Source organism: Larimichthys crocea, chromosome XIII (assembly GCF_000972845.2).
Source record: "Larimichthys crocea isolate SSNF chromosome XIII, L_crocea_2.0, whole genome shotgun sequence".
Taxonomy (NCBI): Eukaryota; Metazoa; Chordata; class Actinopteri; family Sciaenidae; genus Larimichthys; species Larimichthys crocea.
Genome location: NC_040023.1, coordinates 43,862,344 through 44,006,522, shown reverse-complemented (window position 1 = coordinate 44,006,522; position 144,179 = coordinate 43,862,344). Strand labels below are relative to the sequence as shown.

Below are 144,179 nucleotides of genomic sequence, written 5' to 3'. Positions count from 1 at the left end.
TTTTCTGAGTGCATCTTAAAGATTTACATCTTATGAAAGAGCCAATAGGCTCGGGGCTGAGTGACAGACAGGGTAGGAAAGGTAGAAAGCACACGAGGCGCAATAACACATTGGTTCTGATCTTTTTTATTGATGGTATGTTCACAATAAAAATAATCTGAAACAACGCTGGTCTTTCCACTATTATCTTCTTCTACTTATTATATAACTATATATAATTCCTTTATACATTCTAGTTACAGTATCTACAAGTCTAAAAGGAGTAAGATCATGTTTTGTTGAAAATATAATGACAATAAAGTTGAATGGTTCAATTGTTTGTCATCTGCTATGAGTAAATATTTTGCAGATGCGTTTGCAGCTTGGCAGGTTTGAAGATTCTGTTTAACATTTCCTCGTTTTGATAATATAAAACATTCAGATGACATCACATTTCTTTCAAAATGTATTTCTTTGTTAAACATGAATAATTCAACAGAGTTAAAGGAACAGTTAAAGTGTAACAGAAACCAAACCTCGAGTCAAGTTTGGGTCATTAGAGAGAATAAATATCATAGAAAATAGAAATAGATTTTAAGAACTGCACTTGAGTAGAATGAGATGTTTGTAAAATATTCATTCAGAGCACTAAATAAGACAAAGTGCATCCGTGTGTTTTTAACGGCAAAACAAATTTGCATCTCCCAAAAGAAAATATTTGTCTTGTGTCACCGTGACAGAGTCGGTTTCTCCCTCTTTATCTGTGTGTGTGACAGAGTGAGACAGAGGGAGGCCCTCCAACACTTCCCATGGGGAGGCGAGACAGAGATGAGTGTCAGTGGGTCAGCTTTGACACATCCTTCACTTCCTCAATACACAGACACACACACACACACTCTGAGAAATGAAGCGACGTGAAGGAGAGGACCCCGTTAACAAAACTCACAGAGGAGCTGTCAGTGTGAGAGCAAACAATGAAACCACGTTCAGACCCCCACCCCGCTAAAGGACAATAGTAGGGTGTCTCTCTCTCTCACACACACACACAGCATCACCCCTGTCTCACAAACAGTCCACCCTCCTAAAGACACTCACATTCACAGAAAACAATGTCTCTCTCTCTGCCTCACCCCTTGTCTCTCTTTAAGGCACAATGGTCGGGTGTCACACACGTCTGAGGCAGAATAAGCCGTTGCTTCCTCTCCCTGTCAGGGGAAACAAAGTTGGCCTTCCTCCGAGCTCCACACAGCTCTATTTATAAACAATAACAAGGCTCGCCCTCCACAGGGTTTCACCAGAGAGCTGCTCGCCGCATTGTTTGGGGGTGGACGAACATCTGTCTGTGGCTAAACTGCAGACGCCGCAGCTCTGAGTGTTGTGACCGTGACTCATCTTCAAAAACTGTATTTGGATTGAGCGAAGCCAAAGATAGGGATGCAAAAGAGAAATATTTAAAGTCCCCGTCCACTCAAAAATGTGTCGTGCTTATTGTTGCCTCTCTCAGATGTATGATCCTGGCTGTGCCACGAGAAGTCTGTTTTCACGTTGATCTGCTGAAAGAAGGAAGGTTTCCCTGTGCTAACTTAACTTAACTTAACATCATTTATGACGTCACAACTGGAAGCCAATCATAGTTCAATATGCAACTTAAACAAAATGAGAAAAACTGAAAAAGGACTTTTCATTGCAGTCTTTGCAAACATGTTCCTCGATTATTTTAATGAGGGATTAAATATGACTTAAAGACATTTGAAGTTTATTGATATTATTGTGAAAAAAATTAGATATACAGTAAATGATAAATCAAACATTTCAGAAGGAGATTTTTAAAAAGTTTGTGAAAGCTGCCCAGTGTGTTAACAACATCAGGTTTGACACAAGTTTACTGCAGTTTCTATGTCTATTTTACATGAATCCTGTCCTTTTGCAGTGAATGCCACATTTCCAACATTTCCAACATGCATGCTGTCACATTTAAAGACCTGAAACAAAAGACAAATATTTGGCAATGAACTTTACTAGGTGGCATGTGTTGAGGGATTGTTTCCTAGCAGATGTCATTTGACTTATTACATCACGTCACGTGTATTGACTACTGTACAGTGAAACAATAAAACTCACGTCTGTTTAACGTGTCATAAATCAATCAAGTTTTTTTGTTTTCTGATAATGTGGTACACTGTTCAAAAAGGTGGCATACGGGATAAGAACATGGCAGGATAGGAAAGAGGCAGATTACAAGTTTAAAAAAACCACCAGCTTTATCCTTTAAGATCAGTCATCAGTTGCGTCAGTCAGAATCTGATTCATTTGACCAAAGAAGAGGAAGTGGTGAGCATGTTTAACTGATACTTTAAGTGCTGATTTGTCTCAGTGTCACTCAGAGCTGGTTCACATGGTAATACGCTCGATGTGACCAAATTTATTTCCTGCTGCTAGAATTACAGTTTACCCTGATTTTGACCCGCAGCACAGTTACTGTATCACACTGTACATGAATGTGATCTCAGTCTATGAAAAACAAATGAGACGTGAAATATGTGTGAACGACAAACATAAATGTTCGCTGGTATTGATAAATGTTGTCTGATTGGAAATCAGCCCTCGTGAGTCAGACGCCATTAAGAACGTCGTAGACAGTTAACAGTTTAGCGTGGCTTTGTTTGGTTAAGGAGTAACTGAGAGTTCCTGAACATGATATCAACATCATTCATCAATGTCACTCTGTCCACACTGCAGCACAGCTTAATTTACCCTCACTGAAGTCGTGTAGATTCACATGTGCTCTTTGCAGGAAATCAAATCTAAACAAAGTGAAACAGCGAAAACACCTGATGACATGTGGACCATTGTGTAAATATGTACGGCAGAAGTGATTACACATAATGCAAAAAATATGGCGCGTGTGCAGTTGGTGGAATCCGCCTTTAGACAAACTTCAAAGCCTGAATGTGCACACATAATTCCAACCATTTCCTTCTGGTAAGACAGTCTAGACTCAATTTACAGTATGTCTGCAATGATGACATGTTATTGCTGAAAAAAAATGCTCTTGTGGCTTACTAATAAACTGAAATTCAAAACCCTTTTTGATTGTTCATCACATCATTCTCTGGCCATAATTTCAGGATGATCCTACATTTCATTTCTAAATAAATGTCCCCCCCGCCCCTTTTTTTTAACTGACACTAAACCATCTGTATCAATATTCAGTGTTTGGCAGTTAAGGAGAGGGTTTGGAGAGAGAACATGACCCTAGAGTTCAATCTCACAGTGAAGTACTGATTTAGAGCGAGGACACGATTCAAGAAAACAAGACAGAGGAAAATATGTAAAACAGGAAATTAGACATGAGAGAAAAAGAGAAATGAATACACGAGTGGAGAGAGCAGTGGAGGTGAACCGTCACTGATTATTTTGGCCCCTGAGTTTGAGTCGGTTTGGTGGCCTGGTTTTACAGCGGGAGAAGAGGAGGAGGAGGAGGAGCAGGAGAAGGGGGAGGAGGGGGAGGGGGAGGAGGGGGGTCCGATGATGTCGTGTTGCGGGCCCTCACCTTCAAAGGGCGGCCCCTGAAAGGCCCTACTAATCACAACATGTGATGAGACCGGTAGAACAAAGACAGCCGTGCAGAAAATAACAGCGTGGGAACTCTGGGTGAACTTGAAATACAACGAGAGGGCTCACCTCCACCCCCACTCCCTCCTCCCACTCCCTCTAGTTACACACACGCACGCACACGCACACACACACACACACACACACACACACACACACACACACACACACACACACAAACAGTCAGCAACTAACGTGGATGCACACCTGTGTTTATTGTGATAAAGGCTTCAGGTTGCATGAGCTGGGACACATGTGAACGTAACTCCCCCAACACACACACACACTCACACACACACACACACACACACGCACACACACACACACACACACACATGCACACACACACAGCGAGCTCACCAATAATCTGTTGGATGAATGTGTGTCTGTCCTGCTGTAAGCGTAGCCTTGGACAACAACAATAAGATGAAAACAGCCCTAAGTGCTTCCTCTCATTCATATAAAGCAAACAAGGCAGCCTCCTCTCTGTGTGATGACTATTACGCCTTTGGTTGCTTCCCACTGATAAGGATCGACGTACTACTGCCTGTGTGTGTGTGTGTGTGTGTGTGTGTGTGTGTGTGTGTGATCCATAATGTAGGGTTTTCTGTTGATATTTATTAGCACAGTAACATACTCTCAGAGGATAAATGAATGATGTGTCTGTAATTCATTTAATAATATTATTTTCATGTGTTTCCTTGTTGCCTCTCAATTGCCTGGAGGGGAAGACACATTTTTATTAAAACAAGTGGCCTTCACTGACAGTTTGTAACAGAGGTGTTCTTTTCAGACACTTTGCAGGTTGGAGGTAATGTCAGTGTGCTGCCAGTTTTGATCTGAGTGTTTTTAAGTTTCTCTTCCTGTAGGAATTTCTCACATAAAAACAGATAAATAGTACTTTAGTTTTTGTACAGTATATTTTCTTTTGTATATTGTTTACACGCACATATCTGTGTCCCCCCTTCTCTCAGACTTTAATCCTATTTATACTGTCATTTCAATATATAAGCATTAATATGGATTATTATGTTGTTTTTTTCTAATCAAGGTGAAACTGCTAAATAAATATGTTCCTCTGATGTCACAGATAACAGGTCTGGGCAGCAGTGAAACATGTCAAATCTGCATAACAGCTCAATAAAACTGCACCAACTTCAAGGAACAGCTTGAGAATCTGGAAAAAAGAAATGCGTGTATGTTTTCAGGTGAAGAGTTAGATATTAAAGTTTCTAATCAGAGAGTGAAATTGTTCTTCTAACTCTCAAATAAATGTATTTCCACAAATGTGAAAATACTCCTTTAAAAAAATAAAAAAGCTCCAGATTTAAAGCAAGCTTGAACATGACGACCGGGACTCTGCAATACTTGACTTGATCGTGATAATAACAATAGAAATAATAATGAATACAATGAAATGGTGCATTAAAGTAACACCGTTTTTTTAGGTCTATCTTCTCATTTCCATTGAATGACAGTGTGTTCTTTAACTGCTCCTCAGTCCAGTCCCTGCAGGAGACCCTTCAGTGAAGAGCTCCATCTCCACACGCAGTAACATGAGCCCTTCATGTATACAAACACACACCAGCAGCTCTGTCAAATTATTTGGGGAGTGTGACCATTATAGGAGCCATCAGTCTTGTGGTGGGGATAATGTGGAAACTCTGCTTTCATTGCATTTTGCTCTTTTGTTGAGCGCGCTCACTCCAGTCCTTGAAGTCCCCACAGCGTCTCTTCCGTGCATGAGGTCTCTCTGTGGGGTAAGATTAGACTTGGTGGCTTCCTCTGGTTGCGGCAGTGCTCCCTGTCTCTCCTCCCGGGCTGAGTTAGTATTGGATTACAGGTTCACACGCTCGCTCGCAGACCGCCCGTCGCCCCGACCAATTGCTCCATTCATTCCAGCGCCGGAGACGGCCGTCGGCCTCTGATTGGTTATCAGCGCCGGTTAGGGAACTTTCCCACGGCCAGCGCGTGCTGACAGCCGGCCAGCCACTCCTCATCACCACCGGGACACACACGGGGGGGTGGGGGGTGGGGGGAGTCACGGACCGAAAATCCATTGGACCGCTGTCAAAGTTTCTCCAAAGATCCTCTATGTGCGACGGATGAATCACTCCGTGACGTGTTAGTTTCACAAAAAACCCAGTTTACTCAAGGCCAAGCTGACAGGAACATGAACGTTTAAATACAAGTCAGTTCAACCAGTGAAAGAATGTCTCATCACAGGATGATCTGCTCAGTATGTCTGCATGTAAGGCAAACAAATCCAACACAACATGTTAACACCATAGACTGTATAAATCATGGACCATGTATCCGTGATGACACCCATAGCTGCTGCCATCTCAGCAGTCACGCCTCTGCAGCCTCCTGACCGATCCGGAAATAGACAAAGTTGTGGACTGTCGGTGGATGAATGACGCCTGGGTTCTGTCAATCAAGGCAGCTGTACTGTTAATTCTGCATAACCTTAAGCCTTAATATAATGTGAACAGGTGAGTTGTATATAAATTCACCCTCAGTACAGTTGTCATGAACGGGGAAATTAGCTACAGAGACCAAAACTGTTTTTTGTACCAGGCTGGAAACATGTTTATTTCTGCTGTGAAGTTGGACATTTGAACATAGGGACTTATGGTAGCCAGCCTCCAGTGGCTGTTTGATGAACTGCAGTTTTTTGGACACTACTGCATTGGCTCACCATGTAGCGGCGTCTTCTCAGAGTCTTCTCGTTGTAGTCTTGTCAAGTTTTACTCTATGAAAAAGGTCAAAACGTCACGTTCAGTCTTTCAAACTTTGAAACCACTGCGGACCAAATGTGGTGAGACATTCAAATGGAAATTCCAACATCTACGGTTCCATGACTTGTTGCTGATACAGTCAATATGAGATTTCCATCCATCCATCTTCCATAACCACTTATAATTATTAGGGTAGTGGGGGGCTGGAGCCAATCCCTGCTCACACTGGGCGAATGGCGTGCCAGTTAATCACTGCTGGTATGAGACTTTAAAAGACATATTCATAATAAGTTTTTATAGCTATCTATAATTTCCAAACTGTAGTTGTGGATGCTGCTGTGTCAGCTGTTCACTGTGCTATTCATAAACAGATACAAGAGGTCAGATCTCACTTTGCAATCTCTCGGTGTCACCCACAGAGTGAGATGTCTTCGCTCTCTCCTCTCCTCTCTGACTTGTCAAAGCGCACTGGGATGTGTTTGGACCAAGTGCGCTGTCACTCAAACCCACCGCCGCTTTGCGATTGGCCGTTTTCACCCGAGCCCCCGCCCATGTTGGCCAGCTCCACTGTTGAAATGACACCGTGGGAAAGCTGTGCGCTTCAAACGTTGGCGCTCCGGGCAAACCTGGGCAGACGCGCATCAGACGCAGACACAACAGGCTGAACACTGAAGGACTATTGTAGGAACGACGCAAACATGAAAAGGAATCACGATTTTAGCTCCTCGGACAGCGAGCTGGATGAGACTATTGAGGTGGAGAAGGAGAGCGCGGATGAGAATGGGTAAGTTATCTAAAGTAAGACTAACGGAGAGCAGGGATGGACAAAACTCGTATAACTCTAGCTTTAATATCTATGAATCATGTCAAAAATATTGAACTGGATATTGATTGCGCCTCCCTTCCATTTTATCTCCTTTAAGGAACATGAGCTCTCCTCTCGGCTCCATGTCTCCAACAACATCCACTCAGGTGCAGGCGAGAAAAAGGCGTCGAGGAGTAAGTAAAGTTATTATATATTATAGTATTTTCATAATATGTTGTGCATGTACTGCGAAAATGACTTAATAATTTTCAGAAAATAACCAATGAATAATAATAATAAATAACATCTCCTCTGTCCTCTCTCAGATTATTGAGAAGCGGCGCCGCGACAGAATCAACAACAGCCTCAGCGAGCTGCGCAGGCTGGTTCCCAGCGCCTTTGAGAAACAGGTGAGCAACAGGCAGCAAGTTTAACATCACTCATACAGAACGATTCAAGTCCGAGAACATGAAAGCACTCTCTCCATGCATGCTCTTTATATCTAATTGGCTCCTCTTTTTTTTGTCTGAAGGGCTCAGCCAAACTGGAGAAAGCAGAGATTCTGCAGATGACTGTTGACCATCTGAAGATGCTTCATGCTGCCGGAGGCAAAGGTCCGTCTGGGATCCATTCAGTGTTGCATGAAAACACATTTTGACTCGTTGGGGAATCGTGTGCTTGTGGCATTCTTGAGAAGAAGAGATTAAATAAACACAAATGAATCAAAAGATTTGAAACTTGTCAGACAGGTCTGCCAATTCTATCCGTCCTGTTTGGACTGATTATTTATTCTCTCAGTCTCGAAGCCAGGGGCATTGATTCACAGATCCTTCAGTTCTGGACTAACTTGTTTTGTGGTGTGTAGCTCGGGTGACTGTTTTCTCTAATCTGCCGTCTCCTTGTCATCCCCTCAGGTTATTTTGATGCCCATGCCCTGGCCATGGACTACCGTGGTTTGGGTTTCAGGGAGTGCCTGGCTGAGACGGCCCGCTACCTGAGCATAATCGAAGGCTTGGACAGCACAGACCCTTTGCGGCTCCGCCTGGTCTCCCACCTGAACAACTATGCAAGTCAAAGAGAGGCTCACTCCGGCCTGAGTCACTTGGCATGGGGCTCTGCATTTGGATCCCCTCCTGCCCACCTGACCCACCCCCTCCTCCTCCAGCACCAGCAGCACCAACCGTTGGCACCTTTACCCCGCAGCACCACCAGCAGCCCACAAACTCCTCTGTCGTCCGCATCCACTTCATCCACCTCTTCCTCCACCTCTTCTTCATCATCCTCATCGGCTGCGGAGACTCACGTCCAAGGCAGGCGCAGCGGCAGCATCACCCCCCACTCAGATCAAGGCCCGATCCGGGTTCCCCCAACCAGTGCCGCTCCTACCACCGTCCACCCCGCTTTGGTCTCCTCATCAGCATCCAAGCTCTCCCCTCCTCTCATCTCTTCCCTCTCGGCGTTCCCCTTCCCCTTCAGTGCCTTTCCCCTCATTTCCCCCACCACCACCATCAGCGCCCCAGCCCCAACATCCAGTGTGGGCAAACCCTACAGACCCTGGGGCATGGAGATAGGAGCTTTCTGACTGAAGTGAGAGCCTGAGCAGAATCCACATATAGACTCAACTCACTCCCCAGCTGAGCTGGACTTTTCAAGGACAAGACTTTTTATTTTCCCAACTAAGAAAGTACTATTTTTTCTATGATGTTGACATCCCACAGAGGATACACCTAGTTATAGGATTTGTATTTTCTTGCTAATGTATTGTGTTTTGTATAGAAGAAAAAAAAAACAGTGAGGAGGGAGACCACGACTAAAAAGCAACAAGAGTGATTTATTGTGATTGATCTCTGTTCCTGCCCACCCCTTTAGAAGTTTCACCCACTGTTGTCAGCCTATCAGGAATGGCTTTTCCAGATGGTCAAGCAGTCGCCGCCCATCAAGTTCCTGGGCGAAACTGCCCCCCCCCCTCCTTTGTTTTTCCCTGTGAGGCTGAAACAGCCAGTGTTGGTGCCCTGGTTACATACAGAGAGAGGGGTGTGTGTGTGTGTGTGTGTGTGTGAAAGGAGGGCCTGAGGTGGTTGAGCGTCACCCCCTTTTTACAGCATTTTATGGGGTGGAATAACCGAAACCAGGTGTTTGTTTGACTAAATACTGGGAACAGAAGTCAGCTACCAGCTTGGGTTGAAATAAAGTTAACCGTGATTTAGCCTTGACCTCTGATGTTCATATGGTGCTCCATTGTTTAAGCTTGTTATGTTTCTCCTCTACAGTAAATCTTGTCTTTAACACATGGGCTTTGCACGTGTTTTACCACTTCCTACCAGCTTTTGCACATTTTTTTTAATGTCCCATGTAAGAGATGCACGATGTGTATGCGTGACTTTCTTGTTCCTGCTCAAAGTTGCAGCATTATCACTCAGTTTATTTAGCAGTTGAAGCGAAACGAGGCAACACAATTCAGTTCTTCCTCATTTAGAAAGACCGTCTCCTGCTTCCCACCTGGTATTTCTGGTATCTCCTGGTAAACCTCACTGTGAGTTTGTATATTTTATGGTTGTACAAAGCACAAGCAAGCACGGACAAATTCTCAGCTTTTCAAAGTTGTTGCCGGTGATAATGACAGCTTCCCTGTAATAAAGAGTTCAGATAAATCACCTGTGGCTTTATCAGCGTCTTTTTATGAGTGTGTGTCTGTTTGTTGAAGCGTGTTGGAGATGTGTGTGAACGTGTTGTGTGTACATGTGCGGTGTGTGTTTGCATATTGATGCCTGGAGTTGTTTGTGTGTGTGTGTGTGTGTGTGTGTGTGTGTGTGTATGCACTTGCAGTACGTGACGACGCCTCGTATCAGATGAGGCTGCTTGTTTCTCTCAGCAGCCCTCTGTGTGTGCACAGGAAACCATTAACAAGGAGGGGATATCCTGGACAATAGCAGCCCTGCTGGCCCCATGTGCTGTGTGGGAACTAGAGGAGGAGGGAAAGAAGGAGGGAGAGAAGGTTGGAAGAGGTTGAAGGAGGAAAGGAAGGTGGGATGGAGTGTAGAGTAGAGTATGGAGGGAAAGGGGGAAGAAAGAAACAGGACAGGGGGATCAAAGGAGAGAGCACGAGAGAGAGGGCCTGAAAAAGTGTGAGAAAGGAAGTGTGCGGAGAACAGTTTTGTCCCTTTGCCATCGTTTCAGCTCGCACCAGCTGCACCTTCTGTTCCCCGCTCTACATGCCGTCCCCTCGCCAAAATATCCCTGTTTCTCTAAAATGTCCACTCTCTCTTCCACTCTTTGATGTCTGTCATCATTCTTCAACCTTTCTCCCCAGAGGATGATGCGAGGCCAGGTAGTGATGTAAGCTTCACTGCAGCCAGAAGCACAAGGGCCATGAGCTGTTTAGTAGAGTTAACTTGTCTTTTGGCTCCCTCGTCTGGTCAAAAATGGTATTTCATCAACTGCGACCAGTGCAAAGAAGAGCTGAAATCCTTTACTTAAGAACCAATAAAGCAACTAGAGCAACTTTTAGTACAATTAATTAATTTATTGATTAATTAATCTAATTAATTAATTGTACATTTCTCTACAATTAAGTATAATCAAACGTTTACTTCATTAAATGTGCTTAAAGTAAAAGAACTGATAATGCATGAGTGACACCTTTCACCATTTGAAAGTGTCATTATTGTTATTGTTGGATTATTATTATTGTCACGTTAACTTGCAAGCATTGTTTTATGTTTTAGGTCGTAGTGTATCATGGTGGAGGTACTTTTTCATACTTTTGCACCTAATGTTTAATTTAATTGATTCAGATGTATAACAATGTATCTACCTGTGAAACATTGTTCTGTAGAATCAACTAATGTTTTGACATTAACTAAACAAAAATATGTTGGTTTTTTTATTATTTCATGTTGATTACCTTAGAATTTTTTGTTTTTATAAGCATGAGTTCACCTGGGAAGTCTGATATATATGCCAAAAAAAAGTGTAATTTCATAATAATGAAAATGTGTTAATAAAAAGTTGGTATGTTTGTGGAGTAAAAGTATGAAAAGACACAAGATGGAAATACTAAAGTAGAGTACAAGTACCTCACGGTTCTTAAGCACAGTATAGGATGTTATATAAGTACATTTTACTCATATACCACTTTTCTGTTCTTTCACCTTTTTAAATGACCAAAAAACAAGTTGTCACACATTTCCGTTCTCCACAACTCCTTGTCCTTATCAGGGTCATGAGTATAACCATTTAAATGTGGGCTGGACTGATCCCAGCATATCTGTATCTGAAAGAAGTCACTCTCAAAGTCAGTCTCATTCACTGAACCCCAAATCTTTATTAACCACTGCTTGCTCACAAAGATATATGTGGAGAGGGGGAAACACACAAATGGACAGAGGAGAGAGAGAGAGAGAGGCAGGTAGGAGAGTCACTGTCTGTGATGTACTCGTGACAGCTGTTACACACTGCAATGGTGTCAGTTTATACTTCACCAGGTCAATATCACATGGCACAAACATTCGCTTATCTGCCCGCCCTTTCTGAAATACACACATACACACTCACACACATCTATGGGCCTACCATGCGTGTGTGACTGACAGGGTTCAACCTCAGGCTTCAACACCCTCCTGGTTACAAACTATTTGGATACTTTAATATACTCATATACACCTTTACAGATGGCAATACTGTGTTCATGAATCATTGTCGCAGCGATACCTGTTATGGCTTCATTATCTTTCCTGTGCCGACCTTTCAGTGGCATTTACAGTGTGTTGGAGTGGAGTGCAATGATTTCAGTAGGTGCTGATGATGTTGAGCACTACTCTAGCCTCTATTAAATGGAGAAAGGTGAGACTTATTTGTATTTGCTCCAGTGTTAAGATTCACAGTCTGATCTCAGGTGAAGTTTTTTTTCTTGGGATGCACTTTAACTTCAGCTGTGTTGTATGTTACAGTAAAATGTGATTGGAAGCTTGTTTCTGAGGAATATAAGAGGCCCGCCATTGGTCAGGGATGTTATGTGAGCTTTGTCCGGTGCCAGATGGACAGAATTTAGTGAGCTCCTACTGAGCTCTGTGCTATGATTGGCTAAATGCCTGCCCATGTGGACAGCGTGTGAGTGAGTGCTTCTACAGTATGTATGTATGTGGAAAGATGGAGAGGTTGCAGACGGAGGGAAGGAGGATGGGGATGGGCTCATTAAATGCTATAGTGTTCTCCTGTGGTACAGTCACCATCTACCACACAGGAGTGGATGTGCAGCGATGGCTTGCAGTCCTAACAGAAAGCAAACTGCCCCCTTTCCCTCTGCCAACTTTCCTGCACATGTCCCTCGCTAATTGGAACATTGGCATAAACTGGACGGAAAATCACTCGGACCAAACACAGATCCAATTTTGTTTCCAGATCCGCAGGGTCAAATGAGCAATTCCCACTTGAAGGGACGAGTGGGGGGGAACGGAGCCAGGATGCAGGCCTTGTGAGGACGCAGCCAGTCACAGCAAACATCAGCTAGCTGGCAAACTCACAACAAACACCTACGCCTGAAATGATTCTCAGGCTGTAAAATGAACAAACATGAAAAATGAACAAATTATTACATCCATATATATGCAAGGAGAGGAAACTTATATAGAAAAATGGCACACTGCAATCAATACTTTTGCTGCTTGTATCGTACTGTATATAACAAAAAAAGAAGTATTTACAAAAACCAATACCCACTGTCGCTTGTCAATTTGATTTTTTTTTCTTTTCTTCTCATTTGAAACAGAGCAAAAACATTCTCTTTTGGGAAGAGTGGGTGGGAGACATTAATTTTTCTTTTTTTTAAATTATTTTTGCTTTTTCTTGTCCACCCCCCCAACCCCATTTGAACCTCCCACTGTCTCGGGGTGGCGTCTCAGGCGGTGGTAGTTTCATAGTAGTATGGGGGAGTATGGCAGAGGGGTGGGGGGGTGGAGAGGTGGGCAGGGGCATGTGGAGGAAAAGGTGGGGAGAGGGGGTGTTCCTCAGGGTTTTGGGGCATGGTGGTGGAGGAGGGGGTTTGGGGGGGGGGTGAGGCGTAGAACCTGTTGGGGCTTCTCACGCTGTCACTTCTTCTCTCAACTCCTTGTTCCTGCGCACCTCCTGAGCACGCCTCTCCTAAAAAAAACACACAAACACAGATCGATGTCATGTTTCTCTCTGTCGACGGGCCTTTCCTCACATTCCTGTCCTACTCCCTCCATCATTTCTCTTCTTTGGCCTTTTCACTGATGACTGACTTCATTTTCTTTCCCTTTCTGTCTCCTGTGCTCCTCTCTTCCACTTCATGTCTTTCTTCATCTCCCACCCTCCGTGCACGTTATTACACCTTTGTCTCTGTCAAACCCCTCTAAGATTCCTATTTTTAAACACCGTCTCTTGAAGGTGCTCCATTTACAGAGGTCAAGCAGATATACCAACCCTCCTTACCCTTTTCTTTCTTATGTTTTCAGCTGCATGTCCTTCTTTTTTATCGTTCACCTATCACCCCTCCTTCACCAGGAGGCTTAGCCTCGCTATAACATTAGTTTTGGCTACTTGGAGATTTAAGCATCACTAAATTAAAACCAGTTACATCACACAAACAAGCTGTTTTTTGCATGGTGGGTGCTCAGTATATACACCCTGTAACTGTAACTGGAGCCAAGTGACAAAGCTTAGAAGGTGAAGAAGGATAGGATTAGGGTTAGAAGCATGGGCGGACTGGGACAAAAAATCGTCCCTGGCATTTTGGACCAGAGCAGCCCAAATAGCATGCCGGCCCACCGGGCAAATGCACGGTATGCCAGATTGCCAGTCCGTCCCGGGTTAGAAGCATGGGGTTAGTTAAAGGTTTGCTATGATTTAGTCCAAAAAATCATCTTGAAGGGTAAAAGAAGTAGCTAATGATCAAAATATGTTTTATAATGATGCAAACTGGGGAGATTAAAATGACATTTCTTCAAAAACATTATATACCTCAAATGATAAAGCATGAGACTAAATGAATAGCTTAACCATTTGAGCATTAGGCACAAAGAGCAAACAGCAGAGACAGAAACAGGCAATCTCTCATCACCTCTTTGTGCTTGCAGTGTTAGCATGCATCATTGTGCTGCTAACCCTAACCCCAGAGCAGAGATTAGTCAGATCATCTTGGCAGTGGAGACTAGATAGATACTGCTGTTCAGCTTTGTGGAAGGAGAAGGCTTCTGCAGACTAAAGATGTCTGTTGAGCCAGAGTGCAAGCTGTAGCACTGTGGTATAGATAGATAGGATGAACCCTAACCCTGCCTGTATATTCACTTTTCTTTTTGGACCCTATTCTTTTTTTTTTTTGGAGGGGATTAATTGAGTACTGTAATATTTTAAGCAAGTACTTAAATATGGAAATTACTTTTCCATATCTCCAGTCAGTAGCTTAGCAGCTACCCACGTAGCAGACAGTGAATGAATGTTAAATCAGTGTTAATGCATCGATGAAACATTCAACATTCAACATCATTGCATCAGTGCTGAAATTTAACATTGATTTTTCATTGTGTTTGCACCATGAAACAATGTTATCTCAGTGATGAAAAACAGATCAAGACAAACCAAAAAATCTATGTTAGTTCAACTTAAAATCAATCGCTTATTTATCATTGAACCAACACTGACAAAATATTAAATAATGCCTGGTGCATGTATAATTAAAACTTACTGTACAGACAATATCATTCAAAATTAAAATAAATAATTCTGATTATTAAGTTCACAGGATATATTAAAAACAGAATGTTTTTTTCTCGTCTGGAGGACTTCAATTTATGATCTCATTCTATCTAAAATCATGGCTTCGCCCTTCCTCCTCACCCTCTCCTGCAGGCGCTCCATCATGGCAGCCAGGTAAGCCAGTCGGTTCTCCTCGTTTTGCTCCATCTTGAACTGGAGCTTCTCCTCGGCCATGCGGCTGAAGTTGCTGTTCTCCTCCATGGCCTTCATCAGCACATCACGCTCGTGCTCCCGCTTCTCAGCCAAGGCCCGAAGTACCTGTGCCTCCTGGGACTGGAGGAGGAGGAAGAGCAACGGGCGGCATAGAGAATGAGTCAGGGAGCAAGGGTCGATAGCGAGGCACTGTTTTACCAAACACCACCCATCGATTTTTGTCAAAATTTAAGCATGAGTCAGAAGCGGTGAAACTAATCAGACTCACACATTAATGTTAAGCATAAAAATGTCTGGGCGTAAGAGAATTTATTTCCTTTCCACCTTCATCCTCTCCTGGCACGTAGTATCATTTATGTAACATATGGTATGTTTGACCTACAGTATTGGACATCTGCTGTTGAGAAAATCCGTCAAACTATGTTATTGATCGTGTGATTGATTTGTTGGTAGGTTGCTGGATTTGTCAGCTGCTTGACCGGGTATATTGACATTGGAAATCAATGAGTCACAGGAATTAGTCAGTGTCAGATTAGATTTTTCATGGCATTTTTGCAGCTGCAGTAATTAGTGTAACACACAATTAACCAAACAACCAGACATCAAATTAGACATGAAGGGAAGACAAATAGTAATTACAGCTAATAGAATTAATATTAACTAGTAATAGGTTGAATTTCTTCTTTTGTTTTGGGTCAGAGATGGTTTAGTTTGAGACAGTGGTGTCTGGTTGCAATGAAAATGATGAAACATCCTTACTCTCCTCCGTTCCTCAGCTGCCTCCAGTTTCTTCTCGATGTCCTCCAGGGAAAGGTCCCTCTTTGGGGGGCTGGTGATGCAGTGGGAAACATCAGACACAGGGGAGGACGGCTTCAGGATGACCTCGAAAGCCTGGCCTGAGGCTCGCTTGTTAATGGGCTTTATGTCCAAGTCTGCAAGTGTGTTCATTTATAAGACAGACAGAAAATCCCTCTTTGTTGTCTCTGTGTGACATTTTATCCAAATATGTTTGGTGAACAACATAAAAATCTTCAGTTTGATCACCACGTACCTTCAAAGTCACCCATGATGTTTTTGCGGGTCTCGGGGTAGAGACAAGAGCAGATGAGTGAGAGAACAGAGATCTCCTTCATCTTCTCCTTGTAAGCTGTGGATGTAAAACATGACTGTGTTACACTTTGAGCGTACTGCTAAAAAAAAACATGTCTATGTCTATATGCAAAAAACATGCACATAGACAAAACATCATTAACCTACTAACATACAAAATGATGAAACATCATTAACCCATTTCTACCCAGCCTTGATGTAAATATCCAGATTTCTGGAGGAATAATTATTCATCAAGTCCTCCAAAAAGGAAAAAAGACTCATGAAAGGACGCCATGCTCTGGGTTTTTGAGGCATTTTGTGTTTCTTTCTTTTCACCGAGCCACAGGAGAGGAGCAGGATGAATGTGTCCTTACTTGGCCTAATTTCCCCAACAGCCAAGATGCTGCCATCCCCACAGGATTCTCCACACATCATTAGGTATGCATTTCATTTTGGTCTATTATTTATTAACGTAGGCAGACCAACGCCCTATTGCCTCTCAGCTGTTTTGTGGCTAACACTAAAACACAGCAGAGATTTGTTTTAGCTTTCTATGTAATTTAGAGAACAAAAAAAACAACATGATTTACAATAGATATTTGGATAATCTTTTGCTTGTTTCTATTTTGTCTGTGGCTTATAGATAGCGGTTAATAGCCAAGGGTTTAGCTTATCAGTATAACACAGCAAAATGACTGTCCACCCCTGGTCCATTTATGGTCCAAACGTTAATGACACTGAAGCAAAGCTGGCATCAGATCATACTGGCTGTATCTGCGCCCTGCTCGATAGGGAGGGACAAAGTGCTCCAAAGGGCAGACAATGAAAAAATAGAAGAGAAAAGAACAGCCAACCTTGTCTAACCTTGATTTCTTTTTTATTCTGGTGTTTATGGCACCTACTACTTTGTAATATGACCCCAGAGTTTAGCAGCAGTCCCTGCAGGGAGAACAGCGAAAATATCTGCAACACACCGTAGGTTGTGAAATATTCTGCTTTTAGCACATGGCTGCTGTGTTCTGTCAAGGTACACTGCATCATAGTGGAGATTTGCATGCTGACTGTCATTATAGCACAATCCATCACCCAGGGCCTGCAGGGTTGAAGAGTGCCACATTGATTCATGATTTGCAGCAGGGTACAGTAGCAAAGCCAGCAATGAGATTTACTGTGAAAGAGCTTCTCTGTGGTGCGGTACGATGTACGGTATTATCAATCCAAATCCTCTTCCTTGCTCATAAAAAAGATGAGCTCTCTTCTCTCTTCTTCTTCATCTTCTCACTGTGTCTCGTTTTCTGCCCTGCAGACTGGCAGACGCCAGAGTAATGTGATCAAATCTCAGATGTAGCTCTCACTACTCTCTGATGGCCTTGTTAACCCCTTCCCTGAGGAGGAAGTGAGAGAGGGCGGGGAGCATGGTAGAGAGTGCCAAAAAACAGAGATGAGAAATGAGAGAGGGGTTAAGTAGGAGTGGAGATAAATGTGGAGTTTGGAAGAAGAAATATAAAATAGTGAGATTTCTTGGCTGGAGGAAGATGGAGTTAGGATGGGGCTTTAAAAAGATGTTAACACCTTTCTGATATAAACAGACAAGCAGGAGAACTAAAAAACAGAAAAGGGGGCAGCTCCCAGCGGGACTTGCAGCCGCCATCAACTGCCCCCGGGACAGCCTAATGGAAGCAACGACCTCAGGTGGATAGTGCTTTAATTTGTAATTAGCGGACCACACCATTCCTCCCCAAAAGGAGGGGGGGGGGGGGGGGGGGCAGCAGAGCTTTTGGAGGGTTGTCACAGGCTCATTAAGTGCTGTGTATATGTCAAGACCCCGGCAGCCATTTTCTGCCACACACATACCCACTTGACAGCTGAAGACTGAAACGGTTAACACTTCAGTGGAGCGGGTAATTTGGGTTAAGTGCTTATGGAGCAGACCAGCAGAGATTCTTGTTTAGTGGTTGCCAAGTTCTGGGTGGGGCCTTTTCTGTGTTCAATAATCTTTTCAAGCTGAACAATTGGATCTAGATTTCGAATAAATAAATCGGATTATTTTCTTGATTAATCTGTTAATCGTTCTCGTAGAAAATCATCAAGGAACTGTGAGAGAGCAAGGGATCGTCATCAAATATCCAAAAATCTGATGTGAGGAGCTGTAAGCATGAAATGTTTGGCATTTTTACTTAAAAATCACTAATCCCTGCAGCTCTGTCCTAGTTTGTTTTATTTCAGGCGGGTACGCTTGGTTTTTTAATATGACTGCATTAGAATACGTTTTTTTGTCTTTGTTATCTTGGAAGAAAAGCACTAACTGTAAACTGAAACAGCTTTCTAACTGGGTACCATGGTGATTTTTCTTTTATATCCCTAATCAAAAATATATGAGATTCTCTGTTGTGCAAAAAATTGAAATTGCTGCCTTATTCCTCCTGAGAGAAAACATCTTCTGTAGTAATAAGCTCATTCCCGGTGGGTCAGACTCATAAAAAATGACAAATGATCCAGACTGACATTCTCCAGCAGGAGTTGTCCAAACACCAGCATCTGTTTAAAGATGAAAGCTGGGTTTCAGACATGCTGATTCAGGTTCTTCTGCCAATCTGAGACGAGACAAAATTATTCCAGACAGACACGACACCACTTTAATGCTCCCACTCCACTCCGGCAGGCTGGTTTCAACCAGTCAGCTCTGCATCCTCACAGATCATCAATATCTACTGTACCTCCTCCCCCGCAAGCATCCCTCTTCACCAGCACCTTCTGCATCCCCGAACCTCCATCTCATCTGTTGCTGATGTATATTCTCCCTCTCGATCCCACTTGCATACTCCCTCTCTCTCTATTTTTCTATTTTTCGATTCTGCATTAACACGAACCACCTCACCTCTGTTTGGTACTTTATTTCTCTCAACTACACTATTCCTCCCTGTCTTCTTCTTCTTAAAAGTACAAACCCCCAAATAAGAATTCAAACAGAAAAGCAATAGATTTTGTGCCTTTTTGCTCAGCTTGAAAAACATGATAGATATTGTAGACAGGGCTATGAGCAAACTGCAGATAGGCCATCAAAATGTGACCCTGTGTATCACCGCATTTCTTGCCCTCCTGGGTCCTATAACCCAGCAGCAGAATGGGCTTGGTATCTGTGTTCAGGCCCTTTACAGCAAGGCCACCCAGTAACAATATAATCACAAAATTATGAAGCTATTACTACAGCAAAATTGGCTATTAAATGAAACATTACAGTACCCAGATGAACCAGTCATTTGATGTAGGATGGGCTAAACTTTACCCTGTGTCCATCCAAATCAGTGCAGGGCTGCAGCTAAAGATCATCTTCAATTAATCGATACGTTTTTTGGTTAATACCCATCTCAGTTTCCTAGAGCTCAATGTGATGTCTGAAAAAGTCTAAAACTCAAAGATGTAGAGAGATTTTTGCTAGAAAATGACTTAAATGATCGACAGATTATCATTAATTGTATCAGTGCAGGAAAAAATATTAAAGGAGCAAATGAGTTGCTGCTAAATATACCTAAGACAAAGAGTGTAAAATATCCAGAATATGTTGTACATACAACCTGAGGATGACATCAAATTTGCCAAACTAGGATGTTAAAATGCCTAGACTGACTTACCAAAATACTAGTTATTACAAGTGATGACATGATGAGCATATGGCATACCATCACCGCTGGATTGATGTCACCCCTTGCTTAAAGAGCAGCAGTCATCTGAACCAGTAATGGGAGTGTGCTGCATTGATCGATGGGACTCGGTGATAAATCAGGATGAATTATGAGTCCTGGACACTTTGGAGCTTTATGCACATTACGACAATAGCAATGCAGATGATAAGAGGAGGAATATAGCTGGATTTGGAAACGACTAGTCGCTTGGAAATTGATTGATTGAAAAAGATTTTGTTTCTGTACACAAAGGAATTGATTTTAGGGAGGCAGCTGAATGACCACACCTAATTGGATATGGCAAGTGTGCATGATAAGGATCAGGAAGAGTGCTTAGGGCTTTAATGCACATGGGAGTGGTTCTGAGCACGAGGCTGTTTGTAGGATAGTTTATGTATCTTGTAACATGAAGGCTTTAGGGTGTCTTTATCTCCAGCTCTCCTTTGAGGAATGAAAGAATGCGCACTCAAATATATGTCCTGCTTTACTGTCCTTACATGCAGCCCTAAAATATGAGCCGACATGAACTCGACGACCTGCTGGGTGCTGACTGGCATGATGACTGCTTTCTCCCAGTGTCTGCTCCCTGCCCATCCCATTCTGTCTGTCCACAGCTCAAAAAAGAGGAGGCGGTGGAGGAGAAGGAGAATGAGGAGGAGGAGAAGGAGAGGGGAATAAATATAATAGTGCACAAGACACCGGGACCCTTACCGCTGTCTGTCTGCATGCCCCTCCATCCATCAAGTGCCTAGTCATCCATAAAACAAACACACTATCCCCTAGACTGACCACGCACACACTGCACGTTTTAGCCTAAAATACACACCCCTTAAAGCAAACTCGTGTTAGATGTGATTATAGGCTTCTGTCTGCAGATCAAATAATCAAATATAATAAATATATCAGGCCTTGACATGGGGATTCATGGTCTGACACAAATACAAGGCCTACCACAAGCCTGCAATCCATGAATTCTACCAAATACTGTCAGATTATACTATTGTGGCTGATAATAATACAGTTATTGCACATAACAGGCTGCATTTACAGCCTATAAGCTTCCTAATAGGATTTGAATCTGATCTTCCTGAGACGACATTCATTTTCATCGCCAGTCGTAAATTCTTACCTCGACTGCAAAGCAATCTGGAAAAGGATGCTCTTCCCTCTCTCCCTCCCTCTCTCTGTCTCTGTGTCTCTCTCTCATTCATGCCTTTAGCGGTCACCCACAAAATTGGTTGAACAGGCTTTACACTCTCAGCTACATAAGATGGCCCAGTTTTTTTTTTTTTTTAAATAAGTAGATTTGTGACGGTGGAAAATATTTCACACCCTTAGAGAGAGGCTGCTGCTGCTGCTGCTGCTGCTGCTTTGAAGGGACCGGGGATGTTTGGGTGGGGTCGCTGGCGCTGCATTATGCTGCACGGCTCTGAGTCAGGCAATAAGGGGGCAGGTGCGGCAGGCTGGCATCGACAAAATGCTGCTGTTCGAGGAGAGAGAAAAAAGCTTTCTCCTGTCGATGTGGATTAATTCCCTGTGATTCTTTTTTTGCTTTAAACTGAATTTAAAAAAATATGCGTCACTGATATGGCTAACTGAATTCCAATCTGGCTCACATTGATCAGCCCAAATTTGGATTTAAGATCAGAGAAAAAGCCACAAAAACGATTTTAATAATCTAAAATAAAGATTGAAGAACTGCTTCAATCCTTCAACTTCATTTTACAGAGTTTGGCCGCTCCCTCTCGTCAACCCTCAGCATCCTTTTGTGCCATGGGTGTCGCCACAGCCTCTCAGCATCCTCAAACCTGCGATATCTGAAGAAAAAAAAAATATATATATACATTTATATTGAGTGCAAAACTCACCGATTGCGGTCTTGGCCATTTCTGTACGGTGGTGCCGGGGCGGGTTGACCGGAGGAGTGTGCGTCAGTTGCTGGATGCTGGATCTCGGGGTGAAGGGACTGCTGGTAAGGCACTGAGTCAGCAGAGACAGGGGCTGCCGGTGCGCTTGGTGGTCTGTTCTGAGCTGCGTCAAGTCAGCGGAAAATAACTGGAACGCAAGCGGAAGTCTGCAGAGTGAACCTTCAAAATAAAATAGATTAGTAGACATTATAGACAGTTTCATGCAAATGATAAGATATTACCTGCCCTAGTATGATAAATAGCTGCAACGATATCTCAGTTGATTACAACAATGTCTTGATTAATAGAAATTATTTGGCAATATTTTAATTATTGATAACCCCAAATATTAAATCAGATTTCAAGCAAACACTCCAAACTGGTTTCATGGCTCCGGCTTCTCAAATGTGAGGATTTTGTTTTTTATGCCCTATATGCTGAACTTAAAATATTTATTAATAAATGAAAATAATCAGTGGATTCAAATCATTGTTATTTGCTGCCCTAATACGTTGTACAGGAGTTTGTGGGGAAGTATATGGTAAAACATACATTTTATCTTAGGTTAAGGTTCATGGTAACTTTGTTTTCACCACAGTCTCCCAGAGGGAGGAAGTACATGTTCTGGAGAGGTTGTGTTATGTTGACTTAAGGAGGTTTTTCTCCAGAGTATCATATCATTCTAAAAATGTAAATGAAGGTTTGCTTTGCACCAAAAACTGGGTATCCTTGTGTATGTGCACTTCGACCTCCTAACAGAGCTGTTTGAATATGATACAAAAAAGCCATCCAACAAACTGTGCCATTCCCCACAACACACCCAAACATTACACGAAGATGCGCCATAGCTGAAAGTGCTTTATTTTGAAATTGAAGACAGGAAGTCTCAACATATAATCTGATTGGCTTGACATTGGGTCAGTAATGCGCGTTTATAGAGCATATTGGCTACCACACTCCCTTAACGCGCCTCTCCCAACCAAAGGCCTGACAAATCCAAATCCTCTTTGTTTCCGTGGTGATGAGCAGGTACTGTCCATGGTGATGTAAGAGAACAAATGATTCCTGTACAGGAACATTTAGACTTTATTTTTTTTAATATCAAAATTTAGATTTGAGGTAGTTTCAGCCTAATCATGTAAATCCACCTGGAGGAGGAATTACAAGCAGTTGATCTGATTGATGACAACGTCTAGAGCATCCCATGTAATCCATGCACACGGTCAACTGGCTAAATCAAACCAGATATCTTACTGTGACTGCAGAAAATACTGATTGTGAATTTGCAGCCTCCCAAATAACGTGGGTGGAATCATTAAAACAACAATCACTAGGTGGCAGCAAATCTCAAGTTATATGAGCTCATATGAGGAAGGCATGGCCAGGGGAAGGGCATTATGATAGAGGTGTCTGGCCTTAAGCATTGGATCATTCTTTGTATAGTGTACCCTACAGACAGACATTCAGCAAGGCATAACTGGATTTTGCAGCCAATCTGTGCATGAGGTTCAACTCTTGGGCTATGTTTATGCAACACAAAATACCATCACGGTCCATGCTGACTCAAATGACGTCTATTATCAAGAAGTATATATTTGCATAACAAAGGAGTAACATGACATAAAGGTCAATTGGAGTACAACCTTAGTGGTCACTGATTAACAAGCACAGGGTTGTTGAACTGAAATAACAGAAAGTATGATACAATATTTAGCGGGAGTGACGCAAATGCAACAAAACAAGATACAAAAAAAAGATATGAAACAAACACACAGTACAACTGCACACGAGTATAGAGCATGTTTAGTATAGAGCATATAGAGTATATTTGCATTCTTTGCATTAACAGTTGAAATGGTATAGTGCTCCACATGCCACTCTGTGGTCATTGGCAAACTGAAAGGAGGCCACAGGTCACTGCTGTGCCTCTTCCAAAGCAAAAAGTAAAACTCTGTGTCTCCTCTTTCTCTGTTTGGCTGACACAGATGCCTTGATAAGGCTCAACTCTGAGAGACTGACTGTCTCTGTAGGAGGCTCTGTGCGTCACCTGAATTGACACACTGTCACCTTGTGAATGAGAACGGCTAAGGTTAACATAGTGTCTTACCCATCAGAATATGAGCACATTACTAGAGCTTTAAAGAATGACCTTATTTGAACACGTAATGAATGAGGGAAAATGCTCCCTGCAAGGAAGAAACCTGCAGAACTGGACTGGCATCATTACAGTGATTCACTTATACTGCTTGTGAATTGTCCTCGACCAAACTCTAATAATAAGTCATGAAAGTCCCCAGAGAAATTCTTCAAACTGCAGCTGAACCATCCCCCATCAAGACAAGTGACAGTTTAAAGTGAAGCCGTGTAGCAGCAGTGGTAAGAGCAGTTTGTGGTTTCCTGAAGATATCTATCAGCAGCATATGTATGTTGCATTGTAAAGTCTATATGCAGACAGTTGGACAGTCCAGTAAAGACTGGTATGAAGTGTCTGCAGGTGAATGCAGTTTAATGGATGGAAATAAAAGCACATGTTTAATAAAAGCACAGCATGAAAGCATCATTTGGAGGAGCAGCTAACATAAAATACAATATTAATAATCAGTGGTGCAATGTAACTAGTACATTTACTTGAGTACTGTTTTGAGGTACTTGTTTGCTACTTCTACTCCACTACATTCATCTGACAGCTTTAGTTACTATACTAACAATCACAATTTTTGCACACAAACGATGTAAAGAGCATACTATATAAAACATGTAAACATATACAGCTGAAATGATTCATCGATTAAATCACTTTTCATGGTTCTAGCTCAACAAATGTAAGGATTTACCTTTTTTTTAATCATTTCAATACTTTCAATGTATTTATTTTTTTAAATACTTTTGAGGTTTGGACAAAACAAGCATTGTCTAAGTGTCACTTTAGAATCTGGGTGATTCTGTCTGCAGAAAATAATCAGCTGATTCATCCATAATGAAGATTATTAGATTCAATAGTTAGTCATTTCCTCCACCTCTACCATCAATAAAATCCTTCTTTCACATAAACGTACAGCATGTGTAACAATAATCCACCGATATAAGGGCATTGTTCTGCATTGAGCTGGCTGCTGGTAAACCTGACTATACTTAAGTTACATGTTTATTGCAGGACGTGTACTTGTGTTGCAGTGTGTACACAGCGTGGAGTTCCCCCTCCCTTCCTCTGCCACTGTGACACACCTGTGTGACCGCATCACAGCTCAAATGGAAATCAATGCGCTGACCCGCCGGTAAGGCTGACGGACATCGGTGCGCGTGTCTGTAAAGTGATGTGTTATCGATCGAAGACAGACGAATAACTGATGAATATTCCCTGTTCGATTATCTGTCGCCGTGTCACAGCGGGGAGTGTCACCCAGCGTGATGATGATGATGATGATGATGATGATGATGGGGAGGAGGAGGAGGAGGAGGAGCTAGCGTCCAATGACTAGCTGAAGTTGGTGTGTGAAGCTGGGACACATGTGCAGCTGCTCAGGAATAACGACGACACAGCAAAGGTAAAGAATTTCATTTTTATTCTGTTTATGGAACAATAACGTACACGTTTTAACTTCAGTCCTGAGCTATTAAACGACATGCAGCCATTAAAGTGGGCATTGAGGCGGACCGTCCCCATCATGATATACATCACACTGACGTTAGCACACAGCACAGCATCATGTATGAAGCTAGCTCTGTTAGCTCCATGTGGATAGCAGCCTCAGCTAATGAACGTCACCGCGCTCAAACACGGTTTACCTGATGAGCACTCTCCTCTTTACTGTGTGTGTGTGTGTGTGTGTGTGTGTGTGTGTGTGTGTGTGAGGCCACCGCTAACAAAGCAAACACACCTTCGGGTCAAACGTTAGATGGCTCCAGATGCGTGTGTTTTGATTATTATGAATCACACATCTGGATTGATTTAACGTTAAATGAGAACATTGAGTCGCGCGCTTCAAGTGAAGGTTGACCGCGGAGTGAGTGAGTCCATCCCGGTCTCGCGCGCCGCATCCTTCCCGCTCTCTTCCTTCTTCTTCACTTCTGAAGAGAGGAAAGTTTTGACCGTGTCGGAGAGTGTTTGCTTCTCTGTGTGTCATTATTAGCCGTTAACGGCGGACTTGGTGATGAGTGATAACTCGGTGCTAGTTTCCTGAACTCGTCCACGTGTTTTCACCGTGAGCTCTGCGGTTAACTGAAGGTGTGAGTCATCGAATCATTTCCTCCAAACGTGTTGAGCTGTGAGCAGCAGCAGCAGCTGCAGCCATGTTTGCTTACACAGGCGGAGCAGATACCGGGACACACGGAGCCTACCCGACACACACTCACTGGCTGTTATTGGGATGGGCAGGGAGGTCAGACACATGTTGCTTACCGAGCACCAAAGTGATGGTCATGAGTATTTATCACACTAATCCATTGGTGCTAGGGACAAAATATTTCTAACAGTGATAATAACAATCATAACAGCATTAATAAGAGTTCTGCTGCAGAGGTTCTGGGGTCCACTGTTAGGACTGTGCAATATAACCAAAAGCTGTTATCTCCTTCACAGCTCCACAGTACATCTGTGGCTCTTGTTGTAGACCTTCTCAGATAACTATCATAGAAATAGGATGGATGCTACTGTAATCTTGAGTACACACTACAACCTGCAGTGTGCAGCCAAACTTTGCACAAGCAGCATGTTAATAGTTTAAATCAATGACCTGAAGCTCCTCACAGAATCTGGTTTAAGGAACGTAAATCAGAGACAGGTTAGATTGCTGAGATGAGGCTTATGATCCGACGCTGAATTCTGTACCGATGTACTCCCTCAATGCACAGCAGACGTTTTGACTTGTCAATACAAGTCGACTTAAAAACTAACAGCGGATCTGTTTCAAGGGTCTGACTGGTTGAACCAGCCTGCGTGAGAACAGCAGGAGGAACTCAGCAGCTATCTTTAATACAGCTTTGAGTTTCCTGCTGTGATGTGTCAAAATGTGCTGTGATGTTTAAAAAAAAAGGTTACTAACCTCCAACAAAGACAGACTGAGTGGATATGATGACTGATATTTCAAAGTACGGAGAGAATCCTTTCTGCTCTTAATTCATCTCCTCTCAATAAGAGAGGAGTGTAAATCACTTCTGTGACTAGTGACGGGAATCAAGAGCCGGTTCTAGTCCTCCGAGCTTATCAATTCCTTTTTATCTATGAAGGCATTCGGGCGCAAACTTACAAAAATAAGTGGCTTCAATTCACGAGTACAGGTGACAACACTGGTAGTTGTAACATCTGAGTCGAGTTGGAAACACCTTTTTACACCGCATAGGATTAAATTCCAGGAACACCACAACACTGCTTCTCAACCGAGCAGGACGCCGGTTACCAAGGTGTAGACGTCCTTTGTTAAATTAACATTAGTGCCTTCTTATGCTTAAGAAAACTAATGCTGTGCAGATGTTCTCACATTTCATTCATCTTCCATGATGACTGACAGACTGGTGTTCCAGACAGGTCGGGTTTGGCCTTGAGCTCCAGTTTTTGTCAGCTGTTTGCTACACTATGTTCAGGCTCTGAGATGATACAACTACACCAGTGTAGTTCCTCAGGAAAAACCTTTTAACCACCCAGATATGAATCAGTAAAGACACTGAAAATCTTATCAGTGCTCGTCCCTGTCTGTGACACTGTTCCTTTGTTTTTCTCTGTAGATCATCCCAGTGGAGAATCAACCATGACTGTTTGAGAAGGACTGGTTTAGTGACGCTCACACCTCCCCGTTTCTTGTCTTCGTCCACACCCTCTCTATTATTTAGTTGTTCTATTCTTCAGTTTCTGGTGCTGCCAGGAGTCCGCCTGTCCTGTTTATCACTTTCCTGTTCATCCTCGAGGCTGAAGGCTGTCAATCCCTCAAAATGGTCGCAGAGGCAGACACGGCGTCTCAGGGCAGCGGCGTGCGGCTGAAGCAGGAGATTTCCCTCCTCCACGGTGTCTGTCTCATCGTGGGAAATATGATTGGTTCTGGCATCTTTGTGTCACCCAAGGTGAGAGTCTCTGCTTAGTCAGGTCTTTTGGTTTTGATCATAAAATGTATAATAGAATTAAAACATTAAGTAATAGTAAGGGTTTGTTTTATAGTTGTGCTTAGTGTTAATACTGAGCTTGTCCTCGTCTTGATGCCATTGTTTGGACTGCACCAGAGATCAGATGACAGCTTTGACGCCATCCTGACCAAACTGGAACACAAACACGCACAATGATCTTTAATCATGCCAAAGTCTTCACTCTTTGTTTGTCACCCTGCAGGGAGTTCTCATGTACACGGGTTCGTTTGGCCTGTCCCTGATAGTGTGGGCGATTGGAGGGGTATTCTCTGTGTTCGGGGCGTTGTGCTATGTTGAGCTGGGCACCACCATCCGTAAATCTGGAGCCTCCTACGCTTACATCCTCGAGGCCTTCGGAGGTTTTGTGGCTTTCATTCGGTATGTAGTTGTTTGACTCCGTCTGTCTGTAAACACATTCTTTAACACATTATACCGCAAACAATACACAACAGAAACTCGATACTTGTGTCACATGTTATGGCATGAGGTGGAGTTCGACGTGCAGTACAGGGCATCACATTCAGCACAGTGTTGTTAACATAATAGGTAACTATTATTCAACCATATTTTTAAAAAATGAATAAAAAAATAAAATAACAATAATAATTCCAACTTATAAATTCTGCTGTAGACTGTGGACGTCGCTGTTGATCGTTGAGCCAGCGTGTCAGGCGGTGATAGCTCTGACCTTCTCCATCTACCTGGTCCAACCCTTCTACCCTACCTGTCCAGCCCCCTATGACGCGGTCCGCCTCATCGCTGCCGGCATCATATGTAAGTCTCTCCCTGCACTGAACTCAATGAAATGCTATATCTATACATGTGTGTGTACATTAGTGGTGGAATGACGTGGACGACTTTGTTTGATAGCTGTGGTGTGTTGGACAGTTGGTGTGTTGGACAGCTGATAGTCTCTTTAACCTGAGCACAATCAAATGTCTTTTTAGCCAAAAGCATCACTTTAAATAGACACAATCTAGACACAGTACAGCTCTTTTGGCCAGACACTGTGGCTCTGCTCTCATCACTTGCTCAGTGTGGATATCATTAATTGAACCTGAAATGTGGCTGCTCTGCAGTGCATTAGAGAAATATTGCTTAAAGTTTTTGGACCACTGGTGTACCCACAGTGAATAACAAAACAGAGTCATTTTGGTTTTTGAACCCCGACAGTGATCCCACAGGACTTTGTAAGCTTGTTGTGGATGGATGGTGCACTATAAGAGCAAAATCAAGAGGCTAGATTGATAAACTGTTGTAGGTCTAGGGGTGTGCGATATAGACAAAAAAATAATATCTCAATATTTTGGGGGATTTTGACAATAACGATAATTAGACAATCTTCTTTTAAATGTGTGTTTTTTAACAGCAACAATTGTTTCTTGTGGATGATGATATTAAAGGACACAATGTTTTAAAGGAAACATCAGTTTCTTAAATACTGTACAAAAACCAGAGAGAGATTTGTAAACAGATGTAATAAAACAAAGTCATTATTATTATTATTATTATTATTATTATTATTACAGTAAACTGAAGCTGAAATCTTTCCGACCAGGCACGGTATATATCTGTTTCAAGCCTTCTCTCTCCACCACCTGAATCGGCAGCATTTCTTTTTCCATATAACTGGTGATAGAATTTGTTACGTCTCGCCTTCGGTTGCTTTTTTTTGTCATAAGGCAGTTTTCTGTTGAAGGAGTCCGTTAACGTTTGTTGGCCGTGTTGTGCAGCAGGTAACGTTACCTTTGCCGAGTTAGGTTTCTCTTTGGCAGCTAGCTTTTGACATTCTTCGTATTCCTTCGTGTGGTTAGTCCGCAAGTGGTCAAACAGGTTGGTTGTCGACAAACTTTGCAGATTACTGTCTTTTGGGTAACATCACTCTTTTCAAAGCCAAAGTACTTCCATGCAACTAAAGTCGATCCACGTCTAGGAAGTGAATCTTCTGAAGCTGGAGCATCTGCAGGTGGTGTGACCATCTTCATGTTTAGAGGCATGCTAACCTGCCGGGAACGTGCCGGTGAGAGATCATGTGACCACCTAGGCCTGCTGCGGTGTGCTGCTGCACGCAAGTTACATAACTCTTGTTCGTCAATCGTTTGCATACTCGATAACGTAAATTTGCACATCGTTAAAACAACGATGATATTATCGTAAACGATATATATCGCCCACCCCTAGGTAGGTCTAGGTCTAGTAATGCTAATTAGGGATGCACCAAAAATTCGGCAACCGAAAGTATTCGGCCAAATATTGCAAAAAATGCCACATTTGGCTTTCGGTGAAGTGGCCGAATAGTGGCGTGACGCAGTTGATGCAATGAAACAACGTGCGCGGTGATCTGGCCACGGTTGCTGATTCTTTTCTCATTCACACACAATAAACCCACAATGCAGGATATAGGAAAAACACAGGCAAGAAATACATCATACCCTGCTCTTTCTCTCTAAACTACAGTGTCTCACACATGCGAGGTGCGTTCACGACCGTTGGAATGTTTATGATGCGTTCATAAACGTGGGAAAAATGGAAATTCACCGGAAATATAATAAAACTAAATAGTATTTCTTTCAAGAACAAATTGACAGTGATTAAAACAACATGGGCTTTCTAACAATATAAATGAAATAATAATTATACTAACTGGAAATTCTACTGGAATATTTGAAGGATATTAAATAAAGATTTACTTTCTTTGAAAAAACATGTCTACAAATTTATTCTAGGCTATTTATGCAATAGTAAAAAAATAGTGAAAAATTTAACAACCGCATTTCAGTTTCGGTTTTGGTATTCGGCCAACCATTTAATTTTTATTCGGTTTCGGCAGAAAATTCTCATTTCGGTGCATCCCTAATGCTTATGCTTGGTGGTTATTATATAACTAGATAGTGCAGACTGCTGTAACACTGACTGTGAATACACACAACCGCACTTCAAAGTATCCTTTAAGTCTGCTTTGCTTAGGGAATCAAAGCTTTCTGTTGCTGCGAGATAACAGCTAGCTACCAGGCAGTGAGTGTAGTTTGTCCTTACTCACACTGATCATTAAGAAAGGAATTATGTGGTTGGGCACGGCTTCAGACTTGTTAATGGTGTCAACAGTTAAATCTGGTAGCTAGCCTGAAGGTGGAAATCCTTCTGTCAGCTCTTAAAGGCGCACATGTAATCCCGTGGATCAGTAGAGATTGTGCTCTTCCCCTGTGTCAACAGAAGCTGAGACATGAATTCTTCTGCTCTTTCAGTGTATCAAATATGCCTCCAGTCCTCTCTTCAATTACTGTATTACAGATAATATTTTCTTAAGTGCATTTTAAAAGCTGCTTATCTCCTCCTCCCTCTTGTGTCCATGAGTCAGTATAAAGTCTGTAGCTTTGATATTGGTTATCTGCTCTCTCTCACTATCAGGTCTGCTGACTTGTGCGAACTCCATGAAGGTGAAACTGGGTGCTCATCTTCAGGTCATCTCCACCGTAGCTAAGGTGCTAGCTCTTATTGTCATCATCATTACTGGCCTGGTGAAGCTGGCACAAGGTACGATGTCACGTATGTCTTGAAATACTGAAGCTATTACTGCAATATTTCAAATGTTTGCTATACCTGCTGCTGCAGAAACAGTGCGGCTCAGATAAATTAAGCAGTTTTCACTAGAACCCATCTTATTATTATTATTATTATTATTATTATTATTATTATTATTATTATTTACGATCATTAGTGTATTTATACATTCCATGCCTGTTTTTTATACAAATAAAATTCAATATTCAATACTTATTGTATTCTTAATTTTGTGTTTGGCGCTTGTTATTGATGGTTTAAATAAGTGTTTTTGTTCTTTTTTTTGGTCCTATTTCTGAATTCATTCAGGCATATATCTTAGTGTATATAAGACATAAGCTGGTTGAATATTCCTGAAATATTTAGCCTCTGGCGATGAAAGCAAACTCTTTTTTCCTACACTATATTTTTGCACTGGATTTATCTAACAGTCTGTGTTGTCGCAGGTTTTGACCAGAACTTTGAGGACTCCTTCAAAGGCTCCAAGCTGGACCCGGGTAACATGGCCCTGGCCCTCTATTCAGCACTTTATTCCTACTCAGGCTGGGACACACTCAACTACATCACAGAGGAGATCAAAAACCCGGAGAGGTACGAGATATGATATTTCAGAAAAATTTGATTTCAATCCTGACTGCAGCACAGCTTTACACAGTGTACATTTAACCTACAACCATCAAGCTCTCACCTAGGGGTGGGCGATATATATCGTTCACGATAATATCATCGTTGTTGTTTTAACGATGTGCAAATTTACGCTATCCAGTATGCAAATGACTGACGAATAAGAGTTACGTAACTTGCGTGCAGCAGCACACCGCAGCAGGCCTAGGTGGTCAGATGATCTGTCACCGGCATGTTCCCGGCAGGTTAGCGTGCCTCTAAACATGAAGACAACATGGACACACCGCCCACAGACGCTCCAGCTTCAGAAAATTTACTTCCAAGACGTGGATCGACTTCAGTTGCATGGAAGTACTTTGGCTTTGAAAAGAGTGATGTTACCCAAAAGACAGTAATCTGCAAAGTTTGTCGAAAACCTGTTGCCGTTAAAAGCAGCTCGACAACCAACCTGTTTGACCACCTGCGGACTAACCACACGAAGGAATACGAAGAATGTCAACAGCTAGCTGCCAAAGAGAAATTTTTCTCTACAAATTTAAGATACAGCTGTGAGATTGAAGTTAACAAGTTAATTTTCCATTGTAGGAATCTGCCGTTGTCCATCGCCATCTCCATGCCTATTGTGACAGTGATCTACATCTTGACCAATGTAGCTTACTACGCTGTCTTGGATGTGGACAAAGTGCTCAGCAGTGAGGCCGTTGCTGTGGTGAGTATCATTGTTGGAAGAAGCGATGGACGAGCAGTCTGACTGTGCATACTAATGTCCAACCATTAACTCTGTTAGGACTCATCCAGATTGACAGCATCTGCTTTGCCTCACAGGAGCAGCAGGTTTTCATCTCTCCTTCCTGTCTTCTGCCTGTCATCTCTTTTAGCCTGGCTGGCAGCCACTGGCACTAGTGTCTGGTCGGTTCAGTTTTCTGTGACTGTTGGACTCGAGATGATGACAGGAACCTCATTTAGCTAAAGAGGTTAGCGCCCCACACAGGAACATGGAGAGGCTGATGATGTGATTAGTGCATCGGAGGAGGAAGAGTTGCACTCTCTGATAGACTCTCTGAGAGATAGAGATTTATTGGAGTGTTCATTCTACAGGTTTACTCACGTTCCAACAAGCCACGGGCTATGTGCGCTCTTGACTTTTAGAGACCCGTTTCCATGACTCAGACTTGTCAGACTCTGGTGAGAGTGATGTCAAGCTGAGGCTCAGGTGGTAGAGCAGGTTGCTTAGTAATCGGACAGTTGCTGGTGGCGATGGTGATGCAGCTGTGCTGCTCCTGATGAGCAGTAGGCACCATGCACGGCAGCTTCTGCCATCAGTTCACATCGTGTGGTGTGTTAATGTGACAGTGTTGTAACAGCAAATATGACACAGCACTTTTAAAGGCGCTGTATAAATACAAGTCCAATTACCATATTGATCTCAGGAGAGGATTTGATTGTTGAACTCAAACACACCACAAGGCACAAACATTTGAAAGCACATATTTATTTTGTGAACTGTGAGCTTTTTTAATTTGCACAGAAGTGCATATCAGATTGGTCTTCTTTATTACAATGACATCAACGTTGAGCTCAGGTTTTGGCGAGCTTTGACTTCTCGTCATGTGTTTCTGTTTTGAAAGCTCTCATTTGTAGCAGAGCACAGAGCTGCTGCATGCAGGCTTTTGTTACTCAGCTGCCTTCATTCATGAGTGGAGGAAGTTAAAAGCAGAAGTAGACAGTTTTTTTTAAGGAACCACGCTGACAATTTTGATAATCACAAATATTACCTCAGAAGGTAAGAACACATGGCAGGTTTTATAGCATATGTATTTTCAGGATGTAAGGTAAATGGTAAATGGACTGTACTTACATAACACCCTTTTAGTCTTCCGACAACTCAAAACTCTTTTACAGTACATATCTCATTCACCTATTCACACACATTCACACACTGATGGCATTGGCTGCCATGCAAGGTGCCAAATGCTCATCAGTTTGAGGAGCTAACCATTTACACACCGATGGCACAGCCTTCAGGACCAATTTGGGGTTGAGCTGCCCCCAAGCAGTCGTCAAAATTCTGTTTACTCAGTTTACACTTATTTGCTGTAACACTCTAATTGTGCATTTAAACGTTAAGGTCTTCTGATCTAACCGATGATCCATGTGAGCAGTAAGCACTCTGTTGAATGTCTCCTCAGACGTTTGCAGATGGGGTGCTGGGCTGGGCTCGATGGCTGATCCCTCTGTCTGTGGCCATTTCCTGTTACGGAGGCCTCAACTCCTCCATCATCGCTGCTTCCAGGTCAGTAGACAGGCGCATACCCATAGCTACTCTGCTTAGCATTCCCTTTAATGTAGATTCACCTCTCTGTTCTACAGAATCTCTAATGTTTTTAGTGAAATGTGAGCAAGCATGTTGATGCCCCCCCCCCCCGCAGGCTGTTCTTTGTTGGTTCCAGAGAAGGCCACCTACCAAATGTGCTGTGCATGATCCACGTTAAGCGTTTCACCCCAATTCCTGCCCTACTCTTCAATGTAAGTATCCTATTTTTGTAGATTTAGAAATTAAACTGTGTTTGAATGTTTTGTGTCCTTTATGTGTGCTTGTTACCAAAGTCAAACGGTGTGTGATTGTGTTCTTTTCAGGGCGCCATGTCTCTATTCTTCCTGGCTGTGCCTGACGTTTTCCAGTTGATCAACTACTTCAGTTTTAACTATTGGTTGTTCATCGGCCTGTCAATAGCCAGCCAGATCTACCTTCGCTTCAAAGCTCCTGATATGCACCGCCCCATTAAGGTAAAGACTGGAACGATACTGCCTTCCAGGCAGTTCCCTTTACATCATCATAAAGGAACGTGCTGAGACATGAGCTCAGTTCAGACAGTTTGCAGCACAGTGAAAAAATACTTCACTAACCTTAAGTGACGTGCATTCTGTGTCTGTGAGAAACTACAGCTTGAAACTTGCAGCTGCATCTCATTTGCAAGTCATATTAGGAACTTAAACCATGCGGTTACTACTGTGAATATTGTTTTATTATAAACACACACATCTTTAATAATTTGAGGCTGTTTAGTGCAGTGAGTGAGAGTTCACCGGCTCTTATTTCTATACCGTTCTCCTTCACAGTCAGTCAGTTTAATTGCAGCTCTGATAAAGTACAAGATAACCCGCTGGAACAAACCGGAATTTCTGGTACAGTTGGTGCAGCTGCAGCCTGTTGGGAGTGTATTTACACTCCTTCACGTATGCTTACCTTATTTACATTGTTTACCCATCAACAGTGCCTCCATCACAGGCCTGACCGCCCTCAGCAATGTCTTCAGTTATGATTTCTAACAATGTTAAAAGCCCATGATGATTTCAATCTGATGACTTGCTTCATTTGATTCTTACCATGAAAGTGAGTGCACTGCTTACTGCCTGAGCAATTAAGGGCCATCAGAGCCACAATGAAATCATCAGGGATGTGGTTTAATCTAATAATATTTGTTCATTTAATTGTTTGAAGCTTTGACCTCTATCTCCCAACCTTTTGCTACTCCCCCATTCTTCTTTTCTACTTCCTTTTTTTCCTCACTCTGCCCTCTGCTTATCCTCCTCTCTCCTCTCTGCTCCCCTGCAGCTGTCTTTGTTCTTCCCGATCGTTTACTGCCTGTGCAGCATATTCCTGGTAGTGGTTCCCCTCTACAGCGACACTATTAACTCTCTGGTGGGAATCGCCGTGGCGCTGTCCGGTGTACCGGTCTACTACCTTTGTCTCCACCTGCCGCCCAAATCCAGGCCAGCCTTCTTGAGAAAAGCTCTTGGTAAGAAGCTGCAGATGTCGTGGTGGAGCAGTGGTCAGCATAGTGGTCAAGCTTTTTAAAACAATATTTTATTTTCCTAAAAGCATTTTGTGTGTGTGTGTGTGTGTGTACTCGTATACATATACCATAAGCAGTGATAACATTCAAAGCCTTAGGACGGCTGTAAGCTATAAAATATCCCTGAATGGAAGTGTTTGTGTGATGGCGTTATGGAACATATCTGAAAGCAGCTTACTGGTCTTATAGACCGGCCGCCATAGGCGCAGTGGTGTTAAGAAGTGAGGAGTGATTGAGCTTAATGTTTCAAAGTTCAGTGTACAGTACGACACTAACCGGTTTTGTTACTGCCATCAAGGATTACCTCAGTGTAAGCATTCCTACTTTCAGCATGTGGACCTAAGCTTAATTATGTTATCTTGTTGTTTTTTTTGTTTTTATCACCACAGAAAAACTCTCTCTGTACACCCAAAAAGTGTGCATGTGTTGTGTGGCCTCGCCTGACATCGACCTGGACAACGTAGACCCAGACAAAATCGAATGATGGAGCGACAAAGGACTCTGTGAAATCCTGTACGGAGCGGAGGAAGAGGACGGATGAACACAAAGGACGTTGCAGACAATCAGGTTTTAGACGAGTATGTAGTTTATATCAAAGGAAGACGGGTGGAGAGAAGAGTTCTCTCTCACACACGAGCGATAGGAATAAAGAAGTGGGATTAAAATGTTGTAGATGAAAACCCTCCAATGCACAGCACAATACAGATGAACTCAGTGGAACTCATGTACATTAACACTCTAGCACAGTTTTTGGTTCACACGCACACTTGAGAACCTGAGGGATCTCAGACTAAACAAAACTTACAACCTGCAGATATTTATTCACAAACAGCTTACTGCAGAAAATACACAAGTGGACTTTAAAGATGTTTGTTGAATTTGTTCCATGTGTGGCATAATGTCATGTTGACAGAGTAAGTTACTGTAGCTCATGTGAATATGTGAAAAACGAGCCCAGATGGTTCCAAACCTTTTTTTAGCTGGTGAGTCTTAAGGTCCAGTGTGTGAGATTTAGTGGCATCAAGTGGTGAAATGGCAGATTGCATACAGCTGAATTACACTTGTGAAAGGCAGTGTTTGGTTTTGGCTGACTCTGTGGAAGAGGACAATTAATGTTTGTTCTGAAGAAACAAAAGTACACTTCTTATTTTCAGGTGACAAAACATAGTCATGCATATTCCATTCTGCCAATAAATCTCCTTAAATCTTCCACACTGGAGCTGTTTAAAATACAGCTTGTGTCTCCTCCTTGCAAAAGTCACAGGATGGTGACCAATTCAACCAAACATTTTACCTCTAATTTAAACATTTTTAGAGCTTTTTTTTTTTTTTAAAGTAAGCTTGTGACCCAGTGGTGGGTCCTAACACTGGTTTAAAGCTACAGACACACACACACGTGAAATCAACACTGGCAAAGCAGATTAACAGTGCGTGTTGTTGAAACCAGTAAAACAGACTACAATCTAGCAAACTGGTTTCCGTGTGCTGCGCTGCAATGCCCATGTTTCACCTCGACAGGCGACTGTCACTCATGTGATCACTAATAGTCCTTAGACCATAGTCTAGATGCTGAACGGTACAGACTCCAAGGTCCTCCCACTGCAGCAGCATCAGAGAGGTTATTTCCAGTGTCTGTGGTACTAATACATTTATTATAGTTTTTTTAGTTTTGACTTTATACATCATCTGTATGGGTATGGCAGCCAGTCCACATCCAAAAACATTGTTCTTGGACTCGTTAAAAGAACCTCTGTAAACTGCAGCAAATTTGCACACGTTGCATGTTCAGTTTTGTTTTTACTGTTTTCGAAAAGCTTTCTGCTGCGGTCAGACTACGCAGAATATCGGTCTGTTAAGATGGTCACTGTGTCAGATTGGGTGGTTCTAGTCATCCGTGCTTGACGTATCACATGACAAGACCACACATTGCTTCCCAAATCACGATGTACACAAACAGTAAGGTGTGTTTGTGTGATGTGGCCGCCCTGTCTTTGTAAAAATGTCTGAAGGAAAAAAAAAAGGAGCCTTTACTCTGTTGCAGAGCTCTTCCTCTCTTGTGTGGCCATGTTTACAGATGTTTCTTCATTGGGATGATGGGAAGCGTCCCAATTATGACACACCACACAAAAATAAAGGATTCCATCCTGGAACTCATTGACATTCCTGAACAGACCTGATGCCCTGTGTTAGGTTGGGCAGTAATTAGACTGATATTGTGTAGTCTGACCAAATGTTTAGTTGTGGAGGCGTTAGGATATAACCTTAGTGGAGAGGGCTGAAGCTTTTGGGACATCAAATGTCTGGCTGGTTGCAGAGCAAACGGAGCAATGATTTCTCCTCCTAGTTACAAGAGCACTGACTCAGGACAGATTGAATTCATCTGTGTGTAGTTCAGGTGTGTGCCGTCTGCCCCAGAGCTCAGAAGACTCCAGAGGCTTTGTAATCAGCCAGAGCTAGTTTAGGAGGAGAAAGAGATTATTCACAAAAGTGCTGTTTTCTTTTTGTTTTGTTTTTATATTTGGTAATCCAATGAATATGATCATAAATCTGTCGGCGTACTGCATGAAGCCAAATCCTTCTAAATCTTCTGGGCTGTATTTGGTTTCTGATGCCTCCTTGTGGTAGCTAACAACAACTTCCAGAGATGAGATGCTGTTACTGTCACCTTGTTACTTTGTTCTGTTTTCAATGCTTTACAAACACAGACTGGTGAGAGGAATGTAAAATGTCCTGGATGTAGAAAACATGACCCGAGACTCCTGGGTAACGTTGTTCTTCAGTCTTTGTAGATACAAACCTCAGGATCAACTATGCTGACGTGCACACGTTGTTGCTGATATTTATCTTTCTATTTTTACCCACTGTTGTCTTCACAGTTTGTATATCACGTGAGATGTTTAATGTAATGTTGCCTTGTGAATATATCACCAACCTGGACCATTAGAGAGTTCATAATAACCAAAGGTCTTAAAACAGGCTGAGAGTTGGACCATCTTTGTGAGTCTATAGCAAAGTGTCTCTGCTTTCTAGTGACAAAATTCCAACTGTAGTGTTTAGTCCAGCTAGAAACGAGTCTGTTGTCTTTGAAATGCTCCTTATACGTGCCTTCTGTGAGTAATCTGCCAAAGGCCCCGTCTATTGTTTTTAATATTGTAATGTTTTGTGTGTGCACACAGTGTGTTGAGCACAGTCCTATTCACGACATGTTGCTGTAGGTTTTGCCAAATGTTTTTCACGTGGTCAAACTGAACGTGTTATTAAGTTCAGTTGGAGATGTTCAGGCCTTAAGCATCTTAAAGCACTTCCACAACACCAGCCAACAGAAGAAGCACACATTAGTTTAACGTTGCTTTCACTAGGGCCGGCATTTAAACTAGACCGCTTTGTGTGTTTATTAAAAAGAGAACCACCATACATATATCTGCAGTAAAACTGAATATTTTAATGCATTCCTATATTGTTATGAAGTTATTATATACTCAGAAAACTTGGTGCAGTAAAATGTTGTGTGTGTGTGTGTGTGTGTGTGTGTGTGTGTGTCTGTGTGTGTGTGTGAGAGAGATTCTGTACTCGATGAATTGTATTAAAGCACTCGCTTTACTGATTGATTGTTTGTATTTATCATATTTTGGGCATGGACAAACCAAACTGCACAATATGCTATTCAGTGGAGGACGTCTTCAGCCCAGACAGAGGACGGAAAGTTCTGTTTTCATTTGAATAAAAGCGATCACAGGCTCTGTGTTTCACTGACCTGCAACCGCAAGTGACTGCCAGCAGACATTTTGAACCTGTGCTTTGCATTGGACTCTCTACAGCCACTAGAGGTCATGGTCTCATTACGCTTTATGAAATCCTGTCAAACTGCAGCTCAAGTTATTTTTGGTTCATTTAGGTCCAGCATTTGTTTTTGTAAACTGAATCTACAGTTTTCCAAACTTCAGTCTGGTCTTTCTAGAAGATCATTTCAAGATGTTCAATTATTATATTTCCTTTTTTTTTAGTGTCAAAGTGGGGCTGAAAGACTTAAGTGGTTAGTCTGACAGAAATTGATCTACAGTATTGGAACTCTTTTGGTTAATTGTTATTTTCCAACCAAAAATGTTTTAACATTCAGCATTGTTTCAGCTTAGTAAATTTGTGATTAATAAATGTGGTTAATTCAACATTTTTCTGATTCTGTTCTCCAATGAAAGGAGCGGATTATTGCATTATTTCAGTACAAGGAATCTAACTTACATGTAATAATTAGAATTATCAAAGTACTAACTATCGCAGAGAGGAGAATGATTTAATACTTCATTGTTTGTCCGCAAAATAATGCTTAACAGTGTTCTGAATCATAGCTGCAGCTGTCTGTATTTCCGCACATGTTTAGGGCCATGTTCAAATGGCCTTTTTTGCTTAGAGAAGTTCCTAATTGAGTGAAATGAGCCAAAATTAGGTAAGTAGCAACCATGATAACAGCTGTTCATATTCTCTAAATGTTCTGAAAGGTTCCTCACTTTTTCCTTTTTTATTATAACCTTTAGTCATGATGAAGGATACGCCGTGCCATCGTTTATCAAAGGAAACGAGACATTACCGCCCCACAAATGGTTGCAGCAGTAACATTTAAGTCAATGTGAGCATCTTAGTTTCACCACAGCAGACCTGTAAACGTAGAAACAGAGCACCTATTTTATGCTTGTGACACGATCCAAAACTTATGAAAATACTTGTCTGATTGGCTAAACTCTAAAATCCCTAAGTATAAATGTTTTCTTTTTCAAAAAGAAGAGAGTGGGAATATGTTAAGGTGACACGTGTAATGAATTTGAGTTTGATGAGTTTTTCTAAATCCTCCATTTTTGAACTGAAAATTAATTCTCTCTATTAATAGAAGAAAAAGTCAAACATCCCCGCAAAGAAACTTTATTGACTTCTCTAAATATAATTTACCCTGGCCCCTGGCTGAACAGTTTCTGTTTTAGATGACTTCCTGAGTAATTGATGGTATAAACTGAAAATATTCTTTCTTAGTATTCTTTCCTTATTTGAATATTATACAGCATTAAGTTTGTCACAGTATTATGTCTTCCTTGTGTTATAAACAACATAATATGATTTTAAAAAAGATCCTCATAAGTCAGATTCTCTGAGCACCACAGTTGTTGTTTCCTTAAGTCATTTATAAATTCTCCTTCACATCTTTCACCTGGTAAATTTAGACATAAAAGTAAAACCTCTATATAGACACCACTTCACAAACTGAACTGATTAACATACAAGAAAAACATTAAAAAAAAAAAAAAGGGTATGCAGCGGGAGTATTTTTGACACCATTGATCTCAACAGACTATTTGATGAATTGGAAAGTTGTGGTATCAGGGTTTGTGCTGAATTGGCTTAAATCTTACTTTGTGAAGACAGGTGAGCATAACTCAACATGCCTGGATATCACTTATGGGGTACCTCAGGGCTCAGTATTAGGAACATAATCATTCATTATCTGTTTAAACGATATGCAGTTGCAGAGTCTCAAACATTTTGAAATTTGTTTCATTTGTGGATGATACTAATATTTTCAGGTCAATCAGAAATGATAAAAACAGTTTGATAAGTTATCATTAAATGTGGACAAAATAAATTAGTGTTGATTATAAAATAAACACTCAAGTAAAAGTGATGATGGATGACTTACCGATTGAGTTTATGAAATAAAAAATGTAGGTGTGATTTTTAAACCACAGAATCTGGAAACCTCATAAAATATGTACAAGCAAAGCTGTTAAGGCGCATCGCAGTCCTGGAAAAAACAAGATACATTTTTAATCATAAAGCACTATACATTCTCTACTCTTCACTTGTGCTGCCGTACCTAAGTTATTGTGTAGAGATATGGGGTAATATGTAAAAAGAGCCATAGGGATAGTAAATAATGTAGTTTGGTGGATCTTGTCAAATATAACACAGCATAAATAATGTATAAGGCAAAAAATAATTTACTTCCAGTTAATATCCCAAAAATATGTTATGAAAGGGATGGTGGTTATAATTTAAGGGGAAAGCTTAAATTAAATTAATTAAATTAATGAATCTTCCCATTTCCATCATGAAAAAGTGTTCAGGAAAGGAATGATTAGCCTTGGTGCCTTTGACTTCACTGTCTTGCTTCCAGCCTCCTCAGGTGGCTGGCCAAGCCCCACCTCCTGTCCATCCATCCACCTTGCCTCCCTGGGGGGGCTAAGTCCAGAGGCATCACATTTCAGCAGGGTGTGCACTCTCTGCTTCAGATGCTGCCCGTCAATAGGTGCTCGTTCTTGGGGAGAGGCCTGCCTCCGTCCCTCCGCAGGACAGGGGGAGTTGGGTTCCACTGACTCATGCATAAAAGATAAAGCATCGGAGGGGAAATGTAGCTGAGCACCACAACAGCTACTGTAACAGCTCTCTCCCAGAGAACGCAGGACAGGCTATAGACAAAGTGAAGTATCAACTTTAAAAAGGTCCAGGCTGCTGCTAAGGTGCTACTTGGCACCACTAATGCTCTGGAGGGAGTATCTGTCCTGGGGATGGGCAGAAGAACCTGGGTGCTGCTCTTTGATGGGTGAGTGGCCATTACACACTGGCACCAGCTTGGCATCATGGAGCTGCCTCGACGCCTGAACTGGATACGAAACCGACCCTGGAGGCCTCATGTCTGCCGCAGGGACTTCAACCGTAAGTGTCTGGGCTGAATGAGAGGATTGATGGACCTGAATTTAATAACTCCACAGAGTCTAGTGAACTTTCCTCTGTCCTCATATTGTTTCTTCCAACATGTCTTCTGTCTCTGCTGTAATTGTCTAAGTGCTGCTGTGAACCTGAGAAGCTCCCAGTGAAGTCATTTGTCTTGTCAAGTGTAGTGTAGTGTTAGTGACTGTGTTGCCGCTGCGCTGAGAAAAATGTTCTTCAAGCTGTGGATTATGGACGCTCGCTTGCTTCTGATGGTACCTGATGGTTTGAAGCAGGTAAATAATCTGCAGACATACTCCAGGCTCTGTGTTTTGAAATGTGACTCAGTGAGTGCTTCTACCATGCGCCACCATTTCCATCCCCCACAGTGGGAAGGTGTCAGATAATATTGTTATAGAGTGTGCTATTATGTAGTGAAATGTCTCACTTAAAATTATACAGCTGGCTGTATGCCATTTGATGACAAACCCTCTCTAATAGCTGCTGTTTGCATTAATCATAAACTCTGGACTCATCACTGAGGCCAACCTTGATTTTACAATCCACCCTTCATGCCTGCTTACAGGCAATTTAAGAAGAATGGAATAAATAAAAATGGAAGTGTCTCCATGTTAAAAAATTCTCAGGTTCACATCTGGTTGAAATGCTAGTGTTACGGAGTCACGGATGATTAAGAGTCACTCTTGCATGTTAACTTGGGAACTTTTATTATGAAATCCTGTGTCTCGCGCACAGAGGCGGCGGTCAGTTGACACTGCAGTCCATTTGATCAGTGAATGTTTAATTGAAACAGCATCTGTGTTGATTGTGTAGGATCAGATTGTAGGGAGAATGGATTACAGCACTCACGTGGCTGTGCCAAGTGGGTCGAGTGGAGTGTTATTTGGATCCGGTGCTGCGTTCAAACTGTAATGTCCTGAGAAGAAACTGTACATTTATCTGCCCCTTTAATATTTTATGCGGACTGACCAAATATATACCTGCACCTGCAGGGAGAGTGTGTGTGTGTTAAGTGCATGGTACATTAGAAGTATGGATCGATTGACACAGAGTGCATGCTGGTTAGTTTAGTAGCTATAACTGCTGTCTTGAGCAAAGCTAAAGCGGTTTTGTTCTCATCCCACATCCTGTCAGCGAGACGTGGAGAGTCAGACAGTAATATATGTGTGTGTTTGTGTGTGTGTGACTCGTTTAGGCTGTGGTATACTTTGGGTTGTTTCATGTGGGCCATTGTGGAGAGGTTGCTGCGGTTATGACAGGAGAAAACTTGTGATGCTCATGCTTTTAACAGAGTATGTTGTGAAAGAATAAAAATGTCCTTTGTTTAAATTTTCTTCAAACTGATACTGATGTTTGTTTTCAGATACAGATGTTCTTTAGGATCTGCAAAGAAACTCGCCCTCTTTAAGAGTTCTCAGTGTTCTCTGTGGTCACTGTCGAACCCAAGAGAGGTTACAGGTCACTGCTGTGCCACATTCAAAGCAGCGAGTTACACGCTGTGTCTCCTATGTGTCTGTTTGGCTGGTGCAGCAGGCCTGACAAGGCTGAATGATGTTATCTATCCTCTACGCCAGGGGTTCCCAAGCTTTTCAGCCTGCGACCCCCAAAACAATGGTACCAGTGATTAGCCACCCCCCACTATTCCCAGATGTCAGATGATTTGTCCTTGTTACATGTCGTAATGTTTAGCATGATATATACCTTAGCTAATGTTGTTGTTGTAATCACATCAGGGGTCAGAAGGGGCAAAGAAAATCTAAAGGCTTAAATGTAGCTACTTTTTTTATGTTTTGTTACAACTATGGCTGAAATATGCTATTTCTAAAAGTTTTAAAATTTTATTTCTGAAAATCACCTTGCGACAATTCCTTGCTGCCTCGCGACTCAGCAGGCGGTCCCAGCCCCCACTTTGGGAACCAGTTCACTAGGCAAACTCAAGCTCAAGATTATTAGGTCAGCTACATCCAACTGAATCCTCCTCCTCCTCCTCATCTCTTTAGCTAGGTCAATTATTTTGGATACTAGTAGGTCTTGTGGGTCACCCATCAGGAGGAAACCTTCAGAATTGTAATTAACTTTGATCTCCATCCTCCTGTATTGAGCTTCAGTAACTAATGTATACTAATGTTGTGTAAGTCTGCAACTACAAGTGAACCATCTCTCCTTCATAGTATCCTGTACGTCAAGTCACTTTCTAGCTGTTAAATCTGTATATAAAACAAGAAGCAGTCAGATCATTAAACATTGGACTGTCCAACAACAATATCCTGAGAAGCACTTCACATTGTCCCAACTGAGTGATAATCTCATTGATTTCCATTCTCTGGTTCGCCTCAAGCCTGTTTTATTTTTTGTCCGCTGCTGATCTTTATTCATAAGAGAGTTGAAGTTGTAGTTTGGTTTTACTAACTGTCTTTAATGTGTAATAACTGTATTTTATGTTTTCATATATTTTCCAAGTTGGTGCATACAGAAATATAGAAACACTTTGAAATGAGCTCTGCACAACAGATTGCTATATTAGTTAATATATATAAGTAATAATAATAATATATAAATTGTATTACCACCAAATTATTGATAAAAATAACTTGAGGCTTCAATAGTAACTTGACTAAAACAGGAAGTTGAAAGAAGCTACAGTTCAGTTTTTAATGGTACTCTAAAGAACCCTAATGGTTCTTGGACCGCTCCTCTGGGTGCTTGTGTTTTGTGTAGCAGTATGAGGGTTTTATTTACTGTCCTTTTATAAAAGCTTGTTGTGCTTGCACAGATAAACTGCAGGCTGTCAAGTCAGGAGTGTTTTTTATTGTTCCATATTTTCATTTTATTTCTTTCTTGCAGGATCAATAAAGTTGATTGCATCCCATCTTAGATGATGATTTAACCTGAATGAATCAACCCAGGTCATTTATTAAAGAAACTGTATTTCCTCTTTCTTTTAAAGTCTTGAGTTGTAATGACTCTGTTAACTCCTGTGTAATTAAATACATTTATACAACATCATAAATTACAGTAGCTTTGGCAACTATATAAATAAAAGATGAGTCACTTTGCACTCGACTTTTGCTTGGATATTTGATGATTCAGACACAGCCCTTCATAGAAGTCAGACTTCGTATTAGTTTGTTCTTTAGGAAATTAATGCATTAACATTTTGGTGCATTATCTTGAACAAGCTGTAGCATTTCAAAGGCATGGATGGGGATTAAACCCATGATCTTTGGTTTACAAGACCAATGCCTTACCACTTGGCCACCATGCCTATGTTGTGTGAGCCACAAAATACTTATCTAATGTACATTTATTTTGAAATTCCTCTCTAAAAAGTCAGAAGTGTTACCATGTCACCACTACCATGATCAAACCTTTGTGTTCCCAGCAGTCACCAGTAGATGGCCTCCACAGTTCATTAATGTTAAAGACTGCCTTCATTTCAGTTCACCACAAATACAGGACACACACACACACACACACACACACACACACTGGATGTTCCTCTACTTAGCTTCAAGGGAAGTGAAGCAACACCAAGATTACACTTGTGCTCCACTCAGCCGTGTCGTAACGCGTGCCATGTAATGAAAATGTCTCTTCTTCCTCTGAAGATTGCAATTTATTCTTCCTGTTTCTGGCACCAAGCTGAGGGCAAAGTGCTGCTCAAAAAGGATCATCTGACTGATTTGATGAATAATACATGAAAAAGAGAAATACTTGCTTTCTCGCGAGGAGATGCTGCTCAAAGCTGTGTCCTGCTCATTATCCGTCAGCCTCTTGTTTTTTGCTTTAAATGGAGCTGAAGCTTTAATGTAGGTGATTGAAAAAACACTTTGGTAGATTGTCATCATTGTGTTTCTTTGACCTGTCTGACTTATGCACATTTTTCTTCTCCGTCACTGCGTTGTTGTCGTCCCACCTCTTTGCTGCCCCTCTCTGTCCCTCACCTCTGCCCTTGTTGCATTTGCTTTATTGCTTTCTTTGGTTCTCATCTCTCCTGTACGCTCCCTCCTCACTTATCGTCCTCATGCCCTGTGACCTCCCTCCCTCCCACCTCCTTCCCCCATCTCTCTCCTCCCTCTAGATCTTCATTATCCCCCTCGGCTTCTCTTCTCCTCTGCTCTCCAACCGGATTTGTAATGGTGCTCACTCTCTGAAAATCTTCCCACTCCATAGCAACGCGCCTCCTCACTACTGTATCCTCTGCTGCCGCTGATGCAGGAGGCGGCGTTGAGATGTGAAACTATATCAGAGGAGATTACATATTGCCCTGGCTCATTTTCCAGTTGTCAGCTGTAGCTGGAAATGATTCTCTCTCACGGCTTTCTCTCTCTTTCTTCTCTCCCTGCTGCTTCACTGAACGTTTCTCCATCTCTCTCTCTTTCTCTTTCACCCTGAAAAGAATTCAATTCACAGGCTTTCAAGGCACATGTGAGCGTGGAATCATGTTGGCCCTTTCTCTGTAAATTGCACACAATAAAGTCAACAAGCCGGGCTGCTGCGTGGGCTGCTTATGAACACAGAGAGAAAGACTAATGGAAAGAGAGGAAGACAAGGGGAGAGAGTGTGAGAGACAGAGGGAGGAGAGAACAAAATAAAACACAGCCTGCATTTCTCAAAGAAGACGGGCACGTGTTATACTATTTCTGCTGAAGCTCTTTATGTGGCTTTGACAGCAAGTCTTTCATATAGGCCTTTTATTCAGTCATTGATCGTGATGCTTATGAACTCTGACATGTAGAGTTGATATAACACACTCTGTTGTAACCCTGCAGATAGGTTTGGTTTAGCTTGCTCAGGTTTTCAGATATCTGTCATTAAGATTTCTGCCGTCATCCAAATAATATGAAGGTGAATATAATTTTATTATAATTTTATTTGTGGTGCTAAAAGCAATTAAAAATTAAGAAATCTACACAGGGGGCGGCACAGTGGTGCAGTGGTTGGCACAGCAAGAAGGTTCCTGGTTCAAACCTCGGCTGGGGCCTTTCTGTGTGGAGTCTGCATGTTCTCCACATTTCTGCGTGGGTTCTCTCCGGATACTCCGGCATCTTCCCACAGACCTGAGACATGCAGGTGAATTGGTGACTCTAAATTGTCCATAGGTGTGAATGGTTGTTTGTCTCTATGTGCACTGTGATAGGCTGTGCCTCTCACCCAAAGTCAGCTTATCCCCCGCAACCCTAGTGAGGTTACAGATGATGAATGGATGGAAATCCATCTAAATAATAAGTTATATTAGCTGGCTGCTATGTCTTGTGTTGTTGACCTTGCTTGATGTTTGAGTGTCAGCAAAGCTGTCGACTCTTTTGATGGATTTCGATCATAAGTTATGTAATCAGAACAAATATATGTGTGCAGATATCCAGTGATATTGCACTGGGGTGGCTAATTGCAAAAATACCAATTTCTACACAACAATTTGAGTCTCTTTATCAGATTGGTGTTATCGTCTTCTCTGTGGAGGTTTGTGTGAATTTTATATACATTTATACGTCATGATTAATGACTTCAGTGGTATGTTTACATAGCACTTTTCCACTTTAAGCATAAAACTTTTTCCCAGACATGAACTTTTCTTTTTTTTAATTTCTGACATCCCTCAAAACAGGTGGTTGGAAATGCAATTAAAACTGGGACAGCTTCTAACACCCACACTGCTGAGGCAGAGCAAGACACTGAATACCAGCCAGCTTCTGCGGTGTAGCCAAGCCTGACCTCGGACTTCTCTGTACAATGGAAAGAGGAAATAGAATCGATGAAGAAGCATGTTTTTGTTTTTGTTTGTTGCCGTTACCAAAAGAAAAAGTTCAGGTTGACCTTTTCTTCAGGCTGTTTTGTTGTATAAACCCGGTTCATGATGACTCACAGGGTACAATGTTCAAAACACAACACAACACTATAATAGCAGGAACATACTCAAAACTATGCAGTGATGAATGCAGTTACAATGAGCAGATGTTTTTTCATTTTTCTTGAATGCATTTATTTTAATATCCCGCTGCAGGAGGACAATATGTCTGGACTGCTATAAGAAAACAAACAAAAAAAACTAATATGAAGTTGATCTGAGTTAGTCCATGTAACAAAACGTTTATTATATGAAAGAACTTCCACCACTGTCCTCTTTGTTCTCTCCATATCTGCTGGCTCATCTTCTTTTCGATGAGTCTCCTGATTCCTGTCTCAGGATGTATAGTCTACTTGCCAAATCATCATTCAGATTTTGTCAGGTTTTTAGACATGTGGCTATCAGACACCACACACCTCATACAAGAGGCCTCCCACCACCTCATTGTTTCATGCACTTCATCGGGGACACTAATGAAAAGTTCTCGTTGAATAGAACAAGGTTGATTGATCAAACTTCATGCAAGTTCCAGTATCTCGAGGCCAAGGCTGGAAGATTTGGCATCCTCTGAGGATATGGCAACTCTAGCTCATGAGCTCATGAGTTCCCATGTCACTGGGTTGCCAGTTTCTTCTTTGTGCTTCTCAACAGAACTCCTGGGTTTTCATGCTGGCCAGGATGTCGCTTTACAGAGTGCCCCATTCCCCTCAGAAAGATGCCAGACTAACATAATTGTGTGAGTGTGTGTATGTGTGAACTAGAAAGCGAGATGGCTGGCCCTAGTTAAACCCATGCTGGCTTCACAGATGAGGAGAAACATTCAAATGCTGATGAACCGGAAAGAAGGCCTTCATCGACCCTCCACTGCTGTGGGACAGTCTCTGTCTGTTTCAGCTTTTGTGTTTTCCCTTAACATTGCGTCATCGAGAATACTGGTATTTAGTCAAATTAGTCCTGTTTACTAATTCTAAGACCAAAATATCTTCGTTTTTGAAGGCATCCTACTTATCCTATTTGACTATTTAAAATAAGGTTGTTTCATGGCTGATTTGTGGTAGACACGCACAAAATCGAAAAGGTTTGGTTGAGTTCACTCGTCACTTTGTGGAAACAATAACATATAACAGGCAGGGCCGGTTTGTGAGAAATGAAAAAATTAAAAAATTATATTAAGTAAACTGCAAGCATTCATATGTAATAAAAGGCTACATTTGACAAAATGTAGAATTATTTTAGTAGTCATACATATAACTACTAAAATAAATTATTCCCGTGATGTAGTCAAACATAACTTGACCAGCCGCTATCGGAAGAAAAGAAAAAAAAAAGGTGAGGAAAGGTTTTGGCTAAAACACAGTTAATTCTTAGTTGTGCAATTAATGAGAATCAGTAACGTTACTAAAAAATGTGAGCTACTAGTTTGATATTAAGCGAAGCAGAATGGATAAATTTGTCACAGTAACAAGGGCTCGAGCTCGAGATCCTACAGCTACTCCTTCCACCTCTGCCGAGGTCATCATCAAATCATATCAGTGAGGTACCTGACATCCTGAAGCTGAATGTTTCTTTGTTGAAAAATAATAATAATAGAAAATATAAGCCTCATCAACAACAAAAATAATAATTATCCATGAACTTTTTAATCAACATAAACACATATATGCTAATAATCCAGTATATAACTAGATTAATAAAGTAAATATGAAAGTTAATTAAAGCCAGGCTTAAAATGTGACACATTTGAAATAATGAATGACATGTGGGGGTCCCTGTTCTGTTTGTCTCCTGTCCAAAGGGCTTCATGAGCGGAAAAAGGTCCTGGCATATAACATACATACTTCTTAACTAAAGTGTGATGCATCATTATGATAGATGGTGTTTAAATACAATCAATCCAATCTGAGGAACAGCTTGCTGTCTGACAAAAATGTAGATTCAAGTAGGTCATACATGGACGGTGCAGCAGTATGTAGTATATTCTCCTACTCCAGGGAAGACAGATGTGTAGTCACAGCAGATGTTCATTCTGGAGTGACTTGATGCAAATCCAGACATGGTGAAAACACACACACGCACACAGAGGGCATTTTTTTAGATGCCTTCATGCGTGATGATGAGCTGTCACTACAGTTTCCAGCCCAGCTCGCACTGCCCCTGTCCCTCTGACCACCGGGGCAGAAAGGCTAGATGTGTAACACTTTCAGTGACCAGTTCTGTCACAAATCCTTGACTCACTTCCTAACTACGTTACTCTTTATGGCTGCTGTGGCATGTGTGCACTCTGTTGTACTCGCTGCACTTAATGTTATTTTACACACTATTGCCCAACCTTCCTTCCATGCCCACACCCTATTTCTCAGAAGCTGTGTTGTGATATCCTCCCTTCCTGTTTGCTTGATAGAATTTGGTTAAATCTATAAATGTATGTCACCCTACATGCTCACTCCACCTTTTGAACCCAGATGTTTGTGTTTGATTGTAAAAATAAACATACCGGTTGATCACAGGAGTGCGACAAACCCGCACCGCATCATACCATAAATCTTAAACAATAAAAGTGAAGGTCATAACCGTGGGTAACAGTCCCTGTCTATAGTACACATTGCATCAGTTGCCTGTGCTTTCTAGTTTTGAAATTTGACTTCTTCTTTCTTCTTCTATCCAGCACCTGTCGGCTGTAATATAAGCTGGAGGATGTCAGGATAGGGTGGCGTGGGAGAGGAAACTGTGGTTTTCAAAGATCTTGCCACCCTGTTGCCCAACCCTGCTGCAACCTTCTTCATTTAGTTTCTGGATCTCCCCAACAGGAAGATGTCTCCCTGTGCAATACGTAATGCTGTGAGGGAGATATTAACTATCAGAAATATATTTAATCACATGAAGATAAAGCGATGTAGCATGTAAGGGTACTTTTAGAAACTCAAGCACATTTTCAGTTTTGTCTTCTGTGTCCTAATTGACCGTTCATGAGACCCCATGGTGAGAGTTTCTATTGCTACGCCTAGTTTCGTTCTTGCACATGGTGCCAGATTCACCTCTCGAGAATCTTTGTGAAGCAAGAGGTCATCGGTTTCAAACAGAGACAAAAGCAGGCTTCTCATTAAAGGACAACAGACATCCAGTGACAACACAACTGTCGCTAACAGATTTTTCTGACCTTAATGTTTCAATATTTTATGGTTACATCCATGATATTGTGCTCAAAGACTGAGGCTGGGGCACATGTACCATGCGAAAAGTCTAATTTGCTCATTGATATTAATAGACATTTAATAAGACATTTCTACACAATGGTTTTGGACTGGTTAGTTCTAATATTAGAAGTATGAGGACATTGCTAATAACACCCATGTTAGCACTTGTTTGTGTTTTGTGCAAATGTAACACTATCTCAGTGCTAGTTAAGCACATGTTTTTTAAAACATAACCTGTGACTAACTAATGTAACTTGTACTCCATGGCCTTAAACATCCTGACACTTGTGTACAGTTCTACTTGAGGCAGTAAACTTGTTAGCCTGAAATGCTACTGACTGCAGACGATCACATTGTTAATCTGTTCCTTACACTGTTGTTCTGTTTTTGTGTTTTAAAAAGTCTGGTAAATACACACCACCCTCCAAACACTTCAGATGCTGAATATCGTTTTCACCACAGGCCCCTGCACACAGCTTTGGATCAGGATTTCTGGATGGGGTTTTAGCTATTACACCTCCTGAAACAAATCCACCCAATGAATACCTAAACATTAAACCTTTGCAGCTCCAGCAGTTGATTTTATGAGATCATCCTCCATATTATCTTGTTCATATCCGTGAAAATCCATTACTGCGGCTCAGAGACAAATGAACAGATAAGGCTGCGGCCTGCTGATTCATTTGGTTGAGTGCTTCGGCCGCCTGTTATCTCTTCCCTCCAGGTGTACCCGGCAGCAGCCGGGCACAACATGGGCACTGCCATCTCTGCGGTGCCAGTCTGCACAGCTGGCGTGCAGCAGCTGTATCGCTGCCATTGTCTGATGCCCTCTGTGCACTCTGGGACCGAGACAGAAAGGCAAATGGTGAACGAGCGAGAGAAAAGGATCCGATTGTGGAACAGAGAGAGAGACAGAATACAATAGAGACAGGGAGAGACAGGGAGAGAGCACAAAAATAGAAATTGGTCACGGCACAAAAGGAGTTGTAGACTTCACACTGACAAGGAAGCGTCCGCTGGGATTATTCTTTAACATAATGCACCGCAGAGTCAGGACATACAACCATATAAAGATGAAAAGATATCGATATACTTACAGTAGGTATATTTAGCACTTGTTCTCCTGCAACTTTACTTTTGGCTGTTTATTAACATAATGTTTCTTTCAGTCTCACCATGCTTTCTCTTGCTCACTAAACCAGGCGGTAGATTCAAACAATTACTGGCTGCGTGTTTGTCCAGGTGGTGTCAGCCTGAACGTGTGGATGCTGCTAAAAAACTTTGAGATGTTTTATTATTACTAAAATCATTTGAAATTCAGGACTCATTTGCAAGTTCATTCGTTCTGACGCTCTCATGTTTGCACAGACTAATTTTCTGGTTAAATACCTCTGACTCCAGGTATTCATGAGGTTTTTCAATCAACGGTTCACACTGATTGCACCATGTTTTATGCAGTAGGTCTCGGTTTTATTCATTATACCCATTCTCAGGTCAACATTTGGATAATTTTGGTTGTACCTGCTTGAACGATAGCATCTAGATCAACTCTCTGATTTCCAGTTTGTCGTTTCTTTAAACAGGAGCGGCTCTTAAACTCTCTAACCCGTGTATGTCTTTACATTAGTGTGTCTACTTGCGTGAGGATGTGCATGGTGGGCTACAGTATTTTACATTATGGTTGTCCCCTGTCAGAGATCCACAGCACGTCGCACACACATGCTAACTCATACACATGCACGTTAAATGAGTCACAGAGTGCCATGGCAAATTGAATTTACCATGCAATGCCCTCATTATTGTTACCAGGGTAACAAGGCGCCCCTTCACAATCATCCTGTTTTGTCATCCATCTTAGAGGGAGAGAAAAAGAAGCAGAGGCCTGGGGTTGAGGGAACAAAGTGGGAATGATAGGAGAAGAGAGAAGTCTCTTTAACCCGTCCTTTCACTCCTCTCTCACTCTCACTCACATTAGTCTGTGGGAATTGTCAAAGATGAGTTGCACTGAGGAGCACTTGCACCGGAAAGGAGTGTCTGTGTGTCATAGTTCGGCAGAGGAAGTCACTCTGACATCAAGAAGTTTTTCCCCCCATCTGTCTCCTCCTTAAACTTCCCCATCTACCTGTCTCTCTGCATATTTGATATCTGTGAGCGGTCTGGGCCTGGAGGGACATGCTGTTGCATCACGCGCTTACTCAAGTTCCGTACACTCGGAAATCCAGTTTCCACAGGATTTGTGAATTGGCTTTTTGTGTTGCAACAATATCCTGTTGTGTGCTGAGTGTATTTTCCACTCTTCATTCATGCATGTCATTTTTATAGATTCATTGTCTGTTTGTTATATATTTAGGTAATGAAAATAAAATCCGTAAAAATATTCAGTTTACTGCTCGTTTATATAGTTTGTAAATGTATCTGAATCATTTAGTTTAAGTTTCATGTAAATTGTAAAATATAAACCTGGTGGTAAAATGCTAAATTCTTTATTTATTTACTTTTTGTTGGTCTAAAACTATTCCATTTAAATATATTGAGGTGAAGAAGACATGGAATCAGCCTGTTAGATGTCTGAATAATGTTATTTTTTTTAATCTGTAGCCCTACATTGCTAAAAAACAGGACATGAACTCAGTGACCTCAATTGCAGCTACTGCCCAGAGTGCAAAAAATAGCATAAATGAGCCGCCTCTTGCTGTGAATGCTGATCATTTTAATACATGAGTCAGTTTAGATACAAGTAAGCCTCTTTCTTTTCTAAACCAGGTGATCTTACAAACTCATATTTAATAGCTTTCCGTATAAAATCAGGGAAGGGATCTTTGCTTTAAATATTTCCATTCTAAATTGTCATTTTCTCTAAACTTCGGCAGAAAGTTAACTTGATTGATGCACTGCTGCCTGTATGTTGAGTCTTCCAGCCAATCCAGAAAGGTCGACAGTAAATAATGTTAGCACACCTAAATGTTTAGGTTTTTAATGAAGGTATACTGTTGTCCGATTATAAATACTTCCTCTAGTTTTCTAGCATCTTACGGCCTTTGTAGCATCTGTGCAAGAGAATGCATACATGCAAATTAGCTTGCACCATAGAATTAGCCTGGATGCTAATGAGTTGCTACTTCCATGCTAATAACGGATATTTTAGTCCACAGTAACAGGCGGCGCACTGATGCATATTGTCAGGGGCCAGAGGAGCGAGTGTGTAGGAGGCTGAAGCCGCCTATTCAGCCTCCTGGGACACTCATCATCTGGCTCGATTCAGATGCCAAAGAGCTCCATTGTTTGACCCCATTCAAACAACACCATTGTACCAAGCTGGTCTGATTGTGCTACTCTTTGCAACGCCAGAGTAACAACAGTGTGTGCGCAGTGTGTGCGCAGTGTGTGCGCAGTGTGTGTGTGTGTACGCTCTTGTCTGTTTGTCTGTAGGGTGTTTTGGTGGTATCATGTGTGAGTATTATTATATAGACGTGTGTGTGCTCATCCCAGCAGCATGCGTTTGCATTTCCCGAAGCAGGGGGTTTTCTCTGCTGGTGACAACAATGTATCCAGTCATTGAAATGCAGCAGGGCAAACACAGCCTAAACTTGACCCTGTTTTGTGGCACTGCTGCCTGTAAAGTAGCTCATGCTCAGAAGTTGCTGCTGAGAGGAAAAAAAAGTTGTCTGGACACTTGGATTTGGAGCTTTTCATACAGTACATGTACAATTTTTAGCTGTGAATAAACTAACTCAAGGTTTAATCTCATAAACCACGATACAGTCACCAGAACATGTGACCATTATAGCGGTGAACAGATGGGAGTGGGACGGATCCACATAAGACAGTGGGCTTTGCTTTGCATGTGTCACTGTTTTCTGTTTACTTGCTTGCATGAGTGGTGATTCTCACCTCGCTGCATCATGTTTCAAGGATCAGAGCACTAAGTCAAAGTGTCCCTGCTGTCTGCTGTGAACCACGTAATGGTCATATGCTTCTTCATCATAACTCGTCTGCAGCCTTTCTGCGTGTTTAGGTAATAATTTTAGGGCTTGTGTTATATGTCATCAGTTTATCATGTGAGGATTATTTCTCTGCACTTGACACATCTGTCATAGTTCTCGATTGTTCTGTAATGCAGTTTATTTCACCACTCTCTGTAATTTCCTGTCGCTGTTTGGAAAGTTACTCCTTCGCTTTGATCAGGAAGTTTGTAGCTGTGTGATTATCTTATCACTTCTCATTTTAGACTGGTCAAATCTGTAAATGAGTGTTTTTGAAACTTCTGTATCCCACCCTTCTTTCTGTGAGAAACACAGCCCAAAAGCCTCACATGTTTCAATTTTTTTCTGTTGCAGCTGCAGCTAACAACAACTAATAACTCAAGTAACTAATAACTTACTTGTAGATACAAAAGGCTTATTCTAAGGTAGCAAAAACAATTCAAATGATTCTTATGCAGTTTATATTCAATTTTTTAAAAAAAAGAATGAACTGACTAACTTATCCCAATAGCTGAACATTTGTTTCCTGTTGAATCGACTGATTGTTTCAGCTCAGGTTTGCATGATGAAGTAGGTAAAAAGGCAAATAGTCTTTAACTGAACTGACTATGCTAATCATCCCTGACTGAAGCAGTAGCTTTTCAGTTGAGCTCCTCTCTGGTGACCGATGGCACCATTGTCAGTTTAGTGTTAGTATGTTACTACGTTTTAAACATATTAAAATAGAGAAAAGGCAAGAACATCATAATGTAAATACTGCTGCAAATAAAGCCTTGTAATATGAGCTCAATTAGCAACAACCTGAACATACTGAGTCTAAATCAGCACAGAACAACATTAAAAATATAAACGATAATATGCTCACTTCCTGTTGTACAATCTGAAGTGAACTGGAACGGCGATGCAGTTGCTCATGCTTAGTTGGTTGATTGGTTGCTTGGTGGTTTATAAAGAGAGATATGCATGAGTGTTTTGGATTGTGGTGGCCAAAGCAGTTCAGAGTCTCTCTATCTCTGCTTCCAGTTTTAGCTGCTGTCACAGTGTTGGCTCCTGGTTCAGAGTCACAGATAACATACAAACACATGTGCACACACATTTCTCACAACGTCCTGCTCAATGACCTCAGACTAATGAGAAATCCGCCCATCCTATGAACTTGTAACCATCGCCGTTAACCCAACAAATTACACAAAACAAGCCCAACAGTCCACGTACTTCATACGTATTCAGACCTCACATCTTGTGATAGATGCGATGCATCTGAATTGTCTGGACTAGCCTTAGTGAAAATGAGTTTGTCTCCTGGTTGCGCTCCCTTGAGCTTTGGCCTTAAAGGGAGCTGGTGGCAGGGGAGAGGAAGTCTGAAGGAAAGTGATAATGAACTGACTTGAGGCCTAGTTTCTATTTTGGTTGGGAATTGGTTTGTGTAAATGGGATGTGAGTCACTGCACAGTGAAGACAGATGGAGGCCTGCTAAGTGAAAAGGGGAAGAAATTCTGAGTCTGTCTGCTTTTTACTTTGGGAAAAGGTCAAAAAGAGACAAAAGCTACATGCTACCAGTGATTGGACACGGTATGCTGTAGAGGGCCGTCCTGGGGATGGTGCAAAACCTTTAAATAAAACATGATTACAACTATTACAAGGTCATAAAGTTGAGTCACCCTGTTCATAACAGGCCGGGAAGTGGATGGAGTTTTTAGCCAGATTGCAGTGTGACTTGAGTGATGAAAATATCGCACCAACCTTTTTGGTCCAGACTGAAAGATGTGTTGGACTGTCCTAAAAATCTATTCATATCATTGATTAATTTGAATATGTCCATTAACTTATAGGGTTTATGACCAGATGCAAAACTGATGACATTCCCATCAGCCTCAGCTGCATTTTAGTGCTAATGTTAGCTGTTTCTTAAACCAAACAAAGATAGCAGTCAGGAGTGACTCCTTGATTGTTCCAAAGATATGAACGCATTGCTATAATTAGATTATGTAAAATAGAAATCTGAACACAAGAGATGCTGAAAGATGTTCTGTCTACTATCTTTGTTTGGCTGAACAGAAGACTTGCAGCTCGGGAAATGTCTTAAAAATCAACTCTATTGTGCAGCAGGTGGAATATATTTCATTTAGATACTGTAGATTTTTTATTTTATTTTTTAAGGATTCTGGAAATGTCTTAAGTGGTGTCAAACAACCTACAGAATTGTTCAAAATCTGGCTTGTATTTGTGTTTTAAAGGCACAGATGCTTACTCCAGCTCAGTCGCTCAAATATAAGAATCAATGCAGAAGCCCCAAATGTAAAAACCACGATTATAAGCAAGATACAAAGAGACTCCCACAGTGTCTGAGTCCGTCTCCTTCGTGGCAGGTGAAGGTGTTTATCCCGAGCAGCACCATGGAGAATTTCAGCAACAGCAGACGACGCCAGACGTTATCAGCTCTGCAGAGGCCCCTTCAATGTGGGCCGGGTGAAAAAATAGAGGGAGCAATCAGTGTGGTCCCATGATTCCCAGTGAGCTGTGAAGGAATGACAAGTATAGCCAGCCTCACACGTCATGTTATGTACACACAAACACACAGGCACACACACATTTTCACACCTGTTTTGCATGTCCTTGCTGGCTCACAACACAGGATCTAATTATTCCTGTTAATCACAAGCTACACGAGCTGACGCATTGTAGAGGCACACACACATGCATACACCACTGACCCTCTGCATACAGTACACACACGCAAACACATGCGCACACTTACTCATACAAGTGCTCTCCAAACAGCACACTCTCACACGGGCTCTCACTTCAGCTTTGCACAGGATGTTATGAAATCGGCACTGTTGCTGAAACTTAGTGAAGGTCGCTCGGAGTCCTCTCTCTCACCCACACCCACACACACACACAAACACTTCACCTGGCACTTCACACACACATCCTCGTTCAGAGAGCTGAAGCTCGGCTCAGTCCCAGTCCTCTGCTACTTGAGCAAGGAGCCTGCTGGTGATCGGACTGTCGCCTAAAGCGAAGAGGCCGTACCGGTGTTGATTCAGTTTTTTTTTTTCATAGTCCAGTCACTTTCTCTGAAGCTCAGATTAGTCAGCCGAGGGAGACGAGGGGGAGAGAAAAAGGCGAAGAAGAAGAAGAGGAGTAGTGATGGCTGTGACCGACGTTGCAGAGGATGACCTGGATGAGATGATGCGCGAGGAAGCGGAGGATGTCTTCTACGAGGACGGTAAGGCTTGCCAAGGGTCAGCTGTAGAGTGAGAAAACAGGCGTGGGTTTACAGGTGGAGGATTACAGAGAGGTTGGTTTGTGTCTTGTGGTTGCGATCAAGGTTAAGAAGAGGGTTAAAGTTGTGGCTGAAGGGTGGCCCAGAGGGATCTCTTCAGCTGTGTACTGTGGGTGGGGTGGATTTTTTGCATGCTTGAGTAGTCTCTGAGACACACTGATGCATGACAATGACCACCACAAACTCATTTATCTTGAGGAGAAAGACAAGCTGGTTAGTCATGTTCAGAAGTTCTCACATGCAGTGATTGTAACAATTAGTGTAATGAATCCTTGACTAACGAGAACTTCACGCTTTGCTTCCAGCTCGCTTTTATGCAGGAGCTCTGTGCAGAGTTTGTTTATTGATTTTTCAACTTTTGCCCTTTTTAGAAAGCCGAGCGGAGCCGTGCCCTCTGCAGTGTGGGCGTTCTTGTATAACAGGCAGATGTTTTTAACCAAGCATTATGCACCGCAAGCAAATCTTTTCAACATATACTTTGTGTGAGCTGTAATCATAACTTATGTTCAGTTGGATCCTGAAAGATTTATGAGCGGTTCATTACAGCAGGACCTGACTGATGATTATTCATAGGTAAGAAAAAGCAGGAAATTACTCTCAGGTTGTTGTTGCTTTTTTGTTTTGCAGCAATTTCAAAAATAAACAGGATTGTGTAAAAAAAAAACCCATTACGGATAATGATGCTTCATAGATCGGCTCGGCACTTACCGTGTCATTTTGTGGAGCGCACGTAACCTTTTTGTGTTCTGCACACTGGCTGCTCTTTGAAAAATCGATGCCGCAGAGGCAGAGATATTGTCTTCTTTTATTTGGGGGCGGCTGTGGCTCAGGAGGGAGAGCAGGTCGCCCACTAATCAGATGATCAGTGGTGTCCTTGGGCAAAATGCTGAACCCCAAATTGTACCATGAGTATTGCATGACAGCCACAGCCATCAGTGCATGTGTGGGTAAATGAGATATGTGCGCCTTGAGTGGTCAGAAGACTAGAAAGGTAAAGTCTATTTACCATATTCCTGTCCTACATTACCCACAGTGCAACAGAGGTTTCGATATGTATGATTGTAGCGGCTAATGTAGCCTTGAGTTGCTAGCCTCGGGAATGGGATATGCTACAAACATTTTGATTAGATTATATGATTACACAAATAAGATATAATTTAATATCCTTAATTCTTTAATATCTTTAAAAAGAAACATAATGTTGAACTATTCCTTTAACTCTGATCTCCCCCTCCCCCTCAACCACACACATGCATGCCCACAAGCACTCTGCCATGTATTATCATTTTAGCGATTACATTTTTTTTACACTTGTGTATTTATATATTTTAAGATATATTTAAGCTCCATGCAGACTCTAAGAGCCCTGCACTAGATCCGCCAATGATGAGTGGACAGCGAGCGTGAGGATATTCCGAGATATTGCATCATTTGATGTGTGTAAATTATGTTAATGCCTCCACTGACCCACTTCTGACTGAGATATGCCGATGGTAATGTGACGTTCCCTTTGAACAGCATAGCCAGGAGGTTTGCAGTCAGCTGACTCTCCGTGCAACAAACCAGCCAATCCCGGTGCACAGATTAACGTGGAGGTTGGCCAGTGGGCATCAGTGTGTTTATTCACAGAGAGAGATGAAGGCTGCAGAATATGGATCACTTATATTTTCTGTTCTAATTAGCTCTTTGGATTAGTGATGGGAATTATACTTTGTGTTTTGTTTTGAATATTCAGTGTTTCAGTCTTATTGGTGCTGAATGCAAATTTAGAAGCACTGGCCTATTTTCTGTATGAATCACTGGTTTCATTATCAGTAGTGGATTTGCAAATCTTTGAGCTTTTCTGCACACAAAATAAAATTTCAGTGTGTGAATGAATCAGCTGGATGTGTGTGGATGTGTGATTTTGTCTGGGGGTATGAACTCCACGAGGGGTCACAAGATGATTCTAAGGAGTTGCCAGATGATTACAGGGACAGGAAATATTATATTATTACTCCAATTTAATTTTTCCCTGTCGAAAGGTTTTTTTTCTTACACCAACTGAGGGTTTACAGTTTTGAATGTGTGTACAGATTTGAAGCCCCCTGAAGCAATTTGTAATCATAATAATATTGCATTTTATTTAAGAGTACTCATGCAACACATTAAAAACAATACAAAAATAGTTAAGCATTAAAAACTGTTTTTAAATAGTGCCTTTTTGTCAGAGATTTGAACGAGAAGTCGCCCCAGGCTCAGTGATTGGTGACGTGTGGTTGAGTTATCAGGTTTGCATCAGAGGAGTAGAGGCTGCACGATGCAGTGTAGCAATGGAGCAGATCTGTAAAATTGTGATTTGTGATTTTGGGCTTTATAAACTAAATTAAAAAAAAAATTAACCACTCACAACTAGGGATGTAACGATACACTCAATTCGAGTCACGATTTTTTGTTTACGATACGATTTTTTCACGATTTTTAAAAAAAATCAAAATGAGCTACAGACAAATTATGACCAGATAAAATTATCTTTTTATTTGTAGGAAAAAAATCTTTCTTTACAGAAACTCTCAAGCAGTTTGTGTTCTTATTAGGGCTGCCAGCAAGCAGCTGATCTGACCATTACCTTTCAGCTTGAAGTATGAGCTAAGTGAAAATAAAAACAACAAGATGATAGCTCATTAACCCTTTAATGAGAGTCCACGGCCCCGGGAAACGGCGAGGTCCGGGCGCTGTAAACGCAGAGCCGGTCGCGGCGCACCGCCTCGGAGGAAATGCGCCCGGCGGGGGCCAGGCAGCGCCGGGGAGAGGTCCCATGAAGGGATCCTCCCGCACTGGAGGATCTGTGTTATGGTATCATTTACGGTACAGTCAGGGCTGACGCCGATTACCACTACTGCGCATGTGCGTCGGTGTGTGTGTGTGTGTGTGTGTGTGTGTGTGTGTGTGTGTGTGTGTGACAGAAAGGCAGACGCGGCAGTGGAAGCTGCAGCCACAACGTAACCTATTTCTAATTTTTTTTAAAAAGACGAATAACAACATATCCTACTTCTCTCGCATTCGCCAAGAATCGCGATTCATTTTTTCTGTCAACCGATGCGAGTCGTCACGCATTTGTACCGATTTTAATCATGTCACGATGTATCGTTACATCCCTACTCACAACTCATGAACATGCAACCTGTGACCAGCAGTGCCAAGAAGACTTCAAAAGATATATTTACTAATTAGCACTATGATGAGTTTGTCATTACTTTTGCAGGTATTTGGACATTTCACTGTACCATCCAATGATGGTGGCAGATAAAAAAGTTAAGGGACCATCACCGAACTCGTTACAATTCATCCAGAGGAGGACATGCATGTCTGCAGAAAACATCATGGCACTTCATTCAATATTTAGTGGAATATTCACAAAAAAATCTACCTCCATCACCAAATACAAATGCACATCTGGTCCCCTAAATGTCTGAACAAAATATTGTGCCAATCAATATTGTACTTTTTGAGATATTTCATTGGATAAGTGAAAACTTTGGCTTGTTGGCTGTGCTGAATGAAAAGTTATGCTGATGACAAAATGGAATATTTCATGGAAATTTACCCCAACAAGTGCTGAGATATTCCAACTTGAACAAAAGTAGAGGGGTGACCAACGTTAACAATAGCTGTAAAATGCATAAAATAAAATATTTAGTGAAAGAGAGACATCACCCTTTCTTTGTATGACGACTACAAGCATAACCTAAATGTGGCACTGACTTGAGAGTATCAAGTACAATAGGTTTAGATGGCATGTTTACTCCAGTTTGCTGCTGCTTTACTTTTGCTGCTGTGCTGTAGCACACTGAATTCTGACAAAAGGAGCACTACTTTTAGCCTGGCAGCAGAATGTACCGTATGAGTGCATGAACAGAGCACGTATTTCTGCCTCCCCTTTCGCTGCCTCTCGTCCTCACTCACACTCTCAGCGAGTACACTTCAGGTCATATGAATTAGCAAAAAGCCTTGGTTTGCTTTAGTCAATGGGAACAATGTGTTTTAGCTTCCTCCCCTGCAGAAACATGAAAAGATTGCTTTTTTCAACCATGAAATTTGGGGCATATGTTGACCAGATTGTGCACTTTGTGTTTAGAAGTGTGGTTCCTGCAAATATACTGCATACACTTTGCACCACACAGGTCTGAGTAAACTAAGGTAGATGTAGGGAGGCTGACTCGTGTCTGAATTAAAGGGGCTGTTCACCCAGAATACAAAAAACATATTGTATCACTCACATTCAATGCTATCTAGCCATTAAGATATGTTTATTTGTGCATTATCCAGACTATTTAGAGTATATTTAGAGTATATCGCTTCTTTTTCAATTTTCTTTTGACATGTTGACATTAATAAATGTCATTTTTTCATTACTGCGAGCACCACAAACAATATTTACCTTTACTGTGGGGTGCAGGTAGCCTGATGCAAGCTCTTCACTGTTCACATCTCATATTTGTTCAGTAATTCATGTAGGTCTGGCGTTGTGCCCACTGACAGTTGTCAGTTGTGACTGCAGGTTTATGATTAGAGATGTAATCTTCCTTCATAACAAGCTCGATACCTTCATGAAAAATAGAGACAGAAAACAGTGACAGCTGTATAAGTTGTAAGTTAAGACGCAGACATCAACTACAGCTCTTAAATCAACATCCATCCATCTGTATACATTTTCAGTAAGCAGTTATTACCAGGGCGGCTGACATTGTGCTCTTAAATCAATATATTTATGTAAAATGATATAAAAGCTACCATGCAGCTCTCTCTCTCTTCTCTCCCAGCACCTGCAGCTCCTTTTGTTTTTATCTAATTTTTACTCCACAACACATTACACTTCATCATACACACACATCCACATTTACATGTCACTGACTTAACAAAGCTGACATCCAAATTGATCCAAATTTTTGTCATGGTCCTCTGGCCGGGTTATGACATCGTTCTCAACATTAAAGATGAGGACATCAGGCTATAAATGTAAAATTATTGACGGTTCATATTTCCACTGTATTTTTGAATGCCCTTTTATTAATGGCTTTTGGATCAAAGTATGTAAAGAAATCAGCAGAACCTCAGCCCCCCTTCACTGAAGCTGCTTAAGGTGCTGCTGTTTAGTGCAAGAAGACATATTCCTTTCCAGTGGATTTCAGACTCTGTCCCCACAGTCTCACACTAGATCCAGAGTGTTATAGAACTTTTCCCTCTAGAAGCTAGAAGCTTCTGGTCTCTGTGGCCTAGCATGGACTGAGGTTTCAGGGTACATTCCCAGGCCTTAATATGCTGTCACCTTACTATGTCTGATTTTACCCCCTTGGTACATTTACAGTAACTATATAAACCTTTTGTTGTTTTTTGGCTACTTTTGGTCAACTTGTGTGTTTAGGTTAAGTGGTTTTAAAAAGAGGGTGTATATGTTGGTCATGGCTCTATATTTGTAACTCATTATCTGACCCTTTGAAATTAATAAATATACTAAAAAAAAAAGAAAAGAAATCAGGCTATGGTGGAGGCAGAAATATCTGACAGGTATTACAAAAACAAAATCTGCATGAGTTTATAAATCGATACTACCAGATCTAAATGTGTTTCTTTGTTTGTATTTGGTATTTTTGGTATATTGTGAAGTTGATGCTCTATGAGGAAGGCACAGTACTACAAAAAAGTCTCAGCTCGCCCCTAATGATTACCCACGGGCCCCTGCGTAATCACCTCTGCGCCCATCTGACCTAAACGATTCCATTCAGCTCTTGCAGAAACGACAGCCAAAACCTTTATGTGATTTAACTGAGATATTAACACAAACACAACTCCGCTTTCTTCCCTCGTTATCACGCTTACACACATGCATGGCCACCCTGTCTCGAAGCATTCCTCAGAAAACGCTACACCAAGTTCCACCAAAGATATCAGTCGAAGAGCACAGCAGCTTCATTGAGACCAAAATAAACACAATGGCTTCTTTAACTCCTTCTTCCTTCTTATAAGTAATTCAAAGGGCATGATTTTGCTCTGCTGGTCTACTCATGTGGTCTGCCACAGCAAACAGTGTGCAAAAGTACAAGTGAGCAGTGTGTCCAGAAGAGGAGCTGCAAGTCATGGGCCTTTAATGACTGTAAAAATCTAGGTGAGTGTGAGATCGATGGTGCCGTGGTTTGGAATGAAGCATTAGTGTTTGGTGTCTAAATAAAACAGTGTTTGATTAACTGGGTCAGGTCAGAAAGCATGAGAGAGCTGCTTTGACTCACAAGTGAGGACTTCCTCGAAATGGAGGCCTCGCAGTATGCTGAATTATATTTGTGCTCAAGAACCACAGAGGAAATAACTCTTCCTTGGACATGTCAGTCTTTTTAACATGTTGGATGATGGTGCTTTGCACTTTTATGAGGTTTAAACAGAACTGGAGTCTCTGTCATTGAGTACACTGGTGACTTGGTTGTAGTTTATCCGCTCTGATGCAGGAATGTTTGGTATTGTCCCCTCTCATTGTGCAATAGGATGCGTTTCCACTCCACCCTGACCAATTACATGACAAAACCACTAATTGCTGGGCTCAACAGCTATTGTTTGTTTGTTTTTTTTAGGTTTGGATTTTGAAAGCTTCCTTTTGGCACAATCACATGTCAATCACTCAGATCTTACGGGTGTTTTCCCTTCAGCTGAGGTCCCTCCACAGACTTAGAGAATGTAAATAAAACCTGAGGGGACGTGTAATGGTGTCAGCTGACTCTACACCTGAATGGGCCTAAAGCTTTAATGTAATGATTTCACCTGAACTCCTTTAAGTCTTTTGCTTCAGGCCTTTTCTTAAAGTTCTCAGCTAAACAACAAATGATTTGAGGATAAACAAGAGTATGTAAAGGCGTGACACGACATGCATTTCTATAGGAGCTTTTTTTGTAACAAATTGTAGCTCTGTTCCTCAGATAATCTAAGAAACAAGGACTCAAAGACTCAGATGTATCTAAGCTGAAACTGACAGCATGTACATTACTTGGAACAGTTCCAAACTTAGTTTTGGAACTGTTCCTAAATGAATGTACTTGGTTTATTTGAATTGCTTTAACATCACTGGGAGCTTAACTAACGTTAGCTAGGATTCTGACACATTGGAGCCTAATTAAATCCACACATGTATCTTATGTTGAAATGCTCATGCTAAAGAAACAGATAATATTAAATCAGGAGTATATTAAAGTCAGAGGTTTGTACATTACAGCCACACAGTCACATCTGTATTTCATTTTATGGAGTCATGAGTATATTATAATTAAATCACAACTGAGCTCTGAGGAGATCTCATTATATTATCATTCTGATGACATTAAATCTATCTCACTCGTACAGTACGAGCTTTCAACTCTTGCCCAGAGGGTGAAACTGGGGACACAACCCTACCACACACACACACACACACACACACACACACACACACACACTCCTACAGGGCATTAGCATGATATATAGAGCTCATGCAGAAGGTTGCAAGACGAGAAACCAGGTCAGATTTCACAAATCCATTTCTCTCTCAGTCTCTTGTCTGAACTTGCCTTGTGTGGCAAGCCACAGGAAACTGTATCCTCCTCTGAGCCGACGTGATGCCCACCGAGGCTCAGGATCACAGCGAGCAGAGTCCTGCACTACTGACAGGAAATGTGGGAGGGAGGTGATTTATCTGTGCGATCTCACTGCTTAGTATATATAGAGGGATAGAAGAGACAATTAGAAATGCTGTTTAAAAAAGAATTAGAAGGCATTAGAGAAACTGGAGATCCACCCGACATGCATTTCTGATTGTTCAGGGTTCCAACTCAGAGGTCACACAGGATTCACAGCTAAGTTTTGTTTGGCTCTCTAAAACTGGTAGTTATGTTGCAGCTTGTGACACTGCAGTTTACATAGTCGATTGAATTTGATTGGGCGGCACCGCATACGTTGTCTTGCAACCTTTTTGACTTATGCAACCCTGTTCAGTCAAATCACCAGTTTGAAACACACTGGTAGTTGCTAGGAACGCCTTCAGCTAGGACCTTATGTAGTGATTTAACCGGTACAATTCAATCGAGAATCTCGAGAGAAACGAGAAATACAAAAATGTAGTCTAGTGGTTCTTTCTACATGGCAACAAAGAAGCATTTTAATATCCGGTAGGTTATGTTGGTCATATAGCCTAAGGTGTGTCCTGTCAAGGCGTGTCAACTTTAAAACCCACTGAAACAGGAACAAGTATTTCTTGCTAAATAGAGAAGTGACTACTTCCTGGTAATGAAGGATGATTTGGATCAGAAAACTGTCCTTTCTCATCTCATAGTCTGCATATCAGTGTGTAGACTATATTTGCTACAATTCAAATGCCATGATCATAGCTAATTGACCTCTCTCTGCATCGCCGCAGTGTTTTCAGCTCTGCAGTGCACGCTTATTGCTGTCTGTCAACTTGAGCTCTACACAAATACAGTAGCTCCCTCCGCCCCAGGCTGCCAAAGAGGTCACTAGTAGAGGTTGGAGACTGATCTAAAACTGACTTGATCTACAAGCCTTACTATAAAACATACACACACACACTTGCGCTGACCCACTCCTCTGCAGCCTTGTACACACACATAAGCATTGTCTTCCTTCCTCAACATTCACACAATGACAGTCTACCCACACATACACCTCCGCCGTCTGGCCACAGATGTCGTCTCTGTCCGCAGCGATACAACACACTGAAGAACATGACAGTAGTGTAGTTTGTGCGTCAGTGGCCACTCTGTGTGTGGAATAGCTCTGACCTGAGGGGACCTACTGTAGCCTGAATATTACTGCTCTGCATCTCCCTTGTGCTGCTTCTGACAGTTGCCTCCACTGACCTACTTTTGCACTCAAATTATGATTATTTTCTGCAGTTCTCAGTCAAAGAGAAGAAAACATTCTTTTTCACTTTGAGACTTAAGGTACATTTTTAATGGTGCAACATGCAGTAAGCCAGATGATGCAAAAGTAGAAATCTTTCTTTCTTTGCAGACATATGTGTGTAAACTTGTCACAGTTGTTTAGTCACAGATGTTTACATGTGGCTTATATCTGCTGCTAACCTTTCCTTTACAATCCCCATGTGGTTACCATGACAATCTGTGCTGCAGGCAACGCTGGGTGTGTTAGGTTTACACTTAGTGGCTTGGAACAGCTCTCACAATGAGGTAATCCTGTTTAAAACATGAAACGTAAAAGACCACCCATGGCTCTTCATAGAGGGGCCACCTGGTGAAAGTCTGGAGGTTGTGTTTGGCTTCTGTGCCAGCGTCAACTCTTTATTTATATAAAACACCAAACATATGTATGCATATATAACAGATGTACATCCATTTTTAAATTCATTATTTTTGTGGCTACCAGAAAACAGAGAAAAGGGCTGAACTGACTATTTAGCAAACTGCTGCGTATTTCTACATTCAGCAGATATGTTGCAACATTAGCATTCATTTGTAGCTGTGTTTTATTGTGTCCAAACTGATGATGAATATATGTCCCACATTCACTCTTCTTTTAGCTCTGAATCTGGCTTTTGGGTTTTAACTTCACCAGCTAGTTGCAAACTTTATCAAGCGTTGGCAAAAACAGTTTTGATTAGAGTAGAACAAGCTTGAAAATCAAAATAATGAGCTAAAGGAGGTAGGGTGTGGTGATATGTTGTAAAAAAATTCTGACTGACTATATTACCAGTGTGTGTGTGTGTGTGTTTATGCAGTGCAGTTAAAGGTGTAGTGTGTAGGATTGGTGGCCTCTATTTCCAAAATAAAACTACTAAACTATGTTTTCATGCATGTTTTTGTTCCTTTTATATCTACAGTGGCAGCGGGTCCTCTTCAATGGAGGCTACCATGTTGAAACACTGTGTTTCTACAGTAGCCCAGGACAGACAAACTAAATACTGACTGTAGACAGAGATTTTCAAGTGTGTTTTCTCCTGTACACTAGGAAAGCAGGGATGATGTGAGGAGATTGCAATGCAGCAATTACACCACTAAAAGCAGCTAAAGTTACTGGGTCAGCTTGCTGAACAAGAGTCAATTGCTGCTGCGCTAACGACAAACATCGCCCTAAAACATCACCCCTAAAACAACTATGACCAGTCACTGATAGATAATATAATTGTCCAATCATCCAACCCTAAAAGTAGGCAAAAAAAAAATCTGTTAGGCTGAGTTGTTGGATAATTCTCATTGGGTTTGTCAACTATGGGTGACCCCGTTCATATTACCTTGTGTCAGATGATTTATTGCCGATATGACAAGATATTAGAATTGCAGCTTTATAATATATAACTAGTCAGAAAGTAATTGTAGAGCAGGAGATCAATGAGATGCCTCCAAAGCCTGTTGGGAAAGAGACTCTACCTGCAACAAGCAACCCGTCATTACAGACCAAAGGAGCCAGAGTGTGGAGCCGTGCCACAGGGCAGTACTGTATACAGCCTGTAATTGGCTCACCTCTGTAGAGACGCACAGAATAACACCTTCACAAAGACATATAGAAGCTTTTAATGTTCCACACTGTGCATTCACACATGCAGTATGCTGTGTGTTTCTTTGTGTCCGTGCTCAGATTTTTACTTGAAGTCAAGTTAATTTAGAGACAGGGAAGTTCAGTAATGAGTCAGCCTGAATGGGGCTGGTAACCGGAGAAGAGGCAGCGTTTTCTTCTGATATTTTACTGCCACACACTCTCACTGTGACACACACACGCACACACACACACACACACACACACACACACACACACACACACACACACACACACTGTCAGCTGTGCCTGTACATCCCTTAGCCTTGACCTTCCTGCCCTCCAGTCATGTGCTCCTATCTGACTCATCCTGGTTTAGCGGTCAGATGCTGTCAGGCACAGACGAGGAAGATGTTTCGAGAAAAAGAAAAGGAATAAAAATTTGAAAATAAAAACTGAATGAAGCTGAGAAGAATTGGAGGAAGAGTGAGTGACAGAAGGTGTTTGAATGCCACGCTACATGCAGAGCAGGAGATTGATGGTGGTGACCGATAGCGGTTGTGGCTCGTACAGACTGCTGGGAGGTGAGTGGATTGGTTTCATTCATACCTTCAGTGTTTGAATGGCTTCCTGAATGAACAGACATATCTGGATACATACTGTTTATGCTGGTTATGATTAGAGAACAGTACACTGATCTGAGTCGGTTTTATTGAGGGTTTTGGTTATTCTACAAAGGTCACAACGTGAACATTTCAATCAAAATGTGTGTATTACAGCCTGAAAAATGTTAAGTGCAGCATAAATCAAAGAGGGACTGTTCAAAGTGAGTGAGCTGGACCAAATCAGAGATGGAAGAAGGAAAGCGGTGACAATTGTTGCAAACTCTGTTTATTTGACCTCGTCTGTAATCCCGTCTGTAAATGCCATATTTTTTTTTATCCATGAAGTCTTGAGAAAAGAAAACAGAGTTTCTAGGGTGATCTTGTTATTTTGGAAACCATCACACAATTGTTATATGATGGGACAGCATGTCTGCTACTGTGTTCTTGGTTAGCGGTTACATACAAGTACAATGACATGGTGATGAAGCAATTTTAAGAGTATCTTTGCCTTATTTCTTTGGACCAAAGACAATGAAGATGGACAATACGAGGCTGACATTAAAGTGGTGGTCTTGAATCAATAAAGAAGCACAGTGTTACTTTGTTCATGACACTGTTAATGTGTGAGTCAAAGTAAAAAGAATGCTTCCTGAGAAAATCCTTGAGTGGATCAGAACCGATCATGCAGATTAACCCAATGCTAAATTACCTGTTGCTGTGATTTTGATTGGCAACGGCTATAAAAAGCTGGTTACATATCTGTGTGCATGTGTGTGTGGTTGGAGGTTTAAGTGTGTATGGTCCTCTCTTTGCGTGTGTGCAGGGAGTGTGTTTGTGCGTGCTGGTTCTTCAGTAAATATAGCTGCTAGTCAGGGGCTGTTGATGACAGCCATAATTACAGGCTGAGCTGTTCAGCAGCTGAGAGTCCAGGAGGAAGAGAGAGGGGTGTGTGTGTGTGTGTGTGTGTGTGTGTGTGTGTGTGTGTGTTAGCACGATCTGAGGGGTATGGAAACCCTACAGAGTTCTACCCAGCATGTCAAATGTACGGAGGAAAGTGATTGCACAGTGAGACAAAAATATGTCTGAGTGTGGTTTTATATTTTTGTGTTTGACATTGAACTTTGACCCCCTTAAAGAACAGAAGAGTGGACCAATCCGAGTCAAAGTTAGAGAAAGAGACTGGGACAGGAAAGGCCTGATATGGGGTCAGTTTGGTTGAGGCATGTGACTGAATTTATGTGGCAGGCTCAGGTGGGAAAGCTCACTGCCAGCAGAGCTCCTGTTTGCTATTTTTTTTTAACTTGGAGGGATTATGGGGAAGGAAAAGACCCCCTGAAGTAGACTACTACTTTGTTGAATTTGGTTCAAAGCAATAATTCAACCTTTTGGGAAATTCACTTATTCATTTTCTTACTGAGAGTCTTAGCTTAGCATAAATACTGGAAACAGGTGGAAACAGCTAGCATGGCTCCATCCAAAGGTCACAAAGTCTGCCTACCAACACCTCTGTGAATGTATTAGGGAGAACTGGATAGTGTTTGAGGTGGGGCTCTGTTCATTCTTATGGTGACTGCTCAGTGAAGCCAGAAAAAAAAAATCATTTTTGGGGGTGTACGTATACATGGGGGGGTTGTGACGTTAAAAAAATGTGCCCATCATTTTCCAGATGCCCCTTTCACAATGTAAGCTTATGGCAGAGAGTATTTTGAGCCAATGTGCATCACATGACAGATGCCATTGCAGTCATTACATGATTTGGCCAGTGTGGCTTCGAAGCCCAGCATTCGTCCTGGGGGCTTGTGAACCTCACAGTGACTTCCCAGAGTCTTGTCATTCCTGTATGGTTGCCAGGCGACCAGTGGAGACTCGAGGAAGGTCCAATCTCCTCTCACTCTCAGCAAGAAAGTGAAGAAGAATGTTTCACAAAGGTTCTACTGTTTTGCTGCATTTGGTTTAAAACTTTCACTGACTTGTCCTCTTTCTGTTAAGGCTGTCAGCACAAGCACAGACCTGGAGAGCATCAGTTTAAGAGGTCGTTCTCACAGAGTTTGGATAAAGGATGGTGGTTTAGCTTGGGAGTCTTTAGATATTGGCAAAGAATGAGGGAAAGGTGAGGTTCCGGTCCAGACTGGGAGGCTGAATCTGACTATGATTACACACACACACACACACAGCCTTGGAACAAACATGAAACATGAGGAAGAGAAAACAAGGAGAAAGGAAGTCACATTTTCTGTTTCTTTGTGTTGCTCTGCTCTCGCTCTGAATCTGTATTTATGTATTTCATCATCTTTCTCTACACACAGCTTTCTGTATTGACTCTTTTCTTCCTTTACACCACTTATTCGGTATCATTTATGCAATGACTGAATTCCCAGCATCAAGCCCATCACTGCCCATTTAGCATTTACGACCGCCTTGATCATCGATCCCCACCCAACAGCCCTCTGAGGACAGCTGTCTCATTTGCTTCCTCTTGACTGAGCATATAAGTTTCTACTGGCTTTTAGGAACTGCAGTTCAAAAAATATTTTTCAGCTTTCAGCTACAGTGTACAGCTTATGGACTACAGAGGAGTTTGCACATGTAACCTGGGTACGGAGCTTCTTTTTGACTCTTTCCTCTCTATCTCACAACAGATTCCCAGCATTGGCGCCATTTCTGCCGATTTACAGCTTTTATGTTCTTTGCCAGTTTTCTCATTTATTCCAACAACCCTCTGAGGACATCTGTGTCATTGCTGCTTCAGTTTTTTGAAGTACTCTGAGAAGTGAAAAAACTCAGAACCTTCCCTTTAACATTAATCATATCAATGAGTCATTATGAAATCCCTTTCTCTACTAATACCAAACTGATGGATTAAAAGGGACAAGCCATTTTCTGCTCCCTTTGCTCCCTTGTAGGGCGAGCTGAATTGGATTTGTATGGACTCAGCGGAACAGCATATCCACTTATGGAGGGCAATTATGCTGGCAGGAGCACTTCAAGACAAGTCACTTTACATAATACCAAGCTACCCCACAGAAATGTGTTTTCCCTCGTCCCTCAGATAGCGGCACCTGTGTGTTTCATGCTGTTTGAAGCCCCTAAAAATGGCGGCCATTGCCATGGTTCCCTTCCATCTAATTCAATTTGCTTGTTGCTTTCTGTCCAGAGGAAAGCAATCGCTGTAAACCCACTTGAGGTGAACGGATTGGAAAGGCAATTTTGAAAAAGCCCCTGTTGTTAAGCTGCGTAATCACAGATAATCACACCATCATTTTCACAACCTGCCAATACATTTATGAGGACGAATAAAACTTCTTTGACACGCCAGTGAAACGGTGCAGAATGAGGTGGGTCGAACTGTCCTCTGCAGAACTTGAGTTTTAATGTCTGAGGGAGCGTGAAAGGTCTAAATTTAAACTCACCATGTCAGCTCTCTCTCCTAAAAATGGCCTTGCTGCTGTCCAGAGTACAAGGGCACAGAGAAATGTTAGACACAGTTCATAAGGTGACAGCTGGTTAAATCTGGTGCTCAGACGGGGATACACCCTGCAGGTCTGACTGGTGTGCAAAGAAAGCATGCCTGTAGAGTATATAGAGCTTCTGCCTTTAATATTTCTGGATCAAACGATGGGGATTTGGGGGTTTGAGTTGCCTGAAGTGCAGTTTGGATTCTATAATAGACAGTTAGTTACACATTAAGCAGTTTAAAAGGTCCTCAAAGAGCTTTAAGATTGGCTTTTCACCCCACTGACAATAAGAGGGACAAGCATATCTTTGCACAACTGAAAAAGCAAAAGTAGGATTACACCAAATTTATGGCTGGATTAACCCTTTGTAAGAAAAGCCTATGAGATCAAGTATGAATGCAGAAACGATCTTAGTTAATATTGTACGTTATTGGTTAAATTCTCCAATAAATTTGCAAAACATTCAATCCAATCAATCAACAACAACCGACACACAGTACACCTGGGGTAAATGTTTGGGCTCTAGTTTCATCCAAATGAATTTAAAGACATTATTTGGCTGTTTATGGTGCCTGGTCAGGTGGGAGACTCATGAGCTCAGTGTCTTTAAAACATGACCACAGCACTGTGTGTGTGTGTGTGTGTGTTTTCCTGCTTATCAAAGACCAAAGAGAAAGAGTGAGAGAGGGAATACACTCATGGGTGCTGGTGGTGCCCCCATGTTCAAAATAAAGAAATTCAGAAGTGCCCTCTTGGGTGCTCCTGTGTTGGATAAAACATGGCGAGGAGTCCTTTAAGCTGTCTGTCCAGCAGATAAAACACAACGCAGTGGCTGCATCTCCACTTTCTGCATGCTGGTGCCATTGTTTTGTTTTTTGCCCCATCCCATCAGACAGCCTGAGAACATCACTGTCCATACCACTGTCTTATATAACTCTGTATGGTGAAAAAAGACATGTTTGTTGTAATGTGTAATATGCTATTTAGATCTTGCTGTGCTGTAAATCTAATATTCATACCAAGCTCCTTAGATTTTCAGAGACAGACAGGCAGACAGACAGACAAAGAAAGAGAGACACAGGAGACATGCCAAGCTTGATTCATGCTCCCAATGCGCGCGCACCTATACCCACACGCACGTGCAACCCCACCACACACATAAAGGGGAGCGTTGGGGCGCAAAACCCACTGTCCCCGCCCTCCTTGTGACATCCTCCGCTTCTCATTGGCTCGCCGTTGTTCAGGAGGAGCGCCGCAAACACAAACTGGAATGTGTGTGAGGGGGCTCAGTGTTTGCTCTGGACGGCCGCTGCATCGAGCCTCACGGCAGGGAACAAACGTCGAATATCCATCGCTCATCCGGGCGGCTGGTTCATTGTTGTTGGAGTGAGAGATTACCTTTTGAATTCATATCGTGATAAGAAGCCACATCTCTGCGTGAAAAACGAGCACGCACTTTTTTCTTCCTTTTACGCATGGATGGAGAGGCGCAGGTAGACGGCCAGAGTCGCCACTGAGGAGATAGTCTTGTGAAGTTTTGCAGAGGTAAGTTAAAGCATCGCTCGGTGCAACTTCATGAAGGCTAAAACACACGCACTGTGTGTGGGCGTGAGGTGCGCTCATTCAGAAAAAAAACAAAAAAAACACGCTCTGTGCCGCTTGAGGGGGGAAAGTTCTCCGGGGCAGTAGGTTAGTGGATCACAGCGATGCACGAGCTGATCTCTCTCTGGATAAAGCGACATATACCAACCATGCTTTTATTTTGAAGTCCAGATTTGTTGACATAAAGCTCTGGGTAACACTGAATCATTCAGGATTGTTATTACACTATAAGTTTTTTGAAAATCGTTGTTTTTAGGATGTTTTAAAAAAAAATATAGATTAAATAATTATTTTAATGCTTCATAACTGAAGAGATTGATGATGAAATAGCAAAGCTGTTATTTACAGACATTTTGAGTATTTTCAATGATAAATTTGCCAGATAAATTTTTGTTTGGACACACTCTGTGTGTGTGTGTGTGTGTGTGTGTGTGTGTGTGTGTGTGTGTGTGTGTGTGTGTTTATGTGTGTATCTTTGCATGTGGGTGTGTACTTCCTAATGAGACACAGCAGAAAAAAAAAAAAAAAATGACACACTGAGAATCAGGTCAATGATTTTTAAAAATGCCCCTCCAGGTTTGTTGAGGACCGGAGGTCAAAGGGCATCAAGTCTTTTGTCATCTGTTGCACACTGATACCACCCACAGTGGATGTTCCAGCTGAACCAGAGCAGATAAACATGACAGGACAGTTTGTGAAGTGAGCAGCCTTGACTGTTCTGTCTGTACCATTGTTATTGGCTCTTTACCTGCCAGATGGTCTCCAGATCACTTGTTCTCTGCTTTATTGGCTGCCTACCTTGTGAAATGTGTCAATTCCTTGATATTTGTTAAAAGCCTGCCAGCTGAGCTGATCTCTGCAGCTGCATGTGCTCCAAGTTGATCAAAAGCAACAATTTGTCCCGCTATTCCCCAAATTCTCAATTCGCAGCCAATTTCAATGTACTTGGACATAAAAACAAAACAACAGGAACATCTTTCACCCAAATAACCATGCAGCTTGCAGTGATGCTTTCCCCCCGGCTGCTCACACTGTTTCTAAGAAAAAAAGCATTTTTTTCAGGGCTAAATGCTCTTTCAGTGCAGCGCCAGGCTGACTTTGATATGGTTAAGTGGAAGTGCTTTGCTTCCCTGCCAGCCTGTTTGGGCCATGGTTAAGCTGTTTGAAGGGGGCTGGAGACGACGGGGTAGTGTATTTGTGCCAAGCCAAGACGAGGCTGCAGGGATGCAAGACCAGCGTCTGTTCCCAGACTCTCACACACAAGCTCCCTCACCTTCTCTCTACTTTACCCCAGCCGGCTTTTCATTCCCTGCATCTGCTCCCTCAATCTCTGCCTTCTTTCTTCTTTCCTCTCTCTCTCTCTCTCTCTCTCTCTCTCTCTCTCTCCTCCTCCGCCTTTTACTCTCTCTGTCTCACCCCGTGCAGGGACAAGCACACAAACACACCATGCACTCATTTCCTCCTCTTTTTCTCCAAAGCCTCATTAAAGGAATTATGACTGTGTGGTTTGGAGAAAATTCAGACGCTGTCGTTTTGTTGTTTTTTTTCCCCCCAAACTACTAAAACACAACACTACTGTGTTGACGTGAACTGAAATGTGATTTTTATAATCGATAAGTCTGCTGATTGTTTTCATATTTTATTCATTGTCCATGAAATCTCCATGAAATCTCTCTTTTTGGTCTAACCAGAAAGTCTTCATATTTTACATGCAGGTACTTAAGAAACTTTGGGTAGAATATTATTGTTACCCACTCATTTTATGTCAATCAACTTTCAGATTAATCAGCTGATCATTTCAGCTCCAGTCTTTTCATAACACAGCACCTGACCCACCAACTGAAGTTAAAACAGTCATATAGGAGATGATTATCAATACAGAAATGACTGCTCACTTTACCTCACCTCACCTCACCTCAGTATCCAGTCGGCCCTTTGACTAAACCCTAAGGCTTGTCTTGTCAAGCCGTGTCAACTTTACAAGCCATTCAAACAGAATAAAATACTTCTTTAGAAATATGACACTGTATGATTTGGCCAAACAAGCTGAAAGAAACCTAACATCATTATGAACATGGACTCATGGACTTTCTAGCCATGTGAGCAGCAATGTCATTTGGTCCACAACTTTGGTCCAGACTGAAAATGTTTACCAGGGGATGAAACGCAGGGACTTTGGGGACCCTCTGACTTATGCACCACAAGCTTGTCAAAGTTTTAACTTATTCAGTGATATATCTCAAGAAGTGTTGGATGGATTTATTTTCTTCTTTCTTCATTTTCATTGTTTTCAGATGATGATTTCTAATGACTACGATGATCCTCTGGCTTTTCCTTCATGATGTTGATAAACTGTTGTAATCATCTTTCTATCAACTTATTGTTTACGCTCTAGAGGAACCTCATTGGCTCAAAAGCTACAAACTAAATGAAGGAAGCAAAATCTGACTGTTGTGTTAGCGGCCATGATATGTGCTTTAGTGCTTTCAAGTCTATCACCATGTCTCACTTGGAGCACTTGACCTTTTTCCCTTCCTTAAGAACGCCCACTTTCACTTCTTGGGAATCTTGCCTGCCTGTGTGCGAGTGTGTGTGGGTGGCTGTGCGTATGTGTTGCATGCGCATACATATGTCTTTACATCTGTGAGCATATGTGTGGTTTTTGGGGGAAACCGTAGGCCTTGCATTCTTACAGGAGGAGTGTCTCCTTAAAGTTTTCACAGCTGATAGTTATTTCATAAGGCGTGTAGGCCCAGAAAGTTAAAGTGCTCCGTTGGGAAGACGGAGAGAGAAATGATTTGAGTTGATTTTCACCACTCTGAATACACTGTGAAAGTTAAATTATAAAGACTGTTTAAATAATAAAGTAAAATCTCTCGCTGAGTTTCCATGATCTAGACTTCCAAATTTAACTCAACCCTCAGCCTGCGTCTGGGAAGCGTCTTTGATATAACCCATATAACTGGCAAGAGGTTGATTTTTGTTCTGTTTCTTTGATGAAATTTTAATGTCCCCTGCGGGAAAATGTGATCACAGATATAGAAGACAGTTGTCTTGACGTGTCCGTCAAAGTGCATACAAACTGCTATTATTTTAGTAGCAAAGTTATTTGGCAACTTTTCACACCCCCTTGTGTGTGTGGAGCGAGTCTGTTTGGTCTGAGTGATTCATCACAACAGCGACAAGCCTCCATTTAGATTGCACTTTAGTGACACCAAAGTCTGATAAAGAGGCCGCCCGTCTGCTCTGAGTCAGAGGTTATCTAGTCTCAAGATGTTGGTCTGGCTTTGCTCGCTTGTCCCGACATGCTCTACCCTACAATCACAGCTTCCTTGGAGGGGGTGGGAGGTATTTTATGGGTGTTGGGAATTTCTGGTGTTAAGAAGGTGGGCTGTGGTTCTTACATTGGGGTTAAGTGGTATGTGGAGGGAGGGGCAGAGACAGGGAGTGGAGGGATGATTGGGACAGTGGGAGACGATGAGCTGGAAGGAATGAGGAGTGGTGGTGGAAGGTGGTATCCCTGGGGTGGAGAGGCTGGACGAGAACGAAAGAGAGGAGATGGAAGAGATGAAGTGCTTCAGAGTGTATATCGATCTGGTCCATGACTTTTCTGTTTTGGTTCACACGCCGCTCTTAAAGAGTCATTTTAGGCATCTGTTTTCAGTGAAACTGTTCTAAAAACCCACTCAGACACACATTAACAATCATAGTGGAGCATTAGCAGAGACAGATAGTCCCATGGGAGCGGGTGGAGACCAAAAATGGAGCTAAATAGTAATAACAGTTCATCTAACACCAAACCTACAAAACTACTGAACATTCACACCAGCTGTACTTCATGTTCAAACGCGTTGTATCAAATGTTTAAAAGCTAAACATTGTAAACATCATATGTGCAAAACATCTTTGTTATTATGTTACCATGCCAACCTTGGCTCAGTAGCCCACAGTTTTACAGAGCTGCTGGCATGGCTATAAATTTGTCTGGTTGAGAGCAATGTGACAAAATAGAAATGTAATTCTTCAGTCTGCTCTCCTGTCCTCACAGGCTCTCTGCTTCTTACTGTGTATCAGTGAGTGCAGCTACAGTGGCATTAGCCTATAGGAGAGTTAGCAAGTGTTGAGCCGTGGATAAAGCAGCACTGCTTAACCACAATCTGTGGCTCAGACGACTGCTGCGAATGAGAGCGAGGAAAGAGGCCACTTGGAGTTACATGTACGTCACATGGAAGTCAGCATATCCAGACCACACACACACACACACACACACACACACACACACACACACATGCACGCTTGTGCAAAGTGTGTGTGTTTGTTTATCTTTTCTCTCCTGACCGCATGAGAAAGAGGCAGTGATGTATGAAAAATGATAACCAGAACAATTATGTGCTGCTAATGGGCTAATGAGTGCCCAGCTTTAAGTGTGTGTGTGTGTGTGTGTGTGTGTGTGTGTGTGTGTGTAAGGGGCGTCTGCTTGCTTTCCATCTTTTTATTATTGTATTTTCTCCATCACTTTCTCCCCCTCTCCCCCCACCTCCATCCCTCCATCCTCCTCTGCTTCTTACCCCAGTCCCTTCCCATCTGTCCACCCCTTCCTCCACTCTCCTCCTGGATACAGACAGGGAATTTATGGAAAGGGGGGATTTGAACCTGTCCCCACCCCTCCCCTGTTGTCTCTGAGCAGATCAGCATTCTTGGGGTGTGTGTGTGTGTGTGTGTGTGTGTGTGTGTGTGTGTGTGTGTGTGTGTGTGTGTGTGTGTGTGTGTGTGTGTGTGTGTGTGTTCCCCATTAATCCTCTCCTCCAACTGTGTGACCATGCTATGAAGGGACATGCATGCACCACATGGCACATGCTCTACACTAGGCATCATGTGCGACACATGATATTTGACACACTGGACAAACACACACACACACACACCTCTGACTGGAGCAGCTGGGAGCTGTAGCATGTTATGATTCCCATAAGCCTTTTAGCTGATAATCTGTCTGTTTTGGTGTTTGGTGTGCTCCTTCTACAGTGTCCAGCAGCTGGAAGAGACGCTGTTCGTTCGCATCTGTGTGTCATGATGTTTTTTTTTTATCTTTACTTTGCATGCAAGTTTCTTTCTTTGTTTGTCAGCATAAGAACAACGCACAGACACGATTTCGGTGTGTGACACACACCGGCAGCAGTCGTGACAGTTTTATTCATAGGGACTCGTTGTACACGTGTTGTCAAAATTGTGATGATGGATCTCTGAGCAACAATCACCGCTGTACTTTTATTTCCGTCTCCTCCGTGTCTGCTCATTTGGTTGTTACCTCTGTTGCCTCTCGCTGTCTTCTTTGCAGATTTAGTTTTTGACTCTTTATGTCACCTGAATACAGAATATGCTGAATCTCGGTGCTGTGATCATGTATAGTCCTTGACACTTTCGCAACTTTTTGAGAGACTATTTGCGCCTTTTGTGTTTGGTTTTATTCTGTCACAAAATCGAGTTTTCGGATGGCACCGGGAAGTGGCTGTTCCCATTACCCAGCTGCCTCAGGGTTGCCGTGACACACAGCTGTGTGATGACAGAGGCATCGAGGAGGAGGGGTGGTGGGGGAGGGATGACACTGCTCCTTCGTCTTGTGGCGAATCAGTGATTTGAACTGTGCTTCTGCTCCTGCAGCAAAATGTGTCTTTAATGGTCTGAACTGCCCGGTCAGAAGATTATGTTTTGGGTACAATTATAACCAAAATATGTCATTGTTGCAGCTGGAGATGCAGTTCATATAGTTAGTGCTGAACTGATTTGTCAGTCAACAATAAAAATTGTGTTAAACATTTTTGTGATTGAGCGTGGGTGGAAGTGTGGAGTTTAATGTTTCAATGTTTTTTGAGCTAGACACACACCAGTGACAAAAAGTCATGTGGTGCTGTGATATCCTGTGCTGCTTCGATTTTGATCCGATTTGGAAGTCTCCAAACTTTATGGATTATCAATACTAAATCCATGGACTACCTCTTCAGGTTGTTTGATGCAACACATTTGTAGGTTGCAGCTTCTCTAATGTGAGTATTAGGAGCTTTTTGCTGTCTGAACTTAGTAGAAAACAACTCGTGATGGGCACCTGGCAGTGAAAAAGATCAACTCTCTAACTGATAATGAAAATGGTTATTAGTTGCCGTAGATGTGGTACTGCAGGCTGGAGTCACTAAATGATAATCAGAACAGAAGACTGAATTTTTATATCTCTTTTAGGAAAAGGTCAGTCCAAATTAAAATTCAGTCATAAAACATTTAGCATTTAGAATTTGTAGGGTCATTAAACAGAAAACGATTAGGCCTTGTAGATCCATCTCCACACACTGTCCTTTTTTGAAGCAAGCACTGAGAAAAACACGGGAAATCTTTCTGTAGATAGAAGATCATATTTGTTTGGTTCCTGATGAGTTGGACATGATTCAGCTCTAATCATACTGTAGGTGAAGAGTTTGTCTTTTTGTGTGATTATTATAATCTGCCGTGATATATCACGCTTCAGGTGATTCATCTGCATGTCCACATTGAGCACTTATGCTTAATGTCAGCAGCCAACAAACACATTTCAAAGAAATAATGAAAATTCAATATATGGACGCACTGGCGGGTTTAAAGCACAAGGCCACTGAGCTCGCTGGGAACATTGTGTGTGTTTCAGAGTGGCTCTTGACCTTTTGTTGCTCCCCCTCTCGTCTTCCCTTCCTGTCCTGATCTTATACTGCAGATAAAAGCATACATAAAAATGTCAGTAATCTATACAGGAAAACACAGCAGGGCCAGATGTGTACGACAAAGATATGCGTGTCTGTGTGACACTTATCGGTAGCATCATCCACAAGATGTGTTCTCTCTGTCAGAGTCTGAATCTTCCTTGTTTCTGTCATCGTCTTTCTCCTATTCTGTGTCTGCTGTTTTGTTTTTTCATCTAATTTTCTCAAACACTAATTGCTTCAACTTTTTTTAAGCAGCAATTGTCCTTGTGTCTGTCTGCCAGTTTGATGTATAGAGTGTTTAATTTCCACTTTATTGCTTCACAAGTGGCCGTGGTAGCAGGGCTACAAAAAGCACCTCATAGCTCCTCAGTGCCACACTCCCTGCTGTGTCTTTTCCCCAAAGCAGCACGATAATCTCCACAGTAAGTTGAAATATTAAACTGTGAGACCACAGTTTAGCGAGAGGAGGAACAATTGTCCCCTCCGGTGTATTTTTCTGCCATGGAGAGCTCATTTCAGGAACACGAGGAAGTCTGTCATTTTCTTCTCTTGCTGCTGCTTCTTTTTTTTTTCTCCTGTCAAGTGTTTTTTTTCTTTTTTCTTTTTGTTCAGCCGCTCAGTAAATTGTTATTCTGTTGTTAACATTATGGTAATGGCTGAGTCAAGACTGCGAGAGGAATGAGTGGGACAGAAATCCACCGTGACTTCTGTTTGTAAATGACACCCACAGTGTTTAATGCATTGCTGATGAGGGAGTATGTGCATTTTCACCAACAATATAACCAGAAAGCATTAAGGACAAAAGACATGAAGGAGTGTGGATATAGGCCAAAGTATGTTTATTTAGCTGTCTGCAGAGAACAGTCGTGCAGTTTTAGCATGAAAAAAGCTGTTTTCGGAATTGGTATATGATTTTTGAATCTGCAGCCATAATTTCTAAAAGTCGTGTTAGTACACTGCATGAAGTCCAGGAGCACACCTCAAAGTCGTGCCGCCTTCCAGTTCTGAAATGTGACAAAAGCCGGCTGGTTTCCCATGGTCGGCTAATTCACACATAGCTGCTACTGTGATAATACGAGCTCAGAGTGTTGTACGGCGATCTGTGAGAAGAATGTTTTCTTTTGCTGCTAAAAATAACAAGTGGAGCTCAAATAACTGACAGAATCCTTTTGTATGGTCACCGCATTCCAGCGCCGCAGCATAGGTGGTATACAGAATACGAGTCACACATGATGGACAAATCAAAGAAGTAGAGCAAGGGGGGGGGGGGACTGGTTCTCATGCTGGCACAAACGCACCGGGGGAACTAATATGTAGAATGTCCACCTTGAAGTACTTTTAAAGAGAGCGTTTGGAGAGATTTGATTCTTTGCACGTTCACTCATTTTCTGAATAGACAATGTGACATTGCAAAAATATTCCCACTGCAGCTGGAGAATGTTTGACAGAGTTAGATGTTAATTTTCTTGCCCTCACTGTGCCGATAATGTCGCTCATCTGCATGCATTAACCGACAGCTGAAGAGAAGTTTGCACTTCATCAAATTCAGAAGTTAAACCATAAACAGGATTTTCAGGGGACTTCAACGATTATTAAAAATGTGCTTCTATCACATTGTTTAGACTCAAGGTAGTCAAAATCAATGCAGCACAACCAGAGATATCGTATTTTGACACCGATATTACCCAGCAAGCAAGTCAGACTGAGTGTTTACAACTTTTTTTCACATACTGCTTTCCAGAATAAAACAGAATACGACGTGTAAGATCATAGTTGTCTTTACGTTTCCCTTTAAGACATCTTGATAAACTAATCATCACAAATGTGGCCTGGTGAGATGTGCTTCACCTTCAGCCCTTGATGATCATACAAGCTCAGCAGCAAAGACTTTAAAGAAGTGAGATCCACGTTTCCTGGAAATCCCTGCTGCCAAATATGCAGTGTTCAGAAGCTGCGTGCTGTGTTATGGCGTCACAGCCTGGAGTCGGTTGAACAGGTCTACATGGGAACAGGCTAGCCTAGAAGCTAAATGTCAGTGTACTTGATTGACAGGCTGCTGTTTGTTTTATTGTTAGTGTCTAATCCCTGCAAAGTGACACTGATACCGAGCAGATCATCATCATGACCTGCTGGCCATGCAGCAGTGTCACAGTCGCCGGTGATGATGTCGTCATGGCACTGCTTCACTTGGTTGCAGCATTTAATAACTTTGTCAGTATGGACTCTCAAGTCAGCAAGAGACCCGTCATGTGCTCGTGACTTAAGCTCCCGTACTGTCTAATAATGCATTAAATGTCATAAAATAATCTTTTTTTTTTTAGTCCGTTAATCTGGACTGTGCTTTTACTGGTGTGTCTTACGGTTCTCACAAGTGATTACACGCTGCTCTCCACTGCTGAAATGTCAGCAGCAGCTGCCTGAATGTAACTTCAGTCCAGACACGCCTCAGTTAATCTGATCATCTGTACATTTAAATGCCACTTCATATCCTGGCCTTAATTTCCCCTGCATGCACTGGTCCACTAGGACACTGATGGCCTATAATTAGAGTAAGAGTGACTATAATCACGACCTGATGATATGTGGGGAAATTTGAACATGTGTGAATACATACTGGGCTGAAAAGAGCTTTAGATGCCTTCGAACAATCAGGGAATGTCACAGAGGTGGAGAGAAACAGGCTTTGGTCCTCGTTAAATATGGTGGCTCAAAAGAAGAATATAAAGAATACTAATTACCCGAACTGAACAAGGTGACACATAAATGAAACGGGTTTAGATCAGGACAACCTAAAATATCTGTCTGCCCTCTAAAACCCATATCTGGAGATTAGATATCAGATTTCATGTTTGCGTGTTTGTGTGTACCTTTGCAGCTTGTTGGCATCATTTCTGACCCGTGTCGCTTTTCATGTGATAGAGCTGGCACCCACACAAACACACACAGCACAGACTCTGTTCGATTCCCACACTTTGGCACTCGCACAGCAGTCAAATCCCCTCTGCAACCACATCAGATGACTGAAGCGACCATCAGCTGATTCCGGTTAATAACTATTTATAGTTTCGAGAGTCTAGACCGGTTTAAAGTTGACCTGATAAAGCTTTGGTTGTTTGTCAGTAAATCATTCGCCATGGGAGGATGTCTGAGATCAGAAGAGTCTTATTTGGGTCAGGATTTTAGGCGACTTGATTATTCCTGGTCAGAGAAGGTCCTGATGTACAGGGTGAACCATGAACAAATAATAATTCTTTCAAACTGAAATTTGGGGGAATGCTTTTATTTAGTGTCTGACCAAGAGTTAGATGAGCAGATTGATAGCACTCTCATCTCTGTGTGGTTTGAAACAGTTACACTAGCACTAGCTAGTTCCCTTACGTAGTTGATCATTTTGTTACCTTTTGATAGAACAAAACGAGCGCTGTATCTCTATTTGTTGCGATTTTGACTATGTTATGTCAAAATGCTGTGTACTGTGAGGACCGGACAGTCAAAAAGTTGAGTGTAGAGCGCCGGTTATGCCTCGCACTTGATGGTGGCCATTTTGGCTCCGTAGTGGAAGAATAGTGTGAAAATGGCAGCCGAGGAAGTGGTTAGGGTTAAATAACGCAATATAAAAATGTAATTGTACGTATTATGTTTTGGTGGTGGTCAAATGTCAAATAAACAAAGAAGAAGAAGAAGCGGTAAAATGTTGCAATCGTTAAGTGCACAACAGCCGTACTTGAACAGTTGTGCCAGGAAGTATAGTGTGCACAGTGTACTACATAGAAGTGTACTAATGGATCCAAATTGAGATAGCATAGCTGTTTCCCCATCATTATGCTAAATTAAGTTAGAGTGGTGTCGATTTCTCATCTAAATTTTGGCAGATATATCACTCCCTACATTATTCCCTCACATATTTTCAGCTTGACAAACATTGTCTTGATCAATCTTCACGTCTTCAAATGTAGCGGCGTGCTGTGATCTTCATTTTGACCTAAACAAATGAGTAATCAGTAACTTTGTCTCTGCTGCGTGTCACTTCATTGTTTCTGTCAAACGTTTGTGTTCCTTCAGGAATTTTCCACCATTGTGTCCATTCAGAGTCACAGTGGTTTCAGAGTCATAAAGAGGCTTTGTTCTACACTGGATCTGTTGAGAAGACTGTTGAGCGAGCTATTGATTCTTTTTGTACCCCAGATATCATCGCTGCATACCTGCATTGCACAGGGTGTGTTGAAATATCAGCATGCCTATTGTTTCTTTTGTGTGTTTTGTCTCTGTGATGGGACAACTGGAGCCACGAGCCGGTGACTCTTGGTCTTTAGTCAGAGTGTAAGAATGTTATTTATCAGCCTACAGGTGACGGAGTAGAGGTGACTATAGCCATAACAGGGTCTCTATTCTCAGGTTCAAAGCTTTTGCTGAATTCCTGACTGTCACCAGGTCAAGCTCTTTACAACATCTTCCCGTGTGTGTGTCACTGTGGACATGCAGGTGTGTTTTGAATGCATGTAACCTCACAGGGAGATTCATTTTCACATGTTCACATTTAGATTAAAAACAAAACAGCATCTGACTCATCATCTTAAAAGATGTGGTGAACTGGTGAAAACCTGTCACATCCAGCAGACAAGGAGCAGAGGTTTGTTTTGTGTCCACCTGATGAGCTTACGTCCAGTACTCTCTGTCCTTTCAGCTCTTTTTTTGGTCTTTACTAACTGTTGAGGAAAACATCTGGCTCTTTAGAAACTAAAGTTAACCAGCTACTACATACATACAACTGTGTATGTTTGGACCTGAGCAGGTCATGTAGAGTGGATTTTTAGAGCTTTGTCACTGAAAACAACCGATGGTAGTGAACCAAATTTAGAGTTATGGGCTTTAAAACCAAAACACTAGGCTGAAAGGTGGTAAAATGCTCAGTGGAGCTGAAGGGAACTCTACAGAGTTGGCTGACAGAGCAACGCCTTTCATTTCCACCTGTCATTTCATCCATTTTGCTCTTTAGTCTCATGTACATCACACGTTCTTTCCCTTCAGAGTAATTCTGCCGACAGTGAACCGTCACAGAGAACTAAGCTGACTGTTCCATGAACCGGCCTTATTATTAAAGGTGTTTCACTGCCTGATATTGGCATGTTTCTCCTCAGCACCATCATCCTAAAACAGTTTCTCCCCTTTCCCCTTCTTTCTTCTCTTGTCCTTTTAGCAGCTCTGACAGGGCGAAGCCTTTTAGTGAAGATGAATGAGCCCTCCTTCCTTCCTCAGGAGAAACTTTCACTTTTTCTCAGCACTGACGATAATGAGGCTCTTTTTTTTTCCCAGAGTAATTTTGCCTTGTAAAAGAAGCTACAAATCCTCACTGCAGTTAAGAAGGAATATCACAGTCTTTCTGCAGTAGAATCACATTTGCATGTGTCACCTTCTAAAAACATAACTATGCTCATGATTGTGCACCTGTGTGTGTGTGTGTGTGTGTGTGTGTGTGTGTGTGTGTGTGTTCTACAGGCAAATTTGTCGGTGTCACAGATCTTACTCTCTGGGGAAATTTGGATTTAAAACATTCTCTTTCCAAAATGGTGAACAGGTTAATGGGACGTGTGATGTAAGTGGGATTAAAACATGCTGGCCCTTATGTCAGAATTAATCTTATGCACTTTATGCATGCCTGGAATTATGAAGAAAGTGTACACAAGTTAAACTACTCTTACTGCAACTTTTAAATCATTGAGAGAAATTTACGTTTACATGCACTCATGTTGTAGCTTCAAGATGAGCATGCAAGTGGAATATTCCTCTTGACAGTGGTTGAGACATTTGAGAGATTCATAAAAAGTTGAGGCATGTTAATAAATCCAAATCATGCTCTATCAGGTTTCTCAGGTTACGGGGTTGATAACCTCCGACCTTTATCCCAGTTTGGAGCTGCAGCAGCAGTAACCCTCCTCACTGAATCAGTTCACACAAACATGGACTCAGTGTAGCACGAGGAATAACCGAGCAGCTCTCAGGCACGCGCTTGCAACCTGCAGGGTGTGTTGGAACATGTCAGTCCATTTCCAGGCATATGTAGACATCATTATAATCTCTCGGATTCTGTTTCAACAGAAGCCTGATTGTTTGTATCCTGTAACCAGCATTTCTTTCTTTCTTTTTTTTTTTTTTGCACTTTCTCCTGTCAAACCTCTCATCATCTTCTGCCTGCTTTATTCTTTTAATTTCTGTCTATTTTTATCTGCACTTCCTGCCACATTGCATACAAAGGAATCAAATTAGAAAGGAAGGGACAATGAAAAGCAGCTTAAGGAAAGCTTTTGATGAAGTTGTGGACACATTTAAAGCAGCATCTGTAAAAGATCCGAATATAAAAACCGCTTTTTCCAAATGAAGGATTGGTGCTTTAAAAGCCTCTGCCCTGGAACATGAGGGTGTGTGTCCTACTTCTTGGCAGTTGGCTCATAACCGTTGTTTTACGTAACACACTTCATCCCATTTTGTCTGCTGTTGCCATGGTGAGGTTAATTTATACAGGCATTAAGAATTAGGCTCTTGTTAAAACACACGGCGTGCTGACGCTGGTTTTTGCACATAAATACACACTTATGCACGCCTGGGAACACACACACACACACACACACACACACACACACACACACACACACACACACAACCTCCCAGAGGATTATTCAAGAGTTAAATGTGTGTGTGTTTATGTGTGCAGCTGTTCTGTGAGTTTGGGCGAGACCGAAAGAGGAGAGTGAAGTGGGCACAATGAGCAAAGTTCGGCACAGCAGATGAGAAGCTCACAATGAGTGATGTGATTATTAGTGTGAAGAATTTAGAGATGAAGCCGTGTTTGTTTACTTACACAGAGTATGCAAAATATTCCAGGCATATTCCTGATACTGAGTTGCAGCCTTTTTAGCACTGCTCGTCTGTCTCCTTATCTGCGCCTCCTCTTTTGTAATTTCTGCAAACTCTTTCATCTGTAAGAAGACTTCTTTCATGAAGTATAAAGATGAGGCTGATCCAGGTAACATGTGTTACAATCAATATGCATTTGTAAAAAGTGACAAGAGAAAGTCAACGATGGCAGTGTGAAGCGGAGAGACTGTGGAGAACAGAACAAACAACAGGAATTGAGGACAAAGAAGATAAGATGGGAGGTGACCACGGTGGAATAAATCAATTCAGATGTCCGAGTCACCTGAACACAAACCTCCATACATGAATGGAGGATTCAAGAGATGACAAAAACAGTTTGGTGGCTGCAACGACAGAGTGAAGTTGTGTGATGGTTGTGTGTCCAGCGCCTTCACACGAGACGTTTCATGGGCTGCTACGAGCTACGCTTCAAACTAACAAAACAAAAATGTGATTCAAACACTGATGATGGCAAAAGCCTTGTATGAAGCCAACCTCCCTCCAAAACACGACATGCAAACATGACTTTTACTTCATCAGATTTTGAAAACTCCATTTTAAAGGAAACTTTCAGTGTTATTTCCCAATTTCTGTATTATAAATCTAAAAGCAAATCTGTCAGCCAGCGAAGGATTTCTTTCAGTTCTGTTCTCAATGACTGTAGTACAAATATGAGATAACAAAGAGGAAACAGCACAATGCCGGTGTCCTCCTGAAATAAAAATAACTTCATCACACGCACACAGCAAAAAGTGGTCAGACAGAAATAAAGTTGCTAGTGGATTAGCTTGCTGACTGTAGCGTTGCTGTCAATGACACACACACACACACACACACACACACACACACACACACACACACACACACACACACACACACACACACACACACACACACACACACACACACACACTCAGAGATGGGACTAATGCATTAATGCACATGGACCTTGGGGAGACTGGGGAGACAAATTGAGATTACTTCAGGTGTCCAGCTCTCATACAAATCCCACTTCACTAACCTGTGTGTGTGTGTGTGTGTGTGTGTGTGTGTGTCCAAGCCACAGCTCAGCATACTGATCAATCTAATGCTTACATATTCCACAAAGAAACACACTCTCACTCCTCATCAAGGGGCATTTAAGGCTGTTAGCGTGAGAGCGCCAGTGAAGAAAGGCCGGTGAATGGACTGACTGGCAGCTGTATTCAACACGGGAAACGTCTGGCACCAAACCAGAACACAGTGCGAGTTGGCATTGTTGTTTTTGTCCTGAAAGCCTCTTTAGACGAGATGAGCGGTGACACTAAGAGGTGCAGAGGAAAGGTTTTTATGATTCAGTGGTTGAACAGAACTCTTTGTCAGGGTGTGTGTGTGTGCCTTTATATGTAGGGAACACTGATTCAAATGAGTTTGTTTTGTAGGAGCTTGCTGAGGCTGGGAAAGGTTTTGGGAAAACCCAAAAGCTTGTACTGCGAACATTTATCATACTGCTTGTGCCAAAATGCAAGACACGCCACAGCAAGACACACCAAGAGAGTAAAGGCAGACTGTATGTTCTATAACCTCAAATAAATTGCAAATATTCGCTAAATCACACATTTTCATGACTCTGAAATCCATATTTGACAAAGAAAAGCTGCAAATACTCACATCTGAGGTACAGGAACTGTTTCCATGTTTGACATTTTTTCTTGGAAAAAAAATTGTCTTCAAATCATTCATCACATTCAGTCAATCAGTCAAATCAGACTGATTTCCAATTTTTTCTAATTTTCCTGTTAAACTCTACTGTTGGCTTTGTTACTGAGCAAGAGAGGAGACAAATAGATTATCTTTTTATAACATGCCAAATTTTGCAGCAGTGGGTGGGTGAGATCCTGGTACATGAATGTAGGACAAACATCGGTTCAGTCAGCATTTTAAATTTGAGCTGTTTTCTCTGGATTGTGTCAGTGCTGTAATTTCTACACGTACAATAATATATTCTGTTGTACTCCCTCGGGTCCTCATCATACCATCTGGTATAACTGTGTACAGTTGTAAAGTGGCTGCATCTTCTTTTCCTTCATCGCTTTGCTTGCTGAAATGGGCGAAGTGCAGGGAACAGCGTCCAGACTGTACTGTGACTACCCAGAAAGCATTAGGTAACAAAATGTACCGTCATCTGCCACCCACTGCTGCTTCTTTTAGGAGAGTGAGTCAGAAAGAAAAGTGTGCTGCTGAGCATCCACAGACTAAAATGGATATTCAGAGCATCGAAGCAAATAGCTGAACTTCTGTAAGGTCTTTTATCCTGCTGCCAACTGTGGCAAGGCGGTAATGTAAATAATCATTGATTATTTGGGCAGAATGATGACAAATAAAATGATTTAGTAATATAAGGCCTGTCCAAAGCCTCCACACGTGCTCGTCCTATTATCTGTATTGAACATACTGTATGTAGAAATAGAAAACAACAGTTTAATGTTCACTGACTGTTCACTCACTAGACATGTTGAGTCCGCAAGTTCTCACAGCAACCCAGCTAAGCATGTAGACTAGAGCATGACAATAAACAACTGGAGCTACTGGGAGTTGAAAAAATTTAATTGTTGGCCAGCTTCCAACTTTGTGTTAAGCGCATGTGGCTAAAATTTAAGCTAAGACACTCCCATCCAATATTTTGCCCCAAGAACCAAAACAAACAGCAAAAAGGGGCTAAAACTGGTGCAAGCAACAGGTATCACATAAATCCATCTGTAAAAAAACTCGACTTGTTATGTTGATTTTAACTATATTGTCAGGCACTAACTGTGGTTAGATTATACTGGGGAACACAATTTTAGGTTTGACAAAGTTAGGTTTGACAGCTGTTTTAACTCATTTTTGGGTGCGGAATCCAAAACTGATCTCAGTTTTTCTCTATCACGTCAAGTTTTTGAACTATAGGATCCCCGTTTTATTAAAAAATATGAAAAATACTGTACCTAACCCTAACCCTAAAGAAAAGTTAAAGTCTGTGCAATGATCTTTTTGCTCTCGCAAAACTATGGGGATACCAAATCCCAACTTTTCATGTGTTCCTTTGGTCCACATCCGTAAACTCTGGACACACTGCTTGCACACTTTGTAAGGAGCCCATGGCTTGTCTTGATCACCGAGTTTTACTTTAAAATATGCAAAATATGCTTGTTTGACAAATGCACTGATGTTTGCCCTTTGACTTGGAATGGTGAAACTAGCACAAATATAGCAGGGAAATATATACCTATGTAAATAACAAAAACAGCATCAAACCAAATAGAACTTACAAGGTATGCCCATGGTTACAAGGTTAAGAGGAAAGCAGCACAAATCCTCTTCATTCTACTATGCTAGCCTTCTGTTTGCAGATATTGATAGTACTGACCTATTGGGAGCTGCACACACCTCTCACCGCACTGACTCAATTGTGACTGCACAAACAAGTTGTCACGTAGCTGTAGATGAGTCCAATCGTAATCAGCTGGCATGTCTTACTACAGCTAATCAGTGGAACTTTGCTTATCTGGAGGGTAAACTGAGGAGAAAAAACTTGACGTGCTGGAAAAGAACTGACTTAAATTTTAGAATCAGCATGCCACTTTTAGTTTTAATCAGCATAAAAATCTAATTCAACAGAATTTTGTTCTTCAGTGTTAGAATTCAAAACTAAATCTAAAGAATCTGTTTGTTTATATGTAAACCAGGAGTCTTTAGAATGAACATATATTCTGGGCTACATCTGTACCATGCTGTTCCAAGCCAGGACAGCCATCCAGCTGTGGGTCCCAGTCATTTAGCCACTGAGTCACAGCCATCAGCGTCCTCCCTGTTAAAGTGAGCTAGCTGCTATTAATATCCTGAACAGTATCAGTCTTGCCAGCCTGTGCCCCCCCGTGTGTGGTTAATGAAATGAGCCTGGCCCTGTCCCCTGTCCTCTGGAGACAGAAAGATGGATGGATCATCGGAAAAACATGCACACAGGGCCCCACAAAGAGAGTGACACAAACAGTGTCTTGCTTGTCACTTCGTTGTGAAAGTTGTTTAACTGGTAACGCTGCGGGACAATTTATCTTCTTAAGGAAGAGATACCGAGAGGGGAGCTGAATACTCAGGTTTCACTGACTGATTGATTCCCCTACTTGTTGGTTGACAAATCTCTCCTCTCCTACGGGCATTTCACTATACTGTTCCTTCATCTCATTTGTAATATGATACAGACAAAAAGACAGAAATTACACTTTCTCACTACCGTGTGTAAAACCATCAAAAGATCAACACTGAGGCTGATCAGTTGATCTGAAGTTTCTCTTCATTTCATCTTTGTGTTTTAGTTTGAAAGTTACCGGTGTGGCTGAAGCTGTGTGTTACTTTCATTCTATACACTGCTATTAAAAATTGATACTGATAATTGACTATTAGTCATCTGTCAGTCCACCAATCATTTAATCGCCTAATTTGTTTAGCTCTGCTAAAATTTGAGAGCTGATTTCTTGTAGTCAAGCTACAAAAACTGTACACTTCAAACAGTGATCCATCAGTCACTGTAACTTTATATTTAATGGCATTGTAAATTAAACTTCACAATAAAAACAAAACTAAACATTTGCTAAAACATTTCCGTCTTTCCACTGTTCCCAAATGATTTCCTTCAAGTGTTTACATTCTGACAACAAAGTACACTTAGTTGTATCACTTTTGCAGTGTGAACAGTGAACTTCCCTAAAAGCTGGTGAATATTAGTTATTATATGTTATTCTCATTTCTGTGTCTCGTGCTTTGTGGTTAAAGAAGACGAGGATGCACCTTTTTTTTTTTCAGATTTAAAATCTGTGCACCTCGCTGCATGAAACCCATTGGTAACATGAAACCAGAGATCACTGTGGCACTAAAGACAGACTTGGCAGCCTGCTGTGACTAAATGTATATAAATGATCGTGGCAGTGCTGAATTTTATGATATTAACAAACCAACAGTATATGTTGTTCTGTTGCTCTGATCTGTTAAATAAGGTCAGTATTGGACCACATGTGCAGCAGATTTGTGCGTCCCTGCTTTGTCTGTCATTAAGCAGTTTCAGTTTGAGTTGAAATGCCAAGCAGCCGTTAGCACCATGATCTGGATAAAATCTCAACGTGCAAGTTGTAGCTGTGATTCACTTATCTCCGTCTGAGTACTTCATCTCTCTGCTACATCATTATCTTTAAAAAAGGTCAGAAGGTCTGAAATCTGACGAGCTGCTGCTGATAAACATAGACACAGTGACAGAAGATGTCTTAACTATAGGACAAGCTGATCAGATGATTCTGCTATTGGATAGTCTGGATTGGTTTTCCTGGCATTTATTACACTCAAATTAGATTCCTAGAAGGCAGGCGAGGCCTTGAAAGCTGCAGCAAATCTGTGGTCAAATCTTAAAGTCTTCTGCTTGTGCAACATCGATTCTTAAACAACTGTCAGTCTGCACTCTACCTCCTCAGGTAGGAAATGCACAAAGCACACAGCGCAAAAGTGACAGGAATCATGTCTTGTGACACCTGCCTGAGGAAAGAAAACAATGAAACAGTAACAGCTGAGGTATGTTTGCAGTTGAGCGGTGACAGGTTGGCCAGAATTGTCGAGACATGTTAGCACAGGCTCTGAATGCTGCTCGTCTACATCATACATGAAAGGCCTCTCCAACAGTGTCTATTTTGTTCCTCTGCATGGTGCAGTGCTCCCTGCACTCCGGTTAACCTTTCTGTTGACATGGTTTGGGTCTTAACTGAGTTAAAAAAAATGCTTTTGTTGTATTAATGGTGTATTGCCGACCCTGATACTGAATCCTGCACTTGTATGTAATGGATCTGTTTTCTGTCTGTTTCTGCAGGTGTGTCATCCCGCATCCCGGAGATCATGGCAGCCGGTACCCACTCCCCCGGAGGGCCCAATGGTATAATCCGGAGTCAGTCCTTCGCCGGTTTCAGCACGCTACAGGAGCGACGCTCTCGGTAAGTCTAAAACTGTTCAGCTGTGGTTACTCATTTCTGAAATGACAATTGAGGTCAGGGTGTGATCCAACGAATGTCTTCTAAAACACTCCTGCAAATTGATTTTCCACAGCCAAGTGTCCTCCTCAGAAACTGTATTGATTGAGTGAAGCTCTTAATAATATTAACAATATTTCAGCATTGACTGACCTGTAAAGCTAACAATGGTGAGACCAAAGTCCTTGATAATTTTTAAATCATTTTTACATCATTTGTGACTTGTCCTCAGGTGACATGTGAAATCTTTTCATGGTAAGGGCTCAGTATTTTACTGTTGAAATCAAAATATGTATCGGCTTGTAGTAGTCGACTCCCTACATACCGCCGCAGGCCTGCGCACTGCCTCCCTCAAGCATTGTTGGCAACATCTCATTCAGAAATCCGTCACTGTAACCAGACCTAGATTAAAAACATCACTCACAGAGAAAGAAGGAATTTACTGACTCAATAATCTGGTGCCAACCCTCATGATATTCAGCGAGCCACAGCAAGTCTCAAGTCCCTGTACAGGAACTATATTTTTAAGGGGTGCTCAGCACTCTGTTGCATAACCCGCACAGCTCAGTGTCCTGACACTTCTTTCATTCATAGCAAGAAGTTATGAGAAATTAGAGATTGATAAATTTTTATCTGTGCTCCTGACTTGCCGACTCATCTGTGACAGCTCTCACTCTATCACCACAAGATATAGCCCACTCACACCCCAGAAATATCTTGTACGATCTTAGACATTGAGCTGTCGACACCGCGGTCCTCTGCAGCAGCCCTGGTCCTGCTGAGAGGACCTATTTGAAGACTGTTCACCCTCTTTTCTCTGCTCAGACAGTGAATGGGATAATTGGTTGGAATGACTCGGGTGTGTGGGCGACTGACAACGACTGACAACATACTATTCTGATAATGAGCGAGGTGGAAAGCTACAGAGATTTGGCTTCTGAGGCTACTGCAGTGTGTTAGTGTTACCGAGCAAAGACTTTCCATGTGTGTAGCCATGTGCATGTCTTGAGTGCATTTACACATGCATGCATACTGCAGACTTTACAGTTTGTGTGCAGTCATAAGTCAGTATTGAATTGTGTTGGCTTCTATGCATATGTGTGTGTGAGTCCCTGCCAAGAGACCCTTCTCCACCACAGCTTGCGTGACCCCAAGGCTACACAGCGCTCTCATTCAGTGGTGCCCTACATTCGTGGCAGCTTAGCTTTAACTTGTGCTGTGTTCCCTGGCACACAGCGAGATGCGGCGCGTTCCAACTTGACAAGCGCTGGAATTTGGTTGTCGCTGCTGCATCCCTGACATGACTCTGGGATCGTTTCATTAAGTGGAGGGAAATGTCATTGTCAGCTAAATCTGCAATGGTTTTAAGAGCTGAAATGTTGGATAAGCGGGTAAGATGAGTTTGAACTAAAATGGGTTGATGTGAGGAGAGACAGACTGGGCTGAAAATGGGCTTTTTAATCGACATGTGAACACAGAAACCAGGCTCAGAAATGGTGCAGGAACCATTGATAATGTTGTCAATCAATGATTTTGATCTGTGAATTGTTTTTACTGATTTATGAAGTAAAAGATCTCAAAGATTGGCTGATTTTCTCTGTTTTATGTGATAATAAATTGAATATCTTTGGAGTGTTTCACTGTTTTTCAGAGAAAACAAGCTATTTAAAGATTTTAACTTGCTCTCAGAAATTAACTCATCTAATTCTTAACTAATTCCACTAATGAACTCTGTCTAACTCTGTCCACATCCTGCTCTCAAGTCATTCTCACTGTTGTTGGTCTTCTGCATTAAGACTGTGGGGAAGGGACTGAAGAACACTTGAATGTCCTCGATTGCCGGGAGTGTGTGTGTGTGTGTGCGTGCGTGCGTGCGTGCGTGCGTGCATGCGTGTTTGCAGGTTCGCTTCAGCAGAAAATGTATGACGGCCTTACACAGGTCAAACATAGAGTGGGGGGTGGGAAGCACATGTTTGCATGTCTTCACACATATGTGTGCATTCGTGTGATTTAGCACACCCCTGTGATTGATGAAGAGGTTTACTGCTGAGGTTATGCGTCGAGAGTTTGTGTGTGTGTGTGTGTGTTTCTGACAGGTTTTTGGTGACATTGTTTGAATAATATATAGGCTAAATGTTTCACTCCTGTGTGACTGAGTTATCTTGGTATGAAGACACATGACAAACCTCTCCATCAGACATATGAGATGAATTCTTGAGGCTGCCTCAAGGGCATGTACAGGCATGGTTATCCTGAAATAAAGTGGAAATCCCATACTAAATATTTAACATGACATGTAATTTTGTGTCTGTGAACCAGGATCTTCTCCTCAGACAGAACTGAGACAGCTGGGGCATAATCACACTTTTGGAGCTACTAGTCAAGTATACTGTTGCTATGGGGCTTATTTTCCTCTATTTGTTTTCATGGCAAATTAGCATTATTAACAATATGCTGAACTAGCTAGCTACTAGCAGCTTCTGTTTGCAGTGTGCTCATGAGTGTGCAGAAAATTATCACTAGACAATTCATCCATATCAACAATGGCACCTCCTCCACCGCTCCTCTATCCCAAGGCGTCCCCCAGGGTTCGGTGCTTGGTCCTCTTTTCTTCATACTTTACCTGCTTCGCCGTCATTTGCCATCATGGTCTCCACTTCCACTGTTATGCCGATGACATCCAACTATATTTAAATCCATCACCTCCACCGCTCACTCCACTCTCTCCAACTGCCTCACCGACATCAAACCTTGGATGCAGACTAACTTCCTCAAATTTCAAACGATCACAACTCAGACTTGATCATCATCTGCCCCAAATCCCTGACCAAAACCACTGACAGTTTCTGCCTCACCATTGAACTCCACCCTGTCTCCATCTACTCAAAGTCATATTTGACAAAAACTTTTAACTTTTTAAAAATCACATAAACCAAATCACCAGAACTGCCTTTTTTCACCTAAAGAGCATTGCCCGACTCCGCCCATCACTCTCATTCATTCACGCCTTCTTCACTTCCAGAATTGACTACTGCAACAGTATCCGCTAGTATCCAAATAAACTTCAGTACATCAAAAACTCTGCTGCAAATCTGCTCACCCACACATGACCACATCACCCCTGTCCTCCAGAACCTCCACTGGCTCATTCAGTTCAAAATCCTCCTCCTCACACTCACAAAGCCCTCCATAACCAGGCCCCTTCCTACCTCACTGACTTGTTCCATCGCCACAATACATGCTGCAGCCTCCATTCATCTGATGCTGACCTCCTGACTTCACCACCCAGGACCAAGCACCAAAATTGGGGTGACAAAGCCTTCTCTGTAGCTGCCCTCCTCCCTCTGGAACTCTCTCCACAAACACATCTGTGACTGTAGTGACCTTCCAACTTTCAAATCTCTGACAAAAACACATCTTCTGTAACATTGATTTTAATGTAAGTCAAGTTAAGTTTAATATCTTTGAGTATTCAGAAAAGCGCTCATAAATAAAATGTATTATTATTATTATTATTATTATTATTGTTGTTGTTGTTGTTGTTGTTGTTGTTGTTGTTATTATTTTTATTGGATTACTTTGATACTGAAGAAAAGTTGATTTTCAGACTCTCCAAAGTTCTGCAGGGAAGGAAAAATGATTTTCAGCATCATTACACTGAAAACTAAAATAAAAATCCAGCTCACAGGGGGCCCGTCCACTGCAGTCAGCTAATGTGTTTGTGTGTCTCCTTGTGTGCATGTGTGCATGTAGGTGTAACTCCTTCATGGGGAACTCGGCAGTGCAGAAGAAGCCTCAGTCCAAGCCAAAGAAGCCGCACCTGTCAGGACACAAGGGGGGCAGCAGCTCCAGAGAGCCGCAGCCCAAAAGACTGGAGGAGGTTTACACTGCACTCAAACAAGGCCTGGAGTGAGTAACACGTACACACTTTTACTATGCATATACAGTGTAAGCTACTTCACCCAGTCAAGTGATGAAAAATGTCTTCCTCTCCTGTACATAAACTCATCAAATGTTCAGGAGGAATCATTTCTTTGAAGTGAGTTTCAGCCCATAAATCTGTGTAATCTGTTTGTGGATAATGTGTACATTAACCACCAGTGTTCTGCTGCATGTATTTACATAACTACACAAATGTTTATATACCTATGTGTTTATATCACTGCCATTACATACATATTATGTCCATTACTGCTGAATTACTTCCGCTGCAATCATGTCGTAATTTCCCTCATTTGAATTAAACTTCAAGTGATTTCTTTGTTTCTCCCACAGTGAGTATCTTGAAGTTCATCAGACAGAGTTGGACAAACTCATGTCTCTGATGAAGGACATGAAGAGGAACTCTCGCCTGGTGAGAAGCCACATATCCGTTAACAAGCAACAGTTTAGTCCTGCCCTGCCAACATCTTAAAGGGGGAGTTTAAGTTTGACATTTTAGGAAATATTCTGATTTGTTTTCTTGCCAGAACTTGAAACTTGAATGAAATGATTGATACAACTCTTGTGTCTGTACTTTAAATATAAAATTACAGCCAGGAGACATAGTATAAAGAGTTAGCCTGGCTCTGTCTAAAGGTAACAAAATCTGCTCACCGGCACCTCAAAGTCTCACAATCAAGTATGATCTTGTTTGTTTAAGTTTTTACAAAAAAGAAGTGTAAAAAGGACAGGAGTGGTTTAGATCTTCTCATCTTGGCAAGCAAATAAGCACATGTTTCATACATCATAATATTAGCTCTAGCATCAGAGTCAATGCTGCCCCTGGTGAGGTGTTTAATGGGATATTTCGTTTGATACCAGGCCACTATCGTCTGCTTTGCATGACTGTAGCAGCCTCAGCTGGGCTATCTTTCTCTACTAACTATGTGATTGTGTGTTTTTTTTCTCTCCAGGGAGTGCTGTACGATCTCGACAAGGTGAGTTGATGGAGGGGAGGGTCTACCGTAACAACTGCTCCAAGTTTGATGTGCGGGAGGTGGCTGGGTGGGGGTTATTTGATGTAACTTTTATTAAAAAAAAAAAAGTTTGAGAAATAATGCAGGAAAAATGGACAAAAGAGAGGAAATGTATGATGGGACAAGAGAAGACAGCTTGAGAGGGAGAAGCTGTGAGATATTTGCCTGTGAAAACAACATGTACCATTTAGCTAAACATTTAACCTACTTGTGACATAGGTACAATGATCACAAATGTCACAGGTTGCACACTGTTCTTCATTATATCCTGTAGTATTGGCATAAAAATCATTATGTTTGCTGTGTTAAGCACTAGTAAATGATTGTGCCGTCTCTGTCCTTCCGCAGCAAATCAAAACCATTGAGAGGTACATGAGACGTCTGGAGTTTCACATGAGCAAGGTAAGAACTGATGTGATGGATATAAATATGAAGTCTTTTTTTTTTTTTTCCTCCTACATTTATGTGCTTCACTTTGAAGGCATCCATTAAGGGCTGTTGAAGATTTCCTTCTTTCAGCTGAAGCCTCTCTACATCGTTGACATCCACAGAATCACTCCGGTACTAGTGCACATTTCCACCTCTCTAAAGCTACCGTTTGACATTTTGAGCAATACACTTGAGAGAGTTTGATGAGGAAATAGATACTCCACACTTTTTCTTCAATTTATTGTTCTCATAAACTCTAGGTTTGCCCGCTCAACTTTCTCACCTGCAGGTTTCATGTTGAGTTTTTGAGTAAAGACTACATCTGGGTCAGTCTACTTTGGGATGGACTTCCGGTGCCAGGTTAGGGTAGTATACCTGCTCCTCTCTGGTTCATGTGGTTATGTGGTCAGGAAGTTTCCAGCTGTTTTAAAGCCTTTTGTAGCCTTCTCCCAGGTTGCCAGTTGCAGTGATTAATCCTCTGCAAGGTCGCACAGCTCTGTGACTTTTCTTCAACAACCCCTTCTATAGTCCTGTAATGGTCTCCCTCGCTGTGCGTCAAATCAGACATGACAGCAGGCAATCAGAATACACACACACACACACACCCACACACACACACACACACACACACACACACACACACACACACACACAAGCAACAGCTCGGCTCCAAAGGTAACCATGGTTACCTGAAGATGGAGCCTTTTGAAGTCCTAAAGAGCACAGAGGAGCCATCTATTGGGTAACGTCATCCCTTTATGTTCAGATACATCCTGACAGACAATAACAAAAACAAACACATGGACAGGACAATAGGACAGAAGACGCAGACACAGTCCTTGGATAGAGTTGTAGCTTTCTAAAGGGTTAAAGGCAACGGTGAATCTGGGTCAGGGCAGTTACTAGGCTACGGTGAGGGGTGACTGACAGGGTGGCGATGGAGGGAACAGAAGAAAAATAGGTGAGGTTGTCTTAGAAACTCAGGAAATTTGTCTGCATGCGTACTCCACTTTGGTTACCAAGATGACACACAGGCGGGTTCAATGCTTGTTCTGTCTTGTGAGGTTGTCACAGGATGCAGTTAAGCAAACACACACACACACACACACACACACACACACACACACACACACACACACACACACACACACACACACACACAAAAGCCTTTCTACTTAATGTCCAACGTGAAGCTCTTCTGTTCTTACAGGCTCTGTGCAAAAATAGATTTGAATGCACTTCTGAAGGAGCTGGAGTAGTGAAGGAGGGACTGATTTATCTGGTCAGGCAGGTAGAAAGCCTCTAAATTCAAAGCATAACAAAAAAATTCCCTGAGGTCTTACATTCTAAATATACACCAGTGCTCTTTTGCTAAGCCTTAGCTGGAGATAAAATCGTTGAAATAAATTTGCAGATATTTGTATTAAGAATTGAGTTTTTTTCTTTGTGTTTCTGTGCAACAATCTGTATTATTTACTGCTGATTTATGAGGAAAAGTCAAGTTGCAGCCTTGAATGCTGTGTTGCAGCTATTGGTTGTACACACACACATACACACTCTCACACACTCACACACACTCCCAGGACAGGTCCATTTTCTAAAACTCAGCATCAGCAGATAGTTATTGAGTGAGATCAATTGTTGGAGTGTCTAGCTAGGAGAATCAGCCAACCACAAAAGCATCAAGGTCAGGAAATGAACCGAGACACGCACACAAAGGGCTGGTCTCATCCTGATACAAAAAGGGGCTCTGGTTGTGAACTCATGCTGTAGCAGGTTTATAATTAAAGTTTGGCATAGATCAAACACTGTTTGTGTTTATGAAGGTATTAATTTCTACACAGTCGTCAGGTCTATCAGTGTGTGCAGATCTGTCAAATAGAAAAGCCAGCTGTGTTTTTGTGCCTTGTCCATCATATGGATAAATAAGCACAGAGGGATATCAAGTAAAAATAAACCTAAGGGAACTGTATTGAGATTGTTTTTTTCCATTATGCATTATATCCAATACATCGAATTCTGATGTTTTGAGGGATGTGTGACGTATTAGCATCATGAAGCTTTGAACACACTGTAGACCAGCCATGTCTGCAAGATGTAGGACAGGGCAAAGGAGGAGCAACCGTCACCTTTATATTTATTGATTTGTACCATCAGACAGAGTGATGAGTATTTTAGAAATGAAAAAAATGCTGACTCAGAAAAGCAACATGCAGTTCAACAATGAACTCCTGTGTGCAGGACCCTGTAGAGTACCAGATAAACTGTACTCTGCAGTACACAGATCTCTAAGGGGAATGATGTTTTTATCCTCCCAGCCGTCCACGTTGCTGTCCAGCTCATCAGTGTCCACTCCTCCACCTGCTGCGCTACCTCCCTCCTGGTAGTCCTCCATTATGGACTTGTACTTGTTCACCAGCTCCTTAAAAGCCGTGGATGGTTTAGACAATCCTTCTGCTCAAAGATCTTTGAGTATTTCTGAAGGTCCTTTTTGACCATCTTGATCTGGTCTGTGCTGAGCAGTGTGAAGGTCTGGATCTTTGGAAGTACCTGATATTTCAGTGTCTCACAAACATGTGCAAGAGCCAAAGCAGCACACGTCATTCACCTCATCCTACAACAGGACCACAGAAACACTCATCACAGTTTTATATTCAGTCCTATTGAGCAGCTGTGAGCTACAATAAGTGTGTATGTGTTTTTCTGTGTTTGTGCTCAGGCACAGGCGGGTTTCTTTGTGCAGGACAGCTGCTGTGAGGGATGACTTAACAATCATCTATCAGCAAGTTCTTAGTATGTGTGTGTGCGTGACTCACATCAGCCGGGTCTTTTGTTCCCGTTCGTGCTGCTGTCTGTCTGCAGATGTCCCAGCAGTAATTGGCACACATAGAGGAAGCAGGTGGCACAATACAACCCCTATGATGTCCTGCATGGGATAGGGTCTGTGGTGTGTGTGTGGATGTGTGTGTTGGCCGCTGGTTTCAGCAGAGAATCATTAAAGAGATGAGTGACAGAGATTGAAGGTGAGAAGAGCAGCTGCCAGGCGCTTCCTCTTTCCCCCGAGAGAGAAATGTGTGTGTTCGTGTGTTAACCATGTGCCAAACTCAATCCTAAATGAGTGTGAATACTTTGCATGTGATTATTGTTAATATAGGGCCTTTTTGCTTCCCCTTCTTCTCCTGAATGCTAATCTGGCCACCAACACACACACACACACACACACACACACACACACACACACAGATCCCTAGGGAGTGTGTGTTTGATGCTGTTTGATGTGGCCCGCCTATTTTAATCTGCTTATAATCACTCGGCCCCTGGCAGAGAGTGTGTGTGTGTGTGTGTGTGTGTGTGTGTGTGTGTGTGTAACAGTATTGTAAAATCCAGGATAATGGCCATATCTTAAGAGGATTCGTGCCATATCCTCAAGATTCTGTGCTCATTCTGTGCAGATATACAGTAGACACAGAGACAATCCTTTAAAACTCCCAGTGATATTTCTAATAAAAACAACACTTTTACCCCTGATTGCTCTGTCGAACCAGCAAATAAGTGTTATTATTTTTGTATTTTCACGAGGATTAGCTCGCACAGGACTTAGAAATACAGGGAAACGAGTTTAATTGATATTTCACCCTGGATAAATGTGAACACAATATTCTCATCACCCTGGGCATAATTGATTCCCCCTCAGTAAAGATTTTCCCATAATCCCCCCTCTGGGTCTCTGAGCCTTGTAGGGTTTGTCATCCTACTCAGCTGTAATTAATACAGGGACTGTGCGTCCAACAGAGGACTGAGTTTAGAATACATTTACATTTAATATCTCTGCACATCTGGTGCACTGAGAGTTTATTAAAGAGGTTCAGGTGGGGATTGTGAAAGAGCCATTTTAAATTAAAGGGCCGGTAAACCATGCTCAAAAAAATCCATTATTTATGTTCGGAAGTCATGGATATAAAGTTTTACGTACCATCCGTGCTTTGTCTCTGTGTCTCAGTCAATATTAACTGAAACCATGAATATTATTTCAATCTGTTGTATGTTGGTGTTTGTTTCCAATGAAGCATATTAGCTAGCAAAAGCATCAGTGTTTCTCCTCTGCTGCCCAGGCTCTCCTCTCCTCTCTTGTGTTATGTTTCATATTAAATGCTCTCACGTTGAGGTTTCTGTCTTTTCTTTGTTTGTGTTTTTATATTTTTTTTTTTGGGCGGGTGAAATTTGCCTGAGCTGCAGAAAATATGCTGATGGCCCATTCTCTGGAGCGGAGCTTGGCTGACCTTCAAAAGGACATTTCCTTGAAGGCAGCAAGAGGTCGTTGTAATTGGGGACAAAAAAAATTGCTTAATTAGCTGATAATGATATGATTACTAATTGCCTGAGAAGAATGAAGGCTATTCATCAGCCCTAGTTTGTCAAGGCCCAATTTTGTTACAGAGGCACATCATTTCCTCCAAATGAATGACTCATTGTAGTTGTCTACTCATTTATGTGAGTGTAGTATTGTAGTATTTCTTGACTTTATCAGTGCACAAGTTCACTTTGATGAACGTGTGTTTCCTTAGACGTCACTGCTCATGTTTTGTTGTAAACAAATGTGTTTTAAAGCTGTTGATTGGTGGCTCCGAACCAGCTCCACGCCAATCAGAGCGCTGAGATTAACAGTTGTGGTCGGAGGGTGTTTTATAGCTGGCTCAGCTCAGCTGCTGCAGCCTTGCCACATACACCACATACCACAGACAGGCAGACGGGGCTGGGTCCCAGTAAGGGGTGGGTTGGGGGTAGTTGGTTGGTTTGAGGTGGAGTTGGAGAGGATTGGGGTCGGTGCTTTCTGTATGTATTTGTGCCAAGATAAGCTATTACAGCACCATCAGGCTATGTTACATGAACATCCAACTGCAAACCACTTTCACTTTTTTTTTTAACCATAAACCCTCATGTGCCCACCCACCACAGCAACAACACACTCTCCATACACATGTAGCCGTGTCAACATGCACGGTGTACTCTAACATACATGCTGACGGTGTACGTTTCAGACACAAACAAACACTCAGAGAAGCTGTTTGGACAGCAGAAGCCAGAATGGCCCATTTTCTACTACTTCTCCCTAATGAGTGTCATAAAGAGCGCGAGGCATCAATATTTCAGCGCTCTCGTCAGGCAGGCTGCGATATTTCTCTTTGACAAGGCTCACCAGAGGTGTTCTGTTTTGCCCGGCTGCCACTTCGATCATATGTGAATTTAGGAAAATAGAAAATTTGACAGACGGGATGCTGAAAATCTGGGCTGCTGGTAGATTGTGGTTTCAGGGAGAATGTCTTTTGAATGACTCAGCAAAAGTCTTTAAACTCAGTTTTGTTTGATTAGATATTACGCCTGTGTTTGGCTCACTCCAGCTTCTACTGCTTTGGCTACAACATCATCTTACCAAGTGAAACTCTAACATGTCAGCTCACAGTGAGACTGCCAGATGTTGATGGAGTCGTTCCCTGCGGGTTGGGGTTACATCAGGCTGCAGTGCTGCAAACTGAAGTCAGGCAGACGTCCCCATATGAGCTCTAAACGCCGTCTGTTGTTCCCCCACTTTAGGAGTGTCCAACTGGGGCAGCTTACTGGGAAAGTATAGGTGTCTGCCACTTGAGGCTACAGTTACACTGATACATACCAACTGAATCTGCTCACTGTTCAGACGTTTATCATTATCTACATTTTATCAGTGTTTTGCTCCGGTTGAAGACCTGTTGATAAAAGTTACTTCATGCTGCAGAAGCCTAAAGCTGTGATGGGCATCTATTGATGAATCCCGGTGAGATGTGAAAACATCCAGAATAATTTAGATGGTAGTTGGAAGTTTTTGATTTTGGAGTTTGCTTCCTGCCCAGGGATGTTTCAAACTTCAAAGACTTCAGAGTCTCTTTTCATTACTGCACAAGTCCCTGCCTCTGTTGTGTGCACTAATGAATATGAAAGTTTGTGTATGAATGCATGCTTTTTTTTTTTAAAGATGGACGGACTGTGTGTGTGCTTTCAGGTGGATGAGCTATACGAGGCCTTCTGCATCCAGAGCCGTCTGAGGGAAGGTGCCAGCCGGATGAAGCAGGCCTTCTCCTCCTCTCCCTCCACTAAAGGCACCAAGGAAAGCATCGCAGAGGTCAACCGCCGCTACAAGGAGTACACAGAGGTACTGGCATGGAAAACATATGCATGGAGAACACTAGCAAGTTTTGCAAGTTTGCAAGCACGAGAATGCAAATTTTTCCCTCGTGGTGACATCTAAAAATATAACACTGATTACTGAACACTGTTTACAGCTTACACTGTTATCTGTAAACACTGACATGAAGAGTCACGTTTACACAATGACATTTAAATCCCAATTACACACACAAACACACCTGTCATCACCTGTCCTGAGAACTCAGTGCCACCATCCTGCCTCGTCTGCAGGTTAATGTTGACTTGCTTTGTCAAAGGCCCTGGAGATAACTTGATGATTATTATTATTATTGTTCTTGTCTTGTGTGACAAAGGGCTTTTTATGGGCTCAGTCTGATATCTCTCTCTCTCTGTCTCTCTGTCTCTCTGTCTCTCTCCCTCTCTTCCTCCAGAACATGAGCACATTCGAGAGTGAACTGGAGAACCTGCTCGGGGAGTTTCACATCAAAATGAAGGGTGAGATAAGATAAAGAGTAAATCCGCCCATATACTGAACAAAAAGGTGTTTACAAGAATGTTGATGTGAAGATACAAACGCTATACACACTGTGTTTTCAACATCATCATCGACTCAGTGGTTTGAACATCTACTTAAAAACTAAAACTTCCTTGTCTGTTTTTCCTCATATCTTGTCCAAATGTTTTTTAAAACTTAGTTTCTTCTCTCTGACAGGTTTGGCAGGCTTTGCTAGGCTCTGTCCTGGAGACCAGTATGAGGCAAGTTCCTTTTTAATTTAACGTAACATGCGGCCGTTACTTTTCTATTGAAATTCATGTGTGTTTTTGCAAAACCTTTTGGTTAAGACTTAGGACAGGGTCATTTATACTTTTAAACCTTTCCTACAGAATGAAATGGTAGAATAGGATGCATCTATCTTTGCCTCCAAAAATGTCGCTAATGAGTATATACTATAAGATTATCAAAGATATTTCTCTGATGTCAGGCTTACTTTTTTCTACACCTCATTCCCTCCTTCAGATTTTCATGCGGTACGGTCGGCAGCGGTGGAAGTTGAAGGGGAGGATTGAAGTGAACTCCAGACAGAGTTGGGATGGCGATGATATGGTCTTCATGCCGCTCATCACCGACCTTATTAACATCAAGGTACTGCAGAAACGCTGTGCCAAAAATATTGTACTTCAGTAAATGAACACAGTGCAGGGTGAAGAAAACTGAAACTACAGCTTGTGTGCAAAGTTTGTCATGCACAATATCCAGGACAGATGGGAGATCATATAATATTTGATCATATTTAATTACAGCTGGTGGAAAACGATTCATCAGCTATTATTTTTCTAGATGTCAGAAGAACTTGTATTATTCATATTGCTTTCTGTTTTCATGAGTAGTAAATAAATCTTCAATCAGGTGACAGAGCTGAAGGGCCTGGCCACTCACATGCTGGTGGGCAGCGTGATCTGTGAGACAAAGGAGCTGTTCACTGCCATGCCTCAGGTGGTGGCTGTGGACGTTAATGACCTGGGGACCATCAAACTCAACCTGGAGGTCACGTGGTAGTAAGTTGACTCTTATACTTGTACTGTTATTTTGTCTTTTCAACAGCAGGGATACTTTCGAACTAAGTATCTCATCCACTGGCTGTTTGGTTGAGTTGCCAGTGAATACCTACAGTATAATCATTGTTGTCAGTGTCGTAGCTTTAAATTCAGTCAACATTACTTTATGGTTTAGTGCCATCTCGTGGAGAACTATAGTCATTACAAGTTATAGAAGTTAACAGAACAAATAAATCCTCCTCTGTGACATAACCAAATGAAGTCACTCACACAGCACATGTAGGTTTGAATAAATCACATGGAGTAATCACAGTAAGTGCTTCATTTTTATCCCCATGTCCAGCCCCTTCGACGTCGAGGACCTGACTCTGTCATCTGGCAACGTGAGCAAAGCTACAGCGCTCCAGAGACGAGTGTCAGTCTACAGCCAGGGCACGCCGGAGACCCCCACCTTCCAGGACACCTCCTTCTTTGTGAGTCCAACACACAAACTTCTTTTAACGTCACTGGTGTGGTGGGAGACTGTCTTTTTTGTAATTTAGAAAAACGGAGAACTAGATCTACGTCTCCATCTAGGCTAGGAGAAATCTGTTTTAGGTGTATAACTCGGTTAAAGAGATTTTGCCGTAGTCCCTTCACACTAACCTGCACCCGACTATTTGTATATTTTATCTCGGCACACGTTTTTTCTGTTGTTGCATCATGCTTATATTAGAGATACTGCCCCTAAACTAACCCTCACCCATTTCCCTGCTATCCTCCTCTCTTTTTACATTTCCACATCAAAACCCCCTCACCCACACTCTGTTTCACACCACACATTTATCCATCCCTCCTCCTGTACCTCACTCACCCACCATCGCTCGAACAAACCCAACACCTTGTCCAAATTTGCCTGCGTGCATTGTGTAAAGAAGTGGCGGCCATATCCTGTGGAGCGCCAGCGCCTCTCCTTCCTGCACTTGCTCCGAGACACCCTGCTAGAGAAGCTAAGGCGCAGTCGCTCGTTTGGTGACTTGGCCTCACTCCGGCCAAGGCCCAAATCCAGTCTGGAGGTCTATGTGAGTGTGTTGTGGCCCCTCGATCCCTTCCTAAACCTGATTTTTGTGTGCCCCCCTCTACCTCTCTGACATGGCGGGGATGAACTCCTCTTGCTGGTGTGGACACACTTGGGCTTGTCAAGTCCCTTTCAGTGGCCTGAAGAATGCCATGTGTGGCTGTTTGCATGTTTATTTGCATGACATGCTCTTTCTTCAAGCTGTTTTTGCTCTTGTTATATTTGTCTATTCAGATTCACCTTACTGTGATTCTATCTTGGTTGAACAAATCTGGTCATAAGAGACAAAAATAGAGTTAGAGTTGATGTTTTCAGTATCTCTTTTTCCACGTTTCCTTTCACTTGCACTGATTTCAAATTTTCAATCTTATTTTTAATTCTGCGTATTTTTGTTACACATATTTACTCCCCTCTCTCTCCTTTCAGTCCACCTTACCAGACGATGTCTTTGAGAACGGTGGTTGCGGTGTGGCAGAGTGCAAGCGTCTCTCCTTCACCTTCTCTGACACCTCTGGTTCCACGCCCAGCCCCAGCCCGGCTCCGAGCTCACACTCCACAGGCCAGTCTAACCCTGAGATCACAGTCACTCCTCCAGAAACAGACCCATCACCAACACAAATACTCACAACGAGGGAGGACTCTATCGCAGAGGAGCATTTAGTGGAAGAGGAGGAGGAGGAGGAGGAGGAGGAGTACGAAGAGGATGGGGAGACAGGTAGCAGAGGAAGTAGGGCCAGCCTCGCCAGTGATGAAGCCGAGGTGGCAGAGGACTCTGAGTGGGAGCACACAGAGTCCCAGCGAAATTCTGGCTCCAACTGTGGTTCAGCTGCTGTTTCCCTCTGTTCTGACGGACACCTGTCTACAGTGGCTCCAGAGGATGTTTTCTTAGACCACAACGATGAACTGAAACCTGTGGAGCTGGACACAGAGGAGGCGGGCAGCCTTACCAGGCAGCTTGTGAGAAGGCTGACTTCTTCGGAAATTGTGTCGCCAAACGGGAGCTCCACGGAAGCAGGAGGAAGCCTGAGCTGGGCTGGAGAGGGAAGCAGGGCTTTCCTGGAGAGCAGCCTGGAGGAGGCCATCCACAGTCTGCTCATGAGGCTCGAGTCTCTCACTCACCGCTGCAGAGAGCTGCAGGACCTCGAGCAGGAAGTGATGCGTCTGGAGGACCTGCTCAAGGTGCCTGAACGCTTCTTTGTCCACCTTTCTAATTTTTAAGAACTCAAAGATCATCAAGATACATCACAGGGCTTTTATTTTGAAGAGGCTTGCATCCTTGGTGTATCTGACTTGCTGTCTAATAATAAAATACAGAGAATATTTAGGAACTCTCTGATGAACATACAAATAAATAAGAAAGAAAAAATATTTAAAAAGTAAAAAGTTCCAAAGTAGCTCAAAATGAATTGAACTGTGTTTTTTTGTTGTTGTTTTGTTTTTTTAATCTCTGGTTTTACCAAAGGTGGAGAATCACCTAAAAATACTGACTGTGAGTCTGAGTCACCTCAAAACATCAAGCACCAGAATGTGAAAGCATTTTACCTACACAGACTGCAGTGTGGCAGCTTAACTTCTCTAGAATTGTAAGAGTAAAGGGTCATTAACCGTCTATTTCTTCCTTCCTCTTCACAGTGTCGACTGCCGGGTCACAGGAGCCGCTCATCCAGCCTCAGTCTGACAGTGGAGAGTGCCTTGGAGAGCTTCGACTTCCTCAACACCTCTGACTTCGATGATGAGGATACTGGAGACGATAACGCCGTCCTCAGCATCCCACAGAGGTCTCCGCTGTTTGATACAGACGGAGAGAGGATCGGGTGAGTGGGAGACACTTTTTGTTATTGTATCATGACGTTTGAATGAAGTGTCCGTGTCAGTGCAGTACACTGTTCTCTGTGACGCTGCTGCCACTCAGTGGTGACTCTGTGTACTCCTCTCTTTTAGCAGCCAGCATCCAGAAGCCAGAGGACACCTGAGTGAAGCCCTGACAGAGGACACCGGGGTGGGCAACAGTGTGGCGGGAAGCCCCCTGCCTCTCACCACCGGAAACGAGAACCTGGACGTGGCTATCGTCATCCACCTGCAGTACTGTAATCACCTCATACAGGTGGAGCTTGCATCTGATATCATGATGATTGATAATAATCAATAATTGAATAGATACTGTTGACTTTAATCCAATTTGTCATATCAACTGTGCTTGTTTCTTCCTGGAATGCAGCTGTTGACCAATGGGGTGGGTGTGTGGCAGCGTCGCAGTCTTCTCCTCAAACTGTCGGGGCAGACTCAGCTGTTGGAGGAACTAGCAGAGATCAGTGTGGACAGGCTTGGAGCAATTACATCTGCTGCTGATGGTAAGTACAAACAAATGGTGTGTTTATCATGCAGCCTAGTATCTCAAGAGTAATTTTACATTTTAGAGCAGATATGTGTTATTATTTTCTGGTTCAGGGGGTTTGTAGCGTCTGACCTTGTGTTTTCTCTTTCAGTTCTCCCGGGCCTCGCAGAGCGCCCACAGCTGATGACTCTGTGGTCGGAGTGCAGCGGGTCTGCAGGACTTTTCCACACCACGTTGGACAGAGTGTTCAAACACATGAACCAGTGCTACGCAGCAGTGCTGCAAGAGAGGCGCCCACACAGCGCCGACTCAGGTTGGAATCATCTGCAAACAGACCAGAGGCCACACTTAACATTCCATCTTTTTTTTACAACACACTCTTGTTTCTGTGTTTTAATTACTGTTAGGTTTTATACTGAGTCAGTAATCTGTTTGTAAATTGGTTTTAAATTTGTCTCTGAGGGAAAATTAGATCATTGTGCAGGTGAAGAATAATCTTTGAAAATCCTTAAAACAGAATACCTGACAAAAAAGAGGCTAAATAAAATACTGTCAATCCAGAGTTACAGAGATTATTTTTAGTGGTCAACTGTAACTAAGTAACTAAACTCAAGAGCTGTACTTTAGTACAAATATGAAGTACTTTAGACAACTTTATACTTCTGCTCTACTACATCTCAGAGGACAGTGATGCATGACAATGTATAAAAAAACGTAAGACAAACTTCTAGAACTTGGTGCAAATTAAATGCTGTAGATTAAACTACCCAACAGTATATAAAGAAGTATATAAATATAGTATAGAATAAGATTAAATCAACCTTAAACATCTCCCATGTTAAAATAATGTAACATAAACATCAATACATTAGTAATCAATCACAAAACATCATCAACAGACTCTGACAGGAATCAGTTCACTGCAGTATGAGTACTTTTGCTTTTAATACTTTAAGTACATTTAGAAAATAATAATACTTATGCTTATTTATAATACTAGTTTTGAATGCAGAACTTTTACTTACAGTAATTTCAGTGTGAAATTTATATATTTTAAAAAAGTAAAATATCTTAGTACTTGACTTGATTTCTTTCTTTGCTCTCCAGTGATTGGTGTCGTAGTGGGCGAGATGGTGGACAGGAGCGATCTGGTGCCGGCTGCACTCTCCCAGGACGTCCTGACTGTGTTTCAGCTCCACAGTTACATCTTACAGCATGAAGTGCACGACATGGAGACACACCTGCTGCATCTGGCCAGAGAGGGTGAGAAAAAGTGTGGTGACACCTATCCGCTCGATTCATGTTATTACTGACTCTAGTAACTTTGATACTGACCTGATCTTGGTGTGAACACAACCCAGATCTACGTTTCTATGAATTATTATTATTATTATTTATTTATTTATTTATTTATTTATTTATTTATTTATTTATTTATTTGAAGCAGAACAGTTAAGCCTAGTCTTTAGTCTCATTAATAGTTTATGGTAAATAAATAAAGAGATTAAACTCTAATGAGGAAGAACATATGGTTCTACCTCTAAAAAATATACATAAGAAAATATACATAAAGAACAAATACACATAAGAAAAATATACATATGTGCAACAATATCAACAGACAATAGAAACTGTTGATTGATGTTTAAACTTTCGATGCATGTCTGTGTTTGTGTCGTACTCAGATATGTTCACAGAGGCTCTGTACCATGGAGATTCTTCTCAGCGTCTAGCAGAGCTGGAGGAGGTGCCTGTGTCGTCCCTATGGCCTAGAAACAGCACTTTGAGAGCTCTGGCCTCCCTGCTCACTGCAGAGGACCCTCAGGTCAACAAGGCAGCAGCTGACTACCTCTCCTCTGCAACGTCACACGGCCACTTCAGGACCAGAGTGAGTAGTGCTGAGAGTATGGTTGAGAAGTGTGTGTGTGTGTGTGTGTGTGTGTGTGTGTGTGTGTGTGTGTGTGTGTGTGTGTTTTGACCTGTTTGAATGTTTCTATATGTTTACAGGCAGTGGAGTGGTACACCCAGGCACTGTCAGAGGCTGGAGGTCATAGCCAGAGGGCCGCCTGCTCAGCTCTCAGCTGTCTGCAGGTCAGTGGCCTCTATACTCAGATAAATAGCCTTCCTGTATTTATGAAATGATATATACTATCTTAGTGTGATAGCATATATCATTTCATTAATTCATTTCAACTGTATGAAATATTTTATTGCTTTTTAGTTTTGAGTCTTGTCATGCAGTCATGTGAGAGTTGATCTTATGTGCTATGATGGTTAGTTATATAATATACAGTACCACTGTGTCTTTCTGTCTGTAGGCAGTAGAAAGTATCAGGGCAGTAGTAGCACTGTGTGATTCAGCTGATGAAGAGCTTCGCCACGTCGCCATAGAAACCCTGCTCACATTCGGTGAGTAACAGTTTTATGGATTTTTATTTTATACACAGTGAACTGAAACCTGCACACGGTTGCAGTGTTCATATATATCGCTATCTGTGTTTGTGGCAGGTGAGGAGGGGCGGCTGGCATATGAACAGCTGGACACGGTGCCGGGGGACATCATCCATCTGGGGACGCGCCGAGGAAACGCCGTCACCACTGCCTTCTGAGCCTCTGTGCCACCGCAAAAAAAAAAATCACAAATGACATTTCAGCCCAAACTCCAAGGACAGCCCCATCAGCTTAACCCCTCAATACACACCTCACAGGTTGTTCATGACTGATCTGCTTTCCGGCACAGACTAAAGGATCTCCACACCGCCACATTAGATCACCATTTTTACTGATACTGCCTCCTAAAAAGGAATTAACACCAAACAAACCGTCTTAACCATGAAGACACACAACCTCCACAAACACACACACGCATAGGCACTCCTCGTTCCTCCATCATCTCCACTTTTACACACACCACTGCACTCCCCATCTTCCTCTCCCTGCTTTTCTGAGCCAGGCAGACCGGTCATGTTGATTTGAACTGGAGAATTTTACAAGACACAAAACCGCTGAAAGCTGCTCCAGAGACCGGTGGAACTAGAAATTGAGCAATGCATCTTCACACAACCTCAACAAGCTCTCCTCCATCGCACACAACCCTTGTATCACTTACTCACTTATGATAATCATCTTGATTGTTACACAGTTGTGTCACGTAGTATACTAACTATGATCTTTGTATAATCACTGTCTCTCACATGTTTTAGTTGGTGGTTTTGCTTTAGAAATGTTTTCTGGCGCTATTGGAAGACTTGCACTGTTGTAGGCATATACATATGGCATATTTTACACAGCCTGTGTAATATATGTTTAAATTTAAAAGATATTTTAAGTTCTGTTTTCTTTCCATTTTGAGTTTCAGGGATTCTTGTAGGGCTGAAAGACGTCTGTGTGTGTGTGTGTGTGTGTGTGTGTGTGTGTGTGTGTCTGTTGTGGCAGAGAGGACCATGAACACGTTTGGTTTCAGAGCTCAAGTTTACAGGAGTTTACAGTCTTGAACAGATTTTTGACCTCAGCTGTCCTTAATTGGAGGGAAAAAGGAAAAAACTGAAGGGTTGCGGTGAAATATGTCAGCACAGTGCCCACAGTTTACTCACCCAGCAGTTTATATCAGAGTTTTCTCAGTTGAACAAGTGCAATTTTTTCCTGTACATACGTGACTCTTTGCACCGAGCTGACGCGAGAAGACGTTCATTAAAGTCAGCCTTGACCATTTGAGCCTTGATATGGTCGAGCAGGCAGGTTCCACAAATACACTCTTTTGTAAATGTATTTTTCCTAGCACGTACGGAGCCAGTCGAGGGCAATAAATTGGTGGTTTCAGGACGGTGATGGTGCACTTTCTCAATAACTGTACAGAGAGGAGGATCCTTTGGGCTGAGTAAAGGCTACCTGTACATTCATACTGTATGTGAGCTAATGGCACGATTAGAAATGAAGCTTTTTTTTGTATGAGGAGCTGCAGAATGAAGTGTTCTGTTTAGTATGTCTCTGGTCTGTTTAATTTCCCTGCATCCTAACTGTAACATGGGGAAAACTGACCCGAGGTCAGCCCCTAATTCCAACTTTTCTCATTGTAACTGTACTACTGAGTCTTGTGCTCTTGCACGGCGACAAAACTCACACTTGCTCACACATCTTATTTATTATTTACTCCTTGTAATTCTAATATTCTTTGGAGTTATACTGTTATAGTGCAGATGGCATTGTTATGTAAATGAATTGTATATTTATGTTCTATTTTGGAGCAGGTGTAGTATTTGAAATATTGTTTATCGTTTAAAAAAGGCCTCTATGTTATCACCATGCAAATGATTTCATGCTTAACTATAATTGGAGTTTATTTTGAATGAATTATACTAGATAAATTATTATTTTGGAGAAAATTAAGATTTGCTAATAGTATTATAGATTTCTTTTCCCTAAGCGTGACGGGACATTATATATTAGAAATATGACTTTATGACTTAGATGATATACTGCAACCAAAGGAAAAGTTCATTTTAAAGGGTCTTTTAATAAGAGCTCATCATTCATTAAGGAGAATGTATTTTCAACACAACGTTTGCATTTTGGCCAGAATACTCAGACTTATCTTTAGAAGCACAAATTCAAAATAAGACAAACCCATCATATATGAATCTTGTCATTTGGTTCTAACTGCACAGTCCAAAAGCCATAATGATTTCAAAACAAGTGGTAATATTTTTATGAAATGTATTTTTTTCTTTTGTATTATAATCTGTAAATGTGTGAAGTTGTTACTAAAAGACGCCGTTAAGTTTTTTTTTTCTATACATCCTTTTGCAAAACATGGTCCATATTTTAAGTAACACTTTTATTTCTTCCATGATGTGAATAGCATTACAGTATTTTGGTAAAGTTTCTAATTCATCCACTCATTCAGTTTTTTTTTTTTGATTGAGATACTTTCTTTTTTTTACAAACTTGCAGTTGACCAAGTTGATTCGTTGGCTGTTGAATTCCTGATCATCACAAACTACGAGCTGTCAAAGTGTTACACAGCTTGAATTATCTAGAGGTTTGAAGAATAACTCGGTACACTTTAATGAAATTGATCTTCATCTTTGTGGTCAATAGCTTCTTTACTGATCCACTTAGTTGCGTACTACTATTATCCATTGTCAGTATTTCCTCTGCTCATCTAAAGTTGCAATAAAGTTTATTTTTGCATAATTAAACCTACATCATTTCTGTTGTTTTTTTTTATTACTGAACTGAAAGTCTTTCGTTGTGTTCGTGGATTAAATTTCAATTCTTTTGCATGTTTTTAACATTACACCTGCAATAGAAAAATATATGATTAATTTCCTCTCCATTTCAATGGACATGAAAAAATGGTGTGAGATGGACACAGTGTATCATTGTATCCATCCATCCATTATCTGTAACTGCTAATAAATATAATAAAGCACCTCATCAAACATGGAGAAAACTTCAGGGTGGAGAACTGCACAGTGTTGCCAAAAAGTGATTACCTGCCAGAATCTAACTTCCGGCCGCGGGAGCACGCACAGCTGCCCGCAAAACCGTCTACTTTGACTGAAATTGACTTGAATTATCATATCTTTATTGAGAACCCACCAATAGCCTAAATCATATTAATGACAGTCTAATTTCCAAAGATGGGGCTACACAAAGTCATCAGACATACCAAGCACAGAGACACGTAATTGCCGTTATGTGATAAACGTTAAACTTTCGAAGCTGTAATTAGGCCTACGTTATAACGCAGTTGTGTGTATCTGCATATTATGATGTTTAATCCAGAGAAAAGCAGATGTTTTGCGCTACCACTCAACAGGCTGCTGTGCGCGCCCCCTCGGCCGGAAGTCAGATTCTGGCAGACAATCACTTTTTGGCACGACACCGACTTCTACAACACCAGCGTCGTCGTCATCTCAATGAGTACGGCACGACCGCCGATAACTTTAGGCAATATATACATTGTTAGTAGGTTAACAGTACTCATCCTTGCTCACTAATTTTACCTAATTAGCAAGTTAGCACCGTACTCAGTCACATCTGTCAATGCTTTGTTCAGTGGTGACTACGAGACAGAATGTTGGTTGTGATGTTGAAAATGACACAGCCCAAATAATACTTTGTTGTACAGGTTTGTACAGTTATTCTATAAATATTTGAGCACTTTAAAAAAGTATTTGTGTAAAAATCTTTTGAATGGGTTTGATTGCTTTCTTTTCACATGATTAATATCGAATGAAGTTGAAAAAAGGTATCGAATGAAGTACTCAATTGGTATCGGTATCGTGTTAAGGGTACTGGTATCAGTATTGGTATCGAAAATTTTTAAACAATACCCAGCCCTATGTAAGACTGCTCTTGGAGTAATTGACTGTGAGGCCCAGCTGGTTCACATGTCCAAGGAGCACAGCAGAAGGAATTACCAATACAGCCCATGCATGCTGCTATATTATAAGCCCTAACAACGAGATCATTGGTCAGCCAGCACTGAGGACGGGGACAATGTGGAGTCATCAATTAACCTATGAAGTATATGTCTTTGGACTGTGGGAGGAAGCCGGAGTACCCGGTGAGAACCCACGCAGACATGCTACATGCAAACTCCACTCAAAAAGGCCCCAGAAAGGTATATCTAACGTTATTGTGATATCAATAATATAGTTATAAAACGGCAACATGGGGAATTTATGGTTTTAGTCTATAACATGTGATCACAATCAAAGTTATTTAATCCTAGAAAATAATACAAGTAATAACCACTGTGGTCAATGACAAGACATTGTCAGCTAGTAAAGATTTGGGAAGAAACCAGTTATTAGCTATTCCTCTGTCAAGAGATCAGTCATAGATGACAAGTCAGAGGTGGAGAATTTGTCAGATGTAGATTATCCCAGTAGATATTCCACCCCAGCAGCGTGACAGTTTGAGTTTATTCTGTTTCCTGTTTTATTTTGTAGTTCTACCCTGTCCTTGTCTTGTCTAATTTTACTTCCTGCCTTGTTTTCCCGCCTGCGTTTGATTCTGTACCTGTTCCTGATTAGTTTTACCTGGTGTCCTTTGTTTCCTTTTCTGTTCGTTATAGTGTATAGAGTGTGTCTGTCCTCTTTGTCTACTCTGTATCTGCACACTCCTATTGTTGCTGAAGCTTGCCTCTGTTCCCAGTTTGGTTCATGATTTTGGTTATTGCATTTTCGTTTTTGTTTTTTTCTGGACCACCAGCTGCTTCTTAGTATGTTTTTCTACCCTGCTCCTGTGCTGTTTTGTATTCATCCCTCAAGTGATTTGTTATTAAAGTTAGCTTTTGTGTACATATCTGTGCCTGCATTTGGGTCCAGCAGAGTTGGGAGGATACAGACCAGCAGAGCAGTCATGACAATAGTGAACCGCAGCATGTGCAGAGAGACAGAAGACATGTCAAGAAATGATTCGATGGTGAGCCAGGAGCAGTTGATGGTCATGCTGTGGGATCCAAAGGGTGTGAGCATAAACATCAATGTAGGAATCCTGCTGTGGAACAACCAGGTCGTGAGGAGCCAGGATCTGATCTCAATGCATGCTACCAAGTGACAAAACCATGACATGAACCAGTAAAGAGGTGCCTCAGCATCAATTACCAGAGGACATGGGAAGGTGTGTGTTGTGAAGTGCCATTAAACACCTGCCGGAGAAGGAAAAAAAGAGAGGCGATACGTGGCTGTCACATGACCAAGAATTGTGTGAGTACAGCTCAAAGATGGGTGGGGTCGCAAATTATAAGCTGCTACTAAATGAGCATCTGAACCAGGAAGTGGACAGTTCGGATGCTGATGCATTTTACTGATCTTGCTTCAGCCAACAACTGTGAACGTGAGTACACCGAGAAAGAATCTGATGCAGTTCCATGAGTTTTGCATGACTTTGTTTCAGTCATACTAGACCAAGAGTGGCACCAATGTCCAACAACAGAAAAAAGAGAGATAGTCTACAGAGGGTGTACTGTGCCTGATGTCATAAAATTTGTTCAGGGTTTTACAAAGTTATCCATATAATTTTAGCTCTTTAGTGGAGAATCTGTTTGGAGGCATTTTATCCAAAACAATTATTGTGACAGATCCAGCGGATTTAGTATTTAAGAAGCTTTGTGTTAACTCAACATCACTGAGGGTAAAGTATCTCACAGAACAGTGGACCATGTTACATAAATTAAAATGTTCATTTATTGAATTGAACTCCAAACCTATTGGTAAAACAAGAACAGATACTGCATGGTAGGGACTAGTGTGTAGGATTTCGAGGCAAACTGTAAATAGAGTCCCCTCAGTGTCACACACTGAAGTGTCAGTGTGTCTTTTCTTGAGCGTCTATAGTTTCTGAGAGCTTCACAAACATGCTGCCACAGAGGAAGAACGTAGTGACAGCTTCATCTGCACAGCCGAGTTCCTCTGGACTGTCATCTTCTTCTGGTTGGTGATGCTCTGTTTTGGTTCCTGTAATCTTAATGAAGCAAAAATCTAAATTTTGTGTGTGAATCGCTCTTAGTCTGGCCCCTCTCCTGAGACCAGTTTGCTTTGGGACACCCGACCAGGATGACTCCAACAACAACACAGGTCCCAGGGTCACAGGAACACGCAAACCTCTCCACCACGATAAGGTAGCGATTCTTGGAGAGGAAAGTTTATTGTTTTTAATGTTACATTACATTACATTACATTTTACTACATTACATTACATTTTACTACAATACATTACTATATTACATTTTACTACATTACATTACACTACATTTTACTACATTACATTACTATATTACATTTTACTACATTACATTACATTACTATATTACATTTTACTACATTACATTACATTACATTACATTTTACTACATTACATTAATATATTAGATTATATTAAATTTTTTTTACATTACATTATATTACATTATATTTTTTAAAATTACATAATATTACATTACTAGAAGCCATCGTCCTTATCTGAAGAACTGAAGAGGGAGTCTTCGCCTTCGTCTGAAGAGCCTGAAACAGGGACGTCTTCGTCTTCGTTTTCATCAGAAGAGGTGGAGCCCTCGTCTTCATCCGAAGGGATGAAGTCGAGGTCACCATCCTCTCCGTCAGAAGAGGCAGAGCTCTCAGCTTCACCCGAAGAGAAGAAGTCGAGGTCACCATCCTCTCCGTCAGAAGAGATGGAGCCCTCGTCTTCATCTGAGAAAGATTAAGTCGGGGTCACCATGCTCTCCGTCAGAAAAAATGGAGCCCTCGTCTTCATCCCATGGAATGAAGAAAAGGACACCTGCCACGAAGGCGAGGACATCTGCAGGAAAATGTTAAAAGAAAAGTTGAGTTATAAAGTTCAGTTATAAAGTTATAAAGTTGTGAATAGTTAAAAATAGTACTACATCAAAATACTTAACTTAAATTGCACTCTGTCATAACGTTGTGTGTGAGAAATGAGGGAATATCTCTCACATGCAAATATCTCTCATGAGTAATACGTGTTCACAAGTCACAGCGTCCATGCAAGACGACATCACTTATTTACGAAGGTGATGATGAAAACACATCAAACGGCTCACACACACACACACACACACACACCACCACCACCACAGTGGTACCATGGACCGTGCACCATCAACATGCAATAACCTTATTACAAAAATATCAATTTGGTTCAGTGCAACAAGTTGTCTTGCCCAGTCTTCCTACAAGCACAAACATGATGACTGAATCGCAAACAAGACGAAGCAGAGACAAAACAGACGACATCAAATCAATTCAAATCAAATCAATTTTATTTGTATAGCCCAAAGTCACAAAGTACATTTGCCTCAGAGGGCTTTACAATCTGTACAGGGAGTGACACCCTCTGTCCTTAGACCCTCGGTTCGAGTGAGGATAAATTTGCCCACAAAAAACCTTTAACAGGGAAAAAAGGTGGAAGAAACCTCAGGAAGAGCCACAGAGGAGGGATCCCTCTCCCAGGACGGACAGACGTGCAATAGATGTCACGTGTACAGGACAAATCAACACAAACACATTGTACAATGACTGATAAAATGACAATGAATTATAATGAATGATAAAAATGATTACAGTAATAGATATGGTAGTAATAATGACAGTAATAATATATGTAGTGGGCGTCATGCAGGATCACAGCAGCAGCCACGATCCACGAGAACCTGCTGGACGACAGAGCACAGAAACTCCGGGGACATCACACGCCTACCGAACAAGACGTGACCGAACAGAGGCATTGCAGAAGAAATTTTAAAACCGTATGACAAAGATAAAAGGTTTACACAAAAATCTAGGCCAACCTCTGACACATGATGTAAAAAAACAGGATTTGCACTTAATGAAAAAGGGAAAAACCGCACATGCTCAAATCTATTATAACACTGGTTACTGCTCATATTAACAATACACTTTGACTAAGTTAAATTAGTTTCAGGCTGTGGGCCAAGCAAACACACAGGGACATTTTCTTTAACACAGACCCACCATGTAATACATCATTCACTTCATATCACTCCACCATTGTTAACAATCACTCATATTACAGGTGTACTATAAAATATAGTTCCTCTTTTAACTAAAGGAACAGATTACAAATAGTTATCAATGATTAAATCAAACCGAGAAAAATCATCTAATCTCACAAATAAATCTCATTTCACACTATTGTTTACAATATATTTTAGTTTTGTCCCTAAAAATGATTCATTAGGGGGGATCTTTAAACGACAACAGCTCTGTGTACATTTAAAACAGGTGAGCTCTGATTACGCATGCGCGTTCAGGCGTTACCTGCTAAAAGTTCAATCGTCTCCATGGTGATAAAAAAATGTACATTCGATGCGTTTTATGAAAAACGGCCCAGTCGCCATCTTGACTTTAAAATATTTTTCCACGCAAAATCGACAAAATGAATACAAATATATATATTAGAATAAAAACGTCAGTACTTTGCTGCACTGTTGTTAAGATGTTTCACACATTTCCCAACTAACAACACGTTCACACCGAGTATGAGCCAATCTGTATCCCAAAACATTTTCCAACTCGTCTACTTTTAAATTACACAGGTTATGCTCACATGTTAGAATAAGAATAAGAATGTATTGATTTAAGTGTCTTACCCAAAGGATGGACCAGCTCAGGCAGGTCCGGCTCCGGCAGGTCTTCAAACAGCAGGTCCCTCGGAGGGGCGGGCGGTCCGGAAGGAGGCATCTTTCCCGCAGGTGTTTTCTCTTCCTTCGGCCTTTTTCTCCTTCTCCTCCTCATTTTTCTTCTGCTCCTTCTGGTGCTTCTCCTTCTTCTACTGCCAACTGTAATTAAAGCAGAAAAATCCTTCACTTTCTGCTTTTTCTCCTTCCTCTCCTACTCCTTCTCATTCTTCTCCTTTTTCTCCTGCTCCTTCTCCTTCTTCTCCTCCTTCTTCTCCTCTCGGTTGTCCGGTACAGGTTTTCCAAGCGGTCAGTTTTTGCAGCAGGTCGACTCCGGGTCAAGTTCACGTGCAAAGTGAGAACGTGCGAAAGGTCAGCAGGCCTTATATATGACCTCGTCTGCACGTGACCGTTCTATTTCCATGGTTACTGCTGACGCACGCGCATATACGTGTGCGTGTGTGCGCGTTAAAGATGCGCTAAATGATGACTTTCTGATTTTTATTGTTTCCACAGCTGTGATGTGAATGAATCTGAAATGTATGAAGCCCCAGAGGCCTGAAGGATGATATTTTATATTGTCCAGCCAAAGTCATGACTTGTACAGACAGCGAGCAATATGTTTACTTGTTCTTACAACATGTATATGTTTCTATCACTGGATAATTGCTCAAATAAGATCATAGGCAAGGCAATAACTTCAGCACATACATATCTTGAAAATTAAACATGTACAGTCAGTAAATCTTATTCTCTTGATGTTTGTGCAGGCAGCTATTTTTCGGTTTTCTGATGTTTTTGTCTGGCCCCATCATCTCTTTTATGGTGTTCATTTTTTAAGATGTAAGTGTGAAGAGTGACTTCTGATTTTACTCTCAGTTATTAATATTTTTAAAATAAATATCTCACAACCTCATTTTACTTTTCTACTTCTTTTTTTTTTGTTACATTTTTTAATTAACTTGTCATATTATCCCTCTCTACTCCACCTTCCAACTTTCCCCATGCTTGTATGATTATGTGATGAGCATGTCTATGTATGCCTACAACAAATCCTGGACCAGTACTTATTCTAGGGCTGGTCCAGGGTTCATTGTGTGGGTCCAGGATTCGAACCGGGAACCTTTTTGCTGGGAGTTGACAGCCTAAATTCAAAACATTTCTGGTAACTAAGATGAGAGTGAAGTTGCGGAAAAGTGGCCAGAGATTACAAAGCTGCTTCCTGTAAACAATAAAAGATAAAACGTCAATCAACTTCATCAAATCAATCCACAACTTTTCACTTCACATTAATGTCATCACTTCCATTACTGAAAAATGTTCATCGCTTCACTTCTTTCAAATTTTCACTTATTTTTTATTACCTCCTGCCTTAAGGTAACTTTCCTTAAATGATAAATGGCAGTTTTCGTTTTGTGAATGATGAATGTGAGATGAATAAAATGTTTCCATCATATCACGGCTGTTTTAGTCAAATCACTTGATCATTTTTTTACACCTCTTTGTTTTTATTCACCTGCATTTTCATCACATCTTGTTTTTTTTTCACTTTTTTCATTTTTCTTGCTTCCACCCCACATAAAAAATATTCACTTTATCTGTGATAATCTGAATAACCTATGTGATTAATAAGATTCTTTGTTCACTGTAAAAATGTGTAGTGTAGATTTGTCAAACTATGACAAAGACTGTAAAATATGCCATATTAAGACATTATATGTTACATTATACTGTATATAGGACATGACATTTTAAGAGAATTTCTACAGAATAAAGTAGTATTTTAAATGACAGTTAATTTTACAGTACAACGCTGGCAAAATCTTTATTTTAGATGACTTTCAAATATTTTTAGGTTAATAATATGGCAAAACACAATTTCTTTGATGTCTAAATACTGTAAAATACAGAATAAAACACCAACCTTAAACTTGAAATCAACAGTACTAATACCCTTTTACTGTAATATTAGACCATATTTATTATGGTAAAATTCTGGTAACTACAGCTTCCAGTTTTTTACCGTAAAAACAAGTGGCAATATGGTGAATTATGAAATATAACGCCGACCTTAAACGTCAAATTAACAGTACTAATATCCTTTTAACACAATATTGGAAAATGTGAAAATTCTGGCAACCACAGCTACCAGTTTTTTACTGTAAAAACAACAGTTTACGTTTAATGTAGAATGTAACGTAGAGCCCCTCCTCTTATGTTTTTCTGACTCTTAGCAATGCAGCATACATACTGTATGTAGCATAAGCATTTCCAATCTCAAATGTGCTCTGAGAAAAATCATTATATACTCTCATATTTATGTTATCCAACTTGTTAATTGATTTTCAGTTGAGCATGGAGCAGAGCACATGACAGAATGCAAAGAGGTGAAATTAACTTGTCTCAGGCAATTGGCATTTAGAAAAACATTAATGCTTTATTCCTTGGGACACACTGACTGATGTAATGTGATGCAACACATTCAGATTTGCCCCCAAACCCCTTAGAAAACTGTTATGTGCTGAAACGTTGTTGGCCTTGAGGCTGAAATCTGGAGATACGCCCGACTGTTTCTAATCCATTTACTAAATGAGCATACCAGTGTGCCAGTGTGCGTGTGTGTGGGTGTGTATGCTTACTTGAAAGATTAACCAGTTTTACACGTTGCATCCCTGTGGAATACAAAATTTAGGGAGTCATTTCATCCTTACATGTAACTCCCTCTTTGAACCGCATGAGGGAGACATTGTCTGCTGTTGGTTTTTGTGGCATCAGACGAAGTCCAGCTGTGTGCTGGTGTTTCTAATGCACCAATTTCTCCAACTTGTTAGGGGAACAACTAGAGGAAATATGAACCCGCATGGTTTGTTTGAGGGACAAAAGGTTTTCACGGAGAACTCCTTGCATTCGTTTTTTTTTTTTCCGCCTACTCATATTGGTTTACAGTATAAGACAATATGATGAGTGTCAAAAATCACACTGACGTATTTGAAAGTCAAATTAGCACAGCTCTCTGCTCTGTATTATTATTATTATTATTATTATAGAAAAAAGTACATTATTTGTCTTTCCTCTTTCAGTGTTTATTTTCCTGACAACAGGCTTCAATACTTACGTATTTCAAAAATTCCCATATATTAAGTTGTTACATAAATTAGCATACACATAAAAAACTATATTAAAATAAACTATAAAATATTAATAATCAAACACAACTAATAAAACCAAATGAACGGCTGGGGACCTCGCCGGAACCTTTCTCGTATATTTTGTTTCCGGCCGGAGTTTTCATCAGTTGGTACCATCAGCGTGTTGTGTACAGGTTCCCATGCTTGACTGTCCGACAGAGAGATTTTGATATTTTGATATTTTGATATTTTAATATTTTAAAGGCAGACGTCTGAAGTCGTCACTAACGGCTGCTGGCGAGGCGGGAAACAGAAAGACAGAAAGCTTGTTGTGACTCCGTCCCGCAGCCAGCATGAAGATCAAGCGACAGAAACAAGCCAAGAAAACTCTGAGCTTCTACAAATACAACTTCAGCTTCAGGGAGCCCTTCCAGATCCTCATCGACGGGACGTTTTGTCAGGCGGCTCTGAAGAACAAGATCCAGATCAAAGAGCAGATGCCCAAGTACCTGATGGGGGAGGTGCAGCTGTGCACCACCAGGTGAGGGCGTCACGTGTACTGACCCAGACTGTCAGTGGTACTGACTGTGCAGCTCAAATCTGAACGTCCTGTCCTTATTAAGCCGGTGTGTGTGTGTGTGTGTGTGTGTGTGTGTGTGTGTGTGTGTGTGTGTGTGTGTGTGTGTGTGTGATGCTCAGCTGTGCGCTCAGAGAGCTGGACACTCTGGGTAAAGAGCTGTACGGAGCTAAGATCATCCTGCAGAGGTTCCAGGTGAGGAGGTGTCCGCACTTCAAGAGCCCGGTCCCCGCTTCAGAGTGTCTGCTGTCCATGCTGGGGGACACAAACCCACACCACTACTTTGTTGCTACACAGGTAAATATGATGCATGCGCACACACACACAGGTATCTACAGCAGATACTACATGTTAGTTCAAACGGTGGTAATATTAGAAACAGCCATCAGTATAATGAGCAGCAGATCTGAATCTGAGGGGAGGATTTATGGATTACATTACACCTAGATCTACATTTAAGTTAAAACCTCATAAACTGGCAAATGAGTATATATAAGCTTCAGTCACTGGTTCCAAACCTGAAGGTGCCGACCCCATTATGGGTTGGGAAAGCTTCATGGTGGTCAGACAATTAAAAAACAGCAGGATTATATCTCTAAATGTAATTAATTTCTGTGAAGAATGCTAAATGAAAATGTTCTCTTTGATTTTGGACTGTTATTTAAGAAGATTTACTTGGGGAACTTTTCCTTTCACTCAATTTTTACACATATGGGCCCAGAATACAACCAAATGCAAATGTGTAGAGATGATGGAGGGATGAGCCGTCACATAGCAGCGCAGTGGGAGCAGTTAGTTTAAACTTCAAATCAATGTGACGGGATAAGGGCATGGTCAGTCTTTTTAACGCAAAATAAACTATATCGATATTAACGTTATGGTCTTGTGCTATATCGCTTATTAAAATATATCGATATAGATTAAAATATCGATAGATCACCCAGCCCTAGCTCTGGTGCTTCATTTTCAGCCAGAAAGTTTGTGAACCCGATTTAGAAAGAGCAAACTGCTTCAGAGCCTGACTATGATGAATCCAAGGAGAATCATTGATTTAGAGATTTGTTTTGCCCTCAGGACGAGCAGACTGTTACTTAAAGAGGGGCTTATCAACTTAATGAACCCCTTGATAGCCAATTAAATATCAGTTCAGAACTTGTCATATAATCATTTGCAAGTTTAGAAAGAGACGGTCCTCGGGACAGATGTTGAACTGTATAAAATTGGCATCCTCTTACACACGTTTACTGGTGTTTCCATGTGCGTGTTGTCCAGGACCACACAGTAACCGCAGGCCTGAAGAAGATTCCAGGTGTCCCTCTGCTCTACATCATCCTCAACACCATCGTGCTGGACAAGCCCTGCCAGACGTCCCTCGACCACGTCCAGGCCGTCCAGCTGGGAGAACTGGTCAGCCAGGCCCAGCAGCAGAGCATCCGCAGCCTGAAAGAGGAGCAGGGCATCGCCCAGAAGGACGGCGAGAGGCGAGGGAAGAAGAGAAAGAGGAAACAGAGCAACCCCAATCCTTTGAGCTGCTTGAAGAAGAAGAAGAAAGGCGTCCCAACACAGCCACTGAAGAAGACGGAGGAGGGGGAGAAGAGGAAAAGAAGTCGACACAAGAAAAGACGAGACGACACGTCCGCTCCTGCAGCTACAAATACATAGTACAACAGGAAGACAGAGACTTGAGCCATTTAGTTTCTTACATAAATATTATCTGAACATTAACTGCAGCGAATAAATCAACATGCGGCACACAGAATGTCATTTTAAAATATCGGTCATGGTATGTGTTTTATTTTGACATTTCTGCATCAGTTTCTGAGTTTACAGGCATGAGATAGGAAGTGTTCAGAAACATACCAATGTTTTTGAGAAGATTTGTCTTGGCTTTTATATAAAATAAAAAAGGGTTTACAGGCACATAGTTTAAAATCTAAGATGCACTCAGACATTACATGATATACAGTTTATATGGAAGTGGATTATCAAAAAGTGATGCATTCAGCTGTCTTTGCAGGAGCACAGGGAAGTGTGCTCACAATGACTCGGCGCTGTGCAGTGTGTGATTACTGACCTCTGTACTGTTATCTTGTGAGTTGAGTCCAAACGACAACGTTTAAAACAAATGTGTCCATTCAGACTTCACATGGTCATTCTTCAGATTATAAATAAGAAAACAAGTCATTCTCTTATATATTATATCAATACATGAATATTGAACAGAGTATCTACTTGATACCGACTTACCGAGGAAGTGACACTGAGCACAATCATTTAATGATTATCCATATAGAAAAGAGACACTGGATGAGTTCAGTCTGTGTCACATACTTAATGTCATTTCAAGGATAAAAGAGCAACTAGTTCAGAAAAATGTTTTCTTACCAATATGAAATATTTCAGGACAGATCATGCAAATATGGCCGACCACTCATGTTTACATCATCTATAGGGTTAGGCTCTGAGGCTCTTTTTTTATAAGCTGTGTCCCAATTCCAAAGTATATACTAACTATATATAGTTTTGCAGTGTACAAGATGACACAATAGGTGTGTTATTGTTCATTATTCAAACTGCAGTGTTTTAATGTTTTGCCAATTAAAAAAAAGTTAAACATTTTGTGTTGTCAGAGCTGTAAAGTGTGTTTAGTATGCATACTAACTGTATTTTGTCACTTTTCTAGTGTGACACGTGTAGTGTGGATTTGGGACACAGCTATAGTTTTGCTGTGAGGTGCAAACAGTGGATGGTGCAAGCAAAGCGTGTTCAGAAACAGCAGGTCTGTAGTTTGTAATTCTTAAAGTGCTACTCTACAGTCATAGAATGATTACTTGCTGGTTGAGGCTGCAAATCACTACAGTAACGGCTTAAATGTTCTCTTGCACAGACTGGATATAGTGCATGCTCCTTTTGGCTAAAGTCGGCGTACATGAGAACTTCTTCACGCAGTAGTGGGACAGACGACTCTCAGAGTAACATGACTGACTGAGTTATCACTGTGTAAACATACTTACCTTCAAATAGGCTCCTTTACTTTGGAACCAGTGCAACACAACAGCTTCAGGAGGGAAGAAGTGCCTGTCAGTCTTTTAAACCTGTGTGGAGCAGGCAGCAACTCCACACTCACTTCACTGAGCTCACTTAATATTAACTTTGTGATAAAGTGAGTCTCAATAATGAAAGTGCCAATAAATAAATGAATAATAAATAATAACAAATAGAAAAAGTGTCTATTGTTTGGAGTTGAAATCCTCCTCAAGGAAGAAAGCTCTCAATTCAACCATGTTATTCAGACTTTTCCTCTCACTACTGCTTAACATCAAAATACTGCAGACAAGATAAAACTCAATATTCTATAGTGTGTAATAAATAAATAAAACATTTGCTAACTGTTGTGTTGCAGAAAGAACAGAGTAGAGTTGTTGTTCTTATGTTTTCTAGATGATGTGGAAGCGAGGTCCGGGCGTAGCTATAATGTCGCTGTACGGCTCCTCCTGGACAAGCTCCACTGCCTGCTGCTTCTTCAGAACCAGGAAACTGTAGAACTTAGCAGCCGCCTGCTTCTTGTTGTTGTTCTTGCACAGATCCAACAGGCTGACTGACTGGGCGCCTGTTTTAGCCATCACCCTCTGTGGGAGAGAGAGAGAGTCAGGACGGGAAGGTTCTGTCCTTTCTGTTCAAAAACGGATTTTAAACTCCTCATTTGTGGCTGTGGCTTGGAGGTAGAGCGGGTTGTCCACTAATCAGATGATCGGCGGTTTGATCCCCGGCTCCTCCAGTCTGCACTTTAAAGTGTCCTTGGGCAAGATACTGAACCCCAAATTGCTCCTGAAGGCTGTGCCATCGGTGTGTGAATGTGTGTGAATGGTTAGCTCCTCAAACTGATGAGCATTTGGCACCTTGCATGGCAGCCAATGCCATCAGTGTATGAATGTGTGTGAATAGGTGAATGAGATATGTAGTGTAAAAGAGTTTTGGGTGGTCGGAAGACTAAAAGGGTGTTATGTAAGTACAGTCCATTTATCATTTACCACATTTTAGTGCATCTACTGCATGTATTGTTCTTCACGGGCTGCTCTGATGAAAAGCTAAAACTCAAACAGTGAGTTATGTAACATATCTCTGCACAAATATAATACCTAATACAGAAATCCAGAGTCACACTAACTACTAGTTAAATGTAGAACCACTGACTACAGATGTTTAACTGACACATGGAAACCTGTAATAGTTTTTAAATATATATCTATGTTATATTTGTTATTTTTTCTTCGGTGATGTAAGTCCTATCTTACACAGTCCAAGGTGTTGCAGTTTGTTTATGGTTTTAACAGAAGATATAAAAATGATTTGGAATGTGACCGAAACATACTGTAAACTCTACAAGTTGTAGCAACACGTTATCATCCTGTGCCTCTGCTTCTCCTAGTACCATGTGAACATATGTATACCTGAAGGCCATGAAGCATCTGCTGGGTTCTTTTGTTCCACCGCCTCTCCTCCTGGTCCTGATCTCCTCCCTGCACCTCCTCCTCCTGACACAGAAAAACAGTTACAGACACTAATGAAGGCTACCTACTGTAAAGTATGTCCGTCCTTTGTTAGCATACTCCGAATAAATAAATGAACATGAAAAAAACTATCAAATAAAAACAGTACACAGTACAGGTTTATGAGTATCTTAAGCTCACCTCTTCATCAGAGTCGTCATCATTCTTCTTCTTGTCCTTGTCGCCAAGCAGATCCAACTCTATCAACTGGCTGATGTTAGTGGTCTCCTCTGGGGGAAGATCCACATTGGTTGGCTCCAGTTGCTGGGACACATTAGAGGCTCTGGACCCCTGTGACTGCTGTGGCTGTTGTGGCTGATCCAAAGCTCCCATCTATAGAAAAGAGAAGGAGAAAGGAGATTGGTGGAGAGGACAGAAGAAGTATAAAAAACTAACAGTCCTGTCATTAAATATGTGCTCATATCACATACAGAAAAGGATGGGTGGACTGGACCACTAAGGGGACACTGTACTCACAGGCAGGGCTGGTTCTGTGTCCTGGGCTTTGCGTTTGAGGCCACGTTGGGAGGATGGAGGGGGCATGGCTGACTCGTCTAGCGTTGTCCTGCTGCCTTCCACAGCTGAAGTCTGCAGAACACTGGCCTCTTCCATGATGGTTTGGTCTGGAAGGGAAATGAACACACTGTTTCAGTTCATCACTCATCACTGCCATAAACAAACTGAAATCCAAGTACAACAACAAGTCCAACCCACAAGGCATGAAAACTTAAATATCCACAGTGTTTCTGTTTCTGTGACTTTTCTTACCCATGATATCTTTCTGCTGGTGTGCTGTTGTTTCCTCTCTGGGCACCTCCGGGTTTTCCAGATCCTTGAGGAACTCATCCAGACTGTCAGCCTCTCCACCCTTCCTCCTCTTCCTAAGCTCATCTGGTACCAGTGGAGTCAGGCACCTTGTAAACATCTGAAGAAAGCAAAGAGGCAGACAAGGAGAACATGCAGAAAGATACAGCGGTTTCATTCTCAAAGATGTCTAAAGGTGTTACGTTACCTTAAGCAGCCTAGCGTTCCATAGGGGCTGAGCAGGGAGAGAGAAAAGCTTCTCCACTCCTCCAGTCTCTTTCCACATCATCAGCTTCTTGGTAGGAGGCGCCAGATCCAGTGTGGTGACAATGTCAGAGTAATCAGACAGCTGTGCACGGATGGTTTTACTGTCCAACTCCTTCACACTGTCCACAATCAGCTTCCTCTTACGTTTCGCCTTGGTCTCCTTCACTGCACAGGCCATTCAGAGACAAGAGACGAATCAAATCAGCCCAGTAATCCAAAATGTTCTGAGATGTGGAGCAAACCTCCGAGTCATTACCAGTGATGTCAATCGGCTCCAGGGCGAAGGTTTCCTCCTCGTTGTGAACCAGAGTGGTCTGTTCTGTCTGGTCTGCCATGGCTGGTAGGGGTTCTGTTGGGCCTGAATCCGGACTATCTGGGGCTCCCGCTAACAACACACAATAACACCACGTTGGATATACACATCATGATATGTAGGTGTTTCTATATAACCAGAGCTACTGCAACACAACATGGAAGCCTTTCTTTCAGGGTCCGCTGCTGAGGTTCTTTGTAGATCTGACCTGAGAGAGCGTCAAAGTCGTCGTCATCATCTCCGTGGTCCTGAGGCATCATCACACTCTCTGTGATGGCAGGAGGGTCATCAAAGATGCCGCCTCCATCCTCGTTACTCAGCAGCTTGTCCACTACACACAAAGATGAGGTCATTTATTTCTTACAATCTGGATATTCGAGTCAATTAACAGTTTGACTAAATGCATGTTGACCGAGAGAGACTACATTCTTCAACTGGGCTCCTCAGAGTCACTGCAGGGGATTCCCAAACAACGCCAGTTTAATATGCAAGACAGTTTTATATAACAGTATACAATAGTATCAACTCGGCCTAAGAGAAACGTTAGAGTCTTCCGTCCTCTCAGCATCACTCATAGCCTTAAAAAACAAAATGTTAAAATCAAATATCAAATAATCAAAAAAATCATAAAATGAATCATAACTTTTCTATTTGCAAAATGACAATCCCTGCACAACAAATCACAGGAACCTAAAACACACAATGTGATGACAGCAAACCATCACACACACTGTGTGCTCAAAGTCAGCCTGGACAAGTATCACTTACTGTACAGACGTCCTAAAAGGGAAATCAGATGCAAACTGTATGCAGATACAGTGCATGTGGAGTGTATGTAAACTGAGAACAGTTCTCATGCAGGTGTTCTGCCCTTGAGTGGATTTCATGCTGTTTTGGTGAGTGGTAAATTTATAAATGCTACAATGCACCTTTTCCTGCTTTGCTCCTGTTTTTGTTGGTATGTTCCTCTTGACTCACCACTACTTCACTGATTGAAAGTGACCCAAACAGTCATGTAGCTGATTCTTTTGTGGTTACAAAACTGTGATGTTATAAACCGTGGTTAATAGTGAAATCAGTTAATCGTGCATCCTTATACATGTCATGCCTATAATATTGAGAGGATCCTACCCAGCATGCCTCCCTCATTGCTCTCCATTGGGTTGTCGCCGAAGTCGTCCTTGTACTGGTCATCGTACTCCAGGTGGTTGGACTTGTCAGCCATCTGGTTAGTTCCACCCTCGGCCTCCAGCAGCAGGTTGGAAGCTGATGCTCCCATGATGTCCACCTCAAACGCACTCTCCTCCCGCATCATCTCGCGGTCGTCCATACCAAAGTCAGCTGCGCAACAGAGAAGTATGTGAGGAATGTGGTCAAGTGTAGACTGGAATCGGCATGATATTACTGAACACAGCATGCATGCTCAGAAGAAAGATGCACACCAAAGTCATTGTCCTGCAGCAGGTTGAGGTTGCCCACCTCCTCTCTCATGGTGATCTCCTCCACTCTGCTCTGGTTCAAGTTGAACTGCTGAGCAACGTCAATATCACTGCACGAACACACCACACAGTCAATCATCTATCGTGTGTTTACAGCACTTCTCTTTAAATATTGTTTTTCCTCACCTGTCTCTTTTAACATTCATTAGTGATTTGATTAGTAATTACATGTCCAAGAATATATAAATACATAATATGTACAAGTGAAGAGCAAGAGTGAGAGCCTTTAAAAGAAAGAAAACATGCATGCTTCTACAAGTTTTATGAATAATCAACATAATGGGCAGAACTGTGCCAACCATGAACCAGCAACTTCTGCTCATGTTCTGTCATTTCCAATAACTCCTTCCTTTTTTCCTGACCTCTCTCTATTGCTGGATATCTAATAACAATAATAAAAATCAAAAGCTTCTTAATTTATAGACTGACAGAGCACTCACTCCAGGTCTGGTAGTGGCTGATCAAAATCATGGAACTCCTCAGGCAGCGTGATGGCATTATAGGCTGCTTCTCTGTTCTCCTCTGGAAGATCCACCACTCCTGAAACGCCACAATGTGAGAGAAGAGTTACAGCAGGTGACACATCTCAAGCATCAGGCAGGTACAAGGCTAATATTTATAATAATATGAGCAGTTTGAAGAAAGATCCTGAGATGTGTAGAGACCAGATGAACACAGTGATGGGAACAAATTAACAATAAACAATTTGTGCTGAATATCTGATTACAATATATTTGTTGTGTCTGTATGGTGAAGGAACGGTGCATTTATATTCTAGATGTGTATGAACAGTGTTGCATGTAGGTATGCGTACATACGTTTTCTCTCCTTGAGAAAACCTGCTGCATGTTTCAGTTTTTGATAAAACCTCTGTACAGTGTCATAATTATACTGCTTTAATCTCTGACTGACACTGCAGGACAACCAGAGGAAAACATCAAATCAGGAGTCTGGCTCTGACTTGTATGTTACTTTTTGTCCCTGACCTGGTCTAAACGCCATCTTGATCTTGATGAAGGCCTCGTTACAATCTGCCAGCAGGTACTTGGCCTTCCTGTGGTAAATCCTGACCACCCCCAGCAGCAGATGCCCTGATGTTCGTAAAGCCATTTTCACCTGTAAGATGATGAAATAATAATAATCTGCAGCTCCTTGTGTAAACGTCTCTAAAACCAGCCAATCACAACTGGCCATTATGTTACAAAGGCGCAAAATTACAAATCACAAAACTCAGAATATTAAATTTAGCATTGTGTTGTCATTTTTGTGAATACATTAACACAATTTCCTGTGAACGTGAAGACCCTGAGTAATTACCTTGGGTGAGATGATGCTCTCCACGCTGCTCTCCAGATTGCACTCAAACACGTGTGCCTTGGTCAGCTTCTTGTCCCAGTGGGCCGCCAGCCAGATTTTGGCCAGCGGCCCACGTTTGCTGAGGACGAAGTGGGCATAAAACATCGTCTCTGCAGCGCCTTCTCACCACAAGGGAAGGGGGAAAGGGGGAGGCGTCAGGCCTGGAGAGAGGAAACAACACAAAGGGAGAAACACTGTGACGGTTAATGTAACACGTTCGTTGAGTTGTCTAAGCTTCTGCAGACTGTTTGAGGATGCACACCTGGTTGTTTGGTTAAATAGGAGAAGTGACAGCAGCTGATTCAATGAGACTTTTCTGAAACTGCTGCCTGCTTCAGCAACAAACCCGATCAGAAGTGCACAGCCCTGCAGATCATCTCAGCACTCCCCGCCCTGCTCAACACTATCTGCACAGTCAGTGCAAAAGCAAAGCAATTAACTCAGTAAGTAATTAAGTCAATTAAATTAAAATGAGTAATAAGCCTGATGTGAAATGTACTGAACAATCCTTTTCATTTCAACAACATTTATTTTTCTGTAATTAATAACAAATCAGTTCTTTTCAGGAGACACTTCATGAGCATGTCCATTAGAGCGACAGCTCCAAGCAGACTTCCCACCTTAAGATGCTGAGAACAAGGTGGAGAGAGATATCCAGACATCCTGTATAAGCCAGCTACTGGTAAGTGAGTACAGGCTCTCCATGAAGACGAGACCGTCCAGCGCAGGCCCTGCTGTGTGGTCAGCAACCACAGGTTTCTTCTCACAGACACGTTCCAGACGGCTCTCCTCACACATTCAATTAGCAGTAGTAAGTTTTAGGAAAAAAAAGGCCCAGCTTGCTGATGCCTCATCTTCACCGTACTAACCTTGCATCCAGTCGTGAAGCACATTTACTCAGTGCAGTAGTCTCTGGGGTCAGAACCACAGAGTACAATTACACAGTACAACAGTACAATTTGGAGGTACTTTAATGTACTTGAGTATTTCCATTTTATGTTACTGTGGCTTTCTGTGGTCTGTGTGCCATGAGGAGCCAGTGGTGGAAATGTTCAGATACTGTACTTTAGGAGAATCCACTGGAGCAAATGGAATGTAATATTCATAACTGTATTATCGTACAATGATACCTTTATATCTACAGAGACAGCACTGCCATGTTTGTACAGTAACCCAGAACAGACAAACCAAACTCTGACTGATTTTCTGCTATGACCTGCTCTCATTACTCCTGCTATTTTTATGGCAAGTATTGCAACCACAGCAGTTTCTCCTTCATGTTTGGAAGTGTCTGCAGACTCACTGCTAGATGTTACTAAATCCTACACACTGGACCTTTAAAATACACACAGTGGAAAATATTAAAATGAGTATTAAAATGTCACTGAAGTAAAGAAAATTGTGAATAGAAAAGGAGTAAATGCAGAACAACAGCCCTTGTGACATCTCACTGATTGTTCTTTTATAGTTAAAAATATAATAAAAAATAATTATATATGTGACAAATAATACATTTAATATTTTATCTTTAGATCGGCATTATGACCCACACGTGAAAGTAAAAACAGGGTTTTACTATTGTACTTGGTTGGGGTCAGGCTCATTTTGAATTATTTTGGATAGGACTGCACCTAGGGTTGCAAAGAGGCAGAGAGAGAGAAAGTTTCTGTTAAATTTCCATGGGAAGTTAAGCTGGGGAATTTTAGAAATATTCCAAATTGGAAACTCCATGGGAATTTATGGAAATTAACTGTAAATTGTGAGTAATTTAAACAAACTGCATATGCAAACATAAATCTAAACATTTTGTTTTGTCATAAGCAGACATGCAAAAAAAAAAAAAAAAAAAACAAAATTTCTACAGATTTATTTGTAAGTAGAACTTTATGAAGTTTGAATTATTTTATTGAACAATATCATGTAGTCCACAAGCTCAAATGTGTGTCTTCAACAGTCTCTGTGTGCTCTGGGCTCTAAAGTGTGGTCCAGGTACAGAAATCACCTGTGCAGGTAGAGGAGGCGTGGCCTTAATAGCCCTGCAGTAAGCAGTGTGCTATGTGCATGTGACTGAGTGTACTTGCATGAAATTTGGTAGTTTTAGTCAAGATTATGCAAAAATATATTCCCCCAACTATATTTCAAATCAAATCAAATAAATTTTATTTGTATAGCCCAAAGTCACAAAGTACATTTGCCTCAGAGGGCTTTACAATCTGTACAGGGAGTGACACCCTCTGTCCTTAGACCCTCGGTTCGAGTGAGGAAAAACTTGCCCACAAAAAACCTTTAACAGGGAGGAAATGTGGAAGAAACCTCAAAAAGAGCCACAGAGGAGGGATCCCTCTCCCAGGACGGACAGACGTGCAATGGATGTCACGTGTACAGGACAAATATTTAAGTTCCCTGTTAATGGGCCAACTTCAATTTTGTAAATTCCCAATTTATTCCCATAAATTCCCGTTAACCCCCATGTAAAGTTTCCAACTTTAAAAATTCCTGGAATTTTGCAACCTGACTGCACCTACTGATTATTTTCTCATTTGATTGTTCGATATGTGAAAAATCAGGACATGCCATCGTAATTAGGAGAACTCAAAGTGACACCTTCACACTTATAATTATAAATTATAAAGTATTAATCACACATTTCTAAAACTAGATCAATGAAAAAAGATTAAAGAAAAAAACATTTGCGAATTCATTTTCTGTCATGGATTCATCGATGAATAATTTCAGCTGTACTGTAAAAAGACTTATCTGTCTGATAACTGTAGTGGAATAAAAAAAAAAAAAAAAAAAAAAAAAAAAAATATATATATATATTATATATATATATATATATATATATATATATATATATACTGCATGTTTCCCTCTAAAATGTACTCAAGAAGTCAAGTACAAATACCTCAAATATGTACTGAGGTACAGTACTGAGTACTATAGTAACGTCCGTCAGGTAGTAGCTGTACCTGCAGCTGCTCCTGCTCCGACACACGCAGACATTACAACAGTTCACGCCGCTAACATAACGAGTCCGCGCCGTTACGGGCCGCTTTATGAAAAGGCACGCGTGGTTCTGACCGGTAATGTCAGTGGAGGTGACCGTTACCGTTACCGTTACCGTTCCATTAGACCGCAGTGTCCGTTGACGCTCCCCTCTGTCACAACAGGTGATGATGCAGTCAAGCTAGCGTTAGCCGCTGTCATTCAAAACCCGGGAAACCGCGAACACGGCGCGCTCACGCGCCCACACCGACATATTTAATGACACACGTTCACATCATACGGTGAACCTTAAAAGGACTCACCGGAGCCGTGCTGTGCTGTCCTCGTTCTGCCGGCCGTGGTGTCGCTGCTGCTGCTGGTGGCTGTTTTTCCACCCCTCCTCCGACTAAAACAAACAAGATGGCGTCCCCCCCCTCCACTGGACGGATTGGACCGTTCGAAAGCTCAGCAGGATGCGGAGTGGTGCTGATGCTGGAGGGAGGGAGGGAGGGATGCTGAACTTTGCACCTGTACACACTTATCTGTTTACCTGTGAACCATTGTGAAAGCCCATTTACTATTGCTTTACTGCTTGTGCACCTCATGTTCAGACAGTGACCATAAAGTCTGTACTCCAAGTCTGTACTGTGTGGTAGGCTACATCTATGGTACAGTACCACAGATCTGTCATACGTTACCACAGAATTTACTCTACCTGTGGTACTCAGTCATACTATATGCTCATACCACACGTTTACCATAGGAACATTTTCCAGTACCACTGTGAATTTCTGAAGGGCTCCGGGATTTAGTTAAGTAAAGAGTACACTATTTACCTCTAAACTGTCTACAACTCCACTACAGTGGAGTTTAAGTATAAAGTGGCACTAGGAGAAAATATTTAGGTAAAGTACAGGTAACTTTGTACTAAAGTACAATATTTAGGAAGTTAGGAAACCAGAACAGTAAAGTAGACACAAATTATTGTGTTTGTGTATCTTCTATTTTTCTTTCTCAGTTTCCTTTAATGATATTTAAACTCTAAAGTTTCTCCTCATGTATATGGATTGAACTGACTGCTGATCTAAAGGAGAAAAAAAAAATTCTGTCAACTTGAGCTTTCACTTGATTGTTTCCTCCTGGTGAACTAGCTGATTAATATCATTCGCTTTTTAAAATAAAAAATGGTCTCCATTCAGATGAATGTCACTAACACAGAGAAACCCAAAATTATATGAACCGTTTGCATGTTACGTGAAACTGCAGTACCACCACCAGGAGGCAGCAAAGTTGGCTGAAAGGTGACACGCCATTCAGATATCACATGATTTCAACAGCATTGAATTCAGATGAAAGTCATATGAAAGTCACATGAATATGGAAATACACATTTATTACATATCCTTATCCCTACTGTACATGCTCAAACAGATTTCCATAGATGGAGGCAAAAAGTGATTACTTCACTATGAATTGTGTCAAATCTTTGTAATTTGTGATTTTATTTTTTGTAAGACAGGGACAGCGCACAATAAGACATTAATCTTGTATAACAAGAGAATATGCATTGTGCCTGGTTCTAGCAGATTGCTGTTTTCCACCTGTAGTCCCTGGACAGGTTGATGGAATAGTACATAGAAAATTAGTATAGAAAAAGAAAATTATTAAGTGAAATAACAGAACAAGGCAAAGAGACAGTATATAAAATAGATAAATAGAAACATGGAAGCAGATTCAATAGGACAGGCTGCCCCCCCAACACACACACACACACACATACGCACACACACACACACACACACACACAGAATTCATAAATGTGTGCACTCTTGTCTTGACTTCTACATGAAATAATGTCTGTTGGCACAGTATTCCATTGAAAGAAAATCATGACTTCCAGATACAGTTTTGTGTTCGTGTTACACTACACTCACCCCCTGTAACAGATCTTGTTGTTCTTGTTGACTTCTCAGAGCAGTGTAACATATTTTTTTCAAGGGGGCAGGTGCAGCATTGTGAATAATTTAAAAAAGTAAGCAGACATTTGAGTGCTTTATCAGATTCTCAAAGTTTAAAATTTCATATTTATTGAGTATATGACAGTGATGGTAGCACCGTGGCTTTTTATCATGGATTTTGAGGGCACTTTTGTATAATGACTCAAGTGGTTTTAGAACTGTTTTGTTTGACTGAGACCAGCTTGTAATACAAAATATAAAATAAAAAATGTGGTATAATCATAGCACTCAGATACATACTGGAAGCCTGAGCTGTGAATGAATTCCTTATGTATCTGAAGTTAGCTAGGTTAAATTTCAGTGTGTTTCTTAGTTTTTTAACATGGTTTTTAAAACTAAGAGTTGAGTCAAGGGTAACACCCAAGTACTTGAATTTATCCACATTGTTAATTGTTTGCCCATTTACTGAGACGTCAGGGCATTCTTTCAGTGTGAGCCTGTTGGTGAAAACCATGGTTACAGTTTTGTCTAAGTTTAGGGTAAGGCAAGAGTTGTGTAGCCAGAGAGCAACCTATTGCATTGCCTTTGTTAATGTCTTGGCAACCTCTGTAGCTCTCTTAGCATGAGTGCATATGACACTGTCATCTGCATATATAGATGCTAAAAAGGAAGGGCCCCAAGATTGATCCTTGCGGTACACCCAGTGTGTAGGCTTTAAGTGGAGAGAGTGTATTGTTTACACGCACACACTGGTGACGGTCAGGTATGATTTGATCCAGTTTTTAGTGTGTGATGGAAGATTGTAATTACCAAGTTTGTGAAACAGTTTGTATACTACTAGGAGTATACTAATGAGGCAGTAGTTATTGACCACCTGAGCGTCACCAGATTTATGGACTGCAGTTACTATAGCTGTAAAAGTACTGATAAAGATGCCTTCATTTATAGATTTGTTTATTATTGTAGTTAGTGATGAAATGACAGACTCTTTATGTAGCTTTAAAAATGCAGTGTCCAGGCAGTGTATATCCTTGGCTTTGCTGTTTGACAAGTTTGATAAAATTGTATCTACTTTTGCCTTATTTATTGTGTTCAGGTCAAATACAGGCCCTTCACAAGTGAATGCCTGCGGAGGGTCTATTGCTGGAAACGTCTGACTAAGTTGCTGCACAGAATTTAAAAAACAATCATTAAAATTAATAGCAATAGCATGGCTATCATTTAGGATAGAGCCATTTACCTTGAGCTGAATGCTTTCATGTGTGTGTTTTTCCTTACCAAGTAATTTATCAATGCTATTCCATAATTTTTTACTTCTAAGTTGCTGTGTAACCCTGTTTCTTAAACTTACAAAAATTAGATGATCAGTGCTTAATCTTGACTTTAAAAACTTTTTTAGGACAGTATCTCTTTTTATTATGTCCCATAGATTGCTATCAAACCAAGGCAGGTTGTATTTTGTTTCTTAGACCTTGTCTTTGTATATCTCAACACAACAGCCTTAAAAGTTATCATTGGATTGTTGCTTGCTTGTTCACACGATTTGTTATCAGAAATGTCAGTCCATCTTGTTTCCTTTATTTCTTTTCCAATGAGTGCCAAGTATTTCTTTGGGATGAACGATATATTGGGATTGTTTTTTGTTGTGTGTTGATTCCGATAATGTGATTTGGTCAGCTTTCTAGCGGCCAGTGGCCAGGTTTTGGTGATCCTGTCTGGTTTATTTGTAAAGATGAGGTCTAGTAGTGTTTGAGAAGATTTTGTTACTCCTGTGGGTTTACTTATCATTTGTGTCATCCGAACATTTTAATATTGTCTATGAGCTTTTTCCTACATGCTTTATCAAGCCAGTTTAAATGAAAATCTCCCTTAAGTATCACTTCACTCCCTGCATACTGTTTGAGGACATCAGCTATACAATCAAAAACGTCATTTGTAGCAGCAGGAGGTCGATAAACAGCAAAACCCAAAAAAGACATTTGGGGGAATAGTGTTATTTTTACCCCTACACATTCCAGGTTGCTTGGAGGTGTGTTAATCTGCTCGCTTTCCATAGTGTCCTTCACATAAATCAAAACCCCAGCCCCTTTCCCTTTAATTTTATCACGTCTATACACTTTATATCCAGGGACATTAAAAACAGATGGAGGAGTTGTAGGTGTCAACCAAGTTTAGGTGAGGCAGAAGTAATCAACATTTGAGTCTGTTAATAAGTGTTTAAGTTGTTCAGTCTTTGATATGATGTTACGTATGTTTAAATGTCCACCAAAGATTCCTTTTGGTTTTGTATTTGGGTTCCACAGTATGCTTGCGTGATTGACAGTCTGAAATAATTTAGTTTGCTGTTGTTTAACAAACACAGTGTTGGGCCGTATGACATTAGCCGTAGCAGAAATAGATGTTTTCGCTTTGAACAGCATTTGCCTACTCTATTCAGACAAAAAGTTTGTTGGAGGGTTGTTAACTCATGGTCCTGCGAAGTGCGTAGCCGGTGTGTTGATTCCTTGTGGAACAGCTGATTGGCAAATGAGAACATGAGATGGCTTGGAGTACACAGGTCTGGGATTGAGATGGACATCTCTACATAGCAAGAGAATCACACAGAAAACAATCGAGATGCTCTGTTTTGTCAATGACTGAGATATTTTGCACCCACTCTTGCTCTGTTCACGCAGTAATCACTGAACTCGCACTCGCCTGTCATCCAAAACTGTGAGGATAGTTAGGAACAGGACGAGGATGATCAGGTGTAAAAACTCCTTAGTTTTGACATGAGAGTAATGAGATCGCCATGACGTTTGATAATCAGGCAGTCTCCCAGTTAGTTTTGGGAAAGGTGAAACAGCAGCACCTGCCACTCTGCTGCTCTGAGTGTGTCTGTGCCTTTGACTTGTGACTTCACTTGGACTCCAGTCTTTTGACTTGCAGTGACTTGATATCCTCCCTCATACTCAAAGATACAATGTGTCAATTATCTTTTCATGATATTATTCAATAAATACGCTCTTTTATTTTAACTTACCATTTTAATTTCCCTTTTTTAATATAAACAAATAAATAATGCATTCTTTCATCTTTACAGATTGTAAAGCCCTCTGAGGCAAATGTACTTTATGACTTTGGGCTATACAAATAAATTTGATTTGATTTGATTTGATTTGATTTCAACCTCATTATTCGAAACACAGCATATTCAGATCACCTCCACTAGTTGACATTTATGAAAAATCCTAAATAATTTCACTCCATTTGCATCTGAATATATTTGCAGTTATTTAAGAAAAAGGTGGACTCTAAACCCTGTTTGTTAAAGTGCTGCTGAAGAAGGAATCATTCAGGATTATTCCCTCTTCATCGCATCCCATGGTACTTTTATGTTCCACATAGAGTTCTCTTGATGTTCTGTCTTCATATGTGTTGTCTTCAAGTATTGAGCTTAAGTACAATAATGAGGTAAATGTACTTTGATTTTTTTTCTATTCTACTACACTTTATACTTATACTTCATGGAAGTTTAGAGAAAAATGTTGTTCTTTTTACTCCACTACATTACATTACTTATACATGAAAAACATATGCTAATAGAATGTGATGCAGTACTATGATGATTTCATGTATTACTACATGCATGGAAAAGCATTAATTCATTAATGTAATAGAACAATCAGGAATGTACAAGAGTTAATAGGATCTCAGGCAAGACTTACGACAGCTGACAGTGTTTCACTCATCATGATTTCTGAGTATTAATGAGGTCCATGTCTTCTTCATAGGTTAAGTCTGCACTTGAAGGAACAGCTTACCAGTCACAGCAGTACACTGTCCTGCTGTAATCATGATTACCTATACTGTCTTACAACACAAGATTCCCAGACGCTTACAGAGTCATGTTAAAAGAAGAGCTGATGAACGGAGTGGTGACACGACCCCGTCCCTTTTTTTCAAATGTCTTGCTGCTGTCAAATTCAGAATTTCCAAAAACAATCAAATTTATCACTTTCAACGTTTGATTTTTTGTGCTTCAATTAAATATTGCTTTTTCATTGTTTTGCACATCATCACATTTTGTTTCTGTGACAACTTTCTTGGAGTTTGGTTTGTAGCTGTAAAACGTTTTCTGCTGTCCACACAGTCTGGGACACAGTCAGATAACTTAAAGCCTAAAAATGTCTAAAAATCAAAATGCTTGCAATGACTTGTATCCCAGTGAGTTTATAAAAAATTGAATCAAAACCCCAATCTTTCCCTAAACAAAGCACTTTTGTTGCCAAAACCAAACCACAGAGCGAA

The 144,179-nt window shown here is 41.5% G+C and overlaps 6 protein-coding genes, 1 long non-coding RNA gene and 1 other non-coding gene across 13 annotated transcripts; 4 read left to right on the top strand and 4 right to left on the bottom strand.

The window, feature by feature from the left end:
• Positions 1-6,914: 6,914 nt before the first annotated feature.
• hey1 (hes-related family bHLH transcription factor with YRPW motif 1) lies at positions 6,915-9,794 on the top strand. The gene is made up of 5 exons (XM_010734979.3): positions 6,915-7,119; positions 7,259-7,334; positions 7,467-7,550; positions 7,673-7,754; positions 8,055-9,794. The coding sequence occupies exons 1-5, from the start codon at positions 7,034-7,036 to the stop codon at positions 8,720-8,722; spliced, it is 996 nt and encodes a 331-aa protein (XP_010733281.1). The 5' UTR covers positions 6,915-7,033; the 3' UTR covers positions 8,723-9,794.
• Positions 9,795-11,444: 1,650 nt separating this feature from the next.
• On the bottom strand, positions 11,445-21,887 carry stmn2b (stathmin 2b). The gene is made up of 5 exons (XM_010734978.3): positions 21,710-21,887; positions 16,118-16,213; positions 15,826-15,998; positions 14,995-15,186; positions 11,445-13,278 (listed from the first exon to the last, which is right to left on the bottom strand). The coding sequence occupies exons 1-5, from the start codon at positions 21,726-21,728 to the stop codon at positions 13,219-13,221; spliced, it is 540 nt and encodes a 179-aa protein (XP_010733280.1). The 5' UTR covers positions 21,729-21,887; the 3' UTR covers positions 11,445-13,218.
• A 3,142-nt stretch (positions 21,888-25,029) lies between these two features.
• Positions 25,030-40,070, top strand: si:dkeyp-120h9.1 (Y+L amino acid transporter 2-like). Its single transcript, XM_027286285.1, has 12 exons — positions 25,030-25,293; positions 27,470-27,802; positions 28,065-28,240; positions 28,494-28,636; positions 31,271-31,396; positions 31,870-32,014; positions 32,633-32,756; positions 34,237-34,340; positions 34,477-34,573; positions 34,685-34,834; positions 35,664-35,847; positions 36,294-40,070. Exons 2-12 carry the CDS (start codon positions 27,674-27,676, stop codon positions 36,386-36,388), a joined length of 1,473 nt encoding a protein of 490 aa, XP_027142086.1. The 5' UTR covers positions 25,030-25,293; positions 27,470-27,673; the 3' UTR covers positions 36,389-40,070.
• Positions 40,071-45,811: 5,741 nt separating this feature from the next.
• Positions 45,812-45,883, bottom strand: trnat-ugu (transfer RNA threonine (anticodon UGU)). The gene has a single exon. It is a non-coding gene; the product is annotated as a tRNA-Thr (tRNA).
• Positions 45,884-52,657: 6,774 nt separating this feature from the next.
• ripor2 (RHO family interacting cell polarization regulator 2) lies at positions 52,658-116,480 on the top strand. 5 transcript variants are annotated; one of them, XM_019270786.2, is made up of 22 exons: positions 52,658-52,758; positions 94,610-94,730; positions 98,520-98,675; positions 99,042-99,120; positions 99,662-99,685; positions 100,073-100,126; positions 106,188-106,337; positions 106,765-106,828; positions 107,046-107,089; positions 107,352-107,477; positions 107,742-107,890; positions 108,234-108,363; positions 109,374-110,126; positions 110,580-110,761; positions 110,889-111,051; positions 111,166-111,298; positions 111,434-111,595; positions 112,390-112,545; positions 112,968-113,170; positions 113,290-113,373; positions 113,601-113,691; positions 113,791-116,480. In XM_019270786.2, the coding sequence occupies exons 1-22, from the start codon at positions 52,698-52,700 to the stop codon at positions 113,889-113,891; spliced, it is 3,186 nt and encodes a 1,061-aa protein (XP_019126331.1). In that variant the 5' UTR covers positions 52,658-52,697; the 3' UTR covers positions 113,892-116,480. The 5 variants fall into 5 exon arrangements, with proteins under 5 accessions (XP_019126331.1, XP_019126329.1, XP_019126330.1 ...); XM_019270784.2 differs by lacking the exon at positions 52,658-52,758 and adding an exon at positions 58,358-58,875; XM_019270785.2 differs by lacking the exon at positions 52,658-52,758 and adding an exon at positions 58,797-58,875 and having other exon boundaries at positions 110,892-111,051.
• On the bottom strand, positions 58,715-60,037 carry LOC113747246 (uncharacterized). The gene is made up of 2 exons (XR_003463492.1): positions 59,641-60,037; positions 58,715-58,896 (listed from the first exon to the last, which is right to left on the bottom strand). It is a non-coding gene; the product is annotated as an uncharacterized LOC113747246 (long non-coding RNA).
• Positions 116,481-125,715: 9,235 nt separating the features above from the next.
• utp23 (UTP23 small subunit processome component) lies at positions 125,716-128,346 on the top strand. Its single transcript, XM_010754115.3, has 3 exons — positions 125,716-126,118; positions 126,277-126,451; positions 127,427-128,346. The coding sequence occupies exons 1-3, from the start codon at positions 125,931-125,933 to the stop codon at positions 127,814-127,816; spliced, it is 753 nt and encodes a 250-aa protein (XP_010752417.1). The 5' UTR covers positions 125,716-125,930; the 3' UTR covers positions 127,817-128,346.
• A 51-nt stretch (positions 128,347-128,397) lies between these two features.
• On the bottom strand, positions 128,398-138,496 carry rad21b (RAD21 cohesin complex component b). 2 transcript variants are annotated; one of them, XM_019270737.2, is made up of 14 exons: positions 138,255-138,496; positions 134,905-135,104; positions 134,574-134,703; positions 134,028-134,127; positions 133,531-133,637; positions 133,220-133,429; positions 132,297-132,419; positions 132,032-132,160; positions 131,717-131,940; positions 131,473-131,629; positions 131,182-131,327; positions 130,846-131,037; positions 130,606-130,689; positions 128,398-129,783 (listed from the first exon to the last, which is right to left on the bottom strand). In XM_019270737.2, exons 2-14 carry the CDS (start codon positions 135,046-135,048, stop codon positions 129,592-129,594), a joined length of 1,938 nt encoding a protein of 645 aa, XP_019126282.1. In that variant the 5' UTR covers positions 135,049-135,104; positions 138,255-138,496; the 3' UTR covers positions 128,398-129,591. The 2 variants fall into 2 exon arrangements, with proteins under 2 accessions (XP_019126282.1, XP_027141995.1); XM_027286194.1 differs by lacking the exon at positions 138,255-138,496 and adding an exon at positions 135,206-135,311.
• Positions 138,497-144,179: the final 5,683 nt, after the last annotated feature.

Excerpts from the sequence above, each read along its gene's own strand:
- hey1 (XM_010734979.3), top strand. The coding sequence starts at position 7,034 with ATGAAAAGGAATCACGATTTTAGCTCCTCGGACAGCGAGCTGGATGAG. Across the intron at positions 7,120-7,258 it reads GAGAGCGCGGATGAGAATGG|GAACATGAGCTCTCCTCTCG; the intron begins GTAAGTTATCTA and ends ATCTCCTTTAAG. Across the intron at positions 7,551-7,672 it reads CCAGCGCCTTTGAGAAACAG|GGCTCAGCCAAACTGGAGAA; the intron begins GTGAGCAACAGG and ends TTTTGTCTGAAG.
- rad21b (XM_019270737.2), bottom strand. The coding sequence starts at position 135,048 with ATGTTTTATGCCCACTTCGTCCTCAGCAAACGTGGGCCGCTGGCCAAA. Across the intron at positions 134,704-134,904 it reads AGAGCATCATCTCACCCAAG|GTGAAAATGGCTTTACGAAC; the intron begins GTAATTACTCAG and ends ATCATCTTACAG. Across the intron at positions 131,630-131,716 it reads GGAACGCTAGGCTGCTTAAG|ATGTTTACAAGGTGCCTGAC; the intron begins GTAACGTAACAC and ends TGCTTTCTTCAG.
- si:dkeyp-120h9.1 (XM_027286285.1), top strand. The coding sequence starts at position 27,674 with ATGGTCGCAGAGGCAGACACGGCGTCTCAGGGCAGCGGCGTGCGGCTG. Across the intron at positions 27,803-28,064 it reads GCATCTTTGTGTCACCCAAG|GGAGTTCTCATGTACACGGG; the intron begins GTGAGAGTCTCT and ends GTCACCCTGCAG. Across the intron at positions 31,397-31,869 it reads CCTGGTGAAGCTGGCACAAG|GTTTTGACCAGAACTTTGAG; the intron begins GTACGATGTCAC and ends GTGTTGTCGCAG.
- ripor2 (XM_019270784.2), top strand. The coding sequence starts at position 58,797 with ATGGCTGTGACCGACGTTGCAGAGGATGACCTGGATGAGATGATGCGC. Across the intron at positions 94,731-98,519 it reads CTACAGGAGCGACGCTCTCG|GTGTAACTCCTTCATGGGGA; the intron begins GTAAGTCTAAAA and ends GTGTGCATGTAG. Across the intron at positions 111,052-111,165 it reads ACTGTAATCACCTCATACAG|CTGTTGACCAATGGGGTGGG; the intron begins GTGGAGCTTGCA and ends CCTGGAATGCAG.
- stmn2b (XM_010734978.3), bottom strand. Across the intron at positions 15,187-15,825 it reads CAGCTGAGGAACGGAGGAGA|TCCCAGGAGGCACAGGTACT; the intron begins GTAAGGATGTTT and ends CTCCTCCTCCAG. Across the intron at positions 13,279-14,994 it reads TGGAGCGCCTGCAGGAGAGG|GAGAGGCGTGCTCAGGAGGT; the intron begins GTGAGGAGGAAG and ends TGTTTTTTTTAG.
- utp23 (XM_010754115.3), top strand. The coding sequence starts at position 125,931 with ATGAAGATCAAGCGACAGAAACAAGCCAAGAAAACTCTGAGCTTCTAC. Across the intron at positions 126,119-126,276 it reads GTGCAGCTGTGCACCACCAG|CTGTGCGCTCAGAGAGCTGG; the intron begins GTGAGGGCGTCA and ends TGTGATGCTCAG. Across the intron at positions 126,452-127,426 it reads ACTACTTTGTTGCTACACAG|GACCACACAGTAACCGCAGG; the intron begins GTAAATATGATG and ends CGTGTTGTCCAG.